The sequence below is a fragment of the Bidens hawaiensis genome, unplaced genomic scaffold (assembly GCF_021521415.1).
Source record: "Bidens hawaiensis isolate Kalapana, Puna unplaced genomic scaffold, B.hawaiensis_p1.1 tig00037656_1, whole genome shotgun sequence".
Classification (NCBI taxonomy): Eukaryota; Viridiplantae; Streptophyta; class Magnoliopsida; order Asterales; family Asteraceae; genus Bidens; species Bidens hawaiensis.
The window spans coordinates 31462-175640 of NW_027496584.1; the positions used below are offsets into that span (position 1 = coordinate 31462).

At 38.2% G+C, this 144179-nt stretch overlaps 1 protein-coding gene across 1 annotated transcript; it reads left to right on the forward strand.

Annotated features, from left to right (window-relative positions):
• The first annotated feature begins 28190 nt into the window (after window positions 1–28190).
• On the forward strand, window positions 28191–31926 carry LOC143589614 (transcription factor SPEECHLESS-like). The gene is made up of 4 exons (XM_077070331.1): window positions 28191–28532; window positions 28948–29150; window positions 31169–31508; window positions 31861–31926. The coding sequence occupies exons 1-4, from the start codon at window positions 28191–28193 to the stop codon at window positions 31924–31926; spliced, it is 951 nt and encodes a 316-aa protein (XP_076926446.1).
• The last annotated feature ends 112253 nt before the right edge of the window (window positions 31927–144179 follow it).

The following is a 144179-nucleotide window of genomic DNA, read 5'->3' on the forward strand; positions in this document are numbered from 1 at the left end:
GATCGTCGTGAAGAACCAAAACAACATCAAGGCTTAACCGTGTTCGTAAACCGACTCGTTTAAGGTACGTCTATATTTAGAAATCGTTCATATAGGTTCGGTTTGATATAGGTTTGGTTTGGTTTGGGAAATCATAGATCTGTTTTAGTATGTTATAAACGAGTCCAAAGCAACAAATCTTATGGAAATCGATTAACATTTGACGGGTTAATTGTTAACCTAATAGAACCCATATATATATGCCTAAATCGCACCCTATAAACACGAACATTTGGATGATTAAATGGTTAGGGTTTGTAGGCGCTGTAATTCCGAATCCATTGATACCTAAATCGTGTTATTTGGTTAAGAAATGAAGGTTTAATTGCAGATTTGGTAACAGTTGACCATTACGTGTTATTGACGATTTTGACTTTGACCCTTTAGTCAAAGTCTGGATAAGAACATATTCTAGTTCGTTATAATGAAAGGAAAGGACTAAGACAACGAATCAAGTGATTCGTACTCACCCAGTTTGTTATGTCAAGACAACGAATCAAGTGATTCGTTACTTATCCAATTCGTTACGCTGAGGTAACGAACCAGATGACGAACCAGACCAGGATAGGATAGCGAATCAGTAGTTCGTTACTCACAGTTAGCTATGATAAGCTAACAAACTAGAATAGCGAATCAACTAGCGAATCAGGCATGTAAGATGACGAATCAGTAACAAATTAGGCTTAATTCGTTATGGCGAATGAGTTACCAAATTAGAAAAATAAATTAAATCCTAATGGAAAATGTGTTAAGACAGTTAGTGAAAATAAATTTTTTCCAACCTGACCTGGTAGCTTAACCCCGCTGCCAGGGGTGCTGCCCCCGGACCCCAGTTTGTTGTGGGCTATTGTTATACTAGAAACGTGATACGGGTAGTGATAGTTAATCGTTACGTGTAATTGTTATACAGTTAGCCGTACACATCTCTCGGAAGGAGTAACCATCAACAGTGAACGTAACCGAGTTCAGGTGAGTTTCTAGCCCCATTCCTTGTTATGTTTTCGGGGCTGTGTGCATACTCGATGTGATAGTTAATACACTTACCCTAAATTGGTAAAAGTATACCATGTATGATTTATATGTTATCTATATATGTCTTGAATGAGAATGAAATCTTGTCAGTACGTGAAAGATCTTCGGATATTGCACGTACTGTCAGGTTAATAAAATAGAAATGAATATTGTGTGTAATGTAAAGATGAGGGCTTGTCGGTACGTGAATGATCTTCGGATATTTCACGTACTGCCATGTTATAAATATAGATTTGAATATTGTATGTAATGTAAAGATGATTGCTTGTCGGTACGTGAACGATCTTCGGATATTGCATGTATTGCTAAGAATAGTGATTGTCTCCTTATATGGATATTAAATAATAAATTATGTACATAGTTCCTTCTACGGATAATTTATATTGAGTGTTCCTTCTATGGAAAGCACAATGTTCCTTTAATGGAAAGCATAGTGTTCCTTTAATGGAAAGCATAGTGTACCTTCAATGGAAAGTACAGTGTTCCTTTAATGGAAAACATAGTGTTCCTTTAATAGAAATCATAGTGTTCCTTCTATGGAAATATATAGAATGTTCTTTCTATGGAAGTATATAGAGCGTCCTTCTATGGAGAATTTATACAGAGCGTCCTTCTATGAAATATATATATAGCATGGGCAATAGCTATGGTTCTTTTAATAGATAGTATGTGACGTTCCTCTTATGGATATTTATACAAGGTTAAGATATATATGTAAGTAAGATATGTGTATGTATTATATGTCGCCTGATTAACTAGAACTCACTCAGCGTAGCTGACTTTTAGTATGCACGCAGGTGAATATGATTAAAGAGCTAGCATGATGTTGGCACATGGCACGGATTGAGCGGATGGCATCTGAAGATGAAAGAAATGGTGTTTTATATATGATGTTTATTATCATGGTTTCAAAGAAAAGATTTAATGTTTTGTAATGAATGATTTAAGTTAACGTTTCTGCTAAAGTTTTTAATAAACTCTGATTTGTAGAACTGTGTTTATGAGTAAATCCAATGCTAAAGTAGGGATACCGGATTTGGGGCCTTTCAAGTTGGTATCAGAGCAAAGTTCGAGAGATTTAAGCATCCTACATGCTTAGACTCGAACAGAAAATGGGATTTTAGTAAAAAAAAAAAAAAAACAGAGAGAGAGAGAGAGAGAGAGAGAGAGACAGAAAGAAAGAAGATGCCAGTTCAAGATAGCCATGTGTCACTCAAGCCAGCACAGTAACGGTAAAGTATGTTAAATATTGTATAAGGATGTTCGCGTAATTGTTAAGGAAGGATATACGCAGGATAGGGATAGGATTAATTGATTGTTTGATTGATTAACTATTTAAAAGTAGCATCTAGCACATGTGAAATCATAAAGGGAAGTATCTAGAACCTGAGGAGTAATGCAAATAGTTAATTACACTTGATCAATGTCATTAGCTACTTACCTTACGAATCATGTGCTAAATAATTCCTAGAGTGATAACATTTGTGTTTCCTTATAGAATACGAATGGTGAGAGCAAGAAGGTTTGTTAGTAAGGGAGGTCATACGGGAGGTCAAGGAAGGCCATAAACTGCCCTAGAACCTTCTAAAGAACCAATTGTCCACTTGGGAGAGGAAAGAAATGAAACTCTGTGAGAACCAAGCCACAATGAAGGGCATCAACTGGATCCTGTTGTTCAATAAGCCATTGTTCAAGCGGTAGCTGCTACAGTGAAGAAATTACGTCCTGGAAAGTCTGCCGAAGGACATGCAAAGACCACTGAGAGGACAAGAGAAGACGGTGAGAAAGGTGATGGCAATAAAGGAGGGGTGAAAGGATCCAAACGATCTGCAGATGTTGGGGAGCATGTAGGGAGGAAGACACCGAAGAGGGCAAACAAGGAAACATGTAAAATGTGCGGAAAGATGCACGGTGGCGAGTGCAAATGAGGTAAGGGTACCAACGTTTGTCATAAGTGTGGTAAAGCTCATGGTGGAGAGTGCAGGCTTGGATTGAATGCCAGCTACAAGTATGGAGAGGTGGGGCATTATGCTCAAGAATGCACTGCAAGGCCTACATGTTACAGATGCAGTAAAACTGATCCAAGGAAATGAAGTGCAAGGGAACGAAGGCGGGATGTGCGAAAGGGACAGGTGAATAGGCAAAGGAAAACTGCAGAGAGGAGAGATTGATGAAGAAATAATTTTTTAGACAATAGTTTAAATTTCATTTTAAGTATGATTACCTAAGAATTGTTCTATGTTAAGGTTTAAAACGTATGCTTATCTATGACGTGTAATATCTTGAGTTAGGATGATTATTTATGTTATGATAAATGTCGTGCTAGAAAATGGTGTTAAATGGTAGGAGGGGGTTGTACTTGACACCGATTGTGTTTTCCCCTTTTAGAATACGAATGGCTGGAGCTGGGGAGATTGCTGGAGTCGGAGGTCGCACTGGACGTCGTGGCAGGCCTCGTATTGTCCGACAACCCTCGGTAGAAACAGCTTCCAACACCGGAGACGAAGGAAGTGCAGCTGCAGGAAACCCGAGCAACAACGAAGGGGTTCAACTTGATCATGTGATTCAAGTAGCCATTGTTCAAGCTATAGCCGCTGCTGTGAAGAACCAGAATCCCGAGAGATCTGCTGGAAGCCATGGGAGAACCGCTGAAGGGTCAGGGGTAAATGGTAAGAAAGATGGTGAAGGAGAGAAGGGTGACTCGGGTGAAGCTGGATATGTGAAATTTGATGATTGAAAGGGAGGCCGAGATGGGTGTAACTACAAGTCCTTCAAGGGATGTGACCCACCGAAGCTAACGGGGTTGGAAGACGCAATCTCCACTCTTCAATGGATAATCGCCATGGACAAGATTATCCGCATTAGCGAGTGCCGTCCCGACCAGGTTGTGGGTTATGCAACCCAATCGTTCGATGACGAAGCATTGTACTGGTGGGAGACGGTTGAGCAGAGGAAGGTTCAGGAAGAGGTTAAGGCGATGAGATGGAATGACCTAAAGGAGTTGGTGATGAAGAGCATCTGCGCTGATACCGAAGTTGAAAGAGTGGAGATGAAGTTTCCGAACTTGAAAGTGGGAAAGATGACACACCGGAGTATACTACTGAATTCAACCGCATGTCTAGGTTGGTACCTGACATGGTAAACACCGAAGCTAAGAGGATCAAGTCTTACGTAAGGGGACTTCCGCGGAATGTTCGCACTTTGGTTAAGTCTAGTAAACCCGCAACATTTCACTCGGCCGTGGAATTGGCCGAGATGGTTTATGAGGACCTTGCCATCTGTGAAGAGGAGAAGACGGAACCGAAGAAAAAGAACCCAACCCCATAACCAAATGAAGCCAATGAGGTGGATCCACGTAGGAAGAAGGCAAGGCAGGAGGAGTTCACCGCTTGCGAAAAATGTGGGAAGAGACACTCGGGAGAGTGCAGAATGGGATTAGGTGTTTGCTACAGATGTGGAAGAGCAGGACATTCCTCTTGGGAGTGCAAAGATCATCATAGGTGTCGTAACTGTGGAGGGCATCGACACCTATCAAGGGATTGCAGGAAGCCGAAGGAAGGATATGAAGCAGAGAAGAATGCTTGAGGTTTAATAGTCTCCTCATTATGCTTAGAAGGACCGTACAAGAAGGCTAGTTACTAGCCATAAGTTTTAATATCTGTTTTAATTTTCAATGACTTAATGCGTGTTTTATGTATTATTTTAAAGTTAGACTGGAGTTGTCTGAATTAATTATGCTAAGAAAATGTTATGAGTTGATTTTGGTTATGAATGATTGTTGTGTTGTGATAAATGTTATCTTAGACAATAGTGTTAAGTAGAACGAAACATGGTCCCTTGAAAGGGCGAGGCGAGATTTGTAACATCGAGGGTCTCATGGACAAGCTACCTTAAATAGCTAAAGCACATGAAAACAACTCGGTAACTGCAAGTCAGGAGTAAGAAGGGTAACCCATAAAGCAAAGACGATCCAAGAAAGTGCGTAAATGCAAGAAGTGTTGGTCCTACAAGGAATAAGCTAGGTTTCGGGGACGAAACCCCTTTAAGGAGGGAAGACTTGTAACATCCCAATTTTTCGTTCGGTTAATAATAATAATAAAATATGAGAGGTTAAGTAGGCTTTTAGATGGAATTAGTTATGGACCAAAACAGAAAGATGGGCCTTAAGTCCGTGGGCTTAAGGGAGTATAAATACCACTTAAACCCTAATCCTTTCCATTTTAATCCAAATCTACACCATAGACTACACCTTGGTAAACAAACACAAACACCATCCTATAACCCAAGCCAAGATTCGAAGGTGGAAACCCGAACCCGTTGGTGCTAGATCGTCGTGAAGAACCAAAACAACATCATGTCTTAACCGTGTTCGTAAACCGACTCGTTTAAGGTACTTCTATATTTAGAAATCGTTCATATAGGTTCGGTTTTGGTTTGGGAAATCAAAGATCTGTTTTATTATGTTATAAACGAGTCCAAAGCAACAAATCTTATGGAAATCGATTAACATTTGATGGGTTAATTGTTAACCTAATAGAACCCGTATATATATATTTTCCTAAATCGCACCCTATAAACACGAACATTTGGATGATTGAATGGTCAAGGTTTATAGGCGCTGTAATTCCGAATCCATTGATACCTAAATCGTGTTATTTGGTTAAGAAATGAAGGTTTAATTGCAGATTTGGTAACAGTTAACCATTCCATGTTCATGACGATTTTGACTTTGACCCCTTAGTCAAAGTCTGGATAAGAACAGATTCTAGTTCGTTATAATGAAAGGATTAAGACAACGAATCAAGTGATTCGTACTCACCCAGTTCGTTATGACAAGACAACGAATCATGTGATTCGTTACCTATCTAATTCGTTACGCTGAGGTAACGAACCAGATGACGAACCAGACCAGGATAGGATAGCGAATCAGTAGTTAGTTACTCACAGTTCGCTATGATAAGCTAACGAACTAGAATAGCGAATCAACTAACGAATCAGGCATGTAAGATGACGAATCAGTAACGAATTAGGCTTAATTCGTTATGGCTAATGAGTTAAAAAATTAGAAAAATAAATTAAATCATAATGGAAAATGTGTTAAGACAGTTAGTGAAAATAAAAATTTTCCAAGCTGACCAGGCAGCTTAACCCCGCTGCCAGGGGCACTTCCCCTGGACCCCCGTTTGTTGTGGGCTATTGTTATACTAGAAACGTGATATGGGTAGTGATAGTTAATCGTTACGTGTAATTGTTATACAGTTAGCCGTACACATCTCTCGGAAGGAGTAACCATCAACAGTGAATGTAACCGAGTTCAGGTGAGTTTCTAGCCTCATTCCTTGTTATGTTTTCGGGGCTGTGTGCATACTAGATGTGATAGTTAATACACTTATCCTAAATTGGTAAGTGTATGCCATGTATGATTTATATGTTATCTATATATTTCTTGAATGAGAATGAAAGCTTGTCAGTACGTGAACGATCTTCGAATATTGCATGTACTGTTTGGTTAATAAAATAGAAATGAATATTGTGTGTAATGTAAAGATGAGGGTTTGTCGGTACGTGAACGATCTTCGGATATTGCACGTACTGTCATGTTATAAATATAGATTTGAATATTGTATGTAATGTAAAGATGATTGTTTGTCGGTACGTGAACGATCTTCGGATATTGCATGTATTGCCAAGAATAGTGATTGTCTCCTTATATGGATATTAAATAATAAATTATGTACATATTTCCTTCTACGGATAATATATATTGAGTGTATTTTCTATGGAAAGCACAGTGTTCCTTTAATGGAAAGCATAGTGTTCCTTTAATGGAAAGCATAGTGTTCCTTTAATGGAAAGTACAGTGTTCCTTTAATGGAAAGCATAGTGTTCCTGTAATGGAAAGCATAGTGTTCCTTCTATGGAAATATATAGGATGTTCCTTCTATGGAAGTATATAGAGCGTCCTTCTATGGAGAATTTATACAGAGCGTCCTTTTATGGAATATATATATATAGCATGGGCAATAGCCATGGTTCTTTTAATAGATATTATGTGACATTCCTCTTATAGATATTTATACAAAGTTAAGATATGTATGTATGTAAGATATGTGTATGTATTGTATGTCGCCTGATTAACTAGAACTCACTCAGCGTAGCTGAATTTTAGTATGCACGCAGGTGAATATGATTAAAAAGCTAGCATGAGGTTGGCACATGGCACGGATTGAGCGGCTGGCATCTGAAGATGAAAGAAATGATGTTTTAAATATGATGTTTATTATCATGGTTTCAAAGAAAAGATTTAATGTTTTGTAATGAATAATTTAAGTTAACGTTTCTGCGAAAGTTTTAATAAACTCTGATTTGTAGAACTTTGTTTATGAGTAAATCCAATGCTAAAGTAAGGCTACCGGGTTCGGGGCCTTACAATTCAAAACAAAGAATCTGATCAAAGTTGTTTTACACAAAACCCTAACATAAAGTGAATACAATGGTTTTAGCCGGACATCGGAATCATGAAGGATTCGCTTATTTGATGAGAGGACGAAAGCATTCGATTAACGGACGAACCGGAGGCTTCAGGATGATGCAAAATCTTCCTGGGTCTTGTACTTGGTTGCTAGAATGAAGGTTCTCTCGAATGGAGGCTGAAAAATCAATATATAAAAGTTAGGTTTAATTTTCCCGTCTGGAAGGACTTTAGCGCGGCGCTAAAGTCCAGGGGTGAGACCTTAGCGCCGCGCTAAGGTCAACATTCCTGATTTCTTAACTTTTACTCTAGAGTAGCTCTAAGGTCCCTTAGCGTCGCCCTAAGGGTGTCTGACACATCCTCTTTATTTTCTTCTTTTATTTTTCATAGGAAAGTGTGCCAATCATCATGAGTCTTCTACATCTTCGTTCCAAGCCCGTAATTCATCTCTATAAGCGTCCTTAACGTCAAGTATCCTAAAACACATAAACACGCTTGAATTACCAAAGTTCACATATTATTTAAAGTAAAGGTAAACAAATAATATCATAATATACATGACTTTTACCCGATCATCACATTGAAAAATGTATTTCGTGCTCTAAATGCAAGCAATACAAGCTCCCTCACAAGCCCAAGACAATCAACTCCATAGATTCCATTCTTTAGCTGTTACATATGGATTTATTTGGTTATATTCATCCATTGTCTTGTGATTACTGATGATTATTCTCGTTTCAGTTGGACTTTCCTTTTAGGGCACAAGGATGAAACCGCTCAGCTTTTTATCATGTTCATTACACTTGTGGAGAGACAGACGGATAAAAATGTGAAGTTTATCAGAAGTAACAATGGGATAGAGTTTTGTAACAGAACGGTGGATGATCTTTGTAGTTGAAATGGAATTGACTGACATTTCAGTGCACCTTATACTCCTCAACAAAACGGAGTTGCAGAACGTCGTAATCGAACACTGATTGAAGCTGCTAGAACAATGTTGTCAGACACCAAACTTCCATTGTTCTTTTGGGGTAAAGCGATCAACGATGCTTGCTTCATTTAAAACCGTGTGATCACTAACAAGCACTTGAAGAAGACTCCATTTCAAGTCTACTAAAAGACAAAGCCACAAGTGAACTACTTCAAGACATTTGGATGTACATGCACCTTACTTCATACAGGTGCTCAGTTTGATCCCAAGTTTGCAGAAAAGGCCGATGAGTGTTATTTTTTTGGGTACGCTGCTGAAAAAACTGCTTATCGTGTCTACAATAAGAAGACTAAGATGATACTGGAATCTTTCAATGTTGACTGGCAAGAGCTTAACACTACCGATGCTCGCACGGGACCCAACTGGTTGTTTGACTATGACTACATGTTCAACCACTTCCGTGGCATGACTACTCCACCACCTACAAACACTCAAGTTCCATCTTCTCTACATGAACATCTGTTGATGCAATCAATAATCAACAGTCTATTTGACATAACTCTGTCTGTTGGGCCTTCCAACAGGGCTGTACCACATGTAGTAACCCTACAAGAAAATAATGATCAAGTTTTCATAAACCCTGCTCCTCAATCTGATGATTCAACTGACTTCGTTGTCGTCGAAGACTTGTCGGATTCCGATTCAGATGACTCATATATGTCCGCCGACAATGTGGAACAACCTCAGACATAAACTACAGCAGATATTCAAGCAGCCCCAAGCGTGGTAGAATCTATTGCCACACCTCCCTCCTCAGATGAAGTTGTTCAAGTCACTGATGTTGCTGACAAACATGTTGCTGGTGAATATGACAACACTGCCTCAACTCCGGTTAATACAGTTGTTGTTCCTTATGGTGAACATCTCTAGGATGAACCAATTCCACATGAACATCTGGTTGATCAACCTGACTCCATTCAATCAGCCAATGATGTTCTAACCAATGCTCCTCGCATATTTCATCCCGTTGAGAATCTGAGGGTTAATCTTCAAGCAGAGCCTATCACCCTTCTAACCAATGCTCCTCTCATATTTCATCCCACAGAGAACATCATTGGTTCTCCCTCTGCTGGCATCCAAACAAGGAGCAAGTTTGGTACTATTAACTGATGTCTTTTTGCTTGTATTATTTCATAGGTAGAACCAATGGACTACAAGGTAGCTCTAAAAGAAAACTCGTGGGTTGAAGCTATGCAAGATGACCAATTACAGTTCAAGAAGCTAAATGTGTGGAGGCTAGTTAAAAAACCTGAGAACAAAAACGTTATTGGGACAAGATGGGTATTCAGGAACAAGAAAGATGAAAAGGGGTTGAGAATAAGAAGCAAAGCAAGATTGGTGGTTCAAGTTTTCTCTCAACTTGAAGGTCTTGATTTTGATGAAGTGTATGCTCCTGTTGCTAGGCTTGAGGCAATTCGTCTCTTTTTTGCATATGCTTCATACATGGACTTCATTGTAGAATGCCTTCCTGCATGGGAAAGTGAAGGAAGAGATTTATGTCAAGCATCCACCAGGTTTTGAAGATCCTGATCATCCAAAACATGTCTATCGTCTTGATAAGCTATTTATGGCCTTCACCAAGCACCTCGTCCTTGGTACGCTACATTAGTAGAACATTTGTTGAAGAATGGCTATAGAAGAGGTGTTATCGATCAAACACTCTTTATCAAGAAGGTGGGGATGATCCTGGTCCAAGTTTATGTTGATTACATTATCTTTGGATCCACATCTGATAAACTGTGTAGAGAGTTTGCTGAGGTCATGCAAAGCCGATTTGAGATGAGCTCATTGGGAGAGATGTCTTTCTTTCTGAGACTTCAAGTTGACAAAAAGCGGACGTGATATTAATACCTCAAGAAAAGTACATTCATGACATCCTTCAGAAATTTGGATTTAAGGACTCCACTCATTTCCTCACTACAATTGCTACTATACCAGTGCTAGCTCCAGATCCATCGGGAAAACAAGTTGATCAACATCTTTGTCGATCAATGATTGGCTCCCTGATGTATGTCACTGCCAGCAGACGAGACATCATGTTCCCTGTCTGTCAGTGTGCCAGATATCAGTGTAATCCAAAAGAAACCCATTTAATCGTTGCAAAGCGTATCTTTCGGTATCTAAAGGGAAATCCTTGCTAAGGTATTTGGTATCCCAAAGATTCCCCTCTAGTACTGCACTCTTACACCGATAGAGATTATGGGGACGCAATCTTGACCGAAAGTCAACATCGGGTGGATGTCAGTTCTTGGGAGACAAGTTGATTTCTTGGCAATGCAAGAAGCAAGTCACCGTATCCACCTCCAGTGCTGAAGCATAATACATTGCCGCATCCGCATGTTGTTCATAAGTGATTTGTATCCAGCATTAGCTGCTGGATTACGATTTGAATTTCTTTAACACTCCTATCAAGTGTGATAATGAGGTAGCAGTTTTTATTGTTAAAAATCGTTCCAACACTCAAAGACAAAACATATTGAAAGGGTCCATAGTGATTACAACTTTGTTGACCTTTTTACAAAAGCCTTTGATCGTGACCGATTTTTATATCTTGTTGAGTCTTTGGGCATGATTTCCTTAGTTCAAATTTGATTTTATCTTTTTGTATAAATTTTTTTAAAATATTTTTCAAATATATCACAAATTTAGAGGGAGAAAATGAGTTAAGCTTAACTCACCAAAAAGAATTTCAGTTTATTTAAGAAAAACAAAATGAGTCATTTGACTCATCAAAAATATCTTAGTTTTATTGTATTTTATATTTTATTAAGAAAATCAGAAAAAGGTTCTAAAAAGATATTCTCTCGTTTAGAGGGAACTCCTACTTAGTGGGAGTCAGATATTACAAAAACATCTTAGTTTTATTTTACTTTATATTTTATTGAGAAAATCAGAAAAAGGTTCTAAAAAGATATTCTTCGTTAGAGGGAGCTCCTGCTTAGAGGAAGCCGGATGTTACAAATTATAAAATTTTGAGAAATTGATCCGACAATTGGAAGATGATAAGAAAATTATCTCCAACGATCCTAGCACATGAAAAGAGTAAATCAAAAGCCAATAAGATCATTGCTTGATGTGTAGATAGACTTGACAAATGAGTTGGTGTCAAAGTGATATAAACTTAAATTTCCACCTATGCTAGTGGTTAAACTATTATGAAGCGGTTACTGACTCCAATACAAGTCATATCCATGAAGGAAAAAAATTTATTAGTCAGTCATACACGAGCCCGTTAGTGATTGATCACCTGAAAAATTATTCTTGCTTTAAATAACAATATTGAAAATCAAAATGATAAGGCAGAAAAACTGCAAAATGCTTAAAAGTATTTAAATTCAACAATAAAAATGTTGATAAATTATCAAACAAAAATGGGTATATTCGAACCACATAACGTGGGGAAAAAAACTAAGTCCTAAACACTTTATATGAAGGCTTGTAAGTCCGTATGACAAGTAAGTCCATGGTTCAACCTTTATCGTTTGAAAGAAAATTAGCAAAAAGTTTCAATAAGCGTTAAAATATATTAATAAGTCATTAGGGGGTCAGAGTTTATTCGAGGTGATACTGATGAACACAAACTATGCCCGAGGTATGATGGAGTTTGTAATTTTTTGGATTAAATGGGGACCACATATGTGTCGTGCTTAATACATACCATAACATATCACGATAACATCAAAATACTTTTTAAGTTTAAAGTGGAAAATTTATATTTGTAATTAACTTTGGGTTCTTGGCATAATAAAATCTAAATAGAAGTGTGATCTAGGACGTTAACAGATAATGTGATTCCATATTGTGATCTTTCTCATCAAAATATGTAAATTATTATTTAGACTTAGAATTAATATGATTAATAAAAAAATTAATTTCATCTTTACTTCAATTTTTTTGTTTACAACTTAGTATAACTAAGCATGTTTTAATTTTTTGTTTTGTTTTAATTTTTTTATTTTTTGTTTACTTTACTTTATTTAGTTTTAAATCTCTAAATTAGTTTTTAGCTTTTGTCTATAAAAGGATTATGGTTTTTAATCAGGGTCTTCATCCAAAGTTTTTACCAACAAAAATATATCTTGTATATATTTAAAGTGTTCGGATTCGATAGGCAAATATTTTACAGGTTTAAATTTTTAAAAATTTCATAGTTCGGGGGCCGAGAGTGTAAAATCTTTTAAAACTTGAGATGATTTAACCCTATCGCGATATAGGCTGACCCTATAAAGAGGGTCAACCAAAATATCTTTCATTTCATTTCACTCTCATTTATCCAAACACTCTTACTCTCTCTGTATCTTTCCACCGCCTCTTAAACATACCCTAAATCTAAAAAAGTAAACTATTAATTCGTCTTCATCCAAACTTGATAGTCATCAACGATGAATCCTCCTCCAGTGATATAACTTATCCCATAATAATCTTCATCTTGTTCTTGTTCTTGGAACATGAACAGTTTCTGACGAAACTATTCAGATCCAATAGGATCTTTGTATGCTATTGTTTTATTTTTTAATTTGGTGATATAATCTTGTTACCGATATCATTAGGATTATTTGTGATGATTTAATTGAGTTTTCTTTCAAGTTTGTACAGATTTTAGATTGTTTGGGTTTATCAGACCTTTACTTATTGACCTAGAAAGTGTGTTTGAAGATGGGTTTGTATTACCCAAACACTCAATACGAGGGTTTGTGAACCCAGAATGAAGAAAAAGGGTGAAATATACATATTTTGGATTCTAAGCGAATCTGGACTCTATTTGATTAGAAAAGTTTAAACCATTCTAATCGAATGGTATAAACCTTTCTAACCGAATAAGGATTCGATTAGAATTAAGTGAGTGTTCAAAAATCATCAAGGAAAATATTGAATTTAATTCGATTAGATTAAACTTAGGTCTGAAATTTTCCAAAGACAAAGTAATTGAATGGGAATTCGACAAGATAAGGACCTGGTAAGAAAAATTTTTTAAGGGCTATGTAATCGAATAGCCATTCGATTAGAATGAACTTGGGTCTGAAAACATCTCCAAGGACAATGTAGTCGAGTTGAGACTTAAAGAGACTTCTAATCGAATTAAAAATCTAATCGAATCGTATTCAGAATCCATTCTAACCGAATGATAATTCATATTCGATTTAGATTAAAATTCCTACATTCGATTAGATTAGATGAAACTTGAATAAATTTTAATTGACTTTGATTCTAATCTAATCTACTCATAAATCATTCTAATTGAATAGAAATTCGATTAGATTAATTTATGATTCGATTAGATTAAACTCGTATTGGATTAGATAAGTTAATACTTGTTATTTTTTAACTAAATCAGCTTTCACATATTCTAATCTAATCCAGATTCGATTCGATTAGTTGGGACTTGAACCTTTTATAAACTTATCCGATCAACTAAATTTAAGTTTAATTACCATTAGATTAGATTACATTGGACTTGGCAGATTTTTACTATCATCAAACATATTTGTACAAATTTTGTAAAGTTTTAATTTTTATTTTTATTTCTATTGCTTACTTTCTTTGTTTTGTTAGTTTGTAGATTGTATAATCTTATACCTCAAACTCAATTATCAATGCTTATGTTTCGGTTGTTTTTGTTGTAGCATGATAACATATGTTGTCCTCTAGAACTTCCAATGAAAAGGAAATGCAAGGCGTTCACCTTGATGATCAAGGGATTACAAGCATGGCCACTAACCTTTGCTATATCTGCTGACCTAGAGATTCGCGATTCTTGGGTTGAGAAATTTTGGGTTACTGCAAGGACAGAAAAGAAAGGGATGGTTATTACATCAACGGTGGCAGACCAAAGTGTAGTAGTGGATGACGAGGTTATAAGGCAAGCCTTAAAGATCAAGGATGGTGCTGGTGATCCGTCTACAATGTTCTCAAAAGCAGATATTGTTGGATATCTTCGAGAGATCGGGTATGATATTGAATGGAGCACATGTGAAAAGAGGCAACTGCCTTCATATTGGAAGCTCTTGTTTCACATTATTATTAACTGTCTGTCGTCACAAAAGGGAAGGTTTGATAAGCTCAGTGCTGACTACATTGGTGTTATGCTTTAATTGACTCATAAAAGGAAGTACAACTACTCAAAGTTGTTCTTCAAGCACATGCAAGTCAATGTGCTTGCCAAGAAACGAAGAATGATGTATCCTAGGTTCGTGCAACAAATTCTAGATGATTTACTACCAAATATTCCAAGACTCGAGTACCCAGAAGAAGTTGACGAAGATGGACAACTTTATGAACCATTTGAACCTCATCATGTGAAGATGGGTCGGCAATCTGTATTCAAGGCTATGGTTGAGCCTACTGGGAGAAGTGTGTACAAGTATAATGGTTAGGAGCATGTGGCCAAGTTTTGTCAGTTTGCTGAGACTGAATCTGATAGTGATGGACAGAAGTTGAGAAAGAACTGGATAGTGGGGATGATGACGACGATGATGGTCATGATGGTGATGGTGTTGATGTGGGTGATAAGAAGAGAAAGACGATCCTGGAGCTCCTAAGGCTTTTGAGTTTGAATTTGATGTGTAAGGTGAGCACCGGACGAAGAAATTGCACGATAAAGGGAAAAGAAAGTCCGGTGAAGCATCAAAGGCACCCGCTGTGGAGCTTGCTGTTGAACAATAGGAGCCCGAGCGTCCTCTCAAATGTTTGAAACGGATGAAAGACTCCAAGAAGTCTTCTCCTGCAAAGATGCTTACTCTCAAGGTAATCTTTCCTTCTACTTCCTCTATGATTGCTAAATCCTTGGGAGCTACACCACCTACCACACTACCTATTACATAACCAACCACCACCTTAGTTGACCCTCACATAGCATCATTAGCCACACTAGCAAAAACCATAGAGAAACCTAAAGCAAAACATGATAAAAACACCAAAGCTCAAACCAAAACCCCATTAAAATCCCAAACCAAATCCAAATCCAAGCCCAAATCAAAATCCCCTACCCTTAGAGACAAACCCATTACACCAACCGGAACCTCACCATCTAGGTTAGACAAACCATTTCCCTCCATTTTAGAAAACATACCCATAATCACCCAAACCAAGACCAAACATATCCAAAAAACCCTATCACCACCTAGGATCACCCAACCCGTTATCTCACCCACATATCAATTCACTTCACCTATTAAAGGTTCATCATTTTGGACCTCTATCTTTACATCATCCGTACACGCACAAACCACCTCACAAGCCTTACCTACCACCGCCAAACCTATAAGCTTATCTCTAACCATCACAACATCCTTCCCAACCCAAACCATAACCATACCTATTCAAACTACTCCACAATCAACCATCTCAACCACGCCTCCTTCCACACTAAAAGTCCCAATCATAGAAATTACCCCTCTCTATAGCGGTAAGACGAAGAAGTCCCCTGTGATTCAAGATCCTATCCTCGATAGGATTAGAGAACTTGAGGAAGCAAATGGAAACAGGGTAAAGCGAGAGATTTAATTGATCAAGTTTGTCAAGGATCAACAGGCAATTAATGAGTAGGTGACGAGACTGTCGGATGCTCTTGTTCAAGAGTAGCAGAATTGGAGGAAAATAGAGAGCTGGATAGAGCTTGGATTGTGAGCCAACGGGACTGGATCGATACCTTGCAGAAAATAATCAGTAATCAACAAGACTTAATCAATCAACACTTATTATGAAACGCCGAACAACATGATGATGTTGAGCGGCTCCAATCCAGAATTTCTATACTTAAGACTGATCTTCCTCTCTCCTCCAACTTTGCAAGCAATCTGAGGGAGCTAGAGTCAACCATTAATAAGGCGATGATTTAATTTGAAAGCCTTGGTTCAAGGGTCATCTTGTTGGAGGGTAAGTCCAGTTCTTCTAGGGACGTGGACAGGCTAATGGCTGAGAGTGTTAGGTTGCGGACGATGATTATGCAGCTTGAAGGTGAGATGGAGGATCAACATGACATAAACAATAGTTAGAACCGTGTGAACGAGTCCCTCGTCAACCTTTATCTTGATGTCATGGAGGTAATACGTTTGATCGATGATGATGCCAACAACCTGAGGTCCCATCTGATGGATACCTTCAGAGGATTCTTACGAGCCAGCGAGCCAAGGATTGATCAGAGCAACAAAAGAAAATCAACTCTCACCAATCTAGTCACTGATGTCGAAAGGGTCTTAGCTCAAGGTAAGTTTCATCGAATCATATCTGGTGTGTCGGGGAAAGATGCTGGTGGAAGTGGTGCTGGTACAAGTACTACTATTGACGAGCCAGTGGTTGTTGGGATAATCACGAGTACTGAAATCGTTGCAACTACTGCCACTACTGTTGGACTCGGTCTGCCCAAGAGACATATTAAATTGATGTGGCTAGTACGTTATGATCCAAGTCGGGTCATACACAATAACAAGCTAGACAAACACCGATAATATTCGTTCATATATGATGTGATCATAACAAATGAATATTAACACTTGAGTTATTTGGAAAGGGGTTTCTAAATAAAATGTAGTTGTGTAATAAACAAATCATATGGATGATTTATGTTTTATGAAAGAACATTACATAGTGTTATTTAAGTTGGTTAAATAACAATATGTGAATAATAATAACCAAGCATGTCTCTTAACAAATAATAGGTTTTATAAGTTATAAGTTATAAACTTATAAAAGTATATATGTATGGATATATATATATATATATATATATGTTTAAAGTTTTATAAAAGAAAAAGATAAGAACAATTTCAAATATATTATTTTTTATTATTGAGTGGAGACATGCAAAGGGTTTGATTGGTAGAGAGAAAGATGGCTTTGAATAAAACCAAACTTTTCTCTTTCATTTTTCATATAACACACACAACATACATGAAATAAAACATCAATTCTCTCTTCCTTTCTTTCTCTTGATTTCGGCCATACTAAGGCAAGGAAGAAGGTGTTAATCAAGTGTTTAAATCCTAGCTAAGAAGGTGTGTTGTTGAAGCTTGGTGTATACTAGCTTGAGGAGCTTCCATATTCAAGTTCTTGCCTTTCAATCATCATCCTTTTCACAATTCTTTGGTTACTTGAAAGGTAGTTTAACATGCATGAACTTATAGTGACATGCATGTGTTTGATAGTGTGTAATTCATATTTGGATCCGGGTTTGGGTTTTTCATTTATTGAATTGGTTCTATACACTAAAACTAACAAGATTTAAAACTTATATCTGTTGCGTTTTTGGTAAAATAAGGATTTTATCACTTTGATAATCTTGTTAAAACCCAACAATGCCATCAAGAGCCGCTTATACGAATGCATGCTTCATTAGACCCAAAAATTTTCGGTTTTATGGTGGGTTTCACCATTTTTCCGAAAATTTTAGGGGTTTTGGTTACCCCATGGTTTTTCAAGATTATACTTTACATGCATGTGGTAATCTTGAAAAACCAAGTCATTTGGATGATTGTTTAGTTTGTTTGGACAAAACCCGAACTTTCGGTTTGCTTAAGCTTGGCCGAAAGTTTTGAGGCAAAAAGGGGAACCATTTTGGTCTTGTATTATTGCATATTTGGATGTGTAATTGATGTTCATAACCTAGCCATGGCCTTGTGTTTGGTTGAATGATTGTGTTGGTTGTTTGTTCATTCGATTTGGTTGTAATATTTATTTGGGTTTGTAATCTATTTATTCATTCATATGGCTTGTAATAATAAGTAGATTAGATGTATTTCTTTTACTTGAAAAATGTATTAGGATATATTTTGTAAAAGAAGATGCATGGATGGAAGCCCAAATAAAATGATGAAGACCACAACACCGGGAGTAAACACTTGGAGCATATGGATGCGGAATCAAGTGGGAGTTCACCGACACAAGTGCATGTTCTTTTGGGTCCCTTAGGAGAGACTTTTTGACACACTTGTCTTCGGTCAAAAAGTGTGGTCAACATTAGGAGGCTATAGTTATGAACTTGTGGTTGTGTATATTTTATGCTTGCATGATTGATTTACTTATTATTTGCAATATGGTTTGCTTAACAACTTAAAATCAACTAGCATAAAATTGGCTCCTTTGAAATCGTTAGGTAATAAAATTGGTTTTATTAATAGCTAATGATTTCATAATAATATGGGTTTTATTAAAAGGAATTTTGAAAATGGTTTTTCAACTAAGTACCATACATTTGAATGCATGCAAATGAAAGGTACAATAAATAGTTTTCCAATCTAGAATTTAGAAAACTAAAATCCCTTTTAAAAACAAGTTAAACACCATCCTTTTATACGACACTTAGTCACTTGTAGACTTGATAGTGGGTTAGGATCACCTAAGCACTTTTAAGAAAACTTGTGATCTTAAGGTGATTTTACAAATACTTTTGGCATTAGGATCACCTAACCACTTGTATGAGTAAACTCACACGTGTGTATAAGTAGGACAACTTGATTTGGAAACCATGACTATAGGGTCACCTTAACATGGCATCCAAAGGTGTTGATGGGATTAAACATACCAACTAAACATATAATGTTTAACCGATCCCATAAAACTAGAAGTTGAAAAGGGTTGCAATCGTCAAACGTTGACTACCTTGTTAATTCGGATAGTAGGATAAAGGTCACCTAACTACTATTTGAATGAAACGTTGGGTTCTAGATTTTAATCAATAATTGTCTTGGAGACATTTAAAGGGTATTAAAGATTAAAATTTTATTAATATCGAAAATACTAATTTGAACTTTGTTAAATTCTTTTAGATGGCCGCAAACAACGCACCAAACGCAATTATCCCACACGTGCATAATCTATCACTAAGATCCATTCTGGATAAGGATCGTCTAAACTTTAACAACTTTATGGACTGGTATCGAAACTTGAGAATTGTTCTCAAGCAAGAAAAGAAGTCCTATATATTAGACGATCCTATTCCCGATGAACCCGATGTCAACAACTTGGATGCCTATGCGGATTGGCTGAAATACAACGAGGATTCGGTGCAAGTTTCTTGCCTCATGTTGGGAACAATGATTCCCGAGATCCAAAAGGATTTCGAGAATCATGGGGCGTATGACATGATTACCCAGCTTAAGGAAATGTTCCTTACTCAAGCTCGGGTTGAGTGATTCGAAACGGTTCGAGCGCTTCATGCATGTCATATGGAAGAAACCCAATATGTTTCATCTTATGTACTTAAGATGAAGAGCCACATTGATCGGCTTGAACGGCTTAACTGTCCCGTCTCAAAAGAGTTAGCCACGGATTTGATCCTAAATGGCTTAACTAAAAGGTTTGAGACATTCGTCATGAACTACAACATGAACGGATGGGACAAAAGCATTGGTGAGCTTCACGCAATGCTTAAGACAGCCGAAGCTGGCATGGGTAAAAAGGTTTTACCCGTTCTTGCGATCAATGAGGGTGGCTCAACGAAAAGGCATCACCCGGAACCAAAGGCAAGGTTGCCGTTGGCAAGGGGCAAGTCAAGAAGGGGTTCAAGGGAAAGGCAAAGGCGGAACCAAAACCAAAGAAGCTAAAGGTTAGCGCTGAGGATCCGTGCTTTGGTTGTGGTGAGATAGGTCATTGGATGAGAAACTGTCCGACCTATCTCAAGGAGTTGAAAGCTAAGAGGGATGCGGGGCAAATCTCAGGTACAACTTTCATGATTCACATTGATCTTAATATTATTTCTTCTAATACATGGGTATTGGATACCGGATGTGGAACTCATATATGCAATTCATTGCGCAGGGGTTCAAAAGAAGAAATGAAGTGAAGAAAGGAGATATAAGTCTTTTCATGGGCAATGGAGCAAAGGTTGACGTCCAAGCCCGAGGAGATTATGTTTTAAAACTTCCATATGGTTTGGAAATTATTTTGAAAAACATTTTATATTCCCCAAGTTTGACTAGGAATATTATCTCTGTTTCTGTATTAAGACAATCTGGTTATGACTTTAAGTTTGTTGATAATGGTATTTATGTTTTCATGGATAATGTTTTTTATTTTAAAGCAATGCCATTTAATGGCATTTATGAATTAATTCATGATGACTCATACATTGATAACTCGTTGTACCAAGCTAACACCAAAAGACTCAAAATGGATTTGAGTAATACTTTGCTTTGGCATTGTCGTCTTGGTCACATAAACAAGAATCGTATTCATACACTTCGAAAGAATGGTCTTTTGAAATCAAATGTTGATTCATTTGATGAATGTGAATCTTGTTTATTGGGAAAGATGACCAAAGAGCCCTTTAATGGAACAAATGAGAGGGCGAAAAACTTATTAGGTATCATACATTCGGATGTATGTGGACCTTTTAGGACAATGACAAGAAATGGTGAAAGATACTTCATTACCTTTACCGATGATTATAGTCGCTATGGGTATGTGTTCTTGTTAAGACACAAAAATGAGGCCTTTGAAATGTTCAAAGTCTTCCAAAATGAAGTACAAAATCAACTCAACAAAACAATCAAAGTACTACGTTCTGATAGAGGAGGTGAATACCTCAATGATGCGTTTCTAGAACATCTTAGGAGTTGTCGGATTGTCTCACAACTTACTCCACCTGGAACACCACAACATAATGGTGTGTCCGAGATGAGGAATCGAACTTTATTGGACATGGTTGGATCCATGATGGCTAGAAGCTCATTACCTCTATCATTTTGGGGTTTCGCTGTGATCTCCGCTGCCCGTATTTTAAATATGGCACCAACCAAGAAAGTGGATAGGACACCTTTTGAAATATGGCATGGAAAGGCTCCAAAATTTTCATATTTAAAGGTATGGGGTTGTGAGGCTTATGTTAAGATCTACACCCCTGACAAACTTGAATGTCGATCCACTAAGTGTATATTTGTAGGATATCCCACGGATTCGATGGGATATTATTTCTACAATCCAAGCGAGCATAAAGTGTTTATAGCTCGAAAGGCTAAGTTCTTGGAAAGAAGGTTCCTTATGGAAGGAACTGATAGAACTGTAGAACTCGAAGAGGATCGAGAACTACAAGCCGATACACGTTTGGTTGACACTAGCAATGAACAAGAGGTTGTTGAGGATGATCAAATGGTTTATCAAAACACACAAAACATTCGCAAATCTGGTAGAATTAGCATTCCACCTGAGAGATATGGATTTTTCATGGATGGATGCTACGTGGTAGATTCGGATGAACCCACCACATACCGAGATGCAATGTCGCAATCTGATTGTGACAAATGGCTAGAAGCCATGAATGTTGAGATGCAATCCATGCATGACAATCAAGTATGGGACTTGGTTGCTCCACCTCTAAATTCCAAGCTGGTTGGAAGTAAGTGGGTTTTCAAGAAGAAAACTGATATGCATGGAAACTTGGATACTTATAAAGCTAGACTTGTAGCAAAGGGTTTCACTCAAACTCAAGGGGTTTATTATGATGAAACTTTCTCGCCCGTGGCGATGCTAAAGTCTATAAGGATATTGTTTGCCATAGCCGCATATTATGACTATGAGATATGGCAAATGGATGTCAAAACTGCTTTTCTAAATGGGCATCTTAATGAAGATGTCTATATGGTTCAGCCTGAAGGTTTTGTCGATCCACAACATCCTAACAAAGTATGCAAGTTGAAGAAATCAATCTATGGATTGAAACAAGCATCTAGGAGTTGGAATCACCGTTTTGATGATGAAGTTAAGAAATTTGGATTCATCAAAAACGCTGATGAAGCTTGTGTGTATAAGAAAGATAGTGGGAGCATCATTACCTTTCTGGTATTATATGTCGATGACATATTACTGTTTGGAAATGACATTCCAACCTTGGAAGGTGTGAAAGCCTGGCTTGGAAGCTGTTTTTCCATAAAGGATCTTGGTGAAGCCGCCTATATTCTGGGAATAAGGATCTATAGGGATAGATCAAGGCGGTTGATAGGTTTGAATCAAAGTGCATACATTGACAAGATCTTGAAAAGGTTCAAGATGGAAAACTCTAAGAAAGGTTTGGTACCTATTCAAAGAGGAACGATGTTGAGTGCTTCTCAATGTCCAAGCTCAAAGGATGAGCAAGACAAAATGAATGGTATCCCATATGCATCTGCTATAGGATCCATCATGTATGCCATGATTTGCACTAGACCGGATGTGTCATGCGCCTTAAGCATGACAAGTCGATACCAACAAAATCCGGGAAATAGCCATTGGATGGCTGTTAAGAGCATATTGAAATACCTTAGAAGGACTAAGGATATGTTTCTAATATATGGCTCTGGTGAGGAGGAACTCGTTGTAAAGGGTTACACTGATGCGAGTTTCCAAACTGATCGAGATGATTCTCGATCACAATCGGGATATGTTTTCGTTCTCAATGGTGGTGCTGTCTCATGGAAGAGTGCAAAACAAGATGTGGTAGCCTTATCCACCACTGAATCAGAATACATCGCCGCCTCATTGGCAGCTCAAAAGCTGCATGGATTAGAAAGTTCATTACCGATCTAGGGGTAGTCCGTACCATTCAGGACCCTCTAGAAATCTTTTGTGACAACGAGGGTACGATTGCTCAAATCAAGGAACCCCGCGCACATCAAAAGACTAGGCACATTGAGCGGAGATTCAACTACATAAGGGATGAAGTTGAAAATGGAAAGATATGTATTCGCAAAGTTCACACTGATCAAAACATTGCGGACCCACTCACGAAACTCCTTGAAAGGCTGAAGCATGAGGGTCATACTTGCGCCTTAGGACTTCGATATTCTAGTGATTGGATTTGATCAAAATTTGTATTTAGATATTGGAACAATTTTATTTTAACTCAATCATATGGTTTTGGTTATGGTCATGTTCTTGAGTTATGTTCCATTTTAGTATGTTTAAATCCGTGAATAATTTGAATTATTCTAAACGTCTGTAGTCGTTCATATTTGTGGGAACAAATGTGAAAGTAAGACTATTATGAACCTGGATTGGTAGATATTCATGAGGTATGAATATAGCAAAAGGTTGCTGCCAAGGTTCATAGATATTTAAGGGATAAATATTGGACTTACCCGCTCTCAATTTTACTACATGGAATCCTTGGGATTTGTGATCATAAGTAAATTTGAGTAAAGGCGAACTTCATAGGATCCTCCGACCTGAGATACATATTGGGTCTTGATATTCATCGACCATTATGCTTTGACTTAGTTCTTCGCTGCTCTGAAATATGTCAGTACATAAGGCTAAGCTCAAGTATAGTACAAGGTGATAGTGAGAGACGTATGTAGTCAATAAGGGATTTGTCTCTCTTATTCGTTGAGAGTTAAATGTCTAAGGCCTGAAAAGTTAAATCAACAGAGAATGATCACTCTGTGTCTCTGGATTTAACATGACATTTGTGGCAAAAGGATAAATGATAGTTTCACCTAAATCATTTTCAAGTATGGGACTTGAAAGGGATGATGTTATTGAATGGCACTTCGTCATACGTATTAGGGGTAGTAAACCGTAGTTAGGCGGTATTTGCTACTTGCATCAATCTTCTATGTATCTTGTGCAAGTGGAAGATTGTTGGACTCGGTCTGCCCAAGAGACATATTAAATTGATGTGGCTAGTACGTTATGATCCAAGACGGGTCATACCCAATAACAAGCTAGACAAACACCGATAATATTCGTTCATATATGATGTGACCATAACAAATGAATATTAACACTTGAGTTATTTGGAAAGGGGTTTCTAAATAAAATGTAGTTGTGTAATAAACAAATCATATGGATGATTTATGTTTTATGAAAGAACATTACATAGTGTTATTTAAGTTGGTTAAATAACAATATGTGAATAATAATAACCAAGCATGTCTCTTAACATATAATAGGTTTTATAAGTTATAAGTTATAAACTTATAAAAGTATATATGTATGGATATATAAATATATATGTTTAAAGTTTTATAAAAGAAAAAGATAATAACTCTTTCAAATATATTATTTTTTTATTAATGAGTGGAGACATGCAAAGGGTTTGATTGGTGGAGAGAAAGATGGCTTTGAATAAAACCAAACTATTCTCTTTCATTTTTCATATAACACACACAACATACATGCAAGAAAACATCAATTCTCTCTTCCTTTCTTTCTCTTGATTTCGGCCAAACTAAGGCAAGGAAGAAGATGTTAATCAAGTGTTTAAATCCTAGCTAAGAAGGTGTGTTGTTGAAGCTTGGGGTATACTAGCTTGAGGAGCTTCCATATTCAAGTTCTTGCCTTTCAATCATCATCCTTTTCACACTTCTTTGGTTACTTGAAAGGTAGTTTAACATGCATGAACTTATAGTGACATGCATGTGTTTGATAGTGTGTAATTCGTATTTGGATCTGGGTTTGGGTTTTGCATGTATTGAATTGGTTCTATACACTAAAACTAACAAGATTTAAAACTTATATCCGCTGCGTTTTTGGTAAAATAAGGATTTTATCACTTTGATAATCTTGTTAAAACCCAACAACTACAACTGGGCAGGTCAGTGCAATGACTTTCGCACTTGTTGCAACTACATATGTTGCTCAAGTGAGAGCTTCCGCCTCTTCTGTGATTATTTCTATTTCTCAACAACCATTGGTTCAAGGAGGTAATAGTGATGATGGTGATGACGAGTCCGATGATGATGACTCATATGACGATGGTGATGACGATGATGTGGCGAAAAAGGACAACGATGATGATGAAGATCCGTTCGATAGTTTTGATGAACCGCAAAATGGAAACGGTAGTTGTGATGATGATGACAGTGGTGGTAACGATGCCACTGGTGGTAATAAGGCGAGTCAAAAAGACCCACCAAGCGAAGCTCAACGAACGAGGGATGTTGATGTTGCAGTTGAGGCTGAAATAGCCTTGATCTTTAATGTTTATTCTTTTGCAGATACTAGTTCGCCAGTTCAAGAAGGTGTGGAAGAAAATAAAGAAGATAGTGATGATGGGATTAACAACTCTCTGAACCCGGACACTCCGGTTCGTGATGAGATTGTGGTAGCGCTCCCTGCTAACTCTCAAGCTACCACCGATGCTACTGTTGTTGCTGGATTGTAGAAGCCTCACAAGCTCCAAAGAAGAAATCATACTTCATCAACTCCCGAGAAAGCGTGAGAGACGGACCTTATCCTTATCTGGATGACTCCTTGATATTCTACTTCAAATGGCACCCGAGCAGCTAGGCATGGGCCATACATCGGGCTAATGGAGATCTCACCTACATGCATATCATTGAGATGCATACTCGATCCTAGCTCGACATGAACTTTTTCAGAAAAATTGTGGGCCATTATGTGACTGGGAAGGAGATGAAAGGATGGTTCAACATGTTTATCAGCAAGGAATGGAAGAAGGATTACCCTAACTTCAAACCCAACAAGGGTAAGGCCTTTTCGACATCCCATAGAGATTGATCACGTCACCGGAAAGAAGAAACAAATGTGGTGGTACAAGACTGACAATGAGGGGAGATCAACCTATCATGGAGAACCATTCCTCCCTAACTTTTTCGAGCGTTTTTTTCGTTGGGAGTTTGACAACGACACATGTGAAGTGATCATACACTGTGAAGACCAGCACTTCCTGCGCTTCTTTGACAAACAAGATCTTGCGGTGCCCAGCAAAGAAGATCTGCTGAAACTCTACAACTCACCGCTGGGAACCGTCGATGACGTCCGACACGACAGGAATGATCATATATTTGAGAAATTCAACAAGTTTATATGCTACCTTGTTGATAATCAACTACATAACTGTGAGGACGGCTTCGAGTACGAGACCGACCGAAGATGAGAGCTGAAGGATTAAATACTAAAGACTAGAGGGAGATTGTAAGGCCTCGTTTTGTTATTAGTCTTTTGTATTTACTTATGATGTAAACATTATATCCTAGTTAGCTCATCGAGTCCTAAGTAAATCCCGCTTCTTAAAAACCTAGTTCCAAATACAATCCGGTCCGGGTTCTAACATTTTTTTTACACCTCTACCGCATGGCATAGAAGATTAATTAATTTATTCAATGTAATTCTATAGGCTCAATAGACTGATCGAAGCCAACAATATTTAATTCACACACCGACTTAAAATTCAATATATAATCTACTTGACATTTTGATTTTTTTAGGTTTGCCGGATATAATTAAAGTATTTTACTACTTGTATATGAATATTCGTACAACTGTTTTTTTTCCTAAAGGAAAAAAAATTATTAAATACAAATGGTACCACCCAACAAGTATATATGTAGATGAAGCTAAATTACAGACCAAAACATTCTTCAAGTGGGAATTCATAAATACTATTTATTTACCATAAATTTACAAGCTCGCTTGAATCGCATGAATTTCATTTAATTTTCATACTTCTCATTCAGCATCTATTAAAAGAAAGAATTCTCCTCTTTTTTTTTTTTTTTTTATCGTACAATTATCTTTTTAGGCAACCAAATATCTAATAACTTCAATTTATATATTTATTAACAATAACAAATGGCTTTTAACCTAGTAGTCAAGTAGTACATAAAATAATGTTTCCATCAAAGTGATGATTGTTCATGTCTCATAATGAACAAAATGTAAATTCAGGAGTATTATTAGTGGTGTGCGTTCGTAGTTTTTATATTTTTTATATACGTTATATTTGAAATATAAAATAGCATCGTTTTTAAATAAATTACCATTTAGTTATTTATACTCTTTTTTTTGTTTTTTCTTTTTCTTCTTTCGAAAAAAAATTTACTCATACTTTATATAATAGCAGGCATTAAACAACTAAGCAATTCATAATATATACTTCTTCGTGTCACTCGGTTTTTAACCACAAAGTACAATACTTCTATAAATCACATATACCTATAGTTTGCAAATTTTAAAATTTTCATCTATGAACGACATCTTACCATCACAATGTACATGCATCGTGCCACACATTAATTAGCAAAAGTTGTGGCAATCCTTCTATCATTTGCCACATCTTGGAAAACCAAAGAGTTATTGAATTCAAAACAATAATTACAAGCATGCGTGGTTAATTAAGAAGTCCTCACTAAAACCTAACATGTTTTGTTACTAACTTTGAGGTTTTACCACCTTTATGGATAATTTCATTGTAACATATATTTCCATTTCCCAACCGCAAAAGAGAGATCGTTGACAAAAAACTAGAGTATTCCTTGGGAGACTACTTTCACAATCGGTAAAACCCTTGTCTTCTAGTTCTAGTAGTGACGTACATGAAGATAGCTAGAGTGAAAACTACGTACATATGGACGAAGAGAGACACTCGCCCTTAATTAAGACGGTTGCATTAATTACTAGTACGTGTTCGATCTATCATTACACAAACATTATGTTGTATCATTTGGTTAATTAAGTAGTAGCATGCATGCTTCACAAAAAGGATAGGAGAATCATGGTTGGAGAGAGAGAGCGAGGGGGGGGGGGGGGGATGATGTCGATAGATAAGTCACCATCCATAACCTGCCTATTAATATTTCCTGATTTTGGCCTCTATCCTCACAAGATCTCAACAAGGAAACACTATCTTTCATACCCTTCTAGGATCTCTTTTATCTCCCCATCAACCTACCTTCTACTTTTATTCCAATTAACTTAACTACTACAGCTTCTAAACGATCAAAAATGGCTAACTTTTCACCTGATTTCTTCGACCCTTCTGCCGACCACTTTGGTGGAACTTCGTCCGACGACATCTTCAGTATTCTGGAGGCGTTAGAGGGCGTTTCTGATCACAATTTCACTTCGCAGAAATCAATCTCTTCCAGTGATGTTCAAGAACTTGTGGACGTTGAGCTTGAGGCGCTTTCACGAGGAACCAAGAGGAAAAAAGTAGATGAAGGCTGTGAGAGTTTAGATGGGTCGTTGAAAATGAATCATGTCACCGTGGAGAGGAACCGCAGGAAGACAATGAACGAACACTTGGCGATCCTCCGGTCGCTAATGCCTTGTTTTTATGTCAAACGGGTATATCATACTCCATCCATTTGTTCTCTCGTTTATTTAAAATGGACAACCAGACACGATATTCGAATAAATGTGTTCATCATGTATATGATTATGAGGGAGTTTTAGGATAGTCTAGTCATGTATTAATAATATAAATAGGGCGCGCAGTTTCTTATAAAACTATTATGTCCAGAACTATAAAAACCGCATAATACACTAATCATTCATCTTGCTTTAGGTGTAAATATGGTGGTTTTGCGGCATTTGCCATCCCGAACCACTCACTGTATTTCTCTTATATTGAAGCCATGTACATGCGTATAATTATGCGGTTTCATGAGATAGTTTTGAGCAAGCAACCTTTAAACTAATTATTCAAAACTTTAATATGCAATTTTAAAGACCCCTTATCATGTGTTTATACAAACTATAGGGAGATCAAGCTTCAATAATTGGAGGTGTAATTGACTACATCACTGAATTGCAACAAGTCCTGCAATCTTTAGAAGCTAAGAAGAAAAGAAAAGTGTACAGTGATGTGCTGAGCCCAAGACTCATTTCAAGTCCCAGAACCCTACCTCTGAGCCCTAGAAAACCACCTTTGAGCCCAAGGCCAAGCTTGCCCATTAGCCCCAGGTTTGTCAGATCTAATCTTCACTTGTAACTTAGTTAATAACTGTAAGATGCACTGAATATTTAAAAAGAAAAAAAGCAGTTAATATATTTTGTGCTAGTTATATATAAAGCGTCAATCCTGAGAAGTTGGTCTAGTGGTAAGAGGCATGCCCTCCCTTAGTGGAGACGCATGCTCGATTCTCACTTGGGCCAATTCGAAGGGTATCTGGGTGAAGGGACAGATCAAGGCTTTAATCCCATGTTCGAGCCCGACAAGGGGCGAGGGTTTACGGATTCCATCCGGTTCCCGCGCATCAGGGGATACGGTCTCACAACGGTCGAGAAGTCGACCTTGGACATAGCCCCGAAAGGGTGGGTTTACACGTGAGATTCTTTGTCGTTCAAAAAAATGTTACGTATATAAAGCGTCAATGATGACAGCAGTTAAAGAATTCTTTTATGGTTAAGTTTTTACTCTGTAATATATTACTGCAGAATTAAATGTTCTTTTCTGTCATAAAAGCTAATGGAAATAGAATAAACATGTGCCTCATCCTTTTTCTCGAGTTCACACTTCTAAGCCATTAGGTCTATATATATAACCAGCTGTATAAGTTAAATAGCATTGTTGGAAACCCATCTTTAATGCTATGTCTAACCATTTACCAGTTTTAGTAGCTTGCCTATAATCGATCACCGGCCTGCTTCTCCCGTATATAAATATAGATCGAACAAATTGATTTCATCACCACTTGGAAGTTTTGGTGGGTATTCTTTGCTAGTTTGATCGAAGTGCTCTTGTAAAAACACTTCACGAATTTAGTGAATTCTTCTCTCAAAGATTATTTACTCATCGTCACATAATCATGTGTGTAGACTGTCCAAGATTGTAGACTGTCCAACATTCTGGACATCCGAATCTTTCTTCTCATGATCAACATAAACATCATACTATTCTTATGTTTGATCATCTAAAATTATTGTTATAAGTATTTTCTGGATTATCACATTCTTGATTATTACTTGATTCATTTCTTTAATCAAACATAGTGATGTAACACTTATCCCCTTCAACAGTTACGTCATAACCTTAATCTTTCAGTTGAGACAAACTCAATACATTATTGTTCAAGGCTAGTACATGGTATACACTTGGAATGGATATCAAATTAACGATCATATATATAGCGAACACCAAGAAATCGACCAAATAATGCTTGCATATAGGATTTATCTTTTAGATGAAACTGATTTATTCATACTCAAATTTAGTGTACACTCTCACACATAAATATTATAATCAATACTAAGATTCCGATTCGATTGCTGTACCCACAAGCATACGAGATAGAGAGATTTGAAACCCAACAAACTAGAGCAGGCGATCAAGTGATAATGATGAATACAATTATACAAATGCAAGTGATCAGAGTTGCATCAAGGAATATATGTGGTGCTCGAGACAACTACTTTGAGATGGAAAAGGCAAGAACTTATTAACAAGGAATATAATCAACAAAGAAAATTAAGCAAGCATCATATCGCAAAAGAAATTGTTAATCGAATTATGCATTCAATGAGAAAGATGTAGATCAAATTATCTCTTTAATTAAACTAGCCTGTAAACAAAGTTTAGTTTAGGGGGGATATTAGGTTATATAAACTAAACTATTGTTATTATGATCTAGTTTTACTTATTATTATGCATTATTATAATCGGTTTACGGTTATAATATGATTCTTGATTTCCATATGAGACAATGTTAGATATTAATCTAGACTTGTAAGTTAGTTAATAGTTGTGCATAAAAGAAAACTGATAGTTAAGATATTTAATGACACTTCGTGTACAATAGTATAAACTATCATACATAGCAATAAAAAACATTGTTTTGGTTAGGTTTCCATATATATGTCTACATATTGATTTGTTCTTTTCTATGATAAAATTAAGTTGCTAGATACAGAATATATAATTGCAGAAATTAATTTTCTGTTGTGTTTTTTCCGGTTGCTGATGTCTTCTATTTTGTTACAAGGACACCACAATCAACGAGCCCATACAGGCACAACTGGTTGCCATCTACCACTTCATTCCTACAATCTCTATCATCCATGTCTTATACAGCACCAGCTTCACCTTGTAATTCTTCATCTAATTCTGACACCATTAATGAGCTTGTTGCCAATTCGAAGTCTTCGATTGCCGATGTTGAGGTAAAGTTCTCAGGGGCTAATCTTCTTCTAAAGACTGTATCATCTCCGTTACCAGGACAAGCAACGAAGATAATGTCGGTTCTTGAAGACTTATCTCTTGAAATTCTTCAGGCTACAGTCAACACTGTTGATGACACAATGATTAACTCATTTACCATAAAGGTGAGCCTATCTTTATTTAGTTCTCTGATAAAGCACTTTGTTTACATGTCTTGCATGCAGGCATGCCTTAATTAAGTATATACTTCATTTGTTTCTAAAAGTGTTGGATGCAGGACCAACTACTCCAAAATTACCCACAATTCAACTTAAGTCTTATTGGAGCATTGCTAACATCATAACCAATGATGTTAAGTAAAAAAAAATAAAACCTGACATATTAAGTGAACAATTTGTTGGGTGAAAGTTAAAAAAAAAATAATAATAAATAAATAATATAATACTACTCTGGCTATTTGTACTTATAGTGATTTAAGAAAGATTTATGTTGAATTCTGGTTTATAATTTTGGTAGATTGGAATCGAATGCAAGTTGAGTGCTGAGGATCTTGCACAACGCATCCAGCTCACTTTTTCCTAGTAGTACGTTTACCGCCAAAATTTCAAGTGATCCTTATCTATATTTGTTGATTTTGTTGCATTGAGATCATACCAATACATCATATATATATAATGTATTGGACATGATGTTGATTGGAGCAAAACACCAGTCTAACGAAGCATGGAAGATAAAAGAAATTTGAAAGATCGGTGAAACATTTTCTATCTAGTAACCATTTGATCAATGTAACTTATAAGTTGTAAATTGTATTTCATGTTTTATTAATTAGTAAACATGTTGTGTTCGATTTTCTGAACTTTTTGTTACTTATATTGAAGTTCCATCTGCATCTTTTATTCTATGTTTTAGATGCTTGGGCCAACTTAATATACAGTTAATTAACAATTGGTTTTGTGTATTTAAAAGAGTCAGTGTATATATTTATTGTTCAATTCATCATGTTATAGTAATAGTATAAATCATATGACTTTCTGTTGGAAATATTTTGATTAATAGAAAAAAAATGAGTTTTTTTTTTCATCAAGTATAAATATTTATTTTTCGCATTTTGGACATAGTTAAAATATATGTAACTACGGTAAATATAATTGTTAACCATTTTGTTTGTGTTCTATGTTGTGAGAGCTTAGCAACGAACCAAACAGTGTATAAAACGGACATAAGATGTAGTATATAACTAGGGTACCCCTCAACTTTTCATCGGTAGTGTAATTTTTTTTACGTTTTGGGTTGGTTTAGTATATCGCTACCCTGAAAAAATATTACGTTACCCCTATTTGTTTAAAGCCCAACAAATTTAAAAGTTCAAATTAAATAAAGCCCAAACTAAAGTAAATAAAAAAATTAACCTTTTTTTCTTTGGTTTAAACAAGAAAAATAAAAAATAAACATGCTCAAAAGAATCATCATTTTCTAAAAGTTCAAGTCAATTAAAGCCAAAAAATAGTTTATATCCCAAAGAAAGTAAAAATAATTAACCATTTTTCTTTTGTTTGAACGACAAACGTCAAACAGATCACGCTTAGCAGAATTATCATTTTAAGGTTGATGTTTTTAGTAAGGTTTTGGATATGCAAATTTAAGAACTTGGAAATAGATTCAGTGAGGTCTCAATTAGATTGTTAGAAAATGTCTTATTTAAATCTATGAGATTCGTTTTCCAAGTTTGACATATCTAAGGTAGTGGCATTTTCAGAGATATATCTAAATGATTTTAGTAATGAAGAAAGATGGTGTATCTCGGGTGGATAACCCGACCTTTGATCACACTTTAAAGGAAGATGATAAATTTGCAATATAGGGTGGAATGTGTGACCTTACTCGTGTTATGGTGAAAATCAGAAAACACTACTTTTTCTTTGTTTTATTGAATATTGAAGCTAGTGTTGGTTCTACTGATTACAAGCGCAACTGTTGAAATATGATTTTCTAAAATGAAGCTTATCGATACGAGTTGCGCAAGCGAATGGGCGATAAGTATTTGAACAATGTTTTAATGTTTTTGGTCGAAAGATAAATATTTGATAAAGTAAAAGAAGGTTATGTAATGACTCGATTTCAAGCTTTTAAAAACGTAAGAGGAGAAATTTGCACCCCATGTGTTTAAATATTATCATGTTTATATTTTTGTTTCGTTTATTGTATGAAATATAGTAAAAAAAATTTAATGTTACTCCTGAGATTTATGTGTAAATCCCCCACTGGTGGGAACTTGTCCCACATTGGTGGAGCAGACTGCTTGCGATGTTGGATTGCGCATTCCGCTGGTCCATGTACAGGTCACACGCTATCATGCATCATATGAAAGGTTGAGAGTTGATTGAATTGATTAAAATAATAAAAGACATTAAAGACGTTCAATGTCACTTATTATGATTATCAATTTTTGTCCAACTCAAGAGTTTACTTTCACTATATATATATATATTTGCAAGTATATATATATATATATATACATATATATATATATATATATATATATATATATATATATATATATATATGAGCAAGATGAGTCTTGCAAATATATATTTACTTTCACTTTTACAAAATCACCAACTTACATCAAAACACAAACACTCAAAACACAAACACTCGTGAAGGTTGTCATATTTCTGTTTCTACTCCTTTCAGTGATGTTTCGAGTTCCAATTTGGGTGCTCGGTCCTCCCCGACAGTACTAACTACTTCTGTTGTTGTACCATAGGAAACAGACGAATTCTCTTGGGAGACCTACAATCTGTTTTAAAGGAACCGTGTTGAACACGAATCCTCAGCTCTGATTACTTGTTTTATTTATTTTGTATCCTTGTACTTGTTTAATTAGTTGTAACTTTCATTTCAAAGTATTGTAATTTACCGCTTTATTTATTTTATATTGTAGTTCATATTAATAAAATTTGTGTTTTATTATTATTCTACGAACGGATTCCCTACACTTTCACGGATAGAAAGATCCGTTTGTGATTCCTAAACAAAAGGTGGTTAGCGTTACTAATTCGTAGTTGATACTCCATCGGATACTAAAGGAACTCTACCGGTTAGCATGAATAATGATATTGTTAGTTGCATTTTTTGGCATGTTTTATAACACTTTAAACACTAAATTTTCGCCATATCTAATGCATTTATCATACACATGTCCCGTTAATTTGTGAAACATCTGTTTTGTGAGACGGAGTCTACTTTGGATTGTTTTTATTGTTTTTTAGGTGTGAAGCAGTTACGAGTAATAGCGAAGAACGTGGAAAGAAGGAAAGGGTTCAACAAAAAATGTTAAGATCCACAAGTCGAAAGTTAAAATCGGTTTTACAAATTAGGATATCTACTCACATTGGAATTGAATAATATAAGAGGAGATTTAGAGAATTATTCTTTTCTCTTATCTGATCGTTTTGAGAAATCAACAAAAGCCACTTGAGCCATGGGCTTTTGGTTGTATTTACTAGATGTTTTCATAGTGCGTTGCGTCACGGTTGTAAGGTTGTTACACCATAACCGAATGAATTTGCTATTTGATTATATAAGTGTTTTGAGCTAATTAGGAGGTCAGACTATAAGTCAACTGTAACCAAATAAAAAGTATTGTCAATAATTAGAACCTTTCTTTCTCGTTTGTTCGTTGGAATCTCTACGACATCGAAACATAAAAGTATACTGGGATTCCAAGTGCGAAACTTAAAACTATATTATACAAGGCAGATGCCCAAAATAAGGTTATAATAACACTTGGCATACACCGATAACACAACAAACTACAGGGACCTAATATGCAAGCATATACATTCAGCTTGACTAAATATGCACAAAGAAAACTAATACTGTAGCATCTCGGTTTCCTAAGGAGACTAGGTTAACTTGTGAAGGCAACAACAAATATAAAAAGGAGAATTGGACTAATAGAGTTTGGGACTTCATCGCAGTTTCTTATGACGAGTTTGGCAAGATAAATGCAACTAAAATATATTTTCATAAAACTTTTGTATGATGATAACATTATAAATTAGGAAAAATTCCTAAAATAACCAATTTTTACCAAGACATTCCAAATACAACTATGGTTTCAAAAAGTTTACAAAATAACCATATTATTCTATTGAATCCGATGTAAATAAGTATTGATCCGATGGATTATTGTAGCCTATCATGTTCAGTTTTCCAGCGGATCCGATGTTTTGGGAGAGTCTCCGACAGATGCGTGAAGAAGCCAATGGAAAATCCTGTTACCGTTGGATCCAACAGATTAATCTTTCATCGAATTTCTCTGAATTAAACACAATGGTTTGTCACTTTCTGGTGCAGATTTTTCAACAATAAATGCGATTCGTGGAAACAAACACTATGGTTGTGTTCTCCTTAAAAAAACCTAGGCGATTTTACGCTATGGATTTGTTTGATTAAATGGAGAAATAAGAAAGATAGATATGGAGGTTAATTATTGAGGTTTAGGGTTTAAGATGTAGAAGATGAAGTATTACGTCGAAAGATGAAGTATTACGTCGAAACACGAAACAAGTCGGACGGCAATTTATCTTCGTGTTCATCGGAAGACCAAATATCATGACACGTGGAGAGCTTTTAGAAGCCTATCTAAGTCGTTTGGTCAGTTCTTGTTTTTGTAGGATAGGACGAATATATATGATATGACCATTTTGGGAACTTTTTCAAACTAAAGAAACACGGATCTAATCCCCTAAGGGTTTAGACCAATGAGTCCACAGGGTACGGGTCAAATGGTTACCAAACTAACGATGCACGCCCAATCTCCCAAGTCCAATGACGGAAACCTGCAAAACAACCACCGTGAGCTCGTTACGGGAATGACAAGAGTGGAGCCTTCCCGTAACCACCCTCCGGCGTGGGAATAAGTACTTGTTCCGATTGAGAAGAAAGTACAAAGTATTAAGAGTAGGAGTGAAGTGTCAATGAATACCACATGGAGATGGTGAAGGTATTTATAGCTAAAGGGTAAGGGAATGTGATGTCCCACTGTCCCTTTCCAGAATATGATTTTGTAACAACCCGTACACGTGTCCGCATATAACTGGGCGAGCTTGAATGCCATGTGCACGGTTATAACAAACTCGCCACCTGTCCCATTCTTATTGGTTATTACGTCACATGCTTCCCAAGGAAAGATCTTGGTAAATCTTCCAGAAGGAAGTTAGTTAATTACAGATGTTCCTCTGACGTCACCTTCTGGTTATCCTTGCGGGTAGGAATAGTACCATGCGCGGAAGTCTTCTGAGGGCGCCTGGATCCTCCCGCATATAGTCTCTAGATCTTGTTATTCGTTCTTCCTCTATCTTGACTTATGCGGCTGATTAATATGTTCCGCGGGCGACTTTTGAGGGAGTCCTCTTTCACACGCGGGTGGTTTTTAAGGGTATTTGGGTCTTTTGGTACCCTACCTCTATAAGTCCCCCAGTCCATTGTTTCTTCCACGTGAAGTTTTATGGGGGTGAAATTTTGGACGTAAGATATATATATATATATATATATATATATATATATATATATATATATATATATATATATATATATATATATAGAACAAAAGGAACCCGTCAATAGACAATATCGTCGTCAGTTGGAAAGAGAGAGACTATGATGATTTCGTCAACATGTACGGGCTAGCCCCCGAGTGGGAGCCGGAGTTCCCCTTTGCAGGTTCAACCGCTAACAATCCTCCGAAGGGGAAGATGGCCCTGTACGCTGAGGATTTCACCACTGGGAATCTTCGATTCCCCATAATGAAGTTCCTTGGGAGAATTCTAACGAGTTATGGGGTTCATCTTTCCCAAATACATTCGTTCAGATTAATGACAATCCGCCATTTCGAGTTCTGCCACCGTGCCAACAACTTGGTGCCATCTGTTGATAAGTTTGCCGTTTTCTACAAGATGGCGAGCCGTGGTGGATGGTTCAATTGGTCAACAACGGACAGGGGTGTTGTCGGGACCAAGCCACCACGTAGTTCGTATGAATGGCGCACCAAGTTTTTCTGGATTCGGGAAGATGTTGTTACCTTTTCGATGGTTCGTCGTTCCTCAAACGAGAGGTTACCGAAGATACACACTGCCGCATATGCAAACCTCCCATGCTTTGTTACCATGACCCGCACGCCAACTCCAATGCGTGATATAAACGAGGGTGCTCTAGTGCGTGCTGGCATGAACCGCTTGTGGCCATTTCCGGATGAAGAACCATTCTACCAGAAGCCTGATGAGAGTATGTTCTTCTTTATTTTTGTGACCTTTATATGTTCTTGTCTTAATGACTATGTTACTTGAACAGGTGAAGGATCAATTTTGTGCGTCTTGCTAGATCGCGTGTCAGGGCTTATGGCACGTCGCCCTCGTGATCCTAAGGCGTTGCCGTTTCTCGACCGCACCCGCGACAATTTCTTGTTTTCTACTGTTTTACGCCCGGAACCTGTTGTATCCGAGACCATGTTCGCCAAAGGCGAGGGAGTCTTGAACCCTCGCCCTTTATCGGCGCTCATTTCTAGCGGGGTGATCGTGCTTCTGACATTTAGTGATGAGTCATCACCCTGTGAAGAAGAAGAGTCATTCGTTGATACTACTGATGCTGAGAGTATCGTGAATGCTATTGCAGGTCTAAGCTGGAAGAGGAAACAACATCCTTCCTCGAGCAAGGTTACAGACGAGGGCAAGAATATCTCTAAAGCTGTGAAGAGTGAGGATGAACAGCCCATCTCTGATCAAGATCTTCTTGATGTTCATGCCCCAAAGCCAGTTGGGAAGGGTAAATCACGCCTGTCCAAACCTCCCGTTCCTAAGAAACCAAAGAAGGTGCGGCTTCGGGATTGCATCAACCTTGTTTCCTCCACCAAAATCATCCTAGGTACCATATTCTGTAGCTGATAAACTTTTATTGTGTTTTAGGAGTATCATGTCCTCTAATGGAGTGTATTTTTGTATACTCCAACAAAGAGCATACCAAGGATCCGTTGGACCAAGGGAAAGTATCTCCACCTGCTTCTCCACCCGCATCACCGCCAAAGACCACGTTTGAGCCTCCGCCAAAACTATTCGCCGAAAAATGCCTGAGATACAATTATTTTGGGAAAGACTCCTTCAGGCAAGGGGACGCTTCACACATTCCCTTTATTATTTTGCCTCCCAATTCTCCTCCCCATTCCTTTGATCAAGGAAGCCAGAACATTCTTTCCACTGGTCCTCAAGCGTCTTCATCTCAATTTCATGAAGACAAGGGGTCTGTGGGATATTACAGCCAAACAAATCCTTATGAGGATCCGCTGATTCATCACCCACATTGGTCCGTGCGTCATGGCTCACTCTTTACTGACAATTATGTTTGTCATGAATTCCTTCAACAAGGAATTCCAGCTGCTGAGAGGCAACGCCAACGCGGGCGTCCTCATTATGAGTTGGCGAACTCCTTTTCCTACAACTTGGCTAACGCAGTTTCCACTAGTCAATAAATTTATCGGGACTGGTAACCCATGAGTGACACGTGGTATAGGCTTGAGAGCGGTGCAACGGCGGCGAAAAAGTAGGCGAATGAGTACCGCGTAGCTGCTAACACTGCCGAGTGGCAGTTGAAAGATTATGAGAAGGCGCTAGAGGTTGAGAAGGCCCAGCAAGCTGCTGCTGCCAAGGGATGGGAAGAGGCATGCAAGAACTAGAATGCCATCCTACAAGCTTCCCGCGAGCAGACCCATTTTAAGGAGGGTGAGCGGGGTGCGGGCTGAGGAGGCTAAGACGGCCTTGCAAAAGCAAGTGGATGATCAAAATGATCTTATCTTTTCCTATCTGGAAGAGATAAATTCATTAAAGGCTGAGGCGTCCAAAAAAGACGACCGTATTGCCAAGCTTGCTAAAAACAATAAGCAACGGGCCTTAGATTATGCTAAGCATAAGATGGCTGTTGCCCGGGCTCTGGCGGATAGAAAATGGTTGATGTCGGATGGGATACCCCAGGTAACATTTTCTTTCTTTTGACACTTCATATTAGAAACATTCATTCAAATTTTTTTCTTGTATTCATTGTCCAAAGGTTATTGAGCACATTAGAGACGGTGCTGAGCTTGGGGACTGCGTTGCGGAGTTACTTGTCGCATCATTCCAAGCTGGTCGGCAAGCTGGTTTCTAAGAAGGCCTGAAATTTGTGGAAGAAAAACGTCTTGTTGAGGAGTTTGACTTGCATGGCCAAGATACCTTGGAACGCTATGCTGAAAAGACTAAAGCTTTTGACAACTTGACGTTGCTGATTCAAGAGGCGGTTGAAAAGCTTGCTGACTAGGACGACGGTGTTGAAAAGCTAAAGGGGGTATTGTGGCTGATCAAGAAAATGAAGATGTTGAAGATCCGGTCAATCCGGATGTAAATGATGATGAGCAAGATCAGTCTTTGTAGCTTTGGATTGTAGATTTTGTCATTCTTTTTGGATCTTCTATATTGTAAATGATGATGAGAAAGATCAGCCTTCTTTATCTTCTATGTCTATGTAACCATCTTTTGAATAATACAAGAATTTTTTATCCTTCTACACTTTGTTTTGTAAATAATATAAGTGTTATAACTTAGAATCTTCTTTTGTGTCAATAAAGGGTTACTACACATTATAAATTTGTTTATACTGCGGGTCACTTCTGGCACGCAGGCTAGGAACTTTTAGATCGTAGGTCACTTCTAGCGGGCAGACCAGAAATTTCTTTGATACGCGGGTCACTTCCAGCAAGCAGGCCAAGATATTAATACATGCACGTCACATGTTGCAACTTAATCAATTGCTTTGATAAACATGGCACGCATGCCTAAGTATATTACATCGTTTTTGCTAACTATCAGGCACGCATTCAAAAACAAAAGTACGATTTATATTGAACATCTCTTCAACTGTGCAATATTCCAAGTTCTTGGGATTTCTATCCCATCTAATTTCTCCAACTTGTAGGCGCCTTTTGATAACACTTCTTTTACTTTGGAAGGCCCTTCCCAAGTTGGGGCTAACTTGCTTGATGGTTCTTGCCCCGATGCCTCGTTGTTGCGGAAGACAAAATATCCTGCATCAAAATTACACTTTAGAACCCTTGAGTCATGATATTTCTGTAGTGCTATCGGGTGAGTGCCAGTTCTCGTATTTCCTCAAGAAGGTTGAGATTCATCTGCAGTTCCTCTTCATTATTATCAATGAAAAGCGTTCTTGCTGATGGAACTCTTGTCTCAGCCGGGATCATAGCCTCGGTGCCATATGTCAAACTGAACTACGTCTCTGAATTCTCGTCTTCTTCTGAGTACGGAAGGCCCAGAGCACATGGGGTAGTTCATCTACCCATCCCGTTCATTTGGTACCCAGTCTTGCCTTAATTTCATCTTTAATGGTTCGATTTGCTCTTTCGACCTAACCATTGGCCTGCGGGTGGGCTACTGATGTGAATACATGAGTGATCTGAAGTTCTTTTAGCCACGCTTGAAGTCCACCATCCGCAAATTGGGTTCCGTTATCACTGATCAATTCTTACGGGAGACCGAAACGGCATATAATGAATTCTCACAAGAATTTTTTGATGCTGGATGCAGTAATGGACTCAACTGGCTTAGCCTCCACCCACTTAGTGAAATAATCAATTTCCACAATCAAGAATTTGACGCATCCCGGGGCTTCTTGGAATGGACCCATGATATCAATCGCCCACTTCTGTAATGGCCACGCGGATGTTACCGGCACTAACTCATTTTTTGGTCATAGGGTATTGGGAGCATGGCGGTGACATAAATCACACTTTCTGATTTCTTGTACTTCGTCCATTTGCATTCCAGCCAATAATACCCCGCATTCATGAGTATGGGCACGACCATCCTTGGACCCGCATGAAGACCACAAATGCCTTCGTGGATTTTCCTTATCAAATAATTTGCATCCTCGGCGTCCACGCATCTCAAGAGTGGACCGAGGAAAGATCTGCGGTACAAAATACCATCTTGTATTTGATAGTTTAAGGCTTTGTGTCTGATCTTGCGAGCCGATGATTTTTCTTCCGGGAGTACTCCTGATGTTAAGTATGCCAAACTTGGTGTCATCCAGGATTCGACGCCTGTTTGTATAACCAACACCTAATGTTTCCTGACAGACGGACGACCGAGGACTTCAATACGGATGGCTTTTGCAAAATGTTCAAAATTCGTTGAAGCTAATTTGCTAAGAGCATCCGCTGACTTGTTTTCACTTCGATTGATGTGGATGAAAATTGAAGAATCAAGTCTTTTGCTTGCGAGAGGTATGAAGCCATCACATCGTTTTTTGCCTCGTAATTCCCGTTAATCTGTCTGGCAATCAACATTGAGTCTACCCGTGCTTTTAAATGCTTTACCCCAAGTTTTTTGGCCATTCGCAGTCCTTCTAAGAAAGCTTCGTATTCTGCTTCGTTATTGGTACTTTTAAAGTCCAGTTTTATGGCATAAGTAAACTCGTGGCCTTCGGGATTAACCAATCTGAGGCCCGCGCCTGACCCTTCACCGCTTGAAGCACCATTCGTGAACAGTGACCAAATCTGGTTTCGCTCCGGAGATATTGGAGTTTGTTGTTCTATCAGGCACTCCTCTTCTTTGTTCCGCGAAACTTCTGTGACGAAGTCCGCTAGCACTTGACCTTTTATCGCGGGTCGAGGACTATACTCGATCGCATGCTCTCCCAGTTCTACGGCCCATTTTTCCAACCTTCTGGATAATTCTGGTTTACTTAGCACATTTTTCAATTTGTACCCAGTCAACCATTGATTTGGTGCCCTTTGAGGTATCTGCGGAGGCGCCTGACTGCATAGACTAATGACAATACTAGTTTTTCAAGGATTGAAAAATTAGTTTCCGGGTCTGTCATTGTTCTGCTGACGTAATAAATCGGTGTTTGAAGGAGTTTTCTATCTGTCAGCGGTATGGCCCCAATGGCAATGTTAGATGTTGATAAGTACAAAGTCAATGGCTCTCCCGCTTGTGGTGCTGTTAGAGTGGGCAACTCCATTAAGCACTTCTTGACTCCCAGAAATGTTTTTTCTGCTTCCGCGGTCCATTTGAAATGTGCTTTCTTTAAACAATTCGTCAAGGTTAACACGAAGGGAAAAGACTTAGCCGCGTGATTGGCTAAAAATCTATTCAAGGCCACCAGCCTGCCATTCAGTGTTTGTACCTCTTTGAGGGAAGAATGTGAAGGCATGCGGGCGACTGCTTGGACATTGTCTGGATTTGCCTTGAAGCCCGCGCTTGTAACATTCACGCCCAAAAATTTCTCTTCTTCCATCCCAAAGGAACACTTGCTAGGATTGAGCATCATATTGATCTTCCTCAGAGTATCAAATGTTTCCTCTATATCTCGTAACATCTGATCTTCTTCTGCGCTTTTTATTACCAAATCACCCATATACACTTCTAAATTTCGTCCACTTTGATCTTTGAAGGCTTCATCCATAAAACGTTGATAAGTAGCACCCGCATTTTTTATTCCGAAGGGCATCATTTTGTAACAAAATATGCCCTGGTCAGTGGGAAATGTCGTTTTATCCTCATCACCTGCCGCCATGCGGATTTGGTGATAGCCTTTATATGCATCAAGGAAGCATTTGAACTTGAATAGATCTACCGCATCAACTTATAAGTCAATTTCAGGCAATGGATAATAGTCCTTCGGGCATGCTTAATTTAGGTCCTTGAAAACGATACACATCCGCCACATTCCATTACTTTTTGGTACAATGACCGAATTTTCAACCCACGTTTGATACTGTATTTTACAAATGATTCCAGCATTGAACATATATTGGACTTGTTCATTCATGGCTTTGGTTTGCTCAGGACCCATTTTCCATTTTTTCTGAAAAATCGGCGTGAATGCCGGATTCACCCGCAGATTGTGTTCTATAATCCTTCACGGGACACTACTCATGTCTGCGGGTTGCCAAGCAAAGATGTCCATATTATTTGTTAACAATTGTTTCAAAAACGTCCTTACTATCTCAGATATAGCAGGTACAATTATGACTGTCTGATCCGGGAATTTCTTGTTCAACACCCAACTTTACTTGTTCGGTTCTTTCCGCCTTCTTTGGTAGCTTGCTTGGTTTTGAACTTTTTGTTGTGAAACAATGCCTGTTTATGTGGATGATTGCAACTCCAGTGCGGGTTAGAACCCCTACCGTGCCGTGAGCTGTGGAAGGGTGAGCATTGAAATCACCAATTGCTTCACGCCCCCAAGATAACATCGTGTTTTGACTTGGCCGATAACACCAGGAATTCCACATCCTCGGTACGTGAGTGTATTCCATCACTGAGTGTGACGGGAAAAAAAATCACCCCACGCGGGTGCATCACCTCATACCCTAATCCATACATTGGCGCATGGATTGGTTTCAGCCTCGCCTTGTCTTCCTTGTCCAGTTGTTCAAAACACTACTCATACATTATGTCTGACATACTTCCAGTATCAAAGAAGACATAATGCGAACGGTAGTGGCCTATCAAAGCAGTGATTATCAGCGGATTCTTGTTGCGTGGACCTCCTTTAACCCGCGGGAAAATTATGGGTTCATTCTTCCATTATTCCTCATCTGTCTCCTGCCTTTTGTTACCACTTATTCGCCCTCCTTAAACCATATGAACATTCAAATCCTTGACCTGTTTTTTAGGCGGGCCTTGATTGTCTTGTGCGGAAGCTTTGTTAGAACCATGTCTCACATTTTTTACCAAGTAATATAACTTTTCGGACTTGACTGCTGCTTCAATCACATTCCTCAAGGTTACACACTCATCTGTGTTGTGACCAATATCGTCATGGTATGTACAATGCTTTTTGGGATTGAGGAATGTTCTCTTCATGATCAGTTGGGGCATTTTGAACTTCACATTTTCAGTGGTCAAAATTTCTGAGGGAGTCTTTGTCAGCGGGGTCCAGCTGTTGGTATTCTACGTCGAAACACTCGCTTAATTTTTGTTACCAATCAGTGATCTTGCATTGAATTGTTTTGATGTGTTCGCAGAAGGTTGGAGTCGAGACCAAATTGACCCTTTGGCTTGTCTATTCGTACGTGGATTATGGAATTCCACCTTTGGCATCTTCTTAAAACTTTCCGATCCTAAGGTGTTTTCAGTTCTTGTAAACAATTTTGTGGCAGTCATTACCTCGTCCCATGCTTTCCGCATTCTATCCTTGCCGAAAGCATTACTCTGCAAATTCTTGCGGGAGGCTCCTCTCAACATGTCTTCACTATTTTCTTCCGATATTTAGACTTTCGTCATTAAACCGGGAAATGAAGTCTTCAATAGACTCATTATCCCGCCTGACGACATCTATAATTTCGGAAGGATCATGAGTATGCTTCTTTTATTGACTAAAGTGTTGAGAGAATTTAGCCACCAGATCATCCCAACTCTTGATTTGCCCGTCCAGCAATTTTTGAAACCGTTTGCGGGCCTCTTCAGTCAACATTAATGCAAACAAGTGGCACAATTAAGGAAGAGTCCAACCATTGACTCCTCCTACTGCCACAAAATTCAACAGGTGATCGCTTGGATCTGACATTCCGTTATTGTAAGTCCCGAATTTGGATCACTACAATTTTGATATCAACAGACTAAGTATTGGTGCGGCATTCCAATACTAGGTGATTCAAGAACACGAAAGAACAAAAACGAGCAACACAAAAAGTTGCTTCAAAACACACGTATTATTAAACGTCAGGTGCTTAAGCACGATGATTGCAAACACGTTTAGTAAAACACGTAGACGGCCAAAACTAACAAGTGAACGAACAACCCTAAACCCTCTACACTGCATCCTATATATAGGGAAACAATATACTAGCCCACTAACAACCAAAAGCCAAGGGATCTCGGTTTACAACGCGGCCCAACACACACACATAGACTAAGTGCAAACCAATCTAACTTTAGGCCCAACAATCTCCCTCTTGGTTTGTAGCTTGGTCTTCAATCATGTTCCATGTAATCAATGTCAGCATCTTTCAATGCACCAGCCCAAAACCTACACCTGATAATAGAAGCCACCATGCTTGTGTATTCATTTGCGACAGCTTCAAATATTGGGTCTGCTATTATCTGAAACGCGCTGAGAGTCTTGATATCCTTCTCTCCTAACTTCAACAAATCCCTTGGATCAACAAATCTGTATTGCCCTTTGCCCTTGTATAATTTGACAACAACTGTGGCAGTTATACTATCATACATCCAGAACCTCATGTTGTCCAAAGTGCCATTTGGAATCGCTTCAGGTACAGAAATATGATTAGCTTTCTTTATAGCAGGCCACATGACGTTAACCATTGTGTTTCCTGTTCTCGGATCCATAACCCCCCTTTGCTTTCTTCAAAAACGACTCAGCAGTTTGCATTGTCGGAAAGCCTCGATCAACTTGATTTTTCAGAAAGTTTCAGAAATCCCTACCACGTTTGTCAATGGTTGGGTTGTGGAAAGGAGAGTTTATCAAATCACTGAGATCCACTTTAGTCCAATAACCAAAGTCTTTCAACTTTTTATAATACTCAGTGGTCCCGGACTTCCTCTTAGCCCACCACATGTTCTTTTCAGCATCGAAGCCCCATGATACAACTCCCGAACGATCACCATATTTATCTGAAAAACCTTTAAGAAAAGTGATGATGAATCTGTTTGGATGATCTGATGATTCGACATTTTGATTGGAGTTTTTCATTACCAGCAACTTTCTCTGAACTCTATCTTTTTTTTCTTTGGATATTGGTGGTGCATCCATATACTGTTTCAATGTCTCAGACTCATCTATGTTCTCTGCTGGGTGAATAGTAGAGCTACCACCTTGATCAACGTTGGGCACCTTATCAGTACTGCTTTTGAACTCATCTCCAAACTTTTAAACAAGTTTTTATTGGAGATCTAGATAGATAGAAGTTAGTTCACCCATGCTAGATTGAAGCTCTTTAATCTTGGAATCTTTATCAGTGTTGTTGGATTCCAATTCTTGAATGCGTACATCTTTAACGATAGAGTCTTGTTGGAGTTCAAAGACTCGGCGTTGAAGATCTTGTACATCAACTGGAGCATCTTCAAGCACAATACCCTTGCCTTTGTTTTGTAGAAATTTTTCTTGCATTGCAAGAATATGAGCAACCTTATCAGGGACACCAGAACTTGACTGACCTTTGTTGGTACATAAATGTCAGTAGTTCATAGTCTAGCGTTTGTAATCGAGTCTGTAATGTAATTATGTTTAAGTTTATGTTTATGTATGTAAGCGAAGTTGTCAACAAGTTCGCTTAGGCGAACTTGTTGAACAAGCGAAGTTGTCGACAAGTTCGCCTAGGCGAACTTGTTGAACGAGCGAAGTTATGGACAACTTCGCCTGAACATATCAGGCGAAGTTGTCGTGTCTATATATACTGTAGCCGACGGTTTGTTTAGGTTACGAGAGAGGAGTCAGTTGTTGAGTTCAGTGAACGTGTCGAGAGTCTGTAATAGACGTGTTTCAAGTTATAATATATAACGTGTTCGTTTGTATCGTGTGTGATTGTTTTACGTATTCTACGCTCGTAACTACCTTTCCGCACCTACGTAGATAGCGATATCCCGTGTAAGATCCGTCCGGGAACCTACAATTGGTATCAGAGCTTTGGCTCAATTGTGTGGTTCGGGATTTCACGCGGGTGTAGAAAACGTCTCGTTTGACCTATTCGCGGGACGCGTTTTCGTTGATATTGTGTTATACTCACCTTATACTGTCATATTCAAGCCGTCACATCGACCGGAAACTTCTAAATCGTCGAAAACAGATCTGAATATTTTCAGTGTTCTTCGGGCGAAATTGTTGTTCTTCAGGCGAAGTTGCCGTCGCTAGAAGTAGGGTTTCGGGGAAGATATAAGGTTGAGCGAAGTTATCCACAACTTCGCCTACCTCATAAGTTCGCCTAAGCGAAGTTATCCTCAACTTCGCTTACCTCCTAAGTTCGCTTATCTTAAGCGAAGTTATTCTCAACTTCGCCAAGTCACGCGAATTTAAGGATTTTCCAGCGAAGTTAACATTTAAGCGAAGTTATCCTTAACTTCGCCTATAGTACTGTTTGGAAGAATTTTTGTTTTTTTCGGGTTTTTCTTGTTTTCGAGAAGATGTCGCCAATTAACATCTCAGAGTTAGTCAAAATGGAAGTTGAAGCGGGGTCGGCTACTAAGGCCCCAAGGTTGATGAAAGGAACCGACTTTGTGGCGTGGAAGGATAGGTTCATTCAGTATATTAAATACCAGGATGCAAAGATGTGGGTGTGCATCCAGGATGGATATATTCCACCGACAATGGAATACGAAGGTCGGGATGTGATAAAGAAGTACAGCAAGATGGAGGAAGAAGAGAAAAAGATGTATGAGGCCGAGAGCAAGGCCCATGCTGCAATTACTATGGCTCTTCCTTAAGAGATTCTCCATACATTCCGTAAGTACACTTCTGCACGAGAGCTTTGGGATGCTCTTGAGAATAGATTCGAAGGGAACGTGGGTATTCGTGCCTCGAAGATTAAGCTGTTAAAGACCCAGTTCTCTGTCTTCAAGTATTTGAAGAACGAATCGCTCGATGATATTATCACCCGATATTATCATCTAATGACAGAGCTGAACAACTATTCTATTGCTTACAGAGAGGAGGAAATAGTTGAGAAACTTCTCGATGCTCTCCCACCGAAGTGGGAAATGTACACTGTTCTAATGAGGGAAGACAAAGACTTTCCTAATTATGACTTGGAGACAGCAGTAAACAAGCTCAGAACCTTTGAGCTTAATATGGTTCGTAAAGAGACACCAACGGATCAGGTTCAAGACCCTGGTATGTATGGTACCGAAGTTAACTCAGGCTCAAGTTCGAAGTCTGAATCTGCTGCTTACTACTCCAAAGGAGAGTCAGGTTCTAACTCTTCTCATGAAGGAAATGTATCGGTAAACATGAACGGTGATGTTTGCTTTGTTGCTGGAGGATCAAGTGCTTCGAAACCTCAAGCATCCAAGAGTAGTTACTCTCCCAGTGCTTCAAGCAATAACTACACTAAGATGCCAATGAGTGTCAAATTTGCTGAAGAGCAGTTTGCACTCTATGCATCTTTTATTGCTTCTTACGAGAACTACATACAAGGGAAGATTGTGGACCCTGCTGCTTTGGAAGAAGACTACGACCAGATCGATCCTGATGATCTGGAGGAGATGGATCTGCAGTGGCAGATGGCGATGATAGTCAGAAGAGTGAAGCGTTTCATGAAGAAGACTGGCAGAAAGTTCGTAGGTGGAAAGCCAGGATTTGATAAGTCAAGGGTGAGGTGTTACAATTGTCAACAAAATGGACACTTTGCAAAGGAGTGCACTAATGCACGTGTAGAACGTAGTCAGGGGAGGACTACACAGCAAAGTGGAAATAACAATGGAAATAATGCCATGATGTCTGATGCTGGTGAATACAACTGGAACATGTTCTCTGGAGAACTCTTTGAGCAGGCACACATGGCGAAGGTTGCAGCTGAAGAATGTATGAAAAATGCTGAAAATGAAAAAGCTTTCATGGCTAATGACCAGAACTCCGAGGTATGTACTAAACCTATCTGTACTAAATGTGAGAACTTGTCTGAACAACTTGCTACAATTACTGATCAGTATGTTAAGTTGGATGCCGAATTTAAAACCTTGAAAGAAGATCATCACTTCACAAAGACAAGAGAAAATAATTATAAAATAAAAATTAAAGCTTGTGAAAAAGACGTTAAAAGTTTGAAAACAAAATTAGCTGAGAAAATTGATGTGATCGATCTAAGCTACGAGGTTTTAGAAGAGAAAACCAAGTTAATCGCTGAGAAAGAAAAACAGATTGCTGATCACCAGGTAAAAGTGGTGGAACTTAATAGGAAACTGGAGCAATTCCGGAATTCCTCTGCTATTCTTGATCACCTCGTTAGTGATCAAGGTTCCTCACCTAAGAGGGGAGGAATTGGTTATCATGAGGTTCCACCACCTTATAACCATAATTATACTTTCAATCCTAGTGTTCATGAATCTGTTAATTTTGTAGCTGATCAGACAGGTCCTGCTAAGGAAACTGGTAAAGTACCGGAAATTAGTAAAGGCGAAACAAGTTCGCCTGTCTCAAAAGTTAAAATTTCTATTTCAAGTCCAGTCTAATCTGATTCGGACAAGTCATCCGAGTCGGGTAAGACAAAAGAGAAGGAAGTATTACCCACTAGTGGAGAAAAAGTTAATTCAACTAAAAGGAGTACTCCACTCAACCCATATGTCCCACCTTATGTGAGACGTACGGTTGGTAATACTGCCTCCACATCTAAAACATCTGCTGAAAAGAAAGCTGAATATAGGTGTTGTTTTAGATGTAATCAAACAGGGCACCTTGTTGTTGATTGCCCTCTGAAGCAGCGTTTCAGAGAGGTGAGGCCCTCGAAAACTGAGACTAAGGTTTTTAGTAATCGTTTAAATGTTAAAAATGAAAACCATTCAAATTTGAGAGATAATACAGGTTTTCAAAGAAACACATCTCGGTTTTACACTACTAATAACCAAACCAAATGCAATAATTCTTTTGATTCTCTTAATGTTCGTCGGTTTGGTTGGCCTCACTATCAGTCTCCAAGAAGGTATCCTGTTAGGACTCGTGGAAATTTTTCTAGTGCTAATGTTGGTCAGCCAAGGTGTGTGAGTTCTTTTAAGAAGGTTAATCGACCCAAGACCAAGAGGTCTTGGGTCCCCAAATTTTAATAATCTCTTTTGTTTGTGTAGGAACAGTTGAACAGGGCTTCCAATAATCTTTGGGTTGTGGACAGCGGCTGTTCCCGGCACATGACTGGTAACAAGAATTTGTTACAAGATTTAAAACCTGTTCAAGGAGCTAGAGTCAGTTTTGCCGGTGAGAGTGGAGGCAAAATAACAGGAAGGGGTACGGTAACTAACGGGAAGATGACTTTAGAAAATGTGAACTTTGTTGAAGAACTGAAGCACAATCTACTGAGTGTGTCGCAGATTTGTGATAAAGATTATACCATACACTTCACGAAGACTGATGCGATTGTATTGAAGCCTGGTTTTCAAATACTAGAGGAGTGGATAGTAATGAAGGCTCCACGTGATCGAAATACGTATATGATGGATTTAAGTTCAACTGAAATGTCAACGGAAGAATCGTGCCTTTTGACGAAAGCAAGCGAATCGGAATCTGAACTGTGGCACAGGAGAATGGGGCACATTCATCTTCGGAAGATGAACCATATTGTCAGACATGGGCTTGTGTTGGGTGTTCCCTTAAAAAGTTTCAATTTTGAAGACAAATGTCTTGCGTGCAAAAAGGGAAAGCAGCACAAGAAGTCCCATCTCACCAAGAAAGTAAATTCAATTGCCAGTACACTAGAGCTGCTTCACATGAATCTTTTCGGTCTTGTGAATGTAAGAAGTCTAGGTGGTACAACTTATTGCTTGGTGATCACTGATAACTACTCACGATACTCGTGGGTATACTTCCTGAAATCAAAGGACGAAACGGCTCAAATGGTGAAGAATCTGATTACCAAAGTTGAGAACATTATGGATAAACGAGTGAAGTTCATCAGAAGTGACAATGGTTCCGAGTTTAAAAATTTTGAAATGGAGATCTTCTGTCTGTCAAGAGGGATTGAACACCAATTCAGCGCTCCGTATACTCCGCAACAGAATAGAGTGGCTGAAAGGAAGAATAGAACTTTAATTGAAGGAGCCAGAACTATGCTGGCTGATTCGAAGCTTCCGGTGGTGTTCTGGGCAGAAGCTGTTTCTACAGCTTGCTATGTACTGAATAGAGTTTTAACGGTAAAAAGACTTAATAAAACATGCTACGAGCTTATGCATGGGAGAAAGCCCAATTTGTGTGGACTTGAAGCTTTCGGGTCCCCGTGTTCAATTTTAAAGGCACATTCAAAGTTTGGTGAAGCAGCCGATGAAGGAATCTTAGTCGGCTATGAAGTTGGGACTCCCAACAGGCGTGTCTTTAATACAACGAACGGCAAGGTTGAGGTGGTATGTAACACCGACATTACGAGTTACAGATCGCCAAGACCGAGCATCGGACCTCCTGGGATTTTCGACTATGATAGGCTCTTCAAGTCTTTTAACATACCTGATTTGTTTTGTACAGAAGAAAAAGAACGTGTTGCTACGAAGATGATTCTAGATGAGGAGGAAAATTTGGCACATAGACAGCTATTTGATGATTGTCAACCTTCCTCATCAAATTCTAACGGTTCCCCTGCTGTCTCTCCTGATGAAGAGTTTATCAATCCATTTCACTCTCAGCCAGAAACAACCATTGATGAGCTCTCTTCTAATTTAGAAGATAATTTGTATGTCGGTGCTGTTCCGACCACGAGATTTCACAAAGACCACCCTTTGGAGAATGTTATAGGTGATGTGTCCTCCGGTGTACAAACCAGAAGTAGCTTGAATGAGCACACCTGTGTTTATACAAGCATTAAGGAAACGGGTATAATGAACGAATGTTTGTACTCATGCTTTATTAGCCAGATTGAACCGAAAAATTATCAAATGGCTCTTAAGGACAGCTCGTGGGTCGAGGCCATGCAAGAAGAGTTGGCTCAATTTAAGAAGATGGAAGTTTGGACTTTGGTTGAAAAACCAAGGAATGTGCATGCGATAGGCACAAAATGGGTGTTTAAGTGCAAGAGAGATGAAAAGGGGATGATTATAAGAAACAAGGCGAGGCTGGTCGTTAAAGGTTTTAATTAGCAAGAGGGGATAGATTATAATGAAGTGTTCGCTCCGGTGGCCAGGTTGGAAGCGATAAGATTGTTTTTGGCGTTTGCTGCTTTTAAGAAGATGAAAGTGTTTCAGTTGGACGTGAAGAGTGCGTTCCTCAATGGGAAAGTTGATGAGGTTGTGTATGTTGAGCAACCTCCGGGTTTTCCTGACCCAGACTTTCCTGATCACGTGTACAAGTTGAGCAAGGCGCTGTATGGATTACATCAGGCACCTCGTGCCTGGTATTCAACGTTATCGGACTACTTGCTAGAGAATGGTTTTGAAAGGGGTTTGATTGACAGCATACTGTTTGTGAAGAGAGATGGAAGTGACTTCCTGCTAGTTCAAGTCTACGTGGATGACATCATATTTGCTGCATCAAGAGTCTCCATGTGTCAGGAATTTGAGGCCGTCATGAAGAAAAGATTTGAGATGAGTGCTATGGGTGAACTAACGTTCTTTTTAGGATTGCAGGTTGATCAAAAGAAGGATGGGATGTTCATTCATCAAACAAAATATGTTCATGATGTCCTCAAGCGCTTCAAGATGGAGGACTCCTCTCCATTTGACACTCCAATTTGCGTCAACCACAAGTTGGGAGCTGAAATAGAAGGTGACGCAGATGTGGACCCAACTCAGTATCGGGCTATAATAGGTTCTTTGATGTATTTGACTGCTTCTAGGCCTGATATAATGTTTGCTGTTTGTCTTTGTGCTCGTTTTCAGGCAAACCCAAAGGAATCTCACATGAAGGGTGTGAAGAGGATTCTGCGGTATCTCAAAGGCAAGCCGAAGCTAGGGTTGTGGTACCCGAAGGGAGGAGACGTGGAACTGGTTGCTTATACGGATTCTGATTATGGAGGGTGCAATCAGAGTCGGAAGTCGACAACAGGAGGATGTCAGTTTCTCGGTGGAAGATTAGTTTCCTGGCAGTGCAAGAAACAGACATCAGTCGCAATCTCTACGTGCGAAGCTGAATATATGGCAGCATCCAACTGCTGCTCTCAGGTTTTGTGGATTCAGCAACAATTGCGCGACTATGGTCTGAATTTCTTACTCACTCCTATTTTTATTGATAACACTGCTGCCATCTCAGTAATTAACAATCCCGTGAAACATAGTAAAACTAAACATATTGACATTCGTCATCATTTCATACGGGATTGTGCTGAGAAGAAACTGATTAAGGTCGAAAAGGTCGATACGCTAGAAAATTTCGCTGATTTATTTACAAAAGCGTTTGATAAATCCAGATTTCAAAACCTAATTGAGCTGAACGGGATGATCAATCCCGAGTAACTTTGTTTTTTTGTGTTTATTTAAAAAAAAAAAAAAAAAAAAAAAACGTCACTATTGCTTAAAATTAGTCGGTTACCTCAGTTTGATGGACATATCCTCGGATATGTTTTGGTCCTCGTTTCTATTTGTAGAGAATGAGGGTCGCCATTAACCAGATGACTGAAAGTGACCGGGGCGGTTATGATGTGTTTTCTTTCTGTCGCTGAAAATTAGTCGTTCATACTTAGTTAGAAGGACACATACTTGTATGTGGTCGGTCCAGTTGATCCATTGGATCTTCAGGATTGCCGTTTACCTGAAGACTTTGACGTGATCGGGGCGATTGAAGTCAAAATTTCTTGTGGGAAATGAAATTACTTTTCAAGTCTGTTACTTCGTAAGAAGTTAGTTAGCTATGTTGAACGGAAAATTGATCCAACCATGGAAAATGATATATATACTAACTTTGTGTGCTTAACTAGTGAAGTTATTAGGCTTAAAAGGCTTTAGGACAATCATTGTATGTCATGGTAACTTTTTATGGTGCGTAAAAGTAGATGTGATACAAATTAAATTTTACTTGATTTTATGTGGAAACTCCTTAAGAGTTTTGCGTGTCTTCATGTATATCTTTCCGCATGATAGGCAGAAAAGTGATTACCCAGTCATACACGAGCCCGTAAGTGTTCTTATTCCCGTGAAAAAGGCGTTTCAAGACACTGCAGTGATCCAGATTCGGGACTTGCAGTTGTTTATTACTCTGAAGTCTATAAGTATGTTAGTTTGAAAAAAAAAAAAAAAAAAATTTAGTACTTATGAGTTATTGTAACATTCGAGAGTTCAAGATATCGAGACTTCTCAATCATGGAGTAAGAATGAGTACGGGAAGTAGACAAAGAATATTTACAGTTTAATCAGACACTATGGGTCGAAGTCAATTCGGGGTGACTTGGGGAAAGCCAAATACGCTTTGAGGATAGATAGGAGGCATCAATATTTCTGAGTTGTTGCCCAGTTAAATTTTAAGGATTAATTGAACCTAACTCGTATCACAGAAACGATGAAAACCATCTTAAGTATATTACCTGCTTACAACCTGTCTCTATATGTCATAATACAGCTAAACACGGATCTATGTGACAGTCAGGTAGTTAGTATGATTCCTGTTCGGATCTTTTCTAAAACGTAGCAGTCCCTATCGAGACTGAAATTTGATCCCTTATACTTTAAATTTATTATGTTTTTGTACTTAGATAGCTTTATGATTTTTTAACTGGTTACTTAGAATTGATCATGTCGTTTATTTCTTAAAGGGAAGTGTTAAAGAGTTAATTTAAATTGTTCAAAATTATAAGGTTTGGTTATGAAAATATAGGCGAAGTTGTTGAATCAGGCGAACTTGTGGATAACTTCGCCTAGGCGAAGTTATCCGTAACTTCGCCTGACCAACTCTGACCCTATATAAGGATTTCAAACAGTAAAATATTCATTATTTCAAAATATCAGCGAAGTTGTTCCGAGAAACCCGGCGAACTTATCTATTATCCGGCGAACTTGATTCGTTTCCGATTTCGATCCTTTTTCTCAGTTTCGATCATCGATTCAAGGTGTGTGTTATCGATTAACCATATATCCAAAGACAGTGATGCTTTTCATAGGTCGTTTTGAACGGTTTCGTGACCTCGGTCCGGTGACCTTTCAAAACCGAGATTTACAAACTTGTATTACGTGTTCATGGACGATCTTTTCATCTAACCATCCGTAATATCATGTGTTAGAGTCTCCTGGATCGTCAAACTTTGCCGAAACATCGGATTCCGGCTGTTAGAATCCTAACAGTCGCCGATTCAGTTCAGGCGAAGTTAGGGTTTCGGCGAAGTTATCCGCAACTTCGCCTGACGATTAATTTCGCCTGAGGCGAAGTTATCCGCAACTTCGCCTGAGGCTTAATTTCGCCTAACCCTTATCTTCGCCTGAGGCGATGTTGTGAAGAGGCGAAGTTATCATTAACTTCGCCCAGACCATTTTACTTTAAATTAATTAGACAAACTTAAAGATGAAGCGAAGTTGTTCCCAACTTCGCCTCACCTTTAACTTCGCCTATACAGGTTTGATCACAACTTCGCTCCTGGTAATCAAGCGAACTTGTGTACAACTTAAGTTTGTTTATCTAACTTGGTTCGTTTAGTGCAGATATGGCTGCTGTTGGAGGTGCAGGAGGTGCAGGTGATGACGGTGATGATCACAGACAATTCTTCCCAGCTCATAACCAGTTCATAACACTTGACCCAGATGCAAAGGGCGTGGAGGACTACAGGGAGATAATTACTTTTCTCCTGCGCTCAAGGATATATCATGCAATAACCACTACCCTGCCTATTTCCTTACCGAATATTGAAGACTTTTGGCAGACGGTAGAGTACGATTGCCGGGTTGAGCCCCCGGTTATGCGAGCCACCGTAAACGGTCAAGTTGTTCAGTTTTCTTCTGAACAAATACGGGTGGCGTTGCAGTTTGGTGAAGAGACGAGGGATGACCCAACGGAGTTTGTTGCGCCATTCCGTGATGGGGCGTTCCTCAGGATGGGGTATTCTGGTCTCTTAGGGGACACTCAACGGAGGAAGGGATTCCTTTTAGATCAGTGGCGCTTCCTTATGCACGTCATGATCGTATGTATGTCAGGACGGAAGGCAGGCACTGATGGAATGGGTGCGACAATGCAGTCTGCTATGACTGCGTTGACTTATAATAAAAGATATTCTTTCAGCCAGATGATCTTTTACGAGATCGATAGGCAACGAAGGGCTGTGGCGCGTGAGCGGTTTACAATGTATCCTCGATTCCTACAGATGATTTTCAATCATGTGGCTCCGACGCTGCCTCAACGACGCCCTATTCGATACGTGGAAAGTGTGACAAAACGTATCTTTGCACAGTGTCGCACTTCCAGCGCACGAAGCAAGCCTGAGCTGCGTCCCAGGCATACTCCGCTCTTTGGGTATCTTATAAACCCGGAGTATGTGCCTGCGGCAGGGGACGAGTTCAGAGACCCAAGACCACAACAGGCGGCAGCACCCCAGGCTGTATCAGCTGCGCCTGCTGTATCTGCTGCTGTGTCAGCTGCAGAGATTGACCTTGACGCCATGTTCGGCGGGCAAGGATTGTTTGATATGGACCGAGTTGATCCACAAGAGAATATTCAAGTCTCGGGTCCACAAGCTGATTTTGATGATGTGATGGAAGAGGCTAGAAGGATGATGGTAACGCATGAGAGAACAGTTGGGAAACAAAAGAGAACTGTTGACGACGACGATGAGGAAGATGATGAAGAAGAAGCTATGCAGCTGGTGAGAAAGCGTTCACGAAGGGAAAGGACAGGTATGGGTGTAGGAGCTGGAGAGACTTCACGGTTGGTACGTTTTGCTCCACCTGCCCTATCTGGTATGTCCTTTGTTCCTACCTCTGTGCAGGTATCGAGTACAAGCGCTACGGTTGTTCCCGTAGTGGCTACATCGTCGGCTGACATTCCATCGATCACGGCCGTCCAGACGTCGACTCCAGCAATTGTGTCTCTACCACCTCAAACGCTTACTCCATCGGTGGTAGTAGCACGATTTGTCGAGTCTACGGTCACCACTACTACAGGGTTATCGGGTACGGTACCACCTGCGGACACGCCCACTTCAGACTCGAAACGAATAGCTTCACTAGAGCGGATTGTAGCTGAGCAGTCCAAGACTATTCAAAGCCTAGTGGAAGCAAATCAACTGCAGGCATCCCTCCTGGTTGAGCACGGGAAAGTTATAGATGCCTTGAAGGTGTTATTGGCATCTCAGGGGGAGATGAGCTGTAGAGGAGATGAGCTGAGGACCAAAAGAAGAGAAGATCAAGACGATGATCCCAATGCACCGGAAGGTGCAGGTGGTGAGTTGCCAAGAACTACTATAGCTCTTGGGGCTTCCACAGCTGAGGGGGAGTCTACAGCTGGTGATGATGTGGTTGTGGTTGAAGATGTTGAGATTGTTGATGATATGATTGATGCGCTGAAAGAGATAGATGATATGTTAGAGAATGATGAGTTGATGAATGAAGATGATGTTCTGCCAATCGATGAGATTGAAAAGATTGGTGCAGAAATTGTTGTTGAGAATGTGATAGAAGAAGGAGAGATTGTTGAAGAAAATGTAGAGCATGAGATCCCTGTGGTTGAACAGTCGACTATATGTGAAGATGCTGTGGTTGACAACACTGAGTGGGAAGATCAGCCAAACTGGAAGGAAGGCTGCGCTCAGTGGTTTGTAAAGACGAAGAAGCCAGCGGTACCGACGATGTTCAAAAAGTCGTATAATATAAAGGGATATGCAGAATCAAAGAAAGGAATCATATGTTGGTTGTACGATGAAGAGTTGAAACTATTTGTGATCAAACGTTACGACGGCATTCAGTACTTCAAGAAGATGTTAAGATCCCTGAATACCTTACCGGAGTGTGAGGTGAAAGACTTAGCAAGACTGGGGCTGATAAACAGAAGCGACGATAACATGGCGAGAGTAATTGGGAAAATTGTTTGGAAGGAGGCCATTAAAGACAAAAAGTTTGAACTTCTGAAGCCTCATAAAGGGAAGTTAGTAGAAGACAAAGATAGAGGGATGAGGGCAGACGGCAAACCATGGATGGTTATGAAGTATAAACCAGTCCGTCATTTAAAAGAAGTGCCGATGAAGGTGATGCCCAAGAACGTCTTGAAAGACTTGAAGTGGTGGTACGTGGATTGTGAAACTGCTGAAGCGGTCATGGAGGATGAAGATGAGCAAGAGATCATGAGAGTGTATGATCCTATGCACTTAGTCAATCTGTCTCAAGCTGACTTGCAGGTACTACATGCTAAGAAGATTTTCTACATTCCTGCTTGGAAAGAGGAAGCTAAGAAGTACCAGAAGTTGGTTTCTGTATGTGTTAGACAGGGAGTGCATGCTTGAAGAGATGAAGAGAGACGACGAGAGATTACAAGACACATGCTTTGAAGATCAAGATATGAAACTACTGCCAAGGGGGAGTCTGTTGGTACATAAATGTCAGTAGTTCATAGTCTAGCGTTTGTAATCGAGTCTATAATGTAATTATGTTTAAGTTTATGTTTATGTATGTAAGCGAAGTTGTCAACAAGTTCGCTTAGGCGAACTTGTTGAACAAGCGAAGTTGTCGACAAGTTCGCCTAGGCGAACTTGTTGAACGAGCGAAGTTATGGACAACTTCGCCTGAACATATCAGGCGAAGTTGTCGTGTCTATATATACTGTAGCCGACGGTTTGTTTAGGTTACGAGAGAGGAGTCAGTTGTTGAGTTCAGTGAACGTGTCGAGAGTCTGTAATAGACGTGTTTCAAGTTATAATATATAACGTGTTCGTTTGTATCGCGTGTGATTGTTTTACGTATTCTACGCTCGTAACTACCTACGCAGGGATTCCGCACCTACGTAGATAGCGATATCCCGTGTAAGATCCGTCCGGGAACCTACAACCTTGATTTACTGGGCCTGATGAGCAAGAGGGAGTAGCAGTGAATGTTATATCAGCCTCATCAGCGTGTGGTATATCTAACTCAAAATCAAAATCATGAGCAAAGTCATCAAACTCCTGTTCTTGAATCAGTGGCTCAGTAGTGGATGCACTTGGTTCAACTTAAATCTCAGGAGCATGTGACTCAGGTTGGTGAGTTTGTGGCTGTAGGCTAGTGGTTGCGGTTGTTGTTGGTGTGGTTGTTTCATGTTCACTGACCAGCACGCCAAGTCTCGGATCTTTCTTCCTTCGATTGCGTAGAATGAGATCGGCGGCTGGTTCCTCGGGGATATCATCATTTTCTTCATTTACAGCAGCTGATTGAGAAGGCTTTAATGCAGTTGACTGTGGTAATTTTTTAAAAGCTTCAAAATCACTCAATTGCTCAGCAGTGGGAGCAGTATCTGTCTCACAGTGTTATGTCTCTTCTTCTTCATCTAAACTAATCTCAAAGGTAGCAAAGCGCCTTTGAACTGGTGTTTCATGTTCATTGGCAACTTGAGCTGCAACTTTTACAGCTTCAGTTTCAGCAAATTTGCCAAATTTTTCAAGAGCATGAATGCCCTGATAGACTATCTTGGAGCCTTTCCTGGACTGTTTCATTAACTCGAAGGAGTTGGGTCCCATCGATTTCATATCCAAAGTATCAACGGATCTGACGAGGTCGGTGTAGTGTGAATCTAAGATCATCTGTAGAAATCTTGGATACATGAGGACCACCTCTTTCTTCTTTCCTTTTAGATTGCTCATCATCTCATTGAAGACAAACTTGGAATAATTGTAATTCCAATCCATGATCTGAGCAATGATAGCAGACATCTAAGTATGACTTATCTCAACAGACCCCCCTTTTCTTCCCAACACGCATGTGAAGAACGTGTGTATCAAAAACCTCCAGTATGGGTGAAATAACTTTTTGATTGCTGGGGGATAAGTACCCTCATAACCCATCCTGGTGAGAATCTCAGATACAGCAGTAGTAGAGTATTCCATCGGGTAATCAGGTTGATCACCAAACAGAAGCACCTCCCTGATAATAGCCTCTGTGACGACAACTGGCTTCTTATGTACCTAGGAATCAATCGACATAACTCCATCTGGACCTCGTAAATTGATTGAGGCATTATTCAAAAAAATCAGTGATCATCTTCCTGCATATGACAGGGTTTTCTCGTAGTGCGTGAGAAATTCTGCAAGTGTTGAGGCCGACATTCATAGACTTGAACTCCCTGTGGCCCAGTGGTGGATCAAATAAGTTTCCAGCGATATTGTGTGCATCCACAAACTTTAGCGGAGTCTGATCAGCCATTACTGCACCAAACAAATCAAGTTAGTAAATGTAAACTTGACAATAGTTATTAATTTTTAAGAAGTAAGTTAGTTAAGTCATTTTTAAAACATGGACTCTCATTGATTGAAATATAAGACTAATGTGTAGGCCCAACATCTCATTAGTTGGCCCATAAGATCACAAATAAGAACGTTGTAAAATAGTCAGGCCCAACAATGAGTTTTCTGTTCACAAGATGATGGTCAACAGGGTTTTTCTGTCAAGATTGACCGAGGACAAGAGTTCTCGGTCAAGATCAGCGATTTCGGTCAACAAATCAACCGAGAACGTGTGTTCTCGGTCAGAGCCAGGAGATCTCGGTCAGCGAAAGTCAACCGAGATCCTTCTGACTGGTTAACAATTGGTGGCTGAAAACCCTTTGGGTTTCTTCTTGGAATGTGTGCTATATTCTCCGAGACAGCCTAAAACTCCATTAACCCTGCAACTAATCCAGTTTGATTACAGATTAGCAGCCAAAAAATCCATTAAACCTCCATTAAGCCCTAAGATATCAACTGAAATCCTTAATTATTGATCTTAATGATCCATGACTCCTCTTAGTCCATGGTATCCTTCATCTGTCAATTTCTTTAAGAACACGACTTCTACAAAACATTAGCTTGAGACTTTGCTCATTTACCTGTGAATCAACAAGCACGAATAAAGTTAACAGCTTAATGGTATTTGATTATGCAACAGATGGTTCTCGGCGGACAAGGTGTTTTGAGGAAGATGAGAAGTTTGAATGAATGAAGAACAATAATGGAGGTTGGGGTGTACTTATACCCCAACTAACATGGGCCTAGAAACCCTGAACAGGCCCAAATCAATTTTATCAGCCCAAAAGTATGTTAACCCATAAATGACAAGCAGCCCAAAAAAACTTGAAAATGACCCAGTTAAATCACACGTTTCGAGGAGAGTAGTTTCGAGATAATCAAATAAAACGAAATAAAATAAAATAAATAAAAGGAATACAAATAACATTAACGTACAAAAGAACCCCTTTCAATTTTGTAAATTTGGGATCAAAGTTCAGCTTTTGTAAAAACGCCTCCCTTTTATGAAAAGATCCGAACATGGAATCATATAGTTTAAAAGGGCAGTCACAAGGATTCATGTACAGAGTTATTATGACATAAACAGATAGGTTGATAGCAGGTATAACAAACTTAGCATGATTTTCATTGCATCAGTGATATGATTTAGGTTCAGTTCGGCATAAAGCTTAGATGGATATCACTCATGGACCTGTGATGCCTCCTATCTCTTCTCAAAGCGTATTTGGCTTTCACCAAATCACCCCAGTTTGACTCCAACCCCCTAGTGCTTGATCAAAAGATTTTTATATATAAACAAACAAGAGTTTAAGCTTTAAGGTTGAACGTTGGACTTACAAGCCAGTGAACTGACAAGCCTTTTCATTCGAAACATGACAGGACTTACTTGTGTGCCCCCATCTATGTAGTTCTAGTTTGACCCTCTAAGCTTTCAAAACATTTAAAACAAAGACTTTAATAAGATAAAATAAACTCTTTTGTAGATTTTTTTTTTTTGCAATAACTTAATAACATAATATTTTTGGTGATCAAGACACTAACGGGATCGTGTATGACTGGATAATTGCTTTTCTGCCTATCCTTCGGAGAGATGTATATGGAGACATGCACATTTCATCAAAATGACTCTCCACAGTAAGTTTAGCAAATTTAGTGTGTATCACTTCAACTTTTACGCATCAAGGAAAGCTACCATACAAATCAATGACTGTTCTAGATATTTTGAAGCTTAATATCATTACTCCCTTTAGGCACACAAAAACAATTTATATATCATTTTCCAAAGGTTGGATCAATTTTTATTTGAAAATATTTTGAAGCTTCTAAAAAGCTATTAACTGAATAATAATAATAATATCATTTCCCAAGGAGTTACAGAAGATACACATGTTAAGAATTCAGTCACCCCAGTCACTTTAAGCTTTTGGGTAAATGGCAATCCTGTATGACCACAAGTGGTTAACCGGACCAAACATGTATGAAGATACATGTCATTCCAGCTCAAAGCTACCGACATAATTTTAAGTGAAAGAATATAAAACACAGAAAACATCACAATCGCTTCGGATTCTTTCATCCTTTAGGTAAATGGCTATCCTGTGAGTCTATTAGTCGAACACCGGACCAACCATATACAAGTATATGTCCTTCAAACTTGAGCAACCAGTATAATTTTAAGCGAGAATGAATCTTAAAAAACAAACCTTTTTTTTATATATAAACAAGAAAACAACGCGCGCACACTATTTTTGATTTTTTTTCCCCTAAATTTGTGCAAAAAAAAAAAAGAAAATATGTACAAATTTACCCTCAAAAAGACTCAATCCTCGAAACGAAGCATTTTAAGAAAACTCACAAGCACATTAAATTTGGCTGTTCCGACCGGGTTTGCAAATAAGTCCTCCACATTGTTATCAGTTGGGACTTGCTCAAGGTGAATTAGTTTTCGGTCGTAACAGTCACGAATAAAATGAATTTTAATACCGATGTGTTTGGTTTTAGAATATTGAACATGATTTTTTACAATGGCAATAGAAGCATCATTATCACAAAAGATTGGAATATCAAGAAATTCCAAACCGTAATCCAGCAGTTGGTTTTGCATCCAGATTACCTGAGAGCAGCAAGCTGATGCAGCAACATACTCCGCCTCGGCGGTGGTGGTGGACACCGATCTCCTAATAACTGGCATCCGGCAGATGTGGATTTCCTGTCAATGCCATCTCCACCATAATTGCTGTAAGAAAAAGCATACAGATAAAATTCTAATTGCTTGGGATACCAAAGACCTAACTTTGATTGTCCCTTCAGATGTCTAAAAATACGTTTAACATCGGTTAAATGAGAGAGTTTAGGATTAGCCTGGAAACGAGCACACTGGCAGACTGCAAACATGATGTCAGGACGACTGGCAGTGAGATACATCAGAGACCCGATCATCGATCGATAGTACGTTTGATCAACGAGACTTCCATCTGGATCAGATGAGAGTAGAGGCCTTTCCACCATGGGAGTGTTATCACTTTGGGAATCTTGAAACTCAAACTTTGCGAGCATATCCTCAACATACTTCCCTTGATGTAGTAAAATTCCGGCCGAGCTTTGGTGAACCTGTAATCCATGAAATGTTGTCATCTCTCCCAACGAGCTCATTTCAAATATTTTCTTCATTACTTCTTCAAATTCTGTGCACAACTCAGCACTGGTGGAGCCGAAAATAATGTCATCCACATAGATCTGGACTAAAATCAAATCTTTTCTGACAGTTTTTCGGAACAAGGTTTGATCAATGGTTCCTCGCTTGTAGCCATGATCTAGAAGATGTGCGGTCAACGTAGCATACCATGCCCGAGGAGCTTGATGTAATCCATATAACGCCTTGTCTAACTTGTAGATGTGATTCGGTTTCTTGGAATCAACAAAACCCGGTGGGTGATCCACGTAGATCTCATCTTTGACTTCCCCATACAAAAACACTGTCTTGACATCCATCTGATAAACAGTGAACCCCATGAATGACGCGTAGGCCAGAAAGATTCGGATGTCCTCAAGTCTAGCCACTTGAGCATAGACTTCAGTGTAGTCTAATCCCTCAACTTGACAAAAACCACGAACTACCAACCGTGCCTTGTTTCTAACAATAGCCCTGTGTCATATTGATTGTTACGGAATACCCATCTCGTGTCAAGAGCTTTCTTTCCTTCCGACAACTCAACCAATCTCCACACCTTCAACTTATCAAACTGATTCAACTCTTCATGCATAGCGTCAACCCAACTTGGTTCTTGAAGTGCCATTTCTGCCTTCTTTGGCTCAATTTGGGAAATGAAGCAAGAAAACAAACATTTGTTGATGTGTCCTGTTTGACTTCTGGTGGACACACCCGTTTCTAGAGGACCTATGACATTCTCAATAGGATGATTTCTCTTAATCCTCGATGGAATTGAATGATCTGAAACATCATAGGTAGAGTGTAAGTTTGACAAATTGTTATCAGTATTAGTAAAAGGGTTCTTCCATCCAGAAGTCGTTGTACAGTGTGAGTACGAGGTACCAGCGACATATTCATTTGGAATAACATCAGGAAAGAGTGTGCTTCCGAAAATCTAACGAATAGGACTCCCCCCCTCAACTTATGAAGTATTTTCTGATGAAGTTGGAGAAGATGATGGAGTTGTGACGGGTTCTGGTTGATCTACATGTATGGATGGAGTGACATTGTTTGGTTCCGTCAGATCATCATCTAGAACTGGAGATATATGGGACCAAACATTTTGATCTTCTTTCACAGTGTCTACAGGAGTTTCACCTGAGTTGTTTGAGTTGAGGACAGGGAGCACATTGAACGGTTTGAAGAGTTCATTATAGTCGAATAACCAGTCTGGACCAACACGAGCATCAATCTCGTTTTCTTCCAACCAACGAACTTCATAGGACTCTATAATCTGCTTGGTTGACTTATTGTAGACTCTGTATGATGTATTACCCGCATAGCCAACAAAGTAACAAGCATCAGTTGTGGCCCCAAATTTTGGAGTAGACTCTAGATTCAGCAAAATGCAAGGACAACCAAATGCTCTGAAGTGTGCAATAGTAGGTTTGTGACCATAGACAATCTCATATGGAGTTTTCATCTTGGACTTGTTGATTATCACCCGATTCTGAACATAACAGGCCGTATTAACAGCTTCTGCCCAGAAGAACAAAAGAAGCTTAGAATCACACAACATCGTCCTTGCTGCTTCGATAAGAGTTCTGTTTCTCTTTTCAGCCACACCATTTTTTTGTGGTGTCCGTACTGAGCTGTACTGACGCATCACCGCTTTTTCTGAGCAGAAATGATTTATAGACGCATTCTTGAATTTCGTGACATTATCACAACGTATTCCCTTCAGTTTCAAATTCAGTTGGTTCTCCACGAGCACCACGAACTTCTTGATCAAATCTGCAGTTTCACTCTTATTTGACGAGAAAAACACCCAAGTGAAACATGAGTAGTCATCAGTAATAACAAGACACTAAGAGCTGCATGAGAGACTCAAAACATGAACTGGACCGAAAAGATCCATATGTAACAATTGAAAAATTGATGAAATGGAGTTGATCAATTTTGGTTTATGAGTTTTTCGATGATGTTTACCCAAAGCACAGGCCACGCATTTTTCAACAGTAACAAAATCTTTAATGGGTAAACCATGTACCAAATCATTTTTAGCAAGACGATTTAAATTCTTTGTATTAGCATGACCAAGACAACGATGCCAAAGCATAGAATTGTGTTCCGACACTTTTGAAAACAAACATGTTATTTCATCAGGAACATTTTTGTTCACGTCGATCACATAAGCATTATTTTTTCGTTGTGATCGAACAAGAATCCAGTCTTCTGGTATAATTATGCCAGGTTTCAAAATTAAGCACTCTTTCTTAGTAAAGTGAGTTGAAAAGTCTTTATCACAGATTTGAGAAACGCACAACAAACTATGTTTCAATTCTGGAACAAAATTAACATTTTCAAATTTTAGAACACCGTTACTTACAGTACCCTTCTGAGCAATCTTCCCCTTCTCTTATCCCGCAAAGGACACATACCCACCATTGAAAGTTTGAATGTCGTGAAGTTGGTAAATGTCTCCTGTCATGTGCCTGGAACAGCCACTATCAACATCAAGGTCTGATGATATTCCTCCATAGCTGTCCCTGCACGAAGCGCGGGATTAGTTAGATTTTGGTACTCAGTCCATATATTTTGGTACCCTGATTCATCTAGAGTTGTCACGGCTTGCCATGACATATCCCTTTTGATCATCAAACATTTGGCTTGCAGACTCTTTCACCGGATATTTGGGCAACCATTTATGTCTACCATTGTAGGATTTGGCATTATGAGTACGGATGGTTTGCTTCATCTCCGGTGTTTTTGGGCTAGAGGGACGAGATTTTGTCTTCTCTACCTTTTTTCCGCTTAGAATGTGTGTTCGTTTTTGAAGAGCGAAGCACACTTTCTAACCCTATTGCGAAACATGTCAGGCTTGGTCTGATGAGGACTAAACCTGCCAGACTTGTTACGGTTCCAATCATCGTCAGAGAAATTAGCCTGATTATATCTGAATCTTTTCCTGTATTAATTATGAGGCATATAAGGCATATTCCTCTGATAAAATCCATAATAAGGAGCATATGGACGATGTGGAAAGTTTCTGGAAATATGACCAGGAGTGCCACAATTGAAACACATTTGACGTTTTATGTAAAAATCATTTTAGGCAGCTCCTCGCCTGGACCAGTTTGCTTAAAATTGCGAGGACCATTTTTCACATTTTGAACTTGTCAACTTGTTTGTCATTAGAGCATCCCTCGTTAACAAATTTAGGTGGCAAATATTTGTTGGATTTTTTTTGAATTTTCAATATTATTTGAAACCAAATTATCAGAATTTAAAGTTTTAATAGAATCAACCACACAAGAATCCTTACTCTTTAAAACAGAGCCCACACAAACAGTCAGAATAAAGATGATACAAATGAATTCCTTAATTCAGGGGGCTACCACGTTAAATTTTGAAGCATAAACAAAGAAACTTGTAAACCCAGATCAAGAACACACATTCAATTTACGTGTTTTACATTTTGTTGATATTTGCTTTATGTTTTCTTACAATATTTTTAACATAATTTAATTAATTGTTACGTTTGTTATTATTGTAAGTAGCTAAACTCCCTATACTACCTAGCTTTGGATGATTATTGACGTTGTTTGATTATTTTTGGGGTTTTAATAATTGTATGACAATTTATTTTTGAAAGACTCGTGTTAGAAACCAAGTGGCGCGCGGAAGCCAAACAACACACATATGCACAACAATAAACATGCATAAACGAAAATACAAACGACACAAGAATTTAAGTTGTTCGGTCCCTGCAGATAAACGAAAATATAAACGACACAAAAATTTCGATGTTGAGTGTCTTTTTATTTAAATTTCAACTTATTTAAAAGTTTCTGTTTTATTTTAGTAGTCTGCAGACGTTAAAAAGAAAACAATCTTCTTCTTGCAGACTGCAGTGGTTTGGTGCACCTCTTCTGCTACAGATGGACGCAGATGTGGTCCGCAAGCTGCAGACATTTTACCTCTTGAAAAACAAACAGCACCTGAATCTCAAACTCAGAGTGGTAACTACTTTCTCTAATTGTTTTTGCACATTTAAATTAATCGTTTTTGCAATTGTTTCAAATAATCAAGTTTTCATTTTCAGCCTGACATCTATTTGTCCACTTTTATTAGTAGATATTAAGATAGTTAATTTAGTTATACCTAGTTTAAATAATCAACTAAAAAGGTGAGATAATGACCATAGGCTCCTCGTGTATATAATACCTTACATAACTATCAAATTTAACTGTGTTTTTGCATGGTTCAAATAACGACCATTAGTCATGCACAACAACAAGCTGGGACCATGGATTAATAACATAAAACCGATTTTACATGTGTGTAACTAAGCTCTTAAACTTTTGGTTTCGGACAAGCATAAAGATTAAGCTTTTACTTAAAGAGAACACGCTACATGTTTTCGAACCATAAAAAAAGGATAGAGTTTTTGATAACCCGTATCCACGAAGGGTGGAACCGTAGTTACCATATTTATATATGTTTCGTTAGTTTGAGTAACAATTGTTCTTACTTTTTTAATTACAAAAAAAAAATGATTTATGTAAATTCAAATTGTTGAGCGTATAACGTGAGTGATTATGTAATGCGTAATTATGAAACTAAGTTGTGAAATTATTATATAAGATACGTAATTAACATATGATTTGCATAAATTTGTATAAGTTGCATAATTCTATATGTGCGTAATATTCATACAAGTTGCATGATAATTTAGCTTTGTGCGTCACTATGGAGCGAACGAAGTTACCCCTTGCTCTAAAGACGTGTTGCCTCTTGATGACTTATACAATAACAACCCTTTTATATTAGCCTACCAGTCTTATATATATAAATATATATATATATGTGTGTGTGTGTTTGGAAAAGTTAAAATACAAAGGGATACAAAATTGAGAATTGTGAGAAGGATTTGTGACCACACAAAAAACACTTTAAAATCATAAATCAAAATATAAATAAAAACTAAAAAAATTAAAAAACTAAAATGTTCCTCCATCATTCTCGTACAAAAAAAAACGACGAAAAGACACAGTGCCGAAAAAAGACACAATGACGAAAATAAACAAAAAACATAATGATACTAAAAAAAGACATAACAGATCGCAAAATATAACACAATGCCGAACAAAATATAACACAATGTTAAGTAAGATAACACAAAGTCTAGAAAAAAAGACACAGTGTCAAGGAAAAACATACACAATCAATGACGAAAATAAACACAAAACACAATGATAAACAAAAACACACAATAATCTGGTTTCTCTCACATTGTCTTCTTTTTATATAGAACAAGGAAGACAGTGAAAACATTTTATGTTTTTACTTTTTCATTTTTTATTAAATTTTGAGTTATGATTTTTTTATTATTTCTTTTTTTTAAGTTTTTTTGTGTGGTTATAAATCATTTTCATCCTTCTAATGTTTGTCCTCATTTGTAAAATAACTTGACCCGTATACTTGAATAAACTCTTGAAAAATAACAGTTTTTTTATAAAAAACTTTGTATGTTAATTTTATTTGAGTGTAGTTTATCATTTTTTATATCTATATTTACGATTACAATTTTGAAACTTTAGTTTTTATACATATCTATGTTTTTTTATACATGTAAATTTGTTAGTACATAAATTGTAACACCGCGTCTTTTACCCTATACAATTTAAGTCTAATATACCAACTTATAAAGTATAGGAACCAAAGAGTAAAAATCAGAAAACTTCATCCATCGCGATACGCGATGGGATAGGCATTAAACCCATCGCATATCCCATCGCGTAGCGCAACGAACTTGCACGCAGACCCAGAAATGGGCGGCGTAGCGATACGCTACAGCCCAACCACAAGGGTCATCGCGTATCGCGATGACCTTGCTGAGTCATTGGACACGTGTCCAACCACGTGTCAACACGAGGCACGATATGACAGGCCACGTGTCACGAGCTGGTAAGGCGGCGTCAAATTGCGGCGCCGCGATACGCGACGGGTCACAAGGAACCCTTCGCGTATCACGATGGGGCACCAGAACAGCCTATAAAAGGGGGGTGACGGGTATTGAGCTCTCCTCATCCCATCACACCTCTATTTTCACACACTTAGCATTGAAAAACGTTCCCTATTGGCGTGTCAAGCCAACGTGCCATTTTCTTGTAGTTCGTGCAAGGAACGAAGTTATAATCGAGCTAGCAATCATACAAACGAGTAGATTAAGATCCTGCCTTTTTCTTATTATCAATCTAAGTATCCAATCTAAGGTAGGAGTTATGTTTAAGTATTTGAATTATAGCTTAGACAATCAATCGAGGCTATGGCCTTTAACCTTGATCGTGTTTTACAAACATTCACATTCATAAACGAGTTTTCATAAACGTTACTTCATAATAAAGTAATGTTAATAAAAGATATATTTTGACGGGCATGTAGTAACTTTAAGGGTGATATCACTAGTAGTAAGTTTCTTGACTAAGGAAAAGTAATTCGTACAAATCCCAATCAACCGAGGGACCCATTTACTTACCTGGAGAAACTTACCAACGTGTTATAACCTATTAAGCCAAAGCATGCTACATCAAACGTCATATAAAAACTAAGAGTTTTCATTCACAATCAAAGATAAACGATTTCAAGGTTAAGCTTAGCAATCAGAGCTTAAACAAAACATCATTCAAGTATTTATACAAACCTATTATGCATAGGTTAATACCATTCACAATCAATCAATCAGTCGAGGTGTTTCCAACACCGACGATACAGGTGAATACGTTAACCTTTTTAATTAATCAAAACATATCTATACTCGATAAGATGAACGGGTGTTTGTCTTAAAGAGTCAGTCAATGATTTCATGAGATTACATTATCTCTAAAATGTTATAATACAAAGTAGAGAATAAAATCAACTCAGACCGAATATGCATGTGTCTTGATCCAAACATAACTGTTAAAGTCCAATCAATTAATCAAGGCGAGGTAGCCGTGGACTAAACGTTCATGACTAGTTCTCTGTTCAGGGCCTTATGGCTCAGAGAATACCGTTAGTGTATAGGGCAGTGGTACATATACCGGAAGCAGAAATACTTCCGCTGAGCTTGTCGAGAAAACTATGTTTGTATTGTAATGTCATTCAAATGTTTTATAGAGTTATACGTGTTCACCGGCATATAGCTGACGTATTTTTCCAACCCATTGCAGGTAATTAAGCATAAGTAACATTAGCAAGGATTGGAGTCTTAATGAATATATATAAGCGCGTACAAGATGGCTCCGTTTTTGATAACTACAAATCCTTGTAATATGAAACAGATATTTTTAAACTAATACTCGGGTATTTAATTCCTGAGTAAATTTTCAATGTAAATTAATATTATATTCAAACCAAAAGTCTTCCGCTAAAATTAACCCATAAACTCTGATATATTTACAAAACAGGTACCAACTTGTGGTCACACGCCTAAGCCCTAAGTCGGGGTGTGACATAAATTTTACATATATGTAAACCTGTGATTAATATATGTAATAAAAAATTACATATATAAAATATGATAAAACTACTCTTAAACAATGTTAATATATAAAAAAAATTTTAAAAATGTTTAGCTGTTAAGAGTTCCTAAGAGTTATTAACTTTTTTAGAGTTTTTAAATGATATCAACCCTATATATGAGTGAGTTCATTGAGGAACTCCATTAAAGTAAAAAACCATGGAACCATCCATTTTACATGTAAAAAAATAATATAAAACTCAATTTTACATATAAAAAATTAATTTTCACATAATGTTTTTGGATTTTTTGCTTTTAATTACATGTGGGTGAGATTTCAATAAAAAAATTTACATTTGTAAAAAACATTATTTTTTACTCTTTTTTAACTAGATTATTATATAAAATATAAACGACTTCTACATGGGTTTATATGTAAAAACTCAAAAAATGATTATGTAAATATGCGTTTATTACATGTAAAAATAAATTTTTTATTATCTTTTTACATGTAAAAGACATGGTTCCCCTTTCATCACTTTATTATAGTTCCATTTTGAACTTTCACACACACGCACATACATACATACATACATACATACATACATGCAGAAAATGGTTAAAATAAAAAGAAATAGTTACCTAAGAATGGTAAAAAGGGCATAAGTTTTGAAGTTTGGAAACTATATAGCCTAAATCCTAGATCCTAGGAAACTATTGGACATTTTGGAAACTAACAATCTCAACTACTAGATCTTAAATCCAATGACCTAGATCTATTCTTACTCTTCCAAGATCTTTTTATTTTAACCTACCCATATATATATTAATAAATAATATATATATATATAAACGAAAACATAATAATCATACGTGTCACGATATGGTAGCTCCCCCTTTTTTAGGAGTCACCAGATTTGCTTGATTTTTAAATGGAGACTTCTAATGCATTTGACCCGATTTCACGGGTATGGGTCTTATCAAACCCATATATTTCTTAAACGAGTTATAACATCTCATTAAATTAAAAACTAAGCTCACTAAATATTTGATATAAAAATCCTATAAAGTATGGATATACTAAAAACTAATATATGATTTATTTAAAAAAAGATATATATTATTCATATTTAAAAAACCAATTTTATAGTAAAAAAAATAAACGGGTCTTTGGCAGTGGCGTCGGGACTTAACACTAATCTTAAGGGCGGCGATCGAGGTTTTCATATACAAATAACACTAAAATAAAAAATTTAAGGTGGGCGGCCGCCCCTACCTTCTACACAGGTCCGCCTCTGTTCTTGGGTCTCATTAGAGTTGTAATCGAACCGTACGAACACGAACAAGGCCTTGTTCATGTTCATTCGTTAAGAAAATAAGGTGTTCACGAACACTTACCTTATGAGATTTTATGTTCGTGTTTGTTCATTAAAGAAATTAATGTGTTTACGAACGGTTCACGAACACAAATAAAATGGGCAGAGCCTAGATATTAAGACTTATGTATTCATCCATTTGAATAATGAAAGCATGTAAACGAATTGCCCTAACACGAACAAAGGCATGTTCGTGTTCGTCCATTTAACTTTAAACGAACACGAACACTTAATCGAACAAATATATATGTTCATGTTCGTTTATTTAAAAAATGAATATTTGTGTTCGTTTATGTTCGTTTGTTTAAAATCTAAACGAATATAACTGAACAAAGATAAATGAACATATATGAACGCAAACAAACATAAACGAACAAAAATGAAAACACTTAAATGAACACAAATTAACAAATATAAAACTTTAAGTAGATGACTCATCCAAATAATATTTAACTTTTTATTAATACATAAACAAACATAAATAAACAGACAGAAACGAACATAAACAAACGTTGATGAACATAAATGAACAAATGAAACATGTGCTCATATTTGTTTGTTTAATTAAACGAACACAAACTTTTTGTTCATGTTCGTTCGTTTATTAAATAAACGAACATAAACGAACTTTCTGCCAAACAGTTCTTTGACCGTTTGGTTCGTTTACAGGTCTAGGTCTCATCAAACCCATATATATTTTAAACCGGGTTATAACATCTCATTTGTTTGTGAAACAATTTGTCATCAAACCATAAGTATATTATTAACTTTCATACAATAAAAAAATAAAATTCAAAAAATAAATAAATATTAGAAACAAATAATATAAAACAACCCCCCGTAATACGGGAGATAAAAACTAGTATATATATATATAGAAGATGGATCTTGCGAGAAGTGATATTACAACGAGAAGTGCGAGAAGTGAATGTATAACTTTATTAATCCTAGTTTCACTCCCTTTCATAAGATGTTACATACATATATGTAGGTTGGTTGTATTTATATCTTAATTACACATTCAAACCAACCTACAAACATATAAATGTACCGAGCCACATTCAAACCTATGTACCTACACATATACAAACATACACACACATATACAAACATACGTACCTACACACATACATATGCACCTACACCACCTACACATAAGAAAGAGAGTAGAATTAGGGATTAATGGAGTTACACATTCACTTCTCGCTGTAAAAAAACTTCTAAAATGATCCAATACCTATATATATATACCTATATATATATATTGATTATAAATATGATATACACAAATGCTGATTTAGAATAATATTACGAGAACTAATTACAACATTTAAAAAATAAGATAAAACCCTTAAATGCTAAATGTTCTAGCACGCCCAAGTAATGTACAATTTACATCGTCTTTTTAAAACACCAATAATGTTTTTTTTATCATACAACATTCATATTACCACTTAAAATTATATAATTAATAAATTAGCACAAAATTAAGGACTTTGGATTATTTTTTTACAAGTTTCATTTTCTTTTTAAGATTTCGGGATTCTGGTTTTGGGTTTAGGGTTTCGATTTTAGTTTAGGGTTTAGGGTTTTTTTTTTGGTAAAAGGGCTTTACCCTTGGTAAAATTTACTTAAGAAATAAAAAAGATTACAAACTAGTGCATCTCCCTCCTCCTGGACATTTACCATGGAATGGGAAGACCACAAAAGAAAAAACAAACTACTCAGCCTGAAGGCATACAATTTGGGACATACAACTATACCAAACATTAGACTAAGCCTATTCTAATCGAAGAAGCAAAAGAACCCCTCCAAACAAAATGGCCAAGCCCATAGTGAGACAAACCAGAAAACCAAGCCCAAGCGTGTTGCATCTCGGCTAGAACTAAACATTGCCTGGGGTCACGCCCCACAAACCCAAACTATTAAACCTTCAGCCCATAACCCGTGGAGCGAAACATGCTAGCCATAAGCCCAACAAAATCCCGTGCAAACTATCTAGCCCAAAACCAATTCCAAACCCATATCTGAACTCAAACTAAACATTATACCAACATCCAGGCCCAACAAGCACCAATCCAAAAACCAACCAAGCAAAGAAAATGAGAGTGAACTGGATGAATATAAGGCCCACCCCCTCAAGGAAAATAGGTGTGAAGGATCCTCGCCCAATTACTGGCTACCAATCCATTCCCATGCATGGATCCAACCCCTGTCCCATTTCTAAGGCACATAAACGGGATAGAATAACGATACCAAGCAGTTAACTAACACGTTCCTCAACAGTACTAGATGTTAATTTGGTCCCACTCCCAAATATATTTCACCCCATTTCTAGAGAAAACTGAAATATGTTACATACTTGGTCATTATATGTAGCTTCCATTGAGCATGAGAGACCCAAACAACACACCATTTGAAGCAACACTTTAGCCGAGAACAAAGTTAGATCATGCCCCAAAGCCACACCCAAGAAGACAAGTGTGCATTAAAACCGAATTGGGCCAGGCCCAACCCCTTACCGTGCACGTTCCAAAGCCCAGTTCAAAGCAAAACCATCACTCGAGACCCAGCCCAAATGTTGCCCCCCCCCCCCCCCGCTAGAGAGAGCCCCCAGTTCGCCAAGCCCAGTTAACATAAACTAAGCCTAGGCTAGTTTGGAGAGCTGAAGCTGGATTCAAACCGAAACAAAAAACATCCAAGCACAACCAACTTGGGTCAAACTGCCATTAACCCAGATCATCCGACCCGGATCCAAACCCAAGACCCAACCACTTCCATAGAACCCTCTGATCATACAACCCAAGCAAATCAAAATCAAGGTAATGCAGAACATGCTACCATCCAAGAATAGATCATAAAAACATGAACCACATAAAATTAATCCAGGAAAACACTAAGGCAACCATCAATGACCGAATGCCAAGCCATGATGGAGTTTGATCAAAACACCTTGTGATCTTTAGCTAAGTTCATCTGGACTAACCATGTTCAAGATGACAAGCAAACTAAGCTAACAAGCAAACTAGAACCCAAAACAAACAAGCATCCATGATCCATTCCAATCACTTCAAACATAAAAGACCCCGAGCTAGAACAACCTAGTGTTGATACACCAACGCCCGGATTCGACCCACACATGCGTGATGTCTCCAGTTCCAACCACCCAAAAAATAGAAGGACAAGAACAATCATATGGAAGCAATATGAATCAGGAAAATAGACATACCACAAGCATAGGTTGCAACCTAATCCCAAATCAAACAAGAACCCCAAGAAGTACCTCCTAGCCCATCCAACATTACGAACCTTGAGTTAGAACAACCTAGTGTTGATACTCCGACACCCGGATTAAGCCCACAGCTGCGTGATGCCTCCGGTTCCAACCACCACAGAAAACGGCCAGAAGTTCATCAATGAACTTGAAATAGGTAGCTGGAACAAACCAAGTATCATAGGGTCACGACTCCCATAAAATGATTACCATGTCCTCATGAAGCCGGAAGGAATAAACACAACATCTCAAGCATATGGAAACAAGGAACAAGATGTTTCACGTCCAAGCCCACTCATTAATCTTCAAAGGGGACCATCATAGGTCGGCTGCTGGAAGAAGATCCAACCCCACTCCCAAATCCAACCAGGAGACCTTCCAATCAGAAAAAGAGAAAGGCCGCTGTCAACCCCGGAAGCACAACGCGATGTTTCAAACTATTAAGGGATCCAGAACCAACATCAACTCCATTAGTTTCCTGGATGTCTAGAACCAAATACCAAGGTATTTGGGTAATAGCTAAGGAAACCCTAACTGATTGACATCGTGTTGTGATACTAACATGATTGAACGAACCACCACTGTGATTGAACAATGAATCAACCCCAAAATAGATTGATTCCAGGAAACATGGAACCCTAACCAGGCCGACTTATCTAGCTCCCTGAATACCAAAGTATTCTGGGGTAACAATCCAAAAAAGGATCGATTGACATCAATTCCAGTAGGGAATGATCGATCATTACTATGGATAACCAAAGAATGATCACGCTCCATTACAAGGATGTGAAAGAGGACGGCCGGGAGAGGATATTGATGAAGGAAGAAAATCGCCTTTCTAGAGAGAAAACACCTTGGTTTTCACACACATAAAAACGCAAATGAAAATTTCTAGGGTTTAGGGTTCGGTTTAGGGTTTAGGTTTTCAGGTTTAGGGTTTAGGTTTTCGGGTTTAGGGTTTGGGTTTAGGTTTAGGGTTTAGAGTTTTGGGTTTATTTTGTAAAAGATAAAGAGGTAAAATAATGATATTATAAATATATATATTATTAAAATTCAAAAAAAGATATTATATATTATTACAATATTAATAATAAAAAAATAAATTAATAGTAATACTTGATATTTGATATATGTAGTGGAGATTATCAAGTGAAAAAAAAGTTATAGTGACTAATATGTATATAAATAATGTTAAAAGCTAACAGTAATTGATGTAATAAGTTTAGAGGGGAGTATATTTAGTAAAAATGGTATAAGGGGGTACGTTTAGCAACACTTTTATAATTACATCGTATTTACAAGTGTTTTTTTATCATTAGCATATATGGCATGTATGCTATTCCAATATAAAGTTTAAAAATAATTACGTTCTAACTGGGTTTTTAGTTTTTAGTTATTGAATAATATTTTTCTTTCAAATACAATATTATATATAAATCACTAACCTAAGTATTGTATTCCCTGTCGTATCGTGAGAGAACCTATCTAATATGTGTAATTTTTGTATAAATCTTATTGATAATTCTATGATAAGGTAAGAGAATATGTTCTCTTAAATATACTGAAAAACATTTTTTGCAACATGATATATAGTCATAGCCACAAACATCCCTTAGAATAATACTTTAAAGGTATGTTTAACCCAACAACTTGATATTTAGATATTAAAAATTTAATTTAGCCATCACATACATAAGCCAAGGCCAAACAGAAAGCACCTGGCCATGCTAAATACCCTAGAACATATGCTGTCTCCTTTACTAAGGATCTTATCAAGTGTCCACATCATTTAGGATACCCAAAGTGGCATCAAATTCAATCTTTAAGTTGCTAGACACAAATTAATTCAAAATATTTCAACATCACCAACTTACTTGTGGTTCTTAAAACTTCGTACAAAATCTGTAATGTTATAAACCCCACCAACAGATTTGACATCGACATCATAAATGTCGACATTAAACATTGTCATAGTGGCAATCATGTCATGTTGATTCTTATCTTTCCGGTATGCCACATTAACCTAGATAAAGAACGTATCATAATACGGATATAGCTTTAGTTAGTTGGTTTATTAAGTTAGTTTAACTTTAATTTGAACTAGCATTTAGACCCTCGCAGCGTAGGGGGTTGTGAAAACATATCCGAAGAAGTCATGATATTATTAGTCGTTGCGACAGGGCAAGATAAGGGTGATAACAAACTAATTAAGATTTACCTAGTAGTGCTTATGGTTCCACAAAATACTCATATAGCCTTGTTTTACATTATATGACATGGTCTTTTCAACAAAACCAATTAATTATAAACTTGTTAAGCAAGACCTGCCAATATCATTAGTTTGCCGTTTGTAGCCACAACGGTTCCCGTCACAATATGAAGTGCACGAGCTTGTATTTTCTTGTAACCTTTAATGACTAAATCATTTCAAGTCAACGTCTTATTCGGTAGAGCAACAACACAGTGTGATCCTGGTGTGAATCACATAAAAAAAACTAAACAAACAATATATTTTTTTTCATAAAAATGAAAGAACATTGGCAACTGCAGCAAAACAAAGACAACCATTTCAACATATTAATTCTACAAAAAAACTTCATTACCAAGCATTAAAGTATAACAACATAGCAAGGCTCTAACAAATAAGAAAAAAAGCTATATATGTCTCTCAACAAAGTTGCACTCCAATCACCCCTAACTACCCTTTTTGATCCAATAAGAAAAAAAGCTATCTCTCAACAAAGTTGCACTCCAATCACCCCTAACTACCCTTTTTGATCTTGGTCTCTAGAAACTTGTCTTGCCAAACCAAAACTTGATCTTGGTTGTGGGAACATAGGATGGCTTTAAAGCCAACTTCTTTTACATTGTGTTGACATAGACTATGACTTTAATCTTTCTAACATAAAAACACAAATTAGATCCCGAATCCTTTCTAATAATCACTGAAAGGAACAATTGTAAATTCAAACAAATAGCTAACACTTGTGAACCATACAAAACACATCAATGAAGAAAATGTAAAATTACCAATCAACCTGATGTAAAATTATCTCTTTATTAGAATTATGATTTTTAATATATTTTATTATTTTGTGTTTATCTCGTTTCCTAGATTGTCTTTTTCGTTTAGTATAAATAGGGTATCAGGGTTTATTATTTAGTCAGTTTTTGTTTGAGTTTAATATAAATAACATTTTTCTTGGAACCTTTGGTCATGTTTATCGTCTTTTGATTAATCATCAGTCTCTCAAGCCATTGATCGCTTCCGAAACTGCATCGAGACTCAATGATCAATCAAAAGACGATAAACAGAACCAAAGGTTCCAAGAGCAATGTTCTTTATATTAAACTCAAACAAAATCTGACTAAACAATAAACCCTAATACCCTATTTATGCTAAACGAAAAAGATAACCTAGAAACGAGATAAACATAAAATAATAAAAGATATTAAAAATCATACACTAATAGAAAAATGGGCTTTAATGACACATATATTATGACACGCAGTGATTTATTATATGCAAAAACGTGTGTCATAAATATATTGTCATCTTTTATAAAATTTGAAGGAATAATGACATGCAGTCTTCTTTGTCATTGTTGAACTGTCATAAAAGGATTAAAACTTATAATATCATACAATTTAAAATATTTGTGTGTCATCCTTTAATTTTGAATGGCATATCTAAATTCCCTGAGCTGAGCTGAGGTGTTCATAAAATTAGGGCTTCATCTGTTGGGTCAAGAATTTGACCCAAATGAGGAGATTTGACCTAAACGAAGAATATGGAAGATTGGAATCTTCTCAACCTCCTCAGAAACTGCTAAGTATTGAATCCGAGCACACCTTGGACCTTCGAGTAAGCTTTTACTTAGCCGAATATGAGATTTTGCCTCCCGAGCAAGGTTTACTTCAAATAGTCTTCATAAGTGGATATCCGAGCAAGGTATGCTTTTTAGTGATTTCCGAGTAAGGATCATTGATTTAGCATAACCGAGTAAGGTTCACTTTGTCAAGCAGGGTTGTTCTTCAAGACCAAGTATTTTACTCTTCCGAGTAAGGTTTGGTCAACCAAGTCCATGAAGCCAAGTGATTGGAAGACCGGGCAAGGTATTCTTTAATAATTATGGTCCGAGTATACGTGATGAGTTAATAGAATATCTCTAAGTTATTTCGAGTAAGGTTCTGCTCAAGTAAGGTATGTACTTCCGAGTACGCCTTATTACTAAGTTGTTCAACTGACAATGAGCCGAACAGGATCATAGAAGAACAAGGTTGCTCGTAAGGATTTGTCGAGCAAAGTTTGATAAGTCCAAGAAGATTAAAGTCTACTCGGTGAATATTTTACTTGGTAAAATATTCTTTAAGTAAAGTCTACCTGGAAACTGATCCCGAGTACACTTCTATGTTTACCAAGTCTGAAGGAAGGCCGAGTACACTGCGTACTCGGAGACTGAAGTTAAATGAAAAGCCTACCCGGAAGACTTGTTTTACACTTAGTTTTATTTTTGAATATGTACTATCGGATATGGTTTCTAGAAGGAATGACAGCTGTCCTAGGTTGGCAGGCCGATAAATAGAATAATTAGGGCACGCCGCCAGGACACGGAAAGATCAAAAAATAGAGACACAAGACAGAATACACACGACACATTAATTGAGAATATTTTGTGTGTGTAACGGCTGTCCGATGATTCCTTATAAACCCTAATTCGATTACTCCTTTTGTATGATTAACGTTATATAAATGGAAATCTTTTGAGTGAATCCTGTGTGTGTCTTCGATCTTTGAATACTCATTGCAACCGTATGTTTGTTATTGATTTCGCCTTTAACAAACGGATATATTTCTAAATACAGCAACCCGTCATTAACTCTCTTGTCGACACGATTAATTTTGTGTGAGTTATGACATGATTGATTAAGATTCGAGACGCATCGACCATTCAAAATCAGGACCTTGACAAGTGGTATCAGAGCTATCAACTCATTTACTTGAAAATGGTTTCACAAGGGGAGCCATTGACAAGACACTCTTCTACAAAAGAAAAGGGTCAGATTTGCTGCTTTTACAAGTCTATGTTGATGATATCATCTTTGGATCAACAAATGAAAATATGTGTTTGGAGTTTGAAGAGGTGATGAAGTCCAAGTACAGCATGAGTTCCATGGGTGAAATGAACTTCTTTTTGGGGCTGCAGGTTCAACAAAAGGCTGAAGGGATCTTCATTCACCAAACTAAGTATGTGCAAGACATTTTGAATAAGTTCAACTGTCATGATTACAAGACTGCTTCAACTCCAATGGACACCAAAGAAAAGATGATAGCTGATGAAAAGGGGGAGTCAGTTGATGAACATGAATACAGAGCCAAGATTGGATCTCTGATGTATCTGACTGCAACAAGACCAGATATCATGTTTGCTGTGTATGTGTGCTAGGTTCCAGTCAAATCCAAAAGTCTCCCACATGAATGCTGTTAAAAGAATATTCAGATATTTAAAGGGAAGACCAGACTTACGGATTTGGTATCCAAAGAACCAATCCTTTGATCTGATTGCATATACAGACAGTGATTATGATGGATGCAATATGAGTAGAAAGTCAACATCAGGGGGATGCCAGTTTTTGGGAGAAAGGCTAGTGTCATGGCAATGCAAGAAACAGACTACAGTATCAATCTCCACTGCAGAAGCTGAATATGTTGCTGCATCTGCCTGCTGTGCACAAGTTCTCTGGATTCAAAATCAGATGCTGGACTATGGTTTGAATTTTCTAAACACCCCTATTCTGATTGATAATACTGCTGCATATTTTACTGTTAAGAATCCTGTGCAACATTCTAAGACTAAGCACATTGAAATCAGACATCACTTCATCAGAGATTGCAGTGAAAAAGGTTTGATTGAAATGCAAAGAGTTGATACAAGTGATAATTTGGCTGACCTATTAACCAAACCACTTGATAGAACCAGGTTCAACTTTCTTTTGAAAGAAAGCCCTGGGGATGATCAACTCTGATGAAATCTGATTAAGGATGTGTGCTTGGTTCGGTACCTCTATGTGCTTCTTGAATATTTTGTTAGAGGTTACACTTGCTGAGTATGTTGCTGAATATGTTACTGAGTATGTTGCTGAATATGTTACTGAGTATGTTACTGAAATTGAACTGAGCATGTTAAATGTTATGTAACTTAATTGTTTGTATGTGTGTCTCTTTGTGATAACTGTTTAATTTATTAGAGATTACACATATTGAATATGTTTCAACTGAATGTTGTTTGAATATGCTTTGAGTATGTCACAAGTTTGATGTTAACTGATAGGTGCTTAAGTAACTATCTGTTCAATTTGCTTGAAATTGATAGTAATTCTTGACTATCAAGTTAACTGATCTGATGTTATGATAAGTAGTTTGATCTATTAAGGTGAAACTGAATGCTTATATGATGTCATGAGTAATCACATGTTTATGGTTACTTGAATATGTTCTTAATCTGATCTTCTGAAGTTGTTAAGATTGGATAGACATTGAATGAGAGTGCAGTCTGTTTTTCTTGATGATGTTAAGAATGATTAAGATTTGAGTGTGTGATGCAACTGTTTGTGTCAAAATGTTTTTTATGTCAAAATTAAGTGATTCAATGAAATTTATAATGAACTTTGCATAAATACTATATTTTGGTCAAAACATGAGCAAGTTGTTTAATGGTGTAGAGATATGATAAGATTATTCAGTTCAAGCTTTTAAGAAGCTTAAAAGAAAGTTTTTTTTAAGGGAAAGTCTCAAGTAGTTATTTTTGCTGAAAATTATGTCATTTGCCCAGTTAGAAGGACATGCACTTGTGTATGTTTGGTCCTTAAATCTCTACAGATTCAAAGGACAGCCATTGACCTGAAAACTAAATGCATTTGGGGTAATTATGACTTGTTTCTTACTTCTTCACTTAAAACTATGTCAATAACTCTGACTTTGACAGGACATATATTCACATGTATGTTTGGTCCTATTGACCACTTTTGGTCAAAACAGGATAGCCGTTAACCTGATAAGAAAGAGATATTGGGGTGATTGAATATTAAGCTGTGTTTATGGGAAATGATAGTACATTGACTACTTAGCTGATCATATGGAATTAATAGGCTAAAAAGGCCTTAGTATAGTTATTAACATGTATGGTTACTTTCCCATGATGATGTAAAATCTAAGGTGATATAAACATAATGAAAATGCTAATCTTTATGTGGAGATGCATAGTTGTTATGCATGTCTCAAGATAGATCTCTCAGAATGATACGGCAGAAAAGTGATTACCCAGTCATACACGAGCCTATTGTTATTTGGTCAACCAAAATGAAACATTTTTAAATATGACAAAGAACATGCTTTAAGAAAATTTGAGAAAATATCAAAAACAAGGGGAAGAATGAATAAATCAACCAAAAGTTGATAAGTGTTTTAAATATTTTATCAAACAAGAGGGTTACAACAAGAACTACAAAGATGTGGGCAAAATCTGTCTCATCTTGAATGAAAGGCATGTTGCTAACTGTAAGTCCAACGTTCAACCTCTATATATGTTTGAATCTAAAAATGCAAAAATACAATAAGTTCTGTCATACAAAAACTATTTTTGACCAAATACAGGAGGTTGGAGTCAAATTGGGGTGATCTGGGGGAAGCCAAATAACCTTTGAGAAGAGATATGAGGCATCATAGCACAGTGTTGACCATTATTGCATTATGCTCAAATTGAACTTTAATAATATCACCAAAGAAATGAAAATCATGCTAAGTTTACACCTGCTGTTAACCTATCTAAGTTGTCATAATAATGCTGAGAGTAAAGTAATGAGATAGCTACTTAGTCAATATGATCCCATTCCTGAGATCTTTTCAGTTTAATAAAGAAATTGTTTTGAAATGAATTATAACTGAAATTTGATCTCTAAATGCACCATTTTCTCTTAAACTATGTTCTGAAATAATACATAACTTAGAAATGTCTTTGACAAGTGGTTTAAGTCAAAAAGTGTTGCATTTTGCCTAAAATAGGTTGAATATGTAAGTTCGAGTAAGTTTTGATGATTTATAACCTTCTCGAGCACAAACTGTTTGAATATGTATTTTCGGGTAAGATTTAACCTTTCCGAGTACAAAATAGTTGATTATGTGTGAATATGTAAGTTCGAGTAAGGTTTGATAATTTATAACCTTCTCGAGCACAAACTGTTTGAATATGTTTTTTCGGGTAAGATTTAACCTTTCCGAGTACAAAACAGTTGTCTATGTGTGAATATGTTGTTTCGGGTAAGGTTTGACAGTTTTCAACCTTTCCGAGTAAGCTTTGTTATTTCTGACTAACTTTATGATTTTCGAGCATACTTTGAAGTGTTTACACTTTTCGGGTAGAGTACACTGTTGCACTCACTTTCCCGAGTAAGCTTGAAGTCTTGAGATGATTATGTGTTGAAATAGCTATCTTTTAACAAGAAATTCTTGTTTCGAGCAAGCTATGCATGTTACATGCTGATTGTGTTTTCAAGCAAACTTTGTGAACTTAAGTAAGTACACCGAGTAAGCTTTGTGTGAATATGTTGTTAGGAGGGACTTATTAGTCTTTCCGGGCACGCTTAGATGTTACTGTTTAAGTTTGTCATTTTTCGGGTATGGTTTGATATGATAAGTTCCCTCGAGCAAGGGCATACCTGATGATTGAATGTGTTTATCCTAGCAAGCTTAGTGCTAACTTAGGATTTTCGAGCAAGCTCTATGAAATTTTAGACTATAGCACACTTAAATGTTTATGTGTTTAATTTCATTCCGAGCATGCTCTGTGATATGTGTGTTTATGATTTCTTTGAAATTACAAGTGTTTTCAGGCAAACTTTGTTTACCGAGCACACTTTATATTTCGGGTACACTCGTGTTCCTTCAATACACTTGGTAATTTCAAACTTTAACTTTCCGAGTACACTGTCTGCTAGAATTTCTTTTCAAGCACACTTTGTACCATATGAAAGTTATTCGGGTATACTTTACATAAGATTGTTGTCCGAACACACTTTACATTTGAAAGAGTGCTCGAGCATACTATGTATACAAGCATACTTGAATGAATGCGTTGATTGAATATGTTAGTTAGTATGATAAAATTGATTATGATTCTTTTTAGAGTTTGTGATAGATAAGTTTTAATTTGAAATTGAGAAATTCTTGAGTAACTTTATCTTTGCATACTTTACCATTTCTGGACACACTTTTAAATGGATAAGGAAACCATTCTTGGAATAGATAAGAAAGTTAGGTGATAAAAGACAAAACACTTTTAAAGATTCTCACTTTATCTAAACTGCTGTAGAAAAGCAAAATATGCAGACCTTTATTCATAACTCTTTTCTGATAAAGCTACAGATATGTACCTTACGTCTGTCTTAACTCTCATTAAAAGAAGACCTGTATATGCTATTTAAAATTTCAAAATTCACATTTCAAGAGTAACTCACATTTGTGTTTTTGTGCAGATTTCAATATTATTCAAGACAACGGTTTGAATTGAAATATTATTTTTACCTTAATTTCTTTTTACTTTCAGATCTAACTGATAATTGTGTGTTCATTGATGTAACAGAAAATCAGCAATGGATCCAACTCCAAGTAATTCCAATTCCTACAAACATCATCTTTCTGAAGAACTGAAGAAAGCATTGCAACGAGTTCAAACCCTAATGTCTGAGGTTGAGAAGATCTCATCTGCCCCAAAACAGGGGGAGAAATCACTGAATCAGGGGGAGAATTCGCTGAAGCTTCTCTCAATTTATGAAAAGGACAGCTCAGATGATGAAGCTGACAATGTTCCAGAAAATGAAAGAAAGGATCGTGAGGAAAGAAGGAAATTGAAAGGAAAAGAAATTGCACAAGAGGATGTTGAAATTAAGACAATGGACTTTGAAGTGAATACAATGGACTCTGAAATGAATGAATCTGAATCAGAAGCCAAAAGAGTCTATGAGCAAAGAATGACAGAAATTCATGACAGAGAATTTCTGAGTCAAATGTTGTCTGACAAAGACTTTGAAGAACAAGAAAATTTGTTGAAAATGTTTGAAGATGAGAAAAGGCTAAGAGACGAAGTGATAAATAAACAGAGAGAAGTCCCACAAGAAGTAATTGACAACTGCTTAAATGATAAAGAAATTCCAAATGGTGTGCTAGTATCTCTACTCAAGTTGATTAAACAAGAAGAACCCGAGACAGAAGTGAAATAGAAACTAGACATTGTCATTGACATGATTTCAAAGGCAAGGTTTGGTGCAAAAAGTGTGATGAATATGGTCATCACACAGATTCATGCCATGAGAGATTCAAACTCAAACCATTTCATGTACCAGATGGAAAAATGTATGGTCAAGACTTTGTTCTGTACAAAAAGAAGTATGAAATGTATTTGGGGAAAGGAAATGTGTGTGGAAAGAAGACAAGTAATGAAGAGAATGCTGAAATCAAAGGAAAGAAACAAGTGACTGAGTATGTAGGAAGTAGTATGCCACCACAGAAGCACAAGAAGATGACAAAGAAAAAAAATCAGTCATTGAAGATTAATCAAGACATTCAATTAGTTAAGTCTGATGATTCTCAAGGATCATCAAACAGTGAAAAGACAAGAAGAAAAGATACTTATCAGAGAATGAAATCAACTGAGCTTACTGGTGATGAGAAGTTCTTGATGAAACATGGATATGAACCACAAGGTTTCACTTGGAAACCTAAAGCAGAAACTAAAATTGAAGCTGTGGCTGATGTAAGAGACTACTCAGAAACAAAGGACTATGTCCTGAAAGAGAATGTCACTGACTCAGATGAGCCTCAATGTTCAGTTTCACTTTTAAAAACACCAAGAGAATGTGGCTATGAAACTGATCATTCTGATAATCTGGAAATCATTCATGCAGATTCTAAACCTACAACACTCACTTCCCAGGCTGCCACTGAAATTGACACTGATAAGTTGCAAGTTGATGAAACTTGCACCTCATCACTTAACTAATCAAATTTCTCTTTGTGCAGGAACAGGCCACTCCATTGAATGACATATGGTATTTGGATAGTGGATGTTCTAGGCACATGACTTGTGACAAGAGGTCACTTGTGAACTATGAAGAGAAATATGAAAGTCCTGTTGCCTTTGGGAGTGATGAAAATGGTGGAAAGATTGTGGGTAAAGGAATCTTGACAAATGGAAAGGTGTCATTTGATAATGTATTTCATGATGAGGGACTTCAATACAATCTTCTGAGCATATCACAGATGTGTGATAAAGGTTACAAAGTTAGTTTTGATGATTCTCATTGCTTCATCTTAAAACCTGAATTTGTAATTCCACCTGAGATGATTATGATGATGGCACCCAGAAATGGCAACTTATATGAGTTGAATATGAAAGAAGCCATTTCAAGAGGTGGTGAATGTTTTGTTTCCAAAGCCACTGAAAATGAATCAAAATTGTGGCATAGAAAATTGTGTCATGTAAACTTAAAGAACATGAATAGACTGGTCAAGGGTGAACATGTGATTGGTTTACCTACAAGGCTTTATGCAAAGAAAAGAATACTCAAGACAATGAACTAAAAGGTTTGAAATTGAAAGATGATTTGGAACAAGAAGTGGAAATTCAAAAATTTTTAAGCAAATATGGTGGTAAACCAAAATTTTTGATTAAGAATGGAATTCCTTTTGAATATGTAAAATTAATGACAAGAAAATAGATTTTGAGCAACTTCAAGAAAATGAAAGGACAACAGCTGAACTTGAAGAAGGGAGCCGCTCAGTCTCTGGTTGGTAAGAACAATGGAATGTCCAAGAAGATGGATGATCTATCAAGGATGACAGTGAAAGGGAAATTCAATGTAGAGGAATTCTGCAAACAGACAACATCCTTGCTTCCAAAACAAAACAAAACAAAGAAAAGGAAGAAATCTGTGGATACTCAGGAAAAACTAATGCAGATGCACTTGAAGATGGATAAAACCCTTGACAAGGTTGTTGCAAAAGGCAAAAATCCTTCTGTCAACCACAATGTTATGCCAAGTGGAATATTCTGTGATTCCAGGATTGAACATCTGAATGTTATGATGGAAAATGGAGAGATTGTGAAGATCTTCTCTTAGATTGACTTCAGAAAATTCAATCTATGGCAATTGAATGTGCTTGCAGCACTGCATCTCTCTGATTCCAAGGAAAGGCAAAGGCCTACAAGTGGTATGCAATCAGAGTTGCTGGGATTCTTGAGAGAGCAGCAAAAACTGGACTTTCCATGCCTAAACAAGCATCTTTGGCTAAATTGAAGAATGTTTAGGATTTGCTTATGTAATTTTTGCTTATGAAATTTGACTTTTAGATTGATGTGTATTTTGCTAAGTGTATGTAACCACAGAGTGTTTTGGGTCAGCTGAGGTGTTCCAATCTAGGGGGAGATTGTTGGGTCAAGAATTTGACCCAGATGAGGAGATTTGACCTAAACGAAGAATATGGAAGATTGGAATCTTCTCAACCTCCTCAGAAACTGCTAAGTATTGAATCCGAGCACACCTTGGACCTTCGAGTAAGCTTTTACTTAGCCGAGTATGAGATTTTGCCTCCCGAGCAAGGTTTACTTCAAATAGTCTTCTTAAGTGGATATCCGAGCAAGGTATGCTTTTTAATGATTTCCGAGTAAGGATCATTGATTTAGCATAACCGAGTAAGGTTCACTTTGTCAAGCAGGGTTGTTCTACAAGACCAAGTATTTTACTCTTTCGAGTAAGGTTTGGTCAACCAAGTCCATGAAGCCAAGTGATTGGAAGACCGGGCAAGGTATTCTTTAATAATTATGGTCCGAGTATACTTGATGAGTTAATAGAATATCTCTAAGTTATTTCGAGTAAGGTTCTGCTCAAGTAAGGTATGTACTTCCGAGTACGCCTTATCACTAAGTTGTTCAACTGACAATGAGCCGAACAGGATCATAGAAGAACAAGGTTGCTCGTAAGGATTTGTCGAGCAAAGTTTGATAAGTCCAAGAAGATTGAAGTCTACTCGGTGAATATTTTACTTGGTAAAATATTCTTTAAGTAAAGTCTACCCGGAAACTGATCCCGAGTACACTTCTATGTTTACCAAGTCTAAAGGAAGGCCGAGTACACTGCGTACTCGGAGACTGAAATTTAATGAAAAGCCTACCCGGAAGACTTGTTTTACACTTAGTTTTATTTTTGAATATGTACTATCGGATAGGGTTTCTAGAAGGAATGACAGCTGTCCTAGGTTGGCAGGCCTATAAATAGAATAATTAGAGCACGCCGCTAGGACACGGAAAGATCGAAAAATAGAGACACAAGACAGAATACACACGACACATTAATTGAGAATATTTTGTGTGTGTAACGGCTGTCCGAGGATTCCTTATAAACCCTAAATCGATTACTCCTTTTGTATGATTAACGTTATATAAATGGAAATCTTTTGAGTGAATCCTGTGTGTGTCTTCGATCTTTGAATACTCATTGCAACCGTATGTTTGTTATTGATTCCGCCTTTAACAAATGGATATCTTTCTAAATACAGCAACCCGTCATTAACTCTCTTGTCGACACGATTAATTTTGTGTGAGTTATGACATGATTGATTAAGATCCGAGACGAATCGACCATTCAAAATCGGGACCTTGACATCATCTAGCCATCTCTCCAACGACCACTCCATCTATCCATCTCCCACCACGAGTCCATGACAGATCAGATGAACAAGATGTGAACTCCAATATTCGTTTCTGCAAATAGAAACTCCAAAATCCGGTCTCTCCGAAGCTACACTAGTCTGACGCAATTTCATGTCTCATACGCATCTTCCGTTGATGGTCCTGCTCCTCCCGTTGCCACACCTTTTCCGATCTATGAAGCCCTAATTCGCAAATCCCTAATGTCAAGATGTATGTGCTTTATTTAATGATTTGTGTTTTATGTTTAGTATACAAAGCCCTAATTTACAAATCTATGTGCGGTATTATATGATTTGTGTTTTTTGTTTAAGTCACAAGGCTCTAGTTTACACATTATGTGTATTGAGATTTGATGATATGTGCCCTAATTTTAGCTTATTATTTGTTCTAGTTAAATTGGATGTCCTGTGCCAAGTCTGAGATAATTGAGATTTACCTTTGTGGAAGATTATTAGAGTGTGACTCTACTCTATATTACATTATCATACATATGGGAGGCTTTTCATCTTCTACCTTAGGCCTATCGTCAAGGACCTCCGGCGCATTGAAGACATCGTTCTGTTTCTAGCATTAACAAGCATTTCACTGCATCATAAACCGTTCAATTGAGTGCTTTCATTCAATAAACGGTTTCAACTGAAGTCCTCAAATCATAGTCTCAATCATCTATTCCTAATTCAAACGCCGTTCTCTCTCTCACTCTCAAAATCATCTATGCGCCATGAGGAATTAATCAACTGATTTAGATTATTATCTTTTTCCATCGGCTCATTCTTGGTGAAGTGTGAACTGCCCAATCGATTCCAGTTGTCATCGTCTTTCCTCACCGGATATTCACTCGAATCTGAAACCCTTCGATTGCACCAGCACGTTCGCTTTAGATGATGGCCCTTGTCCTGGTGAGTTTCATTAATTTTGCAGTTGTTTATATTACAATATGTAATTAGTTGGTTTTATGATTGAATTGAATATAATATGTTAATTGTCTTGTATGTATAACTGCAATATATACTAACAACATGCTTGCATAACCACAGTTGGCCGCTTTAAATTTTATAACCAATACGCATCATGTTATAGCTATGATTCATTCCTTTGAACCGCTTGGTGACAAACTGATAGGTGAGAACTCTTATTTTACTCGTAAAGCTATTCATCTTATGATAAACATTTATTTTATCATAAGCTTCATATAATTCATTTAAGTATAACATTATTTTTAGTCGATAAATCTGGCTCAAACGTAACAATTATTGGTCAGTATTGAAGCGACCGGGTTGATTTGGTTCCTGTCATGAGTCACAGAACGGGTTCAAATCATAATGGGTCAATTATAAAACAGTCCCAATTTAGTTCGGGTCACGAGTTATAACCAATAATAGGTTGGGGTCAAAACAGCTTGTGACCAACATAGGCTGAGGATACGAGTTTTATTATTTAAATCTTTCGAATCATAATTTTTGTGGTGGTTTTAACATCAAATCTAATTATATCTTTAAATTGCATTCGTGAAATTGTTGTGCTTGGTGATGGCGTTGAGTTTGTAATGGGTTATACCAAAGTCTAAGTCCAACGCATATGGTTTTATCATTAAATATACGTATTTTTGTATTACCGGTGGTGCTTTGTATATGTCTTACTTAATTATACTCTCATTGTTGCCTATAAAGTCAAACCAAATTATTATTTTTTCATGATATTATAGTTGACTTGCAAAAGTCATACCTGATGGTTATGGGAATTTGGTACTAACTTATTATTATCACAAGCCATATTCATCTCTTCTTCTATAAGAACCAAACCAAAACTCAAAAAAACAAAACAAAAAAAGCTAAAAAGAAATAAACGAACTTTAACCGAACAGAAACCAAAAACCGGAAAAACTAAAACCGAACTATAACCAAAAATGGTAAAATTGAAACCAAAAAAACAAAAACAAAAACGAACCAATACCAAAAACTAAACAAAACTAAAACGAAACCCAAAATCAAAACCAACCGGAATGGTATTTAAAAGTTAAACAGATATTTCGTATATTATTTATGTTTGAGCCCAAACTTAGCCAAGCCAAACCAGATTGTTATGTAAAAAATATTGACTTTAGAAAGTCAAACCTGCTTGTTATGGGCATTGGTACTCAATTGTTATTAAGCAGGTTTGATTTTTAAAGCCAGATTTTGTACTTCTTAAATTAGTTTTATATGAAATTTAACTCAGCTGGAGACGCTTGTAATATAAAAAATATATCTTAGTTGTTTTTCTAAAAAGTTAGGAGAAGCTTGACGGTTTATAAGTTCAATTATTGGTATATTTGACTTCAAACGTCAACATGTATCTCTTAATAATACAAATTGGATACTGTTAAGGGTGATGTTTATTTTGTGCTATTTTTAGTTCACGATATTCTAATTTCTACATCGCACGGTTTTGTGTAGCTTCTCCATGAATGTGGCCCGCAGTCCATTATGTACATTCTTGAATTGTTGACCATGCGTCATTGCATGGGTTGCCAGTTTTATCGAGCTGAAGGCAGCATTCAATCTTGGGATTCAAAAGGAACCCACTTAAAATTTGTAGAACTTCTTTAACCCTCTTTTACGATTACATATTACTTGTACATGTTTGACCAAAAAAGTCACAAATTTTTGGTTGTTTTATTTTCTTTTGCAGTGTTTATTTGGACCTCCACTTGCCTTGATTCAAGGAACACATGAAGTTGAAGGAATCGAAGAATGTCCGGTCATCCAATGTAGCTTTGTTGCACACTTGCATGGATCCATTCGGGCCTGGAAATCTTTATTAGTTTAGCGAATCATGACGAGTGGAACAAGTATATTGTCTTTGGATGTGTTATGAAGGCATGGAGGTTGCAAAGAAAATTGTTGCTCTTCCCGCGATCCAGATGTTTTGGAACAACATTAATGTGTCGGTTTTGAAAAACACAGGTGTCGTTGTCGTTTAGTAGAATTGATAAGGTTGCAAAGTAGAGACTGTCTGGTATAAGTTTTATCACGGGTTTCATAATTTTATTTTCTACGGGTTCGGTTCTATATTAAATTTCCTCACGGGTTTTGGTGGAACAAGTTCTGCTCTGCATGGGCTAGGTTCGAAGCGGGTTTGAAGCTTTTTCTCGATATTTAATAGAAATATCTTCTTTTATGTATTGGTACGGGTGTAACAACGTGAAAATTTTGAGTTCAAAATACCAAGTTTCTAAAGTCAAGGGACCAAAAATGTCAAATTCTAAACCTTAGAGTTAAAAATGAAAATTCTGGTTTTCTGACTCATCGCGATACGCGATGGATCAGAAGAGAAACCTATCGCGTATCACGATGGGTGGACTGGCAGGCTGGACACATAGCAGGCACAACGTTCGCCACGTGTCACCACGTGGTATCACGTCCGCCACGTGGCCACCTAGTAGTGACAAGGCAGATCAACATCGTGATACGCGATGGGTCCCCTGCCTTGCCTATAAATAGCAAGCTCGGGTGTTCACATTTTTCATCCCAAAATTCCCTCTCAATTCTCTCTCTAACATCTCTCTAGAACCCAATAATCATACCCTCGATTACCTCGAAGTTTGTGCCCTCGATTCCTCGTAAATCATGCCAATATACCGACATTCTTTGAAGTACGTGTCACATACCACCGATGTTCCCATCAAGAAGGTGCTGCCATCCCGACGTCCCGACGAACCACCTTGTAAAGGGTGCCGGCGCGAGAAGAAATGTTGGTGCCTCCTTTTGCTTGTCAAGGTGAAAGGTTGATCAAGAAAGTGTTGAAAAGGGTAAAAGATGTCGAAGTGCTGCTCGATCGTCTAGAGTTATTATAAGCCAACCAAGGTAGGCATAATGTCCGAATAAAATAATAATAAAATATTGAAAGGCTTAAAACCCTAATTCGAGGTTATACTCGATACCTCGATAAAATAAAAAGAACTATATAACAAAGAAAAGAAAGAGATATGTATATCTATATCAATATACATATATGTGTGATTATATATATGATTCTTTGTTATAGAATATTTTATTTTATTATTTAAGTAATAATAACTATTCTTAAATAATAAAGAAAAGCAAAGAAATACGTTTCTTAGAGAAGAAGAAACGTAGGGTTTAAAAAAATAAGATTTAACTAAAGGTTGTCTTATAAAAGAATACTTTTTAACTAAAGGTTTTAAAGTAAAGAAAATGAGATTTGAACTAAAGGTTCATCGAGGTAAAGATTGTAATAAGACTAAAGGTCTTAAGCCGGATTGTATATCCGACTAACAAAAGGTTATACTCGTACTATAGGTGCGAAATAGCAACGAGAAAGACCCTCGGACGGTGTATTGAAGCCAATCCAAATTAAAAAGGTGAATACGCCCAAAACTTTATAAACTTGTTTTAAAAACGAGTCAAATGTGTTAAATGAAAAGGTTTACATGAGAGTACGTGTCTCTAAAACATTAATAAACAAAGGTATATGCACTAGCCCTCAGGCTATTGTGTACGTTTGTTTGGATCCTTACATATGTGGTGGGCACACCACACCTGGTCACAATTACGCTCTCCTGCGGGGAGCATGACCTTGTGTATACGAGTAGGTACTTAACTAAGTCGAACGCTGCGGTGTTTGTTGGGGTATTTAGTTTAGAGACTTGAGTTTATAATTGTATTGTTTTATAACTTTGTTATTCCTAAGCCATGAGGGGCTGGGACCTACGTAGTCTCGAGGGGTAATAAAGTAAAATAAAATATTTTAGCATCAGCATATTCACCAGCATTCATTGCAGAAGTATTTTCTTACCATTTTGAAGGAGACCAAAGTTAGAGCTTGGAATGACGAGGTACTCAAGATATCCGATGGCTCGGATCTTTTTGTTAAACTTAATATAATATGAATAGTGGTTTTGTAATCAAAACAAGTAATCCTTAAAACATTAAACGGGAACTTTTAAACCCCGTCTTTTGTAATGTGAATATTAAATTTTAAATCCACATGTTTTAAGACTTCCGCTATTAATACGTAACTCTGGATGATTTACAAAAGTGGTACCAACTGTTGGTCATACGCCTAGGCCTAAGATGAGGGTGTGACAGGTTGGTATCAGAGCCATCGATCTTAGCAAATTAGGTATTACAAGATAATACCTAAACTTCGATCCAAGTATTAGAAAATATTTCATTATTTGTTCTATTTGAAATAGGGATAAGATAGGCTGGTAACCTTTTCTTTCCCTCCTCACTCTAAACCACCCAACTTATTAGATGTCTTTCAAGAAGATGATGAATAGCTATGTACATAAAGCAAAGAAGGCTGGAATACCCAAATCTCAACCCAAGGATAACCTGAGCGAGGACTACTATGAGGCTTTTTTCAACCAAGACTAATACATTGACCGAATCAAGCCAATATATTTCCCTGGAACCGAGAATTTTCCAATCAACTTACCCAATAGTCCACCCATGCCAAGAAGTGATCCTCCAAGAAATTCAAGCTACCACTCATCAAGCATACCCATGTACCACCCATCCGAAGTCCCAACATATCACCCTTACGAGATCCCAACATATCACCCTTCTGAGATTCCGCCATATTACCCATCTGGTGGTGCTCTGACATACCTATCACCAAATCCTCATCCATCGTACGTTTTCCTTTCTAATCGACCGATCAAGGAGGAACCTATGTCCGACTCATCCGATTGGATGCAATGCCATTCAGACCAACGAAGATGGCACACCGGAACCTCTGCCTTTGACCCTTTTGACTCCCGCCCCAATAACGGTGAAGGATCGTCCCGCAAGCCTAAATGAGAGTCATGATGCCATACCAAAGTTTTCGCATGCCCTCGATAGTGAAGGAGACTGCCCAACTGATGAAAGAAGAGGACCCTGAGAAAGAGGAGGATCCAGAAGAAGAATCCGAAGAGGACCCTGAAGAAGAGTACCTAGAAAACCCCAATGTAGTGACAACACCGATAGAGAAACCGTTCTTTTCACAAAACCCAACTTATGGCTCCGTTGATCCGTATGTGCAATATCTCGAGGAACTCAAGAACAAAGCATCATCAAGTTTTCCACCATACCAATGCGAAATGCCATCAATTGAAGACCAAGCAAATGAAATCCGTGAGTAGAATAACGCTGCCGAAGCTTTCTTTAATTACCCATCCGACGTGACATCATCGTCATACCCAAACCCAAGGAACCACTACGACATGGTCATGATGGGGTACCGTGATCCGCCACCAAAGTATGGATACCCAAACGAGATCCCTCAGTCACAAGAGGAGCATTTGGATCGAGCCTTGCATGAAACAGATGACTTAAGGAAGAAGATAGCGGTGGATGGAAAGAAGAAGAAAAAGGTAGGAGAAAAACTTCTGAGAAAATGCAACAAGATGACAAAGATGGTCAAAAAGTTTATCAAGGATTGATGAGATGAAAGAAGGATGAGTGTGGAAGAGTTGTTTATATAATTGATCTAACTTGGTGTCATATGTGTAATATGTGTATTAATAAGGATAGGTACATATATATATATCAAGTAAATGATATATATATATATATATATATGAATATTATAAAAATAAATATATATATATAATATTGTGAGATAAATAAAGTATGTGTTTTAAGAAAAGAAATTTGTTAAATTTCAGTTAAAAAACGTTTGAAAAGAAAAAGAAAATTTCACAACAAAGCAATAATATTGAAAATGCTCGAAAAGAAGCTGAGAAAAAAAAAAGAAAAAGGGAAAGACCATGAGAAAGAACAAGAAGAGAAAATTCCTGATAAATATATGAACCAAATCCAATGAATGATAAAAGAAGCTGTTAGGGTTGAAACTGAAGCTAAATCTCAATCTAAACAATCTAAACATTCCCAATCTGTTGAACTCTCCCGAAAATCTGTCAAGTCTCGTCCTAAACCCTCTCACGTAGAAGAAAGTACTCATGAGTCCAATGCCGATGGTGGAGTTAGACAAGCGTTTAAGAAACTTAAGATAAGTTGTTGTTCGTTCAAAGACTTCAAGTACTTTGGACCCAAGGAATTTCATGGAGACAAGGGAGCTATTACGACTGTAAGATGACTCGAGGAGATGGAACCGATAGTAATCATAAGCAAATGTTCAGATCAAGAGAAGATTCAATATTCTGCCCAAATGTTCAAGGGCGAACCGTTAGAATGGTGGAAGACATTGTTTTTAAGCAAAGGTCGACAAGTGTTGTATAATCTATCGTGGGAAGAATTTAAGGACATGATGATGGCAAAATTTTGTCCGATGCATGAAACTGAGATTCAAACCAAATTTCTTAACCATAAAGTCATAGGAACAAACCTTCGTGAATACAATACCAAATTCCACGAGTACTGTCGCCACGTTCCCTAGCTGGTTAACCCTGAGTCCAGCAAAGTCACCCGGTATATCTGGGGATTGCCGCGGGAAATCCGCGACATGGTGAGGTTACACCTTCCTCAAACTGCCGACACCGTGATGGAATTGGCCAGATATCTGATGGGCGGCCTTGTCCGCAACAAGGAGGAAGACAAGAAGGTTGTGTCGACCATCGACCAAGGGAAACTGGAGGAAGCGCCCGCTTCAAAGGCAAAAACGCAAATCAAAATCGAACTGGATTTAATTTAAATTCTCCGTACTGTAAGACATGCAGAAAATGTGCCACAGAGGGCAATGCCGATATGTTCCATCTTCTACAGCAACTGTCTGTCAATCATGTCACAGACCTGGCCATGCAACGGCCGATTGCTGGAAAAAGAAAATGACTTGCTACAATTGCAATGAGATGGGGAATCTAAGCTTCGAGTGCCCCAAGAACAAACCCGCGACTGGTGGTGCATGTGGAAATGGTTAAGCCAAGAAGGGCAATGCAAGAGTCTTCGTCCTCGACACTAAAAAGGCTGCTGATATGCTGGAAACCATCACCGGTATGTTTCTAGTCAATGACACATATGCTAGAGTTTTGTTTGATTCGGGTGCCTATTTAAGTTTTATAGATTATAATTTTTTTAGTCTATTAAACGAACCTTTAACAAAACTAAATAAAACTCTAAGCGTCGAGACTGCTAGCGGCGAAATAGTTAAAATCTCCAAAGCCTTTGAAAACGGAAAAATTCTTTTAGCCGGTTATATTCTACCCATACAATTATTGGCAATGACTCTTGCTGGTTTTGACATTGTACTTGGTATGGATTGGTTATCCGACAATCATGCTCGTATCATTTGCAATATCAAAACCGTCGAACTTCAAGCCCCTGATAAATGAACCATTCGAATTGAAGGGGACAAAAACGCTGGCCAAGTTAGCATAATTTTAATGATTAGGGCTAACAAATGTTTGAATCAAGGATGGTTAGCATTCATGGCCTACGTCATTAAAGAATCCAAAACGAAAGAAATAAAAGACGTACCAATTGTTTCTGATTATTCCGATGTCTTTCCCGACGAACTTCCTGGAATCCCCCCCCCCCATTCGTGAAGTAGAGTTTAGGATCAATCTTATTCCCGGTACTGCTCCGATCGCCAAAGCTCCATATCGTCTAGCTCCGACCGAAATGAAAGAATTAAAGAAGCAACTCGACGAAATGCTTGAGAAGGGTTTCATCCGACCGAGTTCTTCATCGTGGGGAGCACCAATTCTATTCGTCAAAAAGAAAGATGGATCCATGAGGATGTGTATCGATCACCGAGCGTTGAATAAAGTTACCATTAAGAACCGATATCCACTCCCTCGAATCGATGATCTCTTTGACCAACTCCAAGGCGCAAGCTTCTTTACCAAAATCGATCTACGTTCTGGTTATCATCAACTCAAATTTCAATCCAAAGATATCACGAAAACCGCTTTCCGAACATGGTATGGACGTTATGAGTTCACGGTCATGCCGTTTGGTCTCACTAATGCGCCAGCCGCGTTCATGGACATGATGAATCGAATCTGTAAGCCTTACTTGGATAAATTTGTTATCGTGTACATCGACAACATACTTATTTATTCTAAGTCCAAGGCAGATCATGAAAATCACCTCCGAACCTTGCTTGAAATACTTAGAACCGAAAAGTTGTACGCCAAGTTCTCGAAATGTGAATTCTGGTTGCACGAAGTACAATTTCTTGGTCACATCATCAATGTCAATTGTATTCAAGTGGACCCCGCTAAGATTGAAGCTATCTCTAAGTGGGAGATCCCAAAGTCTCCAACCGAGATCCGAAGTTTCTTAGATTTGGCCGGCTATTATCGTAGCTTCATTGAAAACTTTTCTCGTATAGCCGTCCCCTTAACTTCTTTGACTCGCAAAAACATTAAGTACGAATGGGGAGCTAAACAACAAGAGGCGTTCAATATACTTAAACAAAAGCTTACCCAAGCACCTATACTGGCCTTGCCAGAAGGTACCGAAGACTTTGTTGTCATTAGTGACACGTCTCATTCTGGCTTAGGATGCGTACTGATGCAACGAAAGAAAGAGATCACTTATGCCTCTCGACAACTCAAAGTGCACGAAAAGAACTATGCAACTCACGATCTAGAGTTAGGCGCCATAATCTTTGCATTAAAATATGAAGGCACTATCTCTATGGAGTAAGATTTATCGTGTATACCAACCACAAAAGCTTGAAACACATTTTTGAACAAAAGGAGCTTAACATGCGACAACGATGCTGGATGGAAACTTCAAACGACTACGACTATGAAATTGTCTATCATGAAGGCAAAGCCAACGTTGTGGCCGACGCCTTAAGTCGTAAGGAACACGAAAAGCCAAAAAGAGTCCGTGCATTAAGATTAGAACTCCAAATTGATCTCATCGAACAAATCAAATCCGCTCAACTCCAATCGATCAATGAAAACAAGATCCCCGACGAAAAACGTAACGGCACCATTGACTCGCTAGTCAAGGGTGATGATGGTATACTTAGAATGGGAAGCCGGATTTGGGTACCAATCGTTCGGGACTTGCGTGAGAAAATAATGAATGAGGCTCACAAGTCCAAGTACATGATGCATCCCGGTAGTAACAAAATGATATTTGTAATGTAAACTTATTGATTAAATATGTAATGTAACTCAAAGTTGACTTTATAACAGTTGTAACTGTTGTTTGCTTCTAATAAGCTCTTTCTAATGTATATATGATTAGTTTGTAGTTGGGTTTTTGCTGGTATGTTTGTAGCCCAAGTAAACAAATAGCTAAGTTTGTATGTATATTGAGTTTTCAGCCCTAACTCACTAGCATATGGGTTTGGTTCTCGGTTATCTGTTTTGCCCATTAATAGTTCCCTGGTTAGTGGGTTCGGTTGAAACAGGAGTTAATATACGACGAATAGAATAAGTAATAAATTTGATTTTATACAAGATATACACCGAGTAATAAAAGAAATGATTGGATGTTCATTTAGCACCATGAACTTATTCGCTTTGTCTCATATTGTTAAATCCGTTTCTATTTTTGAATTGTATAATGATTAGGGGTGTAAACGAGCTGAGTGGTGTTTGGCTTGTTTGTCTAAAGAGAGCTTGAACTCGAGTTTGGCTCGTTTATAGCCCCATTTATAAAGCTAGAGCTCAACTCGTAAGTAATATTTCTAGCTCGAGCTCGGCTCCTTTATAGCCATATTTATAAAGCTAGAGTTTGACTCGTAAGCAATATTTCTAGCTCGAGCTCGAGCTCAGCTCGTTTATAGACATATTAATAAAGCTAGAGCTCGACAGCTCATTTATAGTCCTATTTATAAGGCAAGCGCTCGACTCGTATGTAATAATTTTAGCTCGAGCTCAACTCCATTGTTATTTATTGTGTTTTTATTTATCTATATTTATTTATATAAATATATGGTTGTTTCTTATATAATTGTAGGTTGGAAGACTCTCAAGTGTCAAACTTCTAGGTATTATGTTGATGACTCAAATCCTTCTTCAGGTCTTTTGTATGTTTGATTACTTTATTCATTGGTTTTCTTTCTCTGAATTATTAATTTTATCATTTGTACTAACATCATGATTTAATTTTGCTGGGTTGGACAAAATTTGATTACTGCTGATACTTATCAAACCTACAGAAGAAGTCTATGGTACACACCTAGGTAACTTACCAGTATTTTTAATTTATGCTTGATCACTTGAGCTTACTAAACATCAGATGCAACATTAAATATATATACCAAACTGAAAAGTTTATGTGCAGTGGTCGGTTTCTAAAAGTCGAGTTACAAGACATGGATCATATTTTAGCTGATCGGTATGTTATTTTCTCAATTTGTAAATCTTGGTTTTTTTTCACTTTGTTATTTGGTTTTTGGGGTTGAAGAGGTAGGTCCCAGCAGAGCCCAGTTGGACCCGCAAGACTCACCTTGAAGAGGGACGTCTGCGCAGAAACCAACTGGATCCGCAGGACCCACCATGCTCAGAGACGTGACGTCCTTACGCGCAGTACGCAAGCTGTTCCCGCAGGAAATGCCTCCCAATGGTGAAGTACTCTGCCTGTTCCCGCAGCTGCGGATACAAGCCATCAGGGAAGGCCACCCGCACAGCAAGGCTACACGCACAAGGCACTTAACTCTCAAATCACTCAGTGTCACCTGAAGGAATGAGCAAAGCCGGGAACAATCCCGCACAAAGGCGGGAGGGAGAATACTCCCGCCCAAAAGCCAGTCCGTACGATACGGGAAGATCTTCTGTACTGTACCTGACGAGGTATGGGCAAAAGATCTGACTAAAGATACGACAGCTTATTGACAACAGTATGGCGAGCAACATGCTCCTGTACTGTATGTCACTATTAGCTGCTGCCTACTCACCAACTCCTGTCATACCACGTCCATAGCCGGCAGTTGGTGGAAAAGGAATAGTACACAGCAGGCCTGGTCACTGTCAGCCGCTGCCTACCCACCAACTACCAGCAGGGCACGTGCGTAGGCCACAGTTGGTAGAACAGGAATACTATTCAGCCGGCCACACCTCCTTGGAAACCTATCTTCGGCTATAAATACCCCAAATGGTATGATCATCTCATCTTATCATATTATCATCATATTATACCTGATATCTGCTCTTGCAATCTCTTAATATACATTTATATTTAAAGAGCAATCTAGTCTGATTCTCACGCCGGAGGGTGGTCACAAGGAGGAACCCCCCCTTCTCAGTGACAAGTTCACGGTGTCTGTTTTGCAGGTTATCAGAAGAACCATCTTTGCCGGGTCTAACCCCTCGTGGGAAACATCTATCTAACCCCCAGGTTACCCGTAATCTGCTCGGGGTCAGGTTAGTGTTTCTTCATTGGCGCCATCCTTGCCGGGTCTAACCCCTCGTGGGAAACATCTATCTAACCCCTAGGTTACCCGTAATCTGCTCGGGGTCAGGTTAGTGTTTCTTCATTGGCGCCATCCGTGCATAAAAGCTAGAACTTCATTTCAGTTTTTTCAAACTTCTGGAAAGATGGTTAAAGAAACTCCGGTAACCACAACCCCAGTTATTGGGGGGAATACCGGCTACACAGTCTTTACAAACACTACCCGATTACCCAAGCCGGGGCAAGTGAAGTAAATTTTACGAACACTACCTCAGTTACCCAAGCTGGGGCAAGTGCAGTAAATAATCGCTCACTGGGATTCACCGATACCCAGTTAGAGAAACGAACAAGACTCCCCCGCTAAACACTCGATGAAGTTAAGGCATGGGCGGAGGCACGTCAGAAGGAATTCCAAGCTGAGTTGGACGAACGCTTGCGTTCCGTCCAACAAGCTGACGAATTCGAAGAATACTTGGACGATGACTCGGAGGAATCCGACACCGACGCGAACCCTCACCATAGGGCAAAAGGGAAGCGTAAGGAAACGGACTCCCAACCGAGAAGGCGTTTTGGAGAAGCCTTCAAACCAAAAAACCCAAGTGGAAGCCCACGTGACTTCTCCAAAACATTTAGACCAACTGTTGCAAATGCGGGAACGTCCAAATTTGCAAGGGACATTGCGGAAGCAATTGCCCCAAAAAGTGCCAAACAAATGTCCAACATAGGCACATATGATGGTATATCTGACCCAGATGATCATTTGAACAGATTCATAGTGGGGGCAACCGTCAGCAATTGGACGGAACCTACGTGGTGTTACATGTTCCAAATGACGCTTGTTGGGCCAGCTAGAGCGTGGTTTGATCGTCTACCGGTCAACCACATCTACGACTGGGCAGACTTCCAGCAGAAGTTTAGCCAACACTTCAGCCAACAACGAAAGTATACCGAGGAGCAATGGACAATCCTCAAATGCATTCGAGAGGAAGATGAATCTTTGCTAGACTTCATCACTCGCTTCAACTCAAAGAAGCTTAGTCTGGGTAATATCAGCGAAGATCTTGTTCGCGCTGCTTTCATCCAGGGCGCGAACGACCCAGAGCTCATCCGCACCTTAACGGGTAAAGATGGCATGCCATCCACATGGGATGCCATCATGACAGCAGCTAAACGCTTTGCGGAAACGGAGAAGCAACTGGGTAGAGATCTCCCACAGAGCACAAACCTCTACACCCAGAAGACAAGAGAAGACAACGTCCTTACCGCCCGACTAAACAAAAAGCGGAAGCTTGGCATTTGGCAGTCAAGGGTAAACTTTGACACCTCATCCGGCTTGCAACATCGGTTAGGCGGAAGGGATAACGTACGGTCGAACCAGAACTCCAGATGGACGCCACTCACCAAAAGCGTCACCGAGATATTCGCCACTGAGGAGCTCCCATGGCCAAAGCCTCCAATAATCCGACATCGTCACAATGCTGATCGGAGCAAAAACTGTGACTTTCACAGGACAAAAGGCCACAACACTGAAGAATGCATAGACGTAAAGGACATGGTCGAAGCATTTGTCAGAGACGGGACGCTCGCGCACCTCGTGGCGCAATGAACGCTGAACAGGCTGATGCGTGTAGAACCCCAGCTGGGGAAAACACGAATAAAATTGCAGCTTCAATGTTGGAGACGACATACTGCGCAAACAACGAGATCCCGAACCAGGTGCATATCGGCTCGATGGCACTCCCATCCCAACAACATGGAAGGGAGCTCAATTACACAGTTTGCATGTAGATCAATTCCAAATTTGTAAAGAAAAGGCCCAGAGCCACTTCTAATGGAAATGATTCTCCTTAGAACATCGACGCTGATGATTTTACATTTATACTTTATGAACTATCAACACGGATATGCCGGTTTTCACCGCATAATTACGTGGAAAGTCGTTGCGTGGGGAAGGCGGCAAAACCCGCATAAACCCAAAAAACGGCAAACCTTCACGCAGGTCAGTTGAAGGGTAAAGTTCAGTCATCCCACTAAATGAAAGTGCCGGTCTATCCGCATGAATCATGATAGAGGAAACTGAACACTAACCTATTAACAACCGCGCGTCGAATGATTAATTTATTCAACACTAATATGCCGGTTTTCACCGCATAATTACGTGGAAAGTCGTTGCGTGGGGAAGGCGGCAAAACCCGCATAAACCCAAAAAACGACAAACCTTCACGCAGGTCAGTCATAGGTAAGCTTTGACCAACTAAATGAAAGTGCCGGTCCTAACCGCACAAATCATGAGAGGAAACCGAACCTATTGACAACCGCGCGTTGAACGGAAAACTTATTCAAAACAAAATTTCTAACAAAAGGATGAGGAAAACCTACACGCAGGTCAGATGTACGTAAAGTTTAGCCATCCTACTAAGTGCAAGTGACGGTCCTACCCGAACAATCACGAAGGAGGAAGCAAAACTTCAACCTATTATCTACCACGTTCAAAGGTTAACTTATTCTAAACACTTAGAAATTTCAAAAAAGATGAGGAAAACCTCCACGCAGGTCAGATGGTAAAGTTTAGCCATCCTACTAAGTGCAAGTGACGGTCCTACCCGCACAATCACGAAAGAGGAAGCAAAACTTCAACCTATTATCTACCACGTTCAATGGTTAACTTATTCTAAACACTTGGAAAATTGCTAATTTAAACTAAGTATGCAAGTCGTAAAACGTTTAAAAAGCAAGGAATCCAATGAAAATAGCGGTCTTACCCGCACAAAGATTTATATTTCACAATGATCCATTACAAGAATGGCCGGGTAACTACCCGCTTACAAGAAAATAAATCTATACAAGCTAAATCTATCCTAGCAGTGGGAAGGGATCTTCAGGATCAAGCTTCAGGGCCACTTCCACTTGGACCAGCACCATCAGTAGAGCGTGGCAGTTCAAGGAAAGCTTTAAGGATAGCTAGCCCATCATCAGCAGCAGCAACTTGGTTCACCTTCTCCACCACCGGATGCGGGAAGGCGGCATACTGATTCACTGCTTGGTCATAAACAGCTTCAGTATCAACATTATACAAAGGGAAGTTGGAAGGCGGGATGCCTTTCTCAACGAACCCTAGACCAAGCTGGAAGCCGGCCTTTTCCCCATCCTCGTGAGAAGCGTTGAGGGTTGCGCTCATAGCATCGTCGTAAGACGTCTCCGTGAAGACTCGATGCACAACCTACAAAAAAGAAAATACAAGTATCAGAACCTTTTCTATTTACAAAGAAAAGCGTAAAGACATGAAAAGCATACCTGAGACAACGCTTCTCGAAGAAGCCATTCCTTGGCAACCAGAGCCTCCTGGAGGGCAGCTTGAGCTTCGTTACGGGCGCGTTCGGCTTCACTCTTGTTGAGGTTGGCAAGCAACACTTCTTTAGCCGCAGCCTCTTCGACGCCCTTTAGCTTCCGCTCAGTATGGTCAAGCACCCCCCTCTGGTCCAAGATTTCTTGGAGCTTTTTGGCGTCTTCCATCGCCAAGGCATCATGAGCCTGCTGGAGAGCCTCTAATTTGGCTTTAAGCTCTTCCATCGCCAACAGCTTCAGCCTTGGTGGCCCTTTCAGTTGCGTTCCTGGCAGTTTCCTTAGCCAGCCGAAGCTGTTCATTAACAGCTTGGGCAGCCATGGAACGGGCCTCGAGACGGGCCTGAACCTCAACTTCAAGGGCCTTGAACGCCTTCTCCTTCTCCGCAGCAGCCGCGGAGAGCCTCCTATTCTCCTCCCGGACAGCCCGCGCCTGAGCTACTTCTTGAATGCGAGCTGCTTTTAACTTGTCGTTTTCACGACAAAGCAGCTCGACGCGCGGCTGCATCCGGGCCAGGAGAACCCGAAGCTCATTGCTTAGCCTACCCTCCTGGTAGCTAGCCATGGCTTCCCCCAACGCACCACTGGGAGCAGCGTGACGAGCCCACTCCACGCACTCCACAGGTGTGCGAAGGGTTGTTCCTCGGCGGATGTTCCATCGTGGAACAAACACTTCATTGGAATCCGATACTGCAAAAAACAAAAAGCAGTTAGGAAAAGATGATAAAAAAATATATAAAATAGGCCAAAAGAACCCTACGCACCTGTAGGGTAAATAACAGGCCGATAGCCGCCAAACCCATCACCTGAACCCAAAGGAAATCCATCCAAGAGGTCAGGCAGATGGGAAGGAGGCAGAGGTTGGCGATAAGCCCCATGCATAACTGAAGGATCGGCCGTCGTTGCCGTTGACGGAGGAGGCATGGTAAATGCTGCCGCGGCCGCCGCGGTCGCCGCTGCGGAATCCGCAGCAAAAGTAACCGCCGGCTCGGTGAAAGATGCGGTAAAAATGGCACTCACAGCCGGCGGTGACGTCATCACAGCTGGAACAGTCGGCTCAAAGGAGTGAGCAACTAAACCAGCGGAAGCAAGCGCAGGCGCAGCCGCCTGGGTCGTCGCCTCAGGTAGGCTGACCAAGCCTACCATCATGGGCGGAGGGGTACTCTGCGTTCCACCCTGGAATGCGTCAACATCCACGCCTGCACAAAGAAGATAAGTATTAATGATGGAAAACTATTAAGTTAAAAGATAAAGGAAGTTTGTACTTACGGGTTTTCTTGAGCCTGAAAGTGCGGACGGGCGGGGATGAACCCGATGGAGCCGGCCTCTTCACGCCGGTCACCGTTGTCATCCTGGGCTCTCCGGAGGTGACAATCTTCGCAGCCTCCGAAGCGGTCTTAGCACCACCGGGATTCCCCGCCACCTCTTCGCTCTCGGTCTCCGAATCAGACCGAGGCACCGGATCGGCAGTGGAGGCCACCTTCTCCTTCCCCTTCCCGCCGGCAGCCTTCTTCTTCCGCACCAACGGAGGACCATCTGCGGATTCCTCATCAGAACATAAGATTAGAGGAATTCCAGCAGAGGTTTCAACATTGAGGGGTCGAGGGTTGAATAGCGCCTTACCTGGCCGCCTGGCACTAAGGATCTCGTGGCCTAACGGGTAGACCTCCACGAACCGATCCGCCGTTTGTTCTAGGATGGGCAACTCGTTCTCGTCTAGAGCGCGAGTACCCATCCGAGCGGGACCGTCAGCCTCCCGCGGGTACAGGAGCGACTACAAGTCGTTCCCCTCTGAAATAAACAGGAAAGAAGTTAGAAGAGATTCTAAACAACAAAAAGAAATAGAGCATACCGTAAGGAACAGAGTTCGAACCGTATTCAAGGACGATTGGGATCTTTTGCGCATCTGCCTCCTTCCACACCCGGCTCATCCCCAGCATCACCATCCCGGACTCCGCAAACCGGTAAATCGGAGATTGGACTCGGGATATCTTCGAGAACCATTCCGCCTCCTGGTAGTTGGAGGCGTGAAGGCTGGGAAGTGCTTGCCCATTCTTGAATTTCATGGCAAGGGGGATGGCGCGAGCGGAGATGTAGAAGAACTCCCGCTTCCACGAACAAAGACTGCGCTCGGTCGCGCAAATCTTCAAACCCTTGATCCGGGTTATCAGGGTATACCACCCCTGGATGCACCTCCAAGAGTAGAAGGTCATCAGGCAGTCAACATAGGGCTCAATGCCCAGAATCCGGCACACCCACTCGAAGTGCCGAATCTTGGCAATCGCCATCGGGTGCACCTCGGTCAGGTGCACACCGTGCCTTTCCAGGACACGGTACACAAACTTTGTCAATGGGAACCTAAGATTCCCATAAACAAAGAATGTAGCATATACCCCGATCTTGCCTCTGGGGGCATCATACACCGTCTGATGGGGTTCAGGAAACTCAGGCTCGAGAGACTCGAGCATGAACTTCCTGACGATGTACTGATACAGATCGACAGGCAGAGCACACTGGCACTCACCAGCAGTACTCTTGTCATCAGTAGCTTCGAGATCATGAGAAGACATCTTGCAGATGAAAAAATAAAACGTTTTCAAGGGAATGACTCGACTGAAAAGATGAGCATTCGCCGGAAATCGTTAAAGATGAAGAGAAAAGTGAAAGTGTGAATTACAAAGGACCCTCTCCCCCTTTATATACTAATCGCAATTAATGCGATGAATTTAATGCGGAGGAGAGAGAAATCGAAGGTGCAATGAAACTATGACGCGTGGCAAAAAGCAAGCTGGCAACAGCTGTTGAAAGGACGTGTACCATTAATTTCGCGGCCACGCGCCTGAAAAAGCGTCTGGAATGACCATGTACTGTCACGTCACCATAACTTCCTGCACGTCCTGACACAGTCAGAAGAAACCGTCGCACGACGTTTCAGAAGTTTGGACTGTTCTTATCCTTTCACCAACTCTTCGAATTTCAAAATTCAAAAAGATTCAAAAGTAAGCGGGAAAATACCCCTTACCTTGGCAACCAAGTAACCATAAGACGGGTGCGGGTACAGTGTTAAGGCAAAACCCTTCACATACTTAGCACCTGCAGGGAATTGAAGCCAAGAATACCTCGGCAACCAAATAACTATAAGACGGGTGCGGGTACAGTGTTAAGGCAAAACCCTTCACATACCTAGCACCCGCAGGGAATTGACGCCAGGAATACCTTGGAAGTAAAGTAACCGTAAGACGAGCGCGGGTACAGTGTCAAGGCAAAACCCTTCATATACCTAGTGCTCCGCTGGGAATTGAAACCAAGAAGGATCTTCTGGGCAATGCTTGCGGAAACGGAAATAACATCCCCGCATAGCGGGAACGTCGAGAACTACATTGTTTGAAGCTCCAGGATGGAATTGGTGGTTTTAACATAATTGATCACTATGTTCAAAACTACCAAAACCCCATGGAGAATCCACACAAGTGGGACTCAACGCTCCTGACTTGCGACGAGGTTACAGACCTACTCGCATCATACCCAAAGATCAAGCAGGAAAGTCGGGAATTTCTGCAAGTGACAAGGACTTCCGCGGGAAGAATCCCCATGGAAAACCTTAAAAAACTAAACCCTTTTCAAAACCCTTTGCTTAAGTCCAAAAGTTCACCTCACTTTATTAAACATTCATGAGAAGAACATTGGACTGGGGGGACTTGAAGAGGTAGGTCCCAGCAGAGCCCAGTTGGACCCGCAAGACTCACCTTGAAGAGGGACGTCTGCGCAGAAACCAACTGGATCCGCAGGACCCACCATGTTCAGAGACGTGACGTCGCGCAGTACGCAAGCTGTTCCCGCAGGAAATGCCTCCCAATGGTGAAGTACTCTGCCTGTTCCCGCAGCTGCGGATACAAGCCATCAGGGAAGGCCACCCGCGCAGCAAGGCTACACGCACAAGGCACTTAACTCTCAAATCACTCAGTGTCACCTGAAGGAATGAGCAAAGCCGGGAACAATCCCGTACAAAGGCGGGAGGGGGAATACTCCCGCCCAAAAGCCAGTCCGTACGATACGGGAAGATCTTCTGTACTATACCTGACGAGGTATGGGCAAAAGATCTGACTAAAGATACGACAGCTTATTGACAGTAGTATGGCGAGCAACATGCTCCTGTACTGTATGTCACTATTAGCCGCTGCCTACTCACCAACTCCTGTCATACCACGTGCATAGCCGGCAGTTGGTGGAAAAGGAATAGTACACAGCAGGCCTGGTCACTGTCAGCCGCTGCCTACCCACCAACTACCAGCAGGGCACGTGCGTAGGCCACAGTTGGTAGAACAGGAATACTATTCAGCCGGCCACACCTCCTTGGAAACCTACCTTCGGCTATAAATACCCCAAATGGTATGATCATCTCATCTTATCATATTATCATCATATTATACCTGATATCTGCTCTAGCAATCTCTTAATATACATTTATATTTAAAGAGCAATCTAGTCTGATTCTCACGCCGGAGGGTGGTCACAAGGAGGAACCCCACCTTCTCAGTGACAAGTTCACGGTGTCTGTTTTGCAGGTTATCAGAAGAACCATCTTTGCCGGGTCTAACCCCTCGTGGGAAACATCTATCTAACCCCCAGGTTACCCGTAATCTGCTCGGGGTCAGGTTAGTGTTTCTTCATTGGCGCCATCCGTGCATAAAAGCTAGAACTTCATTTCAGTTTTTTTCAAACTTCTGGAAAGATGGTTAAAGAAACTCCGGTAACCACAACCCCAGTTACTGGGGGGAATACCGGCTACACAGTCTTTACAAACACTACCCCGGTTACCCAAGCCGGGGCAAGTGAAGTAAATTTTACGAACACTACCCCAGTTACCCAAGCTGGGGCAAGTGCAGTAAATAATCGCTCACTGGGATTCACCGATACCCAGTTAGAGAAACGAACAAGACTCCTTCGCCAAACACTCGATGAAGTTAAGGCATGGGCGGAGGCACGTCAGAAGGAATTCCAAGCTGAGTTGGACGAACGCTTGCGTTCCGTCCAACAGGCTGACGAATTCGAAGAATACTTGGACGATGACTCGGAGGAATCCGACACCGACGCGAACCCTCGCCATAGGGCAAAAGGGAAGCGTAAGGAAACGGACTCCCAACCGAGAAGGCGTTTTGGAGAAGCCTTCAAACCAAAAAACCCAGGTGGAAGCCCACGTGACTTCTCAATAGCCAAAGTGCCTAGCCAAAGTGCCCTGTTCGGTTGGCTTACAATTGTGATATTGTCATAGTTCACCAGAAAAAAAGTTAGATTTTTTAGTGGGACCTTTGTGTATTATTGCATTTTTATTGCATATATTCACATATTGTCATGTTTTGCCTTTGCTTTAATCTATAGAAAACCATTGATAAGTTGGGAGTGAACATGCCAACAAGAGCTAAGTGGATGGGTAGGCGAAGTGATTTTGATGAATATACTCATGTGAAACGTACGAAGTACTTTTGTATTTTTGAATTTCGAGAAATGTTTGGTAATTGTAGTTTGATATATGGTTGTATTTTGCTTTGAGGATATTTTTAGAACATTAAAATCATTATGGTGTTGTATATTGTCGTCGCCGTATCACGTGGGTTTCCTTGTAATATGATTGTATGTGTATATATATTATATAAATACTAGTCAGGTGCTCGCGCGATGCAGCGGTGTACGCGACCTTTGTTAGTACACTCGTAACCTCGGTACGTGCGTAACCCGACGTTGGTATGCGTTTAACGTGGCATCAGACGTGTAACAGGTGTCTGCAAGCGCATCACACAATACCTAAATGTGAGCAACCCGGTATGTATATACAATGTCATCCGCCTAACGAAACGTCAATAAAAATTTATAACGAAACGTCAATAAAAGTAAACATGTCGCAATGATAAGTTTGTTTTTTAATATAATACATTTAAACATATAGAATGAAAAAAAAAATAAACTTGCCAATTATGTGTATGGATAAATGACCAAAGTTGAAACTAATTCATATATTTACTAAAGTTAAGTAAAGTTAAGGAGACAAACTGTAATTATATTAAAATTAGAACTGCCAAAATTAGATAAAAAATAAGTTAAAACTTTTCTGTTTTAAATACTTGTAAATTGATGCAATTATAACTTGTACTTTATAATTTGCATCTCGGTTTTAAATAAAATTTATATCAAACTGTAGATAAAAATAAGAACTTTGCAACCATATGTTTGAATATTTTTAAAAAATACAATGTACTCAAGAATATACAAGAAATAGTAAAAGAAATAGATTTGAGGAATATGTGGAGAAAGATGAAAGGGTTGAAATATAAATACTGGTTAAATATACAAAAAAATGTAAAAATAAAGGGGAAATAGTATAATTATATAATACCAAATAAATTATTACATAGGATTGTGGTGATGAAAAGACACTTTTAGCCCTTAAAATTCAAAAATGAATGCTTCAAAACTTGTACTTGTTGCAATGAATTAGGTACCTCTTAAAATTTAAGAGGTCCCTAACTCATGTATTATATATAGTAGAGATAATTCCTAGTAGTTTGATATACGGTTCAGGGATGGGGTGTTGATGGTCATTGTAATTACTAGTGGTGGGGTGTTCATGGTTAGGTTTGAAACCGTGAAACCGCCCAAACCGGTTATTGATTAGGTTTCACGGTTGGTTTTTTTGTTAACTTTCGTTGGGTCGGTTTCAAAATTTTCAAACCGTAGCGAATGGTTTGAAACACGGACCGAACTGTAATATATATTTAGCTATAAGTTTTTACATATATGTGGTTTATATAACTTGAATCAACATATAATTGTTGTTGGAGTTTGAATTAATACTATACAAGCATAAACAGTTTGCTAGAATTTGGAATGACTATTATGCCATGAATTTTCTGTTGAAATTCGTTGGTACATCAAATGCCCTTGTTTGCTGTTGAAATTTATTGATACATCAAATGCCCTTGTAGCTACAATTAGAATATTCATTTTAAGTTTGGAAAAAACTGATGTGCGAAAATTATATATATAATAATCACGAATCGCAATTAATCTTTAAAAACCAAACTATCTATCCTAGTTCGCACAAACGACAAGTGTACCGGTCGCGTATAGCAAAGACAAGGAAAGTCCGGATATCGAACTCGAAGACACGTGAGAACGGCTCAGATTATAAACCCTAATCCAAATCCTACCTTTAAATTTAATTGATTTTATTTAATTACTTTAAACTAATTAACTTAACTAACTCAACTTAAATTAACGAAACTAACTGAAATACTTAACGGGATTTAACGATAATGGGAAAGCGAATTACTTAGGTAGAATGACTTAACGGCTGTAGGATGGCTCAGGTGCTAACACGTGGTTGAAACCAGGGTTCTAAAGATGAGCTAACATAGGAGAGGCTAACGTAACTGGGTCCCTACGGCCAGTTTTACCAGAAAACCCTAACGACGTCTACTTAACTTCTAATTCTTGGTTGTTTATTCTAAGTACTCTAATAACTCAATACTTGGTCCATGTTTAAGCTACAAGACTCCCTAAGGTTCAAGCTATTGAAAACCTAGGAGAAAAGGGGTAATTCAACACTAAGGATAAAACAACTCAACTTACAAACTTACCCTAGTCAACAGTGGGAAAAACCGCATGTGGTCTCGGAACGACTAACCCTATAAACTAACTAGTAAGATAAGCCGACACCTAAGGTTTTGGTCCAACTCAAAGGTGGTTAATCTATTGATTTTAATGATCTATGAAACACAAACCCTAATGATACGTCTATCACAATCAATCAACACACAAAGTTTTAACCAAACTATGCAATTAACGACCGCACAAAACTAATTTATGAAATAATCAATCACACGGGGCTCATGCAACCTAAGATACATCTATGGCAGCATATATAAACGGGATTAAATCCCAAAATATGAACTTTGACAATGGTGAAACAATCAACCACTCGTTAAGCACCCTAAACTAGTTTAATTTAACCGTTAAACATCAAACCTAGGTGATTCAAGCAAGTTTAGCCTATAATAATCATGGAACAGTAGATAATATGAATAATAATAATCACCATGGTCATTAGAAACTGAAATAAACTCATTTGGTCTAAACATAAAACGAACCTTAAATCGTTAATAATTAAAAACCAACAAACAATGACTCAAACGACGAATCGAGACCTTCTCCTATTTAATTCTTCGTTCCTCAGGCCTCTTTGGTGGCTGGTTGGGTTCTCTCATCGTTCTAGGGTTTATTAACTATATATATATATATAATTTAAACTTGTAAAACAAGTTAATTTATAAAAACCCGTTTGGACCAGCCTATAATAAGACAAAATAGATGGGCTCCTTGAATTAGGCAGTAGAGGGAACTCCTAGGGTGCCGCCACCCACGATCATGAAGGGTCAGGTGGCCGCGCGGTGTGTCCATGCCCTTTGGGTCTTCATTTATCGACTGCTGACTCGTTTAAACTTTTATTTGTGCGTACCGAGTTCATCCGAGCTCCGTTTTTGCTTATTCTTTCTTCATTTGACTGGTTTTCTCGCTCTCTTCAACATGGGACCTATCACATACACAAACATGTAAATTCACGCAAAAACAATTGATATTCGTTAACGTTTAAGCGCAAAACAATATAGAAACTAGCAAGAAAAACTGTATGTTTTACAGCACATCAAACATTCCCACACTTGAACCTTTTTCGTCCCTGAAAAAGAAGTATGCACTGGATTATAACCAAGTGAAAACAGAAAACTACCAGATTATTTAACATTATTAAAACCATCAAAACAGCTCGGCATATTGACCACGATTGCCGGTATATTTGTCCAATTTAAACCCAGCCACTAACCAATCAAGACCCCAATTGCATTAAGCGTTTTATGTACATAAGCTGTGGCTATACCTACCCCATCTCAGACAAAGATAGCTAGAAAAACTAGAGTTGAAACAGACTGGTTCGACAAATCAACGTAGGCCAAGAACTCATTGATAGTACTAAGTAGATGCACTCGGTGAAATTTGATGGATGAATGGTCATGTGGAGGTCGTACGAGCTATTCCTAAATATTACTGGACTTTGTCCTATAAATCCATAATTTGATATTTATTGACTAAGAACTTCGAGCCAAAATAGAGATAACCTTAGAGTCACCATCCTCTTAGCAACGCGTAAATTCGCAGCTCTGTCTAGTATGTGTATCTTTGTCCTATTTTACTATTTTTTGATGCTTTTTTGCATCTTTTATTTGTACTTTCTTTTTTCTTTTCATGCTTTTGCAAGATTTATTTTTTTTATTTTTTTTGCACCTAAATAAATATAACTATTTTCTAAGCTCGTAAAAAGATGGACATTGTGGTGGTGTGCTGGTTTGAGTGCATTTAAGTCTTACCATCACAAAGTTATTAAATTATGGTAATCCTCCTTAAGCATCAAAATTCGGTTTCATCGTTTTTCAAATTATTAGTTATATAAAATTTGCTAAACAGGAATATCAAAGCTAGTTGGGCCTACCGACACATCTCAATTTCAGATATGCAAACCATCTCTTCTTTTCTTATTATTATATTTTTCAAAAGTTATGGGAGCTTGTTAACAGAACGGTAATAATATCATTTCCTGCTTAACGTAGAAGAAAAACAAATTTCAAGGGACATTTTTTTGAAACATTTTTTTTAAACTTTTTTTTATTATTTTTTTTTATTATTTTTCTTTCAAATTCAGTCGTCCCAGTCACTTTCAGTTTTAGGGTCAATGGCTATCCCGTATGTCTACAGGTAGATAACTTGACCAAACATATACAAGTATATGCCCCTCGAACTTAAGTAGCCAGCATAATTTTCAGCGAAAGAACAAAACACACAACATTCGCCCCAATCACTTTCAGTTTTCAAGTAAATGGCTATCCCGTATATATACAAGTAGATAACAGGACCAAACATATACAAGTATATGTCCCTCAAACTTGAGTAACCGACATAATTTTCAGCAAAAGAGTGCAAAAATGTTATTGTTAATTTTTTTTGTATTTAAATATTCTCTACAACTAAGTAAAATAAAATCCATCCCCACACTTAGAACGACGAATCGTCCTCGATAAGCATTAGGAAAGAAATAAAAAAAAAGAAAATAACTAGAAATAAATGTAAACAATAAAATAAAGAACGTATTACTCCCCTGGTTTATGTGCATGTCTTTATAATATGTGTATCAACGGCCGTATAGCATTTCATTCGTGGCCACAACCATGGGAGAATAGATCCAAAAAGCCATCCAGAGCTATCATGCGAAATGATATAACATGTACTGAGAAAAATCGCTCGCATATAGCGGCGCACACAACTAAAACAAAGATAAGTAATAAACATATTTTTGTATTTTTATGATTTTTTTTTAAATTTTTTGGCTTTTGTTGGTTTTTTATTTTTATTTTTATTTTTATATTTTATTATAAATAAAGACAAATAGAATACTCTCAAAATCAGCTGTGGAGATTGAGTACGAGCGGCTTCAATTGGGAGGATCCTTCATAACAAAAATAAAAACAGATAAATCAAAAAATTGGGCTGCCTCCCGAGAGCGCTTGGTTTAACGAGTCCTTAGCCAGACCCCTCCATCACGTCTAACCGAAGGATATTGTAAGGCGCAAAACCTTGCCTTCCTCCATGCCCGCCTTCTCACAAATGTAGTGCTTCAGACGGTGACCATTAACTTTGAAGCTTCCATTCTTGTCTTCAATTTCTATCGCTTTATAAGGGAAGACTTCCTTAACTGTGTATGGTCCATACAATCGAGAACGCAACTTTTCCGGATGCAACTTAAGTCGGGAATTAAACAAAAGTACGGCGTCCCCACACTTGAACTATTTATCACCTCTCAACTTCCTATCATGCAGCTCTTTGGTCTTCAGCTTATAATTATACGAGTGTGCATAGGCATGATCGCGGAGTTCCTCTAACTCATGTGTCTGATGGAAACAGTTAACTCACACAGTTGAAATATCAAGGTTAACTGTTTGAAGCGCACAAGAAGCACAGTGCTCCAACTCAACAGGAAGATGGCAGGCTTTCCCATAAATCATCCAAAACGGTGTGGAACCGGTCGGATTTTTGTAGCTGTATGAAAAGCCCACAAGCATCATCTAATTTATCGGACTAATCCTTTCGGTTTAGCCTAACCATCTTCTCAAGAATGCGTTTAATGCCCGGTTACTCACCTCCACCTGTCCACTATTTTGTGGGTGGTAGGCAGTCGCAAACCGATGTGTGACCCTTTAGCATTGCAATGCCTTCTCCATCTGTGCGTTGCAGAAGTGAGTATCTTGATCGCTGATTTAGGCTTTCGGTACACCAAAGCGAGAGAAAAGATTTTTCAGAAATCTCACTATAACTCGAGCGCCGTTAGTGGGCAAGGCTCTGGCCTCGACCCACTTGGAGACGTAATCCACTACCACAAGTATGTAGTTGTTCCCTCTAGACGACGAGAACGGGCTCATAAAATAAATACCCTAAATGTCAAAAACCTTGCAAACCTGAATAGCATTTTGGTGCATCTCATTTAGGGATGAGATGTTACCGACACGCTGGCATCGGTCATAGCTTTTAACTAGTGCCTGAGCATCTTTGAAAATCGAATGCCAATAGAATCCTGAATCGAAGACCTTCTTAGCAATAAGAATAGCACCATGGTGACCTCATGTCGGTCCCTCATGACAGTGGCTCAAAATCCGCCACCCGTCTTCAACATCTACGCGTCTCCTCACCAGCTAATCAGCACCTATACGAAAAAGAAACGGATCGTCCCAGATGTAGAACTTTATGTCAGCAAGGAATTTCTTCTTTTGCTGGTGAGACATCCTCCTAGGGAGGGAACCATCGACGAGAAAGTTCGCTATATCGGAAAACTACGGGTAGCCGTCATCCTGGGCTTTGACAAACATAAGATTCTCTATTAGGAAATGGTCATTGATGTAGACACAACATCTCCAATCTCGGCTCTCACATGACGTGACAAATGATCGGACGCTACATTCTCAGCCCCCTTTTATCACGGATTTCGATATCAAACTATTGAATCAGCAGGATCCATCGGATAAGACGAGGTTTAGCATCCTGCTTGCTGAAAAGATAACAAATGACCACATGATCCGTGTAGACGATTGTTTTGGACAGAACAAGATAAGACCTAAACTTATCAAATGCAAACACCACAACTAACAACTCTTTCTCAGTGGTAGTTTAATTCTCTTGAGCTCTGTTTAAGGTCCGGCTCGCATAGTAGATCGGGTGGAAGTGCTTTTCCTTCCGTTGTCCAAACACTGCTCCTACGGCATAGTCGCTCATGTCGCACATCTATTCGAATGGAATAGACCAGTCGGGAGCAATCATGATCGGGGCGTTAACGAGTTTGTTTTTTAAAAGATCAAATGCCTTGATACACTGTTCAAAGAAGACAAATGGAGCATCTTTCTCTAGTAGCTTAGTTTTCGGTCTAGTAATTTTCGAGAAATCTTTAATGAACTGGCGATAAAATCCTACATGACCTAAGAAGCTACGGATGGATCTCACAGAAATGGGTGGGAGAAGATTAGAAATGGTTTCAATTTTATCTCGATCGACCTCGATCCCCGCACTCGAGATCCTATGTCCTAAACCGATGCCATCGCGTACCATAAAGTGACACTTCTCCCAGTTGAGGACTAGGTTGGTGTCGATGAAACGAGCCATCATCCTATCAAGGTTGGAGAGACAATGATCGAAAGAATTCCCGAAGATAGAAAAATCATCCATGAAGACCTCCATGGAATCCTCGATCATGTCGTAAAAGATCTCCACCATACATCGACTGAAAGTAGCTGTAGCGTTACAGAGTTCAAAGGTCATGCATTTATAGGCAAACGTGCCGTAGGGGCAGGTGAATGTGGTTTTCTCCTGATTATCGGGAGAGATCGGGATTTGGAAATACCCGGAGAAACCATCCAGAAAACAGTAGTACTGCTGACCCGCCAAACGCTCAAGCATATGATCAATGAAGGATAGAGGAAAGTGATCTTTCCTAGTGGCATCGTTCAATCTGCGGTAGTCGACGCAGACTCTCCAACCGGTCACGGTCCTAGTGGGAATAAGCTTGTTCCTATCATTGGTGACGACAGTCATGCCACCCTTCTTCGGAACCACTTGGACCTGACTCACCCAGGCGCTATCAGAGATGGGAAATATGATTCCCTCATCAAGGAGTTTGATAATTTTCTTTCTTAACGAAGGACTTGAAATTATCCTCAATGAGGATTTTATGAGTGCAGAACGAGGGATTAATCCCTTTGATGCCAATAATCTTCCATGCTATCGCCTCCTTGTGCACTTTTAGTACATTCAACAACTTCAACTTCTCGACCTCAGTCAAGGAAAACGCGATGATGACGGATAGCTTCCTCTCTTCGTCTATAAATGCATACTCCAGATGATCGGGTAGATCCTTAAATTCTAAGGAAGGAGGAGGGCTCTCAACAGAGGGTCGGTCCCTCGGATCGTCTCGCACGATCTCAACAGCTGACTCTGAATCTAGTGATGGTGACACAGTGTCATCCATCAATGGTTGAGTGGTCATGGAAACCATCTCGACCTCTGAATTCTCCCTATAAAGAATCTGTGGGTCCAAGGTAGGTCCTCCACAGATGTCAGTGAAAAACTCCCGCATATGCGATACGATGGTGTCAATGAAATACAGGGAGTCGTCCGCCGACTTGGGGTGCTTGAGTGACTGTCTTACATCAAAGGTGTCGTTATCATCCCCAACTTTCAGAATCAATTTGCCCTCACGGACGTTGATCAACGCCTGTGCGGTGGCAAGGAATGGTCAGCCTAAAATAAGCGGGAAGATGAACTTGTCGATACGAACAAGCAAGTTCTCAGCCACCCCTCGCGGGTTTTTCACGGAAAGATTAGCAAGTTGGATACTCATTCGGGTTGGCCTCGGTTTGCCAAGACCCAACTTACTGAACACAGAATACGGCATGAGATTGATGCTGGCCCCAAGGTCGGCGAAAGCATGTCGAACCGTATCGTCGCCTGAGATGCAGGGAATTGTGAAACTCCCAGGAATGGCCATCTTTTCGGGCAACTTGCTATGCAATACTGCAGAGAACCCAACACTCAACAAACTAAAAGAGACCTCGGCTAACGTTTCCTTATTGGAAAGAATGTCCTTGAGGAATTTGGCATATTTGGACATTTGAGTAAGCGCCTCAAGGAATGGAATGTTCAGGTGAAGCTGCTTGAGAAGTTCGAGGAACTTGGAGTTTTGCTCCTCGTCTATGTCCGATCGGAGTCTCCCAGGATAAGGCGGTTTGGGTTTGTAGACTCTCAGAGGTGGGTTTGATGATGATGAAGGTATATCGGTCGGCTTCGTGCTCGCTGGAATAGTCTGCTGGTGTGCCTCGGCCGGAGTAGACTCCATCTGGATATCCTTGTCACTTGCTCTTCTTCATCAACCGCAGGTGTGATAACTATCGAAGGACCAACCTCTCTTTCTCTTCTAAAACCGCTCCTAGTAGTCACTGCTTTGGCGAAACCTCTCGGATTTTTCTCGGTATTACTCGGTAGTGAACCTGGTGCTCTCTCGGATAACTAGCTGGCAATATATCCGACGTGACGCTCGAGATTAGCTAGAGAAGTGGCTTGGTTCTTCATCATAGCATCGTGTTTCGCAAATTTCTCCTCATTTATCACTCGGTTCCTCTCATCTCGCTTCAGCAACTCAGCCATCATCTCCTCCAGTGAGGCTTTCTTCTCCTCTCTCCCCACTTGTTCCGAACTTTCCCGACCTGAACTCCCCTGTCCGAATAGATTCTCTCGACGCTGGTTTTGGTATTGGGCTTGGTAGCCACCGGCTTGTTCCCCTCGATAGTTATTCTGATTTCTCCAGCCAGTGTTCCCGCCGAAGGCGGGGTTTTAATATCTCAAGGGGTTATTGACGAAGTCAACCTCACACTTCGCAACGCTCCTAATGGTAAGATCTCTAACGAGTTTGTTCAAAGCGTCAATCTGCGCCTGCATGCTAGTGCTCGAATCGATCTGAAGTACTCCTATCGATGACGTGGAAAATTTTCTACCCCCATGCCCCTCGTAGCTTGCTGCAAGATCATCAAAAAGGACGACACACTCATCGGGATCTTTGTTCTTGAGGAGGTTCCCGTTAGCATTCTGGTTCAACATCTCTCTCACGTGCTGTGTGGCTCCATTGTAGAATTTCTCGATGAGCATCCACTTATCTAAACCATATTGAGGAAAACTAAGAAGGAGGTCTTTGAATCTTTTCCGAACTTCCCCGAAAGACTCGTCGGGCCTCATACGGAAGGAACAAATCTCCTCACGGAGTCGAGCGAATTTAGATGGCGGAAAGAATTTGGTCATGAATTTCTCTTGAAGGCCCGCCCAAGTGGTGATGGATCCAGCAGGTAGTGACTTCAGCCATTTGTAGGCTCTGCCGGCAAGTGGGAAGGGAAAAAGACAGAGATAGATGACTTCATCGGTCATGTTGCCGATATTGAAAGTTTCACAGATTTGAACAAACATGTCGATGTGGTTTGAAGGATCTTCGCTCTCTAGCCCTTGGAATTGGAGTGCGGTCTTGATGAGTTGCATGACGTGAGCAGGAATGGACCAGTTGCCAGCGGTGACACTGTCCGGTAAAGTGATGCTAGAATGAGGATTCGGTGTTGGCCTACCATTGTCAGCTACTACTCTCCTAGGTGTTTGGTCACCCATGTTCCTATCCCTAGAAGAATCGAAAGAAACAGAAAAAGAAGAAGAATCAGAACCTGTCGGTGAAATAAAACGCTCCCTCTCAGGCTCGACTTTCTCGATATTGTCAGACGTTTCAAGCTTCGGCGGTCCTTGTGAGCGGGTACGACGCATACGACTAAAAAGAAAGACTAAAATTAACTAGGCTAAAATTAAACAAAAAACAAATAAAAACAAACAAGCAAGTAAAAGGAAAACAAGTAAGTCCCCAAACTCGGGTCGTTCTCTAATCACCTCAGACCGTGTCCCCGACAACGGCACCAAAAACTTTGTGCGAAAATTATATATATAATAATCACGAATCGCAACTAAGCTTTAAAAACCAAGCAATCTATCCTAGTTCACATAAACGGCAAGTGTACCGGTCGCGTATAGCAAAGACAAGGAAAGTCCGGATCTCGAACTCGAAGACATGTGGGAATGGCTCAGATTATAAACCCTAATCCAAGTCCTCCTAGGGCGCCGCCACCCGCGACCATGAAGGGTCAGGTGTTAAGTCCCGTATCGATAATCAAGAAACAAATTAAACGAATAACTCTCATTTATATTAATCATAAAAGCTCACTCAAAAAGCTGATTACAAACCTCAAACCCTAACTCGGTTTGACTCTTGATGAACTCTAACTCGGTTACACCAACCTCACCATCTCTAATGTCTAACCATAACTCGGTTTATATAGACTAACGCTAACTTGTTAGCCAAGACATTACCAAGTATAATAAAACCCTAAATATTGGGTTGGGCCTTACACTTGGGCCAAACAACAACAGACCCAACAAGGTGGCCGCGCGGCGTGTCCATGCCCTTTGGGTCTTCGTTTATCGACTGCTGACTCGTTTGAACTTCGTTTGTGCGTAGCGACTTCATCCGAGTTCCGTTTTTGCTGATTCTTTTTTCATTTGACTCGTTTTCTCCCTCTCTTCAACATGGGACCTATCACATACACAAACATGTAAATGCACGCAAAAACAATCGATATTCGTTAACGTTTAAGTGCAAAACAACATAAAAACTAGCAAGAAAAACTGTGTGTTTTACAACACATCAAAAACATACTGAAATAAAATAATAAAGAGTCTATGCACGCCTTTTAGTTTGCCAATTTGTGACTGTTGATGCAATGTTGGGTGGCGAGCCTTATGTTGAGGTTGATTGCTAGATTAATTAATATTTTTTTGGTCTCTTTTACTTGATAAGGAAAAATAATTGCAAATTTCTTATTTGTGTTGGCATACCAGATGTTACTACTTAGGTGTTTAGCATAAAAGCCTAAATTTTGTGTGTTCTGATGCATCATGTTACACAGGACTACGGGTTGCTTGCTGCAAGGGGGAAATGGCGGCTGAAGCAAGTCTGTACTAATTATTCAAAATACGATGATTGGTAAGTTAAGAATTGATTAAAAAAATAATACCATGAAATGAACATGGACATTTGGTAGGTTATTACCAACTGTTCCTAATGCATGAACGTACAATGAGGCTGCCACATTTGCATTTTTGATACACGTTGCTCGCATTTATCTTCAGTTTAACCAGACTACTAAGTCTCATGAAGCTTTGAAAAAATCCATCATAATTGATCCTCGAGACCCAAGGTTTGTCAGTTACTATTATGATTTTGATGTAACTTTATGTATAAAGTAGCACATAATCCTAAAGTTATCTTGTAATTTTTTTTTTTGTTTCACTATGGTGCAGGTCTTTGATCTTGGAGAATTATTAATTTCAGCATACACAAGAGCTGTTTTGATGCATTTAAGGCATGTGAAATCAACATCCTTTTTTTTTTGGTTTTTTGCATTTTTGTTAGCTATTACTATGTTGCATCCCTTTTAGTTTTTATGGTTATGGTTTGTGACCAATATGAATTAAACTTGCTGCTGCTTTCTAACATTTCGAGAGCGAATGGTTTTGTTGTAGTTTGTTATCTAAATATTGTGGTTCACTAGCTTTCATCGTTATCTTGATTTGAAAGATAACTATTAGTCAAGTTTTTTAGTGCTGAATCCTTACCTTCAGGCATATGATATCAACCCAAACACGATTTTAGTGCTGAATCCTAACACCGTGGTGATTCAAGAACAAGATAGAAGAACAATATAAATATGATGAACACAATAATACTCCAAATGCACACGATTATATTAACAAATCGTCTGGTATATGAGTTTGCTCTTTTGATGGTGGCTACTATTGTTAATACTGTCTCTTAATGTACACAACCAACCATAAACCCTATACATATTATCTATATATAGGGAAACCAAAACTACCTAGCCCAACAATAGCCCAAGCCCAACCGAAATAAATTCATAGGGATTTCGGTACTACATCATCATAACCATAATGCAATTCTTCAAATCGTCTTCGTTTATGTCACTTTTGGTCTTGATCATGTCATGGCCTTTTGATATGCGTCAGTCTAACCAAATTATGGCCCAACAAGTCATAATGCCTTACCTCCAGGCATTATGCGTCATGTGGCGCCCAGTAAGAGTTATGACTTTTTTACAAAAACAGGGTATAGTCATAAAGCCTTACCCCCAGGCATTATGCGCCACGTAGCGCCAAGTCACTTGTACGCTTTTTTGTTTTTTGTTTAATTTTTTTTGTTAAAAAAATAATCAAATAACAATAATATTTTATAAAATAAATATTACATTAAAATAAAAAAAACTTCTCGTCGTCGTCATCGTCTTCGCCCTCTCCGCCTTCATCGTCGTCGTCGTCTTCATCATCGTCTTCACTGTTGCCCTCGTTTTGATTCTCATTTTCACCAGGAAAACACCGATTCATCCAAATATGTTCGACCAAATCTCCCTTTAGTGCGTTATGTATCTCTTTTAACCGCAAGAAATCCGAGTTTTCGTGTCTTTGCTCCATACTTGTTGGAGTTCGTGGTGGATCCGGGTCCGGTATTAAAGTTGGACATATTGTTCTTCCCTCGTCCTCGACGATCATGTTATGCATTATGATACACGCATACATAGCACATTTCATTCTTTCTAAAGACCATAGACGACAAGGATTTTTAACAAAATGCCATCGTTGTTGTATCATGGCGAGTCGCAGAAGTAATCCGCCATCAATCGGTTGTTGGCTTCGGTACGATCTCACTAAATATATCCTTTTTTTGAAACGGGTGGTGGTGGATAGCTAATCGCACTCGTAATGGAACTCATATAAGATGTCGCGAGCACAATCGCACTCGTAACCACCTCTTCTTCCGCTGTGTCTTCGGCTTGTTGGATGGGCCCGAAAAACCGATTATATATAGATGGAGGATCCATTTATAGTGAAGTTTGTGTGAAGAAATATAAAGTTGAAAGAGATATTTTATAAATGTGATGAGTTTTGATTGTGGATGAATTGGTTTAATAGGGGGGGTTGGGGTGCCACCGGCGTTATTAACCAAAATGCCGCCATAACTCGATGACTACGGATGGTCTAAGTATTAGTTTTTGACTTAAATGTATATGATTGAATTAATTATATACACATGCCTCGAAATCATGAGATGGTTCTTTTAATCACTTGTTTCAATGGCTTTCTTCATATGTGTTTTATGTCACTGTATTTAATCAAGTATGATTTTTGGATCTTTTAACTTTTCTTAGATATTTCATATCTTCTATACAAACTTTGTGATTACCTTACAGACAGTATACATTGTCATCACTGCAACTCCCGCTCAGAGCAACGGGCATACTCTTCAATATAAACACGTTAGAATATTTGTGGTTGGTTGTGTATATGAAGAAAATATGGCAAGTAATGTTGATGTATTTATGATTGTATTTGAAAAATTACGCGATCATGTAATACGCTCCATCGCAACACTTGGGTAATAATACTTCCAGCTGGCTTTATTATAAATAAAGTCAATGGTACTATCCAAATTAATGAATCATAAAAATAGTTATTTTATACTAACTAATAAATATTTATAAGTTTATTCAGCTCTTGATTTTGGATTGATTGATCCAACAAGTTAACAAATACGCCATCGCTAGCATCCTCATACGACCCTGCCGTTAAGTGCGGGCTTCTCCGCTAGTGTGTTTGTGTGTATATATATATACATTTAAATAAAAACACTTCAAACAATTACAAGCATAAATGCATGTCGTAATTGAATGTCATAAATATGTGTCATAAACACGTGTCATAAATGTGTGTCACAAAGGTATGACACACGGATGCGTGTCATTTTCAATTTGTGAAATAGACTTCAATGACACTCATTTGCGTGTTATATGCACCCTTTTATGACACGCATTGCGTGTCGTTAAAGGTATTTTTTCTAGTAGTGATAATTCTAATAAAGAGATAATTCCGCATCACACTCCTCGTCTTCGAAAAAACTCGTCCTCGAGTTTTGCCTTCGAAAGTAAGCCACCCGAATCAAACAGAACATCAACCTGCTCCTTACTTATTGCACCATAACTTACCCAACCCATTCAACCTTATGGGTCATCTCACCCGTATGTTGACTTGTACCACACGGGTTGAATTGTTGAGTTTTTCTTTTAGGTCTACCTGTTTCCATATTAACAAGGCTAGCCCTAATAAATTCTCCTGGCTCGCAGACACGCTTAACTAACCCCACATTTTCTACATGATATTGTTGTTCCATGATGTCAATAGCATGCGACGTATCTTCTTTCAACCCACCATGTCCTATTTGAATGTTAGATGAATCGAAATTTTGATAAAATAATCCATGTGGCCCATTACTTTTAACCACAAGGGAAATGTTGCCATTAATTTGATGGGGCCATATCATTTCAATAGATTTAAAAACACCACGTACAATATTCTCATGTTTTCTTATCGGTAAAAGAATTTTTATCAATAAAAACCGATATCTTTTCCCTATCTTTTGCAATTTGAATTTCCGATAAAACAGGGGCTTTAGTCAACTCTAGCAAAACTTTCAGATAGGACTAGGACTTTCCAAGCAGTCGGTGATCATCTGACCACCACCAACCACCGTATACCCATTCAGAAATTCATAAAATAGTATCCGGAGAAACCAACCAAGATTTTTGATCGCCGTATTCCTCCTCTTCTTCCTTCTCTCGATTGAAAATATTCCAGTTAATAGCATGTTCCACGAATAAACGCCCATCTTCAAGTAAATCAACCCCATCTTCATCGAAAATAATGGGTCCATTTTCCAAACAATACGGATTTATCGATTCGTAGAGCCAGGTTGGGTGACTGCTAAACAGACGTTGCTCTCCATAGCCACCTTCGTTCCCGGTGATGGTGCTCGACTTGGTTTTCTCCTTGCGCATCTCCCTTTGTAACTCGAGATCCTTGACTCTTTGTCGAAGTCGTTTGATCTCTTAAAGATCGCGAACTCGTTGTCGGAGTCGTTTGATCTCTTCAAGATCTCGTGGTTCAGATAGACTCCATCGCTGCCTAGGTCGGCGGATCTGTAAATAGGCGTCGATCTTCTCCATGAGCACGTGAATAGAAAACACTTCTGTCATTTCCCCGGCCGGCGACTCTACAATCAAGCAGATATTCACCACCACGTCGAGTCATTTGAGAATCAAAAGCTCTGATACCAACTTATGCAGTTTTGGAAGCGATCAATGGCTCGAGAGACTCGTGATTAATCAAAAGACGATAAACATAATCAAAGGTTACAAGAACAATGTACTTTATATTAAACTCAAACGAAAACTGACTAAATAGTAAACACTAATGCCCTATTTATACTAAACGAAAAAAATAAACTAGGAAACGAGATAAACACAAAATAATAAAAGATATTAAAAATCATAATTCTAATAAAGAGATAATTCTGCATCAAAACCCTTAGATATAAGAGAAATGAAAATTTTCAACCTAAAAACTCAAATAATGATTGTCATTTTGACTCATTACCAACCGACCTGTTTTAAAATTTCCCTTCAAAAACGGGAAATCAATCCAATCTAAGACGGGTTGTATTCATAACTAAATTACAATTATGTGATTCTTGAGAAAAGAAATCAAACTGATAAAAAAATAAGAACATTAATTTAAAAAAGATGCATAGAGAACTTTATATTTATTATTGATTTGTTTCAATCTGGCTATAGGCTATATAGCCCACCTGAACCGATCATAGTGAATGAATAAAAAAAATCTTGAAAACCCGATTTCATACTTGAAGCAATTAAGAAGTTGGTACTTACATGTCAGTAGACAAACAGAATCAGTGCTTCAAAACACGAATTGTGATCAGTTATGGCTTCTGACTGCCTTGATCTCCGAGACACTGATGCTTGTCATTTTTTTAAATGCAAGCATAAACCCCAAATTTTATCGTACAGATCATCATGTTAATTTACATTACTTTTACACCACACCTCCAAATTAATAATCAAATAAGCCACCGAACATAGCATATAAAAAAATCAAAGAAGACAACTTAAACATTTAGACCAAACAAAAGCACATAAGAACATAAGCACCGAACAATAAACACATTCAATCGAACACTGTTAACATATCATCCACATATTAGACCAAATGAAGCACATAACAACATAACCATTTCTAAGCATAAGACATTTCATCGAAAGAAACCAAATAAAGCTATTATTAATGAGTACCCAACAATTAGAACCTAGCATATAACACACAAACTGCAACAACTATGAGAATAAAAAGAATGAAATAAACCAAAACCTGCAATTCAATACTTACATTTTGTAACATGTAGGAACACCGTTCATAAAAAATAAATTAAAACTGAAAATTTTTATTAATAATAATAATCCATATTACAATACAAGAAAAAGAAATGAAAATTACAAACATATTAGAAAGAAATAACAATGCGAGAAACAGGGTGACTGAGGCGCGTGTAAAACACGCTTCCCTTAAAACAGATTTTCAGGCCACCCAGGTGAACACGTCTGTTTCCCAGGGTACAAAAGCCTAAGCAGATTGGACTGCCGATATTAGCCTAGCACCTGAACTATACCTGAAACAAGAGCCCGTAAGATCGAAAAGTCGGGAATTCTTTTGGTTGTGTGTGAGATTGCATGAACAATATTTCTCTCTACCAAAAAACCAAATGATCCAAGGCATATGGTAGTATATATACATGAGCCATGTCCCAACCAAAAGCCTTGAGTTAATACACTATTAACTATAAGAGTTAATTTGTATTTCAATGCACCACTTATGAGACTTGAATAAATCAATTAACTCTTGCAACTTATTGATTTCTCATATGCAACAGACTTGAATAAATCAATTAACTCTTGCAACTTATTGGTTTCTCATTCAAATTTAATTACATTTAGTAATAATAATTATATTACAATAATTATTATACTAAATTTTCCAACAATCCGCCTCATGAATGGAAATCGATCCGTACGCCCAAGTGTCAAATATAGTTACAGCGGTTGAGTGTTGCAGGAGAAGTAGGTGTTCCCTTCGAACCCTCCTTTGTGAAATATACTTTGTCTCCTAGAAATTATAGACGTGTTGTCTTTGAACTAACCCCTTTTGACGTTGACATTATTATATTTCACACACCACTCTTCTTGGTCTGGTAACCCCTCATTGTCGTGTACGTTTTGGTCATGGAACACTAGCCTGGTTCTGCAAGAGCTCTAGGATTTGCGTGCCCCACAAATCCATTCGAAGCAACCCCAATTCTCTCTCACATAGGTGATTTTCTATAAATCATTTAAAGCGTTATGCTTAACCTCCTTTGATATCACTGATTTACTATCGGAATGGACTAGGTAGTATACAAATCCCTTTATATCTTGAGGTAATCCCCAACAATGACCTTAGTATGTACAGTTAGGTTATCCTATTGAACCTAGATCATGGGATCTCCATTCTTCTAAGATAGGTTTTCCTTTGTAGAACCTTACTCCATGGGCTTTAGTCCTATTCCTCTCGAAGAATTTTATACAACCTCTCTACTTAAGCCTTTTGTAAGTGGATCCGCAATGTTAACCCTTGACTTCACGTAGTCAATGGTGATAACTCCCGCTGAGAGAAGTTGTCGTATAGTATTATGCCTACGGCGTATGTGTCTAGATTTGCCATTATACATTGCACTTTGAGCTCTTCCAATCGTCGACTGGCAGTCATGTGTATCCACATACTCGTAACAGGTTTTGGCCATCCTGGAATATATTCCAAAAACTGGCGTAACCATTCCGCCTCTTCACCAGATTTGTCTGATGCAATGAACTCAGATTCCATCGTAGATCTAGCTGTAAGTGTTTGCTTGGAAGATTTCCAAGATATGGCAGCTCCTCTAAGGGTAGACACATAGCCACTTGTGGATTTGGAATCTTTCATGTCGGATATCCAGTTAGCATCACTGTATCCTTCTACAATAACTGGGTCTTAGCCATAATGCAGTCCATAACTCCTTGTGTATCTCAAATATCTTAATAATCTTGTCATACTCTTCCAATGTTCAGAGCTAGGATTACTAGTATATATACTTAGCCTGCTCACAGCATATGCTAAGTCTGGTCGGGTATAAGACATAAGATACATAAGACTATCAATTATCCTTGAATACTCCAACTGAGCAACGCCCTCACCTCTATTCTTAGACAAATGTTGGCTAGTATCAATCGGAGTTTGAGCTAAACTCGTGTCTCCCGCATTGAACTTTTCAAGGATTTTATCTACATATGAGATTGACTTAACACAAGACCATTTTGGGTTCTAGTGATCTTAACTCCAAGAATCACATCGGCTAAACATGTCTTTCATCTCAAATCTCGCCTTCAACATATCTTTAGTAGATTTGATCATTTTATCATCACTCCCTATGATAAGCATATCATCCACATACAGGCATAAAATCACATAACCACTAGTTGTGTCTTTCACATAGACACACTTGTCACACTAATCTATCTTGAAACCATTTTCTAGCATGACTTGATCAAACTTTGGGTGCAATTGTTTTGGAGCTTGCTTTAAACCATATAGGGACTTGATGAGTTTGCAAACTTTAACCTCCTGGCCAGGAGCTGAAAAACCCTCAGGTTGTTCCATATATATATTTCTTCGTCTAACTCCCTATTTAGAAATGCAGTTTTTACATCCATTTGATATATTTCCAAATTTCTCAAAGCAGCAATCGCAAGCACCCACCTTATAGAGGTTATTCGAGTCACAGGTGAGTATGTATCAAAATAGCCTAAACCTTCATTCTGTCTAAACCCTTTGATTACTTACCTTTCCTTGTACTTATCAATGGAACCATCCGTTTTCATCTTCTTTTTGAATATCTGACGATATCCAAGCGGTTTACAACCCGGTGGAAGATCCACTGATTCCTAAGTATGATTCTGTAAGATAGAATCAGTTTCATTTTTAATGGCGTCTTTCCATTATGGTCCTTCTGAAGAAGTGGTCGCCTCTCGATAGGTTGGGGCTCATCCTCAACCAAGTAAGAAAATCAAGTCCAAAGGATTTCTCAGTCCTTTGCCTTTTGCTTCTTCTTGGCTCAACCTCCTTAGCCTCAGATTGTTCTTGAGTTTCATCTTGAACAATCTCATCAACATGTGTTGATGTACTAGCACGTGTTGCTGAACTAGCATGTTTATATGAGCTAGCATGTGCATTTCCCAAACATGGAAAGACATCTTCCAAAAATGATGAATTCCTTGATTCCATTATAGTATTTTTGTGTATTTTGGGATTCTTTGATTCATGAATAAGAAACCGATATGCACTACTATGATGAGCATATTTTATAAATACGGTTTTGGGTCCTATTTGTTGAGTCTTTGTTGGTGGTACGACCACTTTTTCTAGGCACCCCACACTTTCAAGTATTTATAAGATGGTTTTCTACCCATCCATAATTCATAAGGAGTTACATCCTTATTCTTGAAAGGTATTTTGTTCAAAAGATAATTATCCAACAAAACGTCTTCCCCCCATATGTCCGGGCTTAGCCGGGAAATCAACAATAAGACATTCATCATTTCTTTTAAGGTACGATTCTTATGTTCTGCAATGCCATTAGATTGTGGGGAGTATGTTGGGGTAAGGTCATGAACAATTCCACTTTGAGCACATAGATCTACAAATGGTGCAACTTATTCACCACCTCTATCGCTTCTTACTCTTTTTATCTTCCTGTTTAGTTGGTTTTCTACTTCATTTTTATACAAGACAAACTTGTTTATGGCTTCATCTTTACATTTAAGTAGGTATACAGAACAATACCTTGTACAATCATCAATAAAAGTAATGAAGTACTTATTTCCTCCTCTTGTGGGAACTAATTTTAGATCAAATACATCGGTGTGTATCATATCAAGGGGCTCGGTTATTCGTTCAACCAATTTAAATGATGATCTTGTTTCTTTGGCTTCAACACATGTTTTACATTTAGTTTTAGAGTTGAAAGTGATAGAAGGTATGTAATTTAGTTTTGTCAAATGACACATTGAATTATAGTTAACATGACCTAAACGACCAAGTCACACATTAAAAGACTCAATCAAGTAAGCAGAAGTAGTAGCCTTTTCATTCATATTATTCTTGGTCACAACTATTACATTTAACTTAAACATGCCATTAAGGGCATAGACCTTACCAACAAACATACCATTCTTAGTTAGCATAAACTTATCACTTTCAAAAACTAGACGAAAGCCAAACTTATTCAGCAACCATCCAGACACAATACTCTTACGCAGATCGGGAACATAAAGCACGTTGCTTAGAGTGAGCTCCTTCCCCGAAGTACACTTCAAAATCACCTCACCTTCACCCTTGATATCTTTTGTAGCCGAGTTCCCCATGTAGAGTTTTTCATCTCCTGCCACCTCCTTAAACTTGCTAAAGAGGGTCTTGTCGGGGCACATATGACGAGTAGCCCCGGTGTCGATCCACCATCGTTTAGGGTGGTTGGACACCAAGTTTACCTCATCCATCATAGCAGTAAGATCAGTGATCATGGCTACAAGTTTCTCATCTTCATCAATCATGTTTTCCCTCTCTTTTTTGGGTTTGTTGCATCGATCAACACGATGACCAAATTCTCCACAATTATAACACTTTCCATTAAACACCGAAAGCTTCTTATTCACACCACCCTTTCTAGGCCCAAGATCAAACTTACCCTTTCTCTTGCCACACGGTTTGTGGTTCTTGTTACCTTTGTACCCCCTTGACGATTGACCATGTTCAACCATGTTTGCCTTTGCAGAAACTTCCACTTGAGTTATTTTTAGTGCCACCCTATTATCCTCCTCAATTCGAAGACGGACAACTAAGTCCTCAGTGGGCGTCTCTTTTCGCTTATGTTCAAGATAATTCTTAAAGTCTACCCAACTTGGAGGCAATTTCTCAATCATGGTAGCCACTTGGAATGTCTCACTAAAAGTCATTCCTTCAGAAATCATATCGACAATTAAAATTTGCAAGTCTTGAACTTGACTAATTAAAGTTTTAGAATCAACCATCTTAAAGTCCAAGAACCGGGCCACGACATATTTCTTTGTACCCGCGTCTTCAGTTTTGTACTTATGTTCCAAAGTGTCCCATAAATCTTTGGCACTTGGTATTTTTCAATACACATCATACAATTCATCAAAAAGGTAATTCAACACATAGTTGCGGCAAAGATACTCGGAGTGCTTCCAAGCATTAATAGCACTCACGGCTTGAATATCCGCACCCTCCTCTAGTAGAGGGGGAGACTCGGTTAAAAACCTCACAAGGTTCAAAGTGGTTAGGTAAAACATCATCTTTGGTTGCCAACTTTTAAAGTTCATACCAAAAAATTTTCCTGATTTTTTAGCATGGTTAGCAATAGTTTGGGTTGCATGGGTACCAACTAATGGTCCCATTGTGGAAGAAGTTGACCCAATAGCAGTGGATCCCATGAAAATGGTAGTGGAGGAAGCAACAATACTCGCCATTTCTGAAACAAGAAATAAACAATTAGGTTTCTTGAAAACCAAAGTAATGAAGTCATGTTTATAAAAGCATATTTCTTGCATACTATATATACCGACATATTTACCAAAGCATTTTTTTTCAAACGATTTGTACCATACAGAATGTAAGGTTGAAAAGCATCAATCCAAACTTAATATTTCAATCACATTACATGTTTCCTTTAAAAAAAAGAATCACCACTAAAATAACAAAATCAAAATAATGGGCCTTTTGACACCAAGAAGATAGAAGTAAAGAGGTAGAAACCATAACAGATTAAACAAAATAAGGAAATATATCTAACAACTAATGTTAGAAAAAAAACGTTTAAAAATAAGCCAACAACTCACTAAAAACCAAAAGAAACAGGATTACCAAATAACAAACTTAATAAATTTGCAAACATTGACAAAAACTAAGCTTGTAGGAACACCGCTCATAAAAAATGAACGGTTGTTTTCAAAAAATCTGTTTTAAGCTTGTAGGAACACCGTTCATAAAAAATAAAGTAAAACTGAAAACTTTTATTAATAATAGTCCATATTACAATACAAGAACAAGAAATTAAAATCACAATAAAGAAACGAAATTACAAACATATTAGAAAGAAATAACAATGCGAGAAACAAGGTGACGGAGGCACGACACGCTTCCCTTAAAACAGATTTTCGGGCCACCCAGGTGAACCCGTCTGTTTCCAAGGGCACAACAGCCTAAGCAGATTGTACTGCTGGGATTAGCCTAGCACCTGAACTATACCTGAAACAAGAAATACAAACATATTAGAAAGAAATAACAATGCGAGAAACAAGGTGACGGAGGCACAACACGCTTCCCTTAAAACAGATTTTCGGGCCACCCAGGTGAACCCGTCTGTTTCCCAGGGCACAACAGCCTAAGCAGATTGTACTGCTGGGATTAGCCTAGCACCTAAACTATACCTGAAACAAGAGCGCGTAAGATCGAAAAGTTGGGAAAGTCTTTTTGTTATGTGTGAGATTGCATGAACAATATTTCTCTCTACCAAAAAACCAAAATAAAGGCATATGGTAGTATATATACATGAGCCATGTCCTAACCAAAAGCCTTGAGTTAATACACTATTAACTATAAGAGTTAATTTGTATGTCAATGCACCACTTATGAGACTTGAATAAATCAATTAACTCTTGCAACTTATTGATTTCTCATTCAAATATAATTACATTTAGTAATAATAATAATTATTATATTACAATAATTATTATACTAAATTTTCCAACAACCTTGTAATCGAAACCGGAGTGCACAACATCACCGTCGTAATATGAGAATAAATGTCGATCAACATCACCGTCATATTTTTGCCACAAAAATGGAACATCAAAATTTGGGTGTCTTTGCCACGTCGTCGCCGACAATAATCACGGCGTCATCGTTGCCTAGGGTTTAAGAAATAGAGCACGACAACAGACGAATTAGAGCAGAAAATGAAACATGCAAGAAAAATGACTCCAAACCAAACCCTAATAAACAAACAAAATAAGACAAAAATAATAAGAAATAAAGAAATAAATGAAATTGCAAGAAAAGTAGTCCGAGTCGAAGATTAAATAAAGCATTATCTATGAATGACTAACTGAACAAAATCAAGTGATAACGAAAAGAAACTCTTGCCAGAAACCCCCAACTATATCAACAGTGGTTGAATACGATGGTGTCATAAATCAGCAGTGGTCAGTAGTGTGAAGACGGAAAGGTGAAAAGAGGGGGGGTTAAGACCACCTGTAGTGGGCAAGAAGAGGGACAGCTCTTCTCTATCCACATTTTTCATATTTTTCTATCATTTTTTTCAACACACACACACTCTCTCTCTCTCTCTCTTAACTTTTCAATCTAAAAATTTTCAACACCCTCTCTCTAACTTTTCAACATTCATATATACTCATTCAATTGTAAGGCCCCGGTCTCGGTGCCCTACATTTCATGTCAGATTTACTCATAAACACAGTTCTAAATATCAGAGTTAATGAAAACTTTCGCGAAATATAAAACTTTAAATAAACATTTCACATCATTTCATAAACATGTCATAAACAAGCATCTTTTTGTCTTGCATAATTAAAACATCATTCATAAATACATCGTAAGTCTTCGGATGCCAGCTTCTTATTCATCTTCCATGTGTCCTTCTCAAGCTAGCTACCTCATCCTACTCACCTGCGCGTATACTATAAGTCAGCTACGCTGAGTGAGTTCTAGTTAATAAGGCAACATACAATACATACACTAACCTTCATATATGCATCCAAAGATACATATTAAATACTTTACTCACTACCTTTCTTTCATACATTCATACATACATACATACATGCATGCATGCATACATACATACATACATACATACATACATACATACATACATACATACTTTATTACTTCCATACTACATACGTACTATCTTTTCTATCTCGGATATTATTAGGGTCTGATCCCTTTCCTTTTCTATCTCAGATATTATTAGGGTCTAATCCCTCTTACATTGTCTATCTCAGATATTATTAGGGTCTGATCCCTTTTTTCTTGTCTATCTCAAATAACATTAGGGTCCGATCCCTCTCCTTTTCTATCTAAGATATTATTTGGCTATGATCCATCTTTTCTTGTCTATCTCAGATATTATTAGGGTATGATCCCTCTTTCTTTGTCTATCTCAGATATTATTAGGGTCTGATCCCTTACTTCTCTATCTCAGATATAATTAGGGTCTGATCCCTTTCCTTTACTTCAATCATACATACATCTCTTCACATGGACTTTTCATGGAATACTTCCATACATACTTCTTATATCATTTATACAAATTCGCGTATCATACCCTTCATACATATATCATTCATACACATTAACATATCATATAATTCATACATATATCATTCATAAACATTCACATGTCATACACTTACTACTTAAGGTATGTGTATTAACTATTCACATTGAGTATGCACACAGCCCCAAAAACATAACAAGGAAATGGGGCTAGAAACTCACCTGTCTCTTGTTTCTTTCCGAGTTTATTGTAATCCCCTTATTTAATTGAGCACGGCTAACTGTATGATAATAACATATAGAAATCACTAACCTTTTACACATCATTTAAGTTTCCTCCTAAAACTTCTAAGTCTGGAGTATTCTATTCGAATAGGGTATTCCATTTGAATGGAGTATTCTATTCTAATGGAGTATTCTATTCGAATGAGCATTATATTCGAATGAGTATCCCATTTGAATGAAGTATTCTATTCTAATGGACATTATATTCGAATGGGTATTCCATTTGAATGAATTTAATTTCTAAGTCTGGAGTATTCTATTCGAATGGGGTATTTCATTTGAATGGAGTATTATATTCTAATGGACTATTCTATTCGAATGGGCATTCTATTCGAATGGGTATTCCATTTGAATGGAGTATTCTATTCTAATGGACATTCTATTCGAATAGGTATTCTATTTTTCTAAGTCTGAAGTATTATATTCGAATGGGGTATTCCATTTGAATGGAGTATTCTATTCTAATGGAGTATTCTATTTGAATGGACATTCTATTCGAATGGGTATTCCATTTAAGTGGAATTAATTTCTAAGTCTGGAGTATTCTATTCGAATAGGGTATTCCATTTGAATGGAATTAATTTTTAAGTCTGGAGTATTCTATTCAAATAGGGTATTCCATTTAAATGGAATTAATTTCTAAGTCTGGAGTATTCTATTCGAATAAGGTATTCCATTGAATGGAATTAATTACTAAGTATGGAGTATTCTATTCGAATAGGGTATATCATTTGAATGAAATTAATTTCTAAGTCTGGAGTATTCTATTCGAATAGGGTATTCCATTTGAATGGAATTAATTTCTAAATCTGGACTATTCTATTCGAATAGGGTATTCCATTTGCATGGAATTAATTTATAAGTCTGGAGTATTCTATTCGAATAAGGTATTCCATTTGAATGAAATTAATTTCTAAGTCTGGAGTATTCTATTCGAATAGGGTATTCCATTTGAATGGAGTTAATTTCTAAGTCTAGAGTATTCTATTCGAATATGGTATTCCATTTGAATGGAATTAATTTCTAAGTCTGGAGTATTTTATTCGAATATACCCACTTAGGGTATTAAATACCATATTTATCATTTCCACTTCATATTATAACATCTATTCTTATTTTTTTAGTGTTCTTTAATCTTTTAAACATGCTCATTTCCATTTTAGCCCAAAATTAGGTTATTCATCAATAAAGTTTACACCTTTATTGGTTTCAAAACCATTTAAGCTAGATCTAGGGTTTTTTCATGAACCGTTCTTACTCACGGGTTCATTAAGTCCACTTTTAACATCAAGTTTATATTTTTTATGGTATAAAAATACCCGACTTGCCTTAGTACCAAGCCTTAGGGCAAACCTTTCTTAAAAACACAACCTTTAACGTAAAGCACATACCTTTTTACGTTTTATAGGCTACGGTTAGCTTCAACGTATAACTATGGACTTGTTCTTGCTTGCTTAGCTAAATATCTATCAAGATATAGGCTCGGTCCTTGGATCTTGACTCACGGCCTTACAGAGGTTTGTGTTTGAGAGTGTTTGGCCTAAGTGTGTGTTTTTGAAGGTGTAGGCTATGGTGTAGAGATGGATGGAAATGGAAAGGATTCGGGTTTAAGTGGTATTTATACTCCCTTAAGCCCATGGACCTTAGGTCCATTTTTCCTTTTTGGTCCATAATTAATTCCATCTTTAAAGCCTACCATCTTTTATCTTTATTATTATCTTATTATTATCCTACTAACTCAATTAATTCTTCTGACGTAAATAATATATTAAACATTATTCATGGAAATTTCGGGATGTTACATCAATGATGCTTGAAACCTGCAAATTAAAATGTAATAAGAATGTAAGACGAATGTATCTAATATTAAAATGTAAGATGCATTCTAATTAAAAATGTAAGACGAATGTAAACTAATGAATTATTTTTAGGGCTGTCAGTATATGACACGGACCTGTTAACACGGCACGAATGTAATTAATTTATTTTTTACATATTTTTACATTAAGCAAAAAAGTAGACATTCCATATGTTTACATATTATACATACTTTACATATTTTTCATATGTAAACTAGTCAATTCTTTTTACATATTTTACAAACTTTACATATTTTCATATTTAAAAGTAAAAAACATATGTGTGTGTGTGTATATATATATATAAGAGTGAGTTCATCGGAGAACTTCAAAAAAGGGGAACTCCCTTCCCAACCCTTGATGAATTCCCAAAATCATATGGTGCACCTGTAAGGCCCCGATCCCTGTGCCTTACTTGGATGTTGGATTTACTCATAAACACAGTTCTAAATATCAGAGTTAATTAAAACTTTCGCAGAATAATAATAAATACTTCAAACATTCATAACTTGTCTTTTAAGACATAACAAGATAGATAGTATCAAACATCGTGACAAAATCTTCGGATGCCGGCTTCTTATTCTCCTGCCATGTGTCCTTCTCACGCTAACTGCCTCATCCTACTCACCAGCGTGCATACTAAAAGTCAGCTACGCTGAGTGAGTTCTACTTAATCAGGCAACATACATTACACTAACATACTTACGTAATTACATATCCGAAGATACATAACTTCGTCTTTGCTTACATACTTACATACATGCATACATTCATACTTTCTTTAACTCTTACATACATACATACTTTTAATCATGCATACACGTTTTAAAGAGCATTCCTATAACCTTCGCAAATATTATTAGGGTATGTTCCCTACATTCGCCGATATTATTAGGGTCGGTTCCCTACATATACCGATATTATCAGGGTCGGTTCCCTACATTCGTCGATATTATTATGGTCGATTCCCTACATTCGCTGATATTATTAGGGTCTTCTTTTTAACCATACCTTCCATTCATTGTATAACCATACATGCCTTTCCTTATGTAATCGTACTTCATACATACTCCTTTCATTGCGTATATTCATACATACATATTACATACTAGGCATACTACATATTACTTTCCCTGTCGATACGTGCAATATCCGAAGATCGTTCACACACCGACAAGCTTCCATTCATAACATTCCTACATACTATCACACCAATCATTATAGCATACACTTACCATTTAAGGTAAGTGTATTAATGTTCACATTGAGTATGCACACAGCCCTGAAAACATAACATGGAAGTGGGGCTAGAAACTCACCTAAATCCGGTTTCGTTCACTTTAATGGTTATTCCTCTCTTTAAATGGGCTCGACTAACTGTACATTAATTATAAGTATCAATATTTACCCTAATCACATTATTTAGGTTTCAGCAAAAATGGTTAAGTCTGGTCTATTCTAATGGCCTTGTAAGGCATTGTATTCGAATGGTCTTCCTCATTTGAACGCTTCTTGTATTCAAACACCTATGTATTCGACTGGACATATGTTAGAATACAATTCCTATTCGAATTCTCATGCATCCGAATGGGCATAGTGAGTCCCCATGTACGTATCCGAATGAACATATGTTAGAATACAAATTGTATTCAAGTCCCCATGTATGTATTCGAATGACCGTATGTTAGAATACAATTTATATTCAAACACCTATGTATTTGAACGACCATATGTCAGGATACAAATTGTATTCGAGTCTCCATGTATGTATTCGAATAGGCAATGCATTTGTTTGGAACTTGTAGATATTATTGCATTCGAAAGGTAGAGTATTCGAATAGGCTTGTGTGTTATCTAGTATTTTCTTTCAGCCTTTTTCTTTCATGTATTCTAATCTTAGGATTGTATTAGAATGGTAACCTATTCGAATACACCATCTGGGTTACCGTACACTTCTTTATTTCCATTATCATTATATATTTTAACATCTATACCCCCATTATGGCACCATATCCCCCTTTAACCGTTTCAATTTCTTCCTTAGCCTAAGATCTAGTCCGGTTATCCATAAATCTTGAACCTTTATTGATCCCAAACCCGTTTAGGCTAGATCTAGGTTTTTTTACATGAACTGTACATACTAACAAGTCCACTACAGCCATTTTTAACATCAAGTTTGTGTTTTTATGGTATAACTACACCTGATTTGCCCTAGTACTAAGTTTTTAGGGCAAACCGTTCTTAAAACATAGTCTTTACGTATAAAGAACATACCTTTTTATGTTTTTAGGCTATGGTTAGCTTTGGTGTGCATCAATAGGATTGTATCTTGCTTGTATAGTCAAGATCTATCAAAATCCAAGCTAGGTTCTTGGTCTTGGATCTTGGCCTATTATTAGAGAGGGTTTGTGTGTGTTTTAGAGTGTGTAGGGATGCTAGGAGATAGAATGAGGGTTTTAGGATTTTAGGGAGGTTTAAGGAGTATGTAACTCCCTTAAGCCCATGGACCTAAGGCCCATAACCATCCCTTATTTCATCTTTCATTAGCCAAGTCCATACTCTTTTATAATGTTTTAACTTAGTTAAATATTAACACACCGTCAAACAAAATTTCTTTATTTATTATTATCAAAAGTAGGATGTTACAATCACATCATTTTTGTAAAAGAAAAAGAAACTTCTAAAAAATAATTAAAAAATTTAAAAACAAAAAAAAAGTAAAAAACCAAGTTTTTTCTTACTTAAAGGCTAAACCCCCTAAAAGCTAAACTAAACATGAAGGCTAAACTAAGGGTGTTTTTTTTTTTGAAACACGGATGCTAGATGTTTATTTTTTTTTTTTAGTTTTTTTTTTCTTTTTTACTTTTTTCTATATTTTTTGTTTTTTATATTTTTTTAATTAATTTTTCGATTTTTTTGAAGGTTTTTTTTCCAGGGATGCTTGATAAACATTTTTTTTTACTTTTTTTTATTTTTTGTTTTTGTTCTATAATTTTTTTAATTTTTTAAGAGTATTTGTTTCTCCTACAAAAACAATGTAATGTAGCTGATTGAGGGAGCACCATAAGAATGTGAGGAATTGATCAAGGGTTGTTAAGGGAGTTCTTTTTCATTTTGTTGGAGTTCCCTTTTAAACCTAACTCTCTCTCTCTCTCTTTCTCTTTCTCTCTCTCTCTCTCTATATATATATATTTTTATATAGCAAAGTTATAATAAGAAGTACATTTTTCCAAAGAAGTGTAGAAAGTGTATATTAATCATTACACCATTAGATTTTATAAAACACACCGCACAATAAACACGTTTTCCATATCCACCATCAGAACAACATATCTAACGCACCAGATTACTTCTTGCACTTCTTAGACACAATCTACTTCTTATTTTTACCTCACCACATATATATATATATATATATATATATATATATATATATATATATATATATATGTATATAAAGGAAACCTCCATATTTTTTTCAAGTCACCAGATTGCTTTATTTTTAAATAGTGGTTTCTCATGCATTTGACCCGAATTCACGGGTATGGGTCTCACCAAACCCATGTAGCCATTAAATGAGTTATAACATCTCATTAAGTTAAAAATTAATCACACCAAATATTTGATATGAAAATCCTATTAAATAGTGATGTACTAACAATTAATATCCGATTAAAAAAAAGATATTCTTTATAATAAAGAAACATATTTATAGTAAAAAAAATAATAATAAACGGGTCATTGGGCTCACCAAACCCAGATAGCTTCTAAACAGGTTATAACATTTCAATTATTTGTGAAACTCTTTCATCATCAAACCCTAAGTATATTATTAGTTTTCTTATAACAAATAAAATTAAAATCCAAAAAATATATGAATATTAGAAACGAAAAATATAAAACAAACCCCGTAATCCAACCCTAATTTAATTACTAAATATGGATTTAGTTACATTGACGATTCTTTTTTCTTTTATGTTTAACTTAAATGAAAAGGTTCACAAAATAATATCCAAATTATAACAAATGAACATAAACAAATTAATATGAAAATTAACTAATTAACGTTTCATTTGAAAATGAACATAACCGAACATAAATAAATCAAAATAGTTTCAAATACATTATTAACTTTTTTACAATAAATAAACTAAAATCCAAGTAATTACATTCACAATATTAGAAACGAAAAATGTAAAAACTCCCATAATACAGAAGATAAAAACTAGTATATATATATATATATATATATAACGAATACAAGACGAATGTTAAAATAACAAAGAATTAAATATGACTTCTCACATATATCTGTTTTGATTTAAAGCCATTCACAAAATAAGAAACCCAAAATAAAAGAAAACTAATATTTGATTATCAAAATTGATAATACGAGTTAAATCTCAAAATCTAAATGCATAACCCTTCAAGAGAACCCCAAATTAAATGTTTATTCAACAATCAGTCATGAAATTCATTTATATTAGTAAGACCACGTGTAGTTATAATTCTCCACTCCTAGGCATTATGCGTTACGTGGCGTCCTGTCAGAGTTATGGTTTTTGGCAAAAAGATGGTGTAGTCATAACTTTCCACCCCTAGGCATTATGCGTCACGTGACGTCCAGTCACTTTTACACTTTTTTGTTTTTTTTTATTTTTTATTTAGAATAATCAAATAACAATAATATTTTATTAAATAAATATTACATTAAAATAAATAAAAAACTACTCGTCTCCATCATCTTCACATTCGTCATCTTCATCGTCTTCACCCTCGCCGTCTTCGTCGTCATCATCGTCTTCATTGTTGCCCTCTTTTTGATTCTCATTTTCACCTGGAAAACGCCGATTCATCCAAAGATGTTGGACCAAATCCCCCTTTAGTGCATTATTTATCACTCTTGACCGCACGAAATACGAGTTTTCAAGTCTTTGCTCCATACTTGCTGGAGTTCGTGGTGGATCCGAGTCCGGTATGAAAGTTGGACATATTGCTCTTCCCTCGTCTTCGATGATCATGTTATGCATAATGATACACCCATACATAGCACATTTCATTTTTTCTAAAAGACCATAGGCAACAAAGATTTTTAACAAAATGCCAGCATTGTTGAGAACCCCAAAACACCTCTCGATATCCTTTCTCGCAGACTCTTGTACTTTCTTAAAATACTATCTTTTTTTATCCAACAGGTCTCTGAATGTTTTCACAATAATCGCATACTCTAGATATATTCCATAACCCATATAGTACCCATAATGGTAAAAGTTATCATTAGCCCAAAATGAAGCGACGAGAACGGTCCCAGATATGTAACTCTCCATCACAAGCGACTGATCTAAAATGGTTATGTTATTATTGGAACCGGGAACACCAAAGAATGCCGACCAAATCCAAATGTCGTATGAAGCAATCACTTGAAGGCTGACCGTTAGACAATTAGCCCATTCCCAATGCATACAATCTACACTCCCTATAATGTCGGGTAAACCATGCACCCTTGCATGGGCCTCGTAAAGACGTTGTAGATCGTTCTAGTTGAGATCTCTCAGATAATGTGGTCCATATAGTTTCAATATTTCTATATTTTACACAACTTTAATAAATTAATTGATTAAAGTAAACAAGTGATATAATTAACCTACCATAACAAAAATACCCCAAGGTGTCCCGAGTTGTTTTATCGGCCATCTTTAAATACTCGTCGTTGATGTCGGCCTTGTTTTCGTAGGCGAGCACGCGTACTGTTGACGTAACCTTCTGAATAGCCGTGAATTCTAACGTCCCTCGACCGTCCGACTTTTGCTTAAAGTAATCAAGCTCACGCTACAATTAATGGTGATGCACATAAATATATTTTTAGACATCCGAAAGCGACACCTAAAGGTCTCGGGTTATTGTATCTTGGCGAGTCGCCGAAGTAATCTGCCATCAACCGGTTGTTGGCTTCGGTATGATTTCGTTTGGTATATGCTCTTTTTGAAACGGGGGGTAGATGGGAGTTAACATAATTCATATACGTTTTCGCGAGCACAATCGCACTCTTATTCGCCTCTTCCTCCGCGTCGTCTACGGCTTGTTGATCCGGCCCGAAAAACTGGTTATATATAGAAGTAGGAGAATCCATTTATAGGGAAGTTGGTGTGAATAAATATAGAGTAGAAAGAAAGATTTATAAATTTGGTCAGTTTTGATTAGGGATAAAGTTGGTTAATATATATAATTTTTTATAAACCGTTATAGGTTTAAAGTTGTTTTTTTTTTTAATTTTCGAGCCAACATTGCGTTATGTAGGAAACACAAGCAAA

Bases quoted from the DNA above. Each gene is read 5' to 3' on its own strand.
- LOC143589614 (XM_077070331.1), top strand. From the start codon at position 28,191: ATGGCTAACTTTTCACCTGATTTCTTCGACCCTTCTGCCGACCACTTT. The intron at 28,533-28,947 runs GTATATCATACT...TACAAACTATAG, and splicing joins CTTGTTTTTATGTCAAACGG to GGAGATCAAGCTTCAATAAT. The intron at 31,509-31,860 runs GTGAGCCTATCT...TAATTTTGGTAG, and splicing joins TTAACTCATTTACCATAAAG to ATTGGAATCGAATGCAAGTT.